The 144,179-nt window shown below is 42.3% G+C and overlaps 5 protein-coding genes across 14 annotated transcripts in view; 2 read left to right on the top strand and 3 right to left on the bottom strand.

Annotated features, from left to right (window-relative positions):
• scml2 (Scm polycomb group protein like 2) overlaps positions 1-5,492 on the top strand; it is a 14,914-nt gene extending 9,422 nt beyond the window's left edge. Inside the window, exons 11-15 of one of the 2 annotated variants that reach the window (XM_023340269.1) lie at positions 74-235; positions 317-445; positions 2,100-2,321; positions 3,683-3,837; positions 3,920-5,492. In XM_023340269.1, the coding sequence (XP_023196037.1) occupies positions 74-235; positions 317-445; positions 2,100-2,321; positions 3,683-3,837; positions 3,920-4,045 (794 nt within the window). In that variant the 3' untranslated portion in view covers positions 4,046-5,492. Of the gene's footprint in view, positions 1-73; positions 236-316; positions 446-2,099; positions 2,322-3,679; positions 3,838-3,919 lie in introns of both variants that reach the window. The other variant, XM_005800683.3, reaches the window with a different exon arrangement.
• A 6,139-nt stretch (positions 5,493-11,631) lies between these two features.
• On the bottom strand, positions 11,632-22,771 carry rai2 (retinoic acid induced 2). Its single transcript, XM_005800682.3, has 2 exons — positions 22,601-22,771; positions 11,632-14,251 (listed from the first exon to the last, which is right to left on the bottom strand). Exon 2 carries the CDS (start codon positions 14,243-14,245, stop codon positions 12,629-12,631), a length of 1,617 nt encoding a protein of 538 aa, XP_005800739.1. The 5' UTR covers positions 14,246-14,251; positions 22,601-22,771; the 3' UTR covers positions 11,632-12,628.
• A 9,074-nt stretch (positions 22,772-31,845) lies between these two features.
• Positions 31,846-103,044, bottom strand: nhs (NHS actin remodeling regulator). Of its 6 annotated transcripts, none has more exons than XM_023339676.1 (9): positions 102,537-103,044; positions 44,915-45,067; positions 43,966-44,093; positions 42,914-42,964; positions 40,018-40,210; positions 38,180-38,311; positions 34,161-36,980; positions 33,632-33,755; positions 31,846-32,607 (listed from the first exon to the last, which is right to left on the bottom strand). In XM_023339676.1, the coding sequence occupies exons 1-9, from the start codon at positions 102,847-102,849 to the stop codon at positions 31,983-31,985; spliced, it is 4,539 nt and encodes a 1,512-aa protein (XP_023195444.1). In that variant the 5' UTR covers positions 102,850-103,044; the 3' UTR covers positions 31,846-31,982. The 6 variants fall into 6 exon arrangements, with proteins under 6 accessions (XP_023195444.1, XP_023195446.1, XP_023195443.1 ...); XM_023339678.1 differs by having other exon boundaries at positions 42,914-42,961; XM_023339675.1 differs by lacking the exon at positions 42,914-42,964 and adding an exon at positions 42,670-42,732.
• A 4,063-nt stretch (positions 103,045-107,107) lies between these two features.
• On the bottom strand, positions 107,108-135,887 carry reps2 (RALBP1 associated Eps domain containing 2). Of its 4 annotated transcripts, none has more exons than XM_023339827.1 (19): positions 135,172-135,884; positions 128,657-128,780; positions 127,923-128,089; positions 126,666-126,774; positions 126,457-126,563; positions 126,220-126,379; positions 126,058-126,121; positions 123,756-123,927; positions 123,621-123,680; positions 123,332-123,410; positions 121,491-121,565; positions 120,915-120,963; positions 120,018-120,154; positions 119,704-119,765; positions 119,536-119,625; positions 114,128-114,229; positions 113,890-114,026; positions 111,587-111,692; positions 107,108-108,156 (listed from the first exon to the last, which is right to left on the bottom strand). In XM_023339827.1, the coding sequence occupies exons 1-19, from the start codon at positions 135,349-135,351 to the stop codon at positions 108,088-108,090; spliced, it is 2,049 nt and encodes a 682-aa protein (XP_023195595.1). In that variant the 5' UTR covers positions 135,352-135,884; the 3' UTR covers positions 107,108-108,087. The 4 variants fall into 4 exon arrangements, 3 of the variants coding, with proteins under 3 accessions (XP_023195595.1, XP_023195596.1, XP_023195597.1); XM_023339828.1 differs by having other exon boundaries at positions 114,128-114,214; positions 135,172-135,883; XM_023339829.1 differs by having other exon boundaries at positions 126,220-126,361; positions 135,172-135,883.
• Positions 135,888-138,070: 2,183 nt separating this feature from the next.
• On the top strand, positions 138,071-143,856 carry cltrn (collectrin, amino acid transport regulator). Its single transcript, XM_005814167.3, has 6 exons — positions 138,071-138,364; positions 138,772-138,830; positions 141,493-141,575; positions 141,683-141,799; positions 143,177-143,371; positions 143,460-143,856. Exons 1-6 carry the CDS (start codon positions 138,298-138,300, stop codon positions 143,581-143,583), a joined length of 645 nt encoding a protein of 214 aa, XP_005814224.1. The 5' UTR covers positions 138,071-138,297; the 3' UTR covers positions 143,584-143,856.
• Positions 143,857-144,179: the final 323 nt, after the last annotated feature.

The following is a 144,179-nucleotide window of genomic DNA, read 5'->3' as shown; positions in this document are numbered from 1 at the left end:
TAAGGTTTTGTGTCATGGGGAGGGGAAGAAAGGGAGCATATTTAATGACTTTACCATGAAAATGTCTCCAAAGTGAGAACAGACGGCGGTGTCCGTGTGATCAAACTGCCGTCCGCCTCCAGTGCTTCCTTCGTGTTACGCTTCCTAGAGAGCATGTGCCGTCACCTTCAGTGTGACAACCTGTTCAGCAGCCAGCCGTTCAGCCACTACGCCGCCTACGACAGGAACAAGTCTGGTAAATTAATCGGCCGAGCTGTACGCAGCGGTCTTGTACTGTTCATAAAATGAGTTTTTTCCTAAATGTTCTGGCTTCCAGTGAAAGAAGAGGCGCTTGACGTTCCCTCTCTGGCCCGGGGCGGTAAACGCAGCCTCTCAGGGGTCTCTCCTCTGTACGCCGCACCTCTCTCCCCCAAACATTTACGAGCCGAGGCTCACCCGTCTGAAGGTATCGCTCATATTTCTTTATTTTATTTTTATTTCACTCTATAAAAAGTCTAGAGGAAATCCAGGAAATACTGCAAACTGCTACGATTTAGCATTTTCCGTTTGCTTTATTTCTGCGCTGAATTCACAAAGCAGGTTGCTGTAAAGATAGCTTTAAGCAAAACCCGCCATCAAGTCCAGCTGATGCAGCCAATTCTCACCATTGACACTCTGAAAAATATTTCAGTTTTTTTCTTTTATGTATATTAACAAAGAATGGGTAAATAAAAATCATTATGAAAAAAAACTTCTGTTAGCATTAAGTGTTGCTAGCATTTCCAACATATTAATTTAAAAGCCTGTCAGCCTTTCACCATGTTCAGGGTGGAAGATCAAAATGATTAAACTGTCTCAAATATGTTCAGCCTTCCTGTTAGTAGAAAAACTAGAGAGTGGCAGATTGATCCAAAATATCGTTGTATCGGTATCGTATTGATACTAGCATGGTAAGATTTCTACTTTTGTTTCACGACCTCTCTTGAAGATTTTATTTTATTTTTGTATTGTAGTTGTCCAACTACCGTAAAAAAGATTTTGCTTGAATTTTCTCTCAAACAATACTTTTTTGCACTTTATTTTGAAAATACATTTCTATTGTTTCTGCTTATCATGTAAATATGTCACTGAAGTATTTTGTAGACACCTATCTATTCTATTTAAATAGTTTTTTTAGGTTTTAACAGAATAATTCCACAAATAAAAATAAAAAATAAAAAAATCTCAATAACGCCTCAATGCCAGAAGTTTGACGATATCATTCTTAAGTATCGGTATCGGCAATATCAAAAAACCCAAGCTGATTCTGAAAATTGCCAGCTTTTGAGTTTTTTACTTAGTTAGGACTTCTACACCGAAGACTGTTGTTATTACTGTGACCTGGTAGAGTTTTAGGTACGGGCGCATTAGCCTGTCACAATATCAAATTGTGCTGGACGATAAATTGTCCTGCTAATTATTGCGATAACCGATAATATTATCATTTCGAGATCATTTTCAAGTGATATATTGACAACGACATAATCAAGCTTGTCCTCTCAAAGACCAATAAACTTTACAGAACACTCCACGCTGTGACTGAAAGACATGTCCAAAATAAAACATGACAACCAAAACATAAAAAGGAAATTAAAACCACACACAACCCAAACGATAAATAAAATCTGTGTAAACAAAATAGCTCTTCAAAAAATATGAATCATCAGGGTGGAAATTATCGAGCTCATTTTAATTTATCATGAGAGTAACTGCTTACTGCGACAGGCTGATCATTGATCAGGACAGATCAAGTGAAAAATCTGTCTTTTCCTTCTGCGGTAACATTTCGCCAGACATTTTTTTCTCCCCACACAACCTATGTGAGGCAAACAGCCCTGGTATTTACTCTGTGTGTAATTTACCTAAATATAGATTCCCCCATTAATGCGTGTGTCATACCTCGTTTAAGTGTCTGCAAAGTGTCAGTGCAGAGAGCTGCTGTTTTTGCTCAGCAGCTCTATTTCGGGAGCAGGTCTGCCTTTACGTGTAGGTTCAGGATTAGAAGCATGTGCGGACTGAAACCAAACACCGTTAAAAGGCCGACGGTTTTAAAAATCCTCTTTATGTTTTCCCCCTTTCAGCAGAGACTCTGCCGCATGAAGAGAACAGCCACATCAAGGAGCAGCGGTACATGGACTCGGCTTCCAACTCCATGACCCCCCGACCCCAAACGGCGCGGAGCTCCTCCGAGTACCACCCTCAGGCCAACAGCCTCTACCATCACAGCGGCAGCGCCGCGATGCGCCGCCACTCGTCTAACTCGGCAGAGCTCAGCTCGACGCAGCCTCTCAGACGAGTCGAAGGTACGCAACGAGACTCCGTCGCTGCTTTACACGTAGACGTGCCGCGATAAGCAGTAAATCAATGGATCGCATTAATAATTCAAGTGAGGGGCGTGCCGTGGTGGCGTAGCGGTTGGCGCGACCCATGTTTGGAGGCCTTGAGTCCTCGACGCGGCCGTCGCGGGCTCGACTCCCGGACCCGACGACATTTGCCGCATGTCTTCCCCCCTCTCCTTCCCCATTTCCTGTCAGCCCACTGTCATTTAAGGGACACTAGAGCCCACAAAAAGACCCCATGGAGGGGTAAAAAAAAAATAATAATAATAATAATTCAAGCGAAGGCGATGATTTTTAGCTGTGTGCTTGTTATTTTTTGTCGCGTCTCTCTCTCTTTCTACCAAAGAGACTTGATGACTAAAAGCTTCACTCCGGTGCATCAAGTTGCTCCTCCCCTCCTCGTTTCCTTAGTAACGGGCTCAACATGCAGGAAGCGACAAACCGCACCAACCATGGGGGGGGGAAATCTAGCACACGGGGCACGACAGTCCACAATCACTGAGATGTGTAATCAACAAAATACAACAAGTCAAAAATGGTAGACAGTAGCCGCATTTCCATTAGCCATAAAATTATGCAAATTGAAATTATGAAAATAAATTTGCCTAATGAAAACATGACAATTTTTTAAAAATTCATGTTTTTTAATAAGAAGATGAAGTGATTTTTCAGCCATATAGACAAAGATGTATTTAGTAAAACTGCAATGGAAACACTTTTTTCCCCGACACAAGTCATGTGATCAACAGCTGGATGTTGCTACTGCCAGAGACGATGAAGATGACAGGAAGTGTTTGGGTGGATGATTTTGTGGGTTTTTTTTCTTTTGAGCAATGTGCAGCTGGCTCCACCAGAGCTTCCACAGCATCACAGTTCATAAAACGTTGTGCATCATTCAAACATGTTGAATTCATAACTCTTCTGTAAATTCTCAGATTTCCCCAAAACGCTGTGTACGTGCCGTCATTATTTTTAATGAACAAGCTTACTTACTTATGCGAGATACACGGCAATTGCTGTTTGTTTTTCAGACACTTAAAAACCATCTCATTTGTTTTTGGTTTGCTTATTTATGTTGATTATTTGAAATTTTCTTCCAGTTCCTCTGTTAAATGTTCTTCAGAAATGAGTTTATTGATCTTTGAGAGTTTGTACTTGCACTGTTACGCCATTTTTGTGCTAGCAATTAACAATTGTCTCTCAAACGACGATATTGTCGTTCATCCCAATAATGTCTGGGGTAATTAATCAGCCAGCAAAATTTGTTTAGACGTTGTTCCGCAAGAACGCTACATGCACTCTCTGTGTGTGTTCTTCGGCAGCAGCTAGCTCCACCACCGGTTCCGAATCGATGGATCGAGAGAAATTGCAGCTGCCCAGTAAAAACCCTTCCTCCTGGTCCATTGAGGAGGTGATGCAGTTCGTCCGGGACGCGGACCCCACGGCGTTAGCGCCTCACGCAGAACTATTCAGAAAACATGTAAGTCAACAGAAAGAAACTCTGGGAGTCCGCGTGACGGTTCGTCTTCGTCAGTAACGAGTCTCTCTTTTGGTTTCTGCAGGAGATTGACGGAAAGGCTTTGATGCTTCTACGGAGCGACATGATCATGAAGTACATGGGTCTGAAACTGGGGCCGGCTCTGAAGCTCTGCCATCACATAGAGCGGCTGAAACAAGGCAAACTGTAAAGAGAGGAGCCTGGGCGGCCGTGATTCTCTATCAGAACTGTGAGCAATAAGCCCAGAAAGAGCCAGCGGTTCTGGATCCTGACTCATGGGGCCACACAGGGGTTACATGTTACACTAGACTCCTCCTGGAGGAGAGGGGGCACTTTTCGATGTTACTACTTCAACGCGACTTCCAGAGCAGGAGTTTAGGGGGGGGGAAGAAGAAGAAGAAAAAAGTGTGCCGTGCATCGCTGACGCATTACCTCATCCCCCCTCATCGGCGAATAAGAAGCTGTTTAAGTCTAATAAACAAACGCTGACTTCTAAGAAATCCCAAAGCAAGAGTGATCCCTGTAGTGTTTACGTCGCATCACACAAGGACGACTTTTTTCCCCTTTTTTATTCTTTTTGTAAAGGAGCTGAAATGTTTTGATCCTGATTTTTGGATCCCCAAAGATGGAGAATGTTTTTTTTTTTATTCTTATTATTACTGTCGAATTTCTACCTAATGAGAAAGGATTCGCATACTGAGAAAAGGCAAACATGAAACGTTCGTCAGAAGAGAATTTCTTTGCTTGTATCTGTACTGTTGCTTTAGTTATTTTCATTCCCTACTCATCTGCCTAAAAGTATATCATCTGCCTGAAGGATGCTGCGCTGTGCAGACAGACATTTTCACAGACTGTCAGTGTCATTGCCAGGAATAACGTTATCTATTTTTTTTTTTTTAACTGAGTTGGACGGTTTTGGAATTATTAACTATATTATTGTATCTTAGCGGGTTCGAAGTTGCCTCTCATCGGTAAAGATGCTCCGATCAGAATTCAGTGGCCGATGTCTGATCTTCAGTTTTTGTCAATCTCTCTTTATTAAGTATAATATACCAAACCATTCTACAGTCCCTGCTTATAAGCTATTTATGTTAGAGGCGACGTCACACCATGTGTGTGTGTGAGCAGTTGCTGTAAAACAGGCCGTTTAACTTTAAAATTCCTTTAGTTCTTGTATTATCTCGGTCAACATGACCTGAAACAACGGGCTCTGCACTTCTGAGAGAAGGTACATTCTTATCTTAGGTCTGAGGTTTCCAAAATGCCGACTTTTACAAATCCAAATTATTCCGTCGCAGAACAGTCAAAGGCTGAAAAGGATAATGTTGCTTTTACGCAAGAAGTGGGCAATGTCACTAGAAGGTGGTTTTTTATCAGCTAAGAACTGATAAATGTTGACGAAAGCGTTATCGTTCACCATCACATCCCGAATACCCGAGTAAATTTATGAATAGGGAAATCAGTGGTGCTTGTTAACAGCTTTTGTTTTAGAAAAAAAAAAATCTCATTTCTTGCAGATAGAAATGCCAATTCAATATCTACATAAGTTATAGTAGATATAGTAGAATACCTTACTAGGTATTATATATATATATATATATATATATAAATCTAACTTCTGTCCTTTATGCATTTTTGATTTTTTTCTTTGAATTATTTTTGCTTAAACTTAGACAAAATTAATTTTGATCAAGTTTCTAAGTGTTTAAAATACTTTAATGACATATTTACATGACAAACAGAAACAATGGAAGAACAATGTGTGCGCTTTGTTTTCTAAATAAACAAAGTGCAAGAAATTATCATTTGAGAGCAAGTCTTTTAGGTTAGAATTGATAAACTGCAATACAAAAATCTAATTTCAAGAAGGAATCTGAAACTAAAGTATCGATGCAATACTGATATTGGATATTAGTATCGATATCTAGCATCGATCCGCTCCCGTCTAACACATACACAACAATGCGTTTCATGAGAATGCAGCTTTAAATTGCTTCCTGAAAGTCTTGCTCTCTCTCGCTCCGCCGCGGCCCGACGCTCATCTGACGACATGCAGACGATGCAGTTTTGCTTTAGAGTCTCTCGAACTTCTGTGCTTCCTCTGACGTGATTTCAAGCGCCTCACCGTTAATAACTTCTTCTTCACTCAACACCGGCCTGCACACCGAAGAGTGTTGTTCTCAACAACACTGGTGTGTTCACAGAAAAAAGATCAGCGTGTCGATTCCGGTCACCGTGATTTCTCGGAGCATCTCTACCTTTTTCGTGTTCTTCAGTGTCAAACTCTTTTAAGTCACAAGCTTTGGTTTATCAATTTCAATAAGCAGAATGTTTTAAGAATGCAGATTTGAGACATTTCTAAGGGCTTCTTATGTTAAGTATTGCTCTTTGTGTGTGAGTGTGAGAGTGTGTGTGTTTTTTGTAATCAGTCATGTTTCATGTAAGCTTGTTGGTCTGCCTGAAACCTCAGTGTTTTTACTATTGACCACAACAATCACTGTTAGCTATGTATACAGATCTGTACAGTTTTATGGGTTTAACCATGAATATCAGCAACAGAATGTACATTTTGTAGAAACGTAATATTTTAAGGAAATCATATGCATAAGATAGAAATGTGAAGCTAAAAAAAGGGGAAAGGTGTGAGTATTTAACAGTGGTTTCCAGTCTTTTATATATATATATATATACATATATATATAAATACTTAACGCAGTGCTTTTAGTTCACTTTCTTCCAGTTCTAGATCCTGCCTTGCTTTACCTATGACATTTCTCAGGTTCATGTGGTCTTTGTTAGTAGAAACTTTTGTAGCATAATGTTTATAATACACCTATTAAAAGAAACAAGTTTTTTTCTCCCGTTACCCATCCCCCCACTTTAAAACTTGTGCCATATTATATTCAACACAGGACGGAAGTGCTGTCGATTTTCCCTCTCCCATCTTCTCTAAAGTACTTGAAAAAAAATCTGTTTCGCAAAACATCACTTGTCTATGTGTTTACGATGTGTAATTTTTTTTCCTTTTCTATAAAGAAATTACAACCATGAAGCTACATGTGCTTTTAATAGCTACAAGGGATTGTTTTGACTAATGAGGGATATTCAGAAAGGGGAAGACTTTGATTTACTGTGTCTCAGTGTGGATGTCTTTGATTTGGGTTTATAAATCATTCTTTTTGATGGGTGGAATTATGATTTTATTTTTAAGCAAGAATTCGACACAAGGTAAAATTTTCTTCGGTCAACTTTTTGGAAAGCTCCGAGATGAGTTTGGTTAGCTATACCCTAAGTAAGTGGCAGCTTTGGACCAAAATGGCCAACTTCCTATGAGGTTTGGACCATGGTTTCAAGAGACTTTTTTGTAGGTCTTAAGAAATTACATATGTGTACTGAATTTCATAATCCTCAGCCAAAGCATAACTTGGGGCTTCCCATTTTACTGCTTCTAGAAGGCGCTGTGGATGACTTAGGCCACGCTCAACAAATATTTGTGTAAACATCTATTAAGTGTCGGATTAATATCCAACATGTCTGATGCTTCAAAGTTGTATCATGTTGATTTGATCAAGAGGGTCAAATTAGGACCTTTCAAAGCAAATGTTACACCTCCTGTTGTCACAAGGCCAGGCTTGGGTCAAAGGTCACCATTTTACCACTGAGTTTTGTTTGGGACCAGATGAGGATCAGTCACAGCAGATTTCATCCCTCTGCGACTTTCTTTGTTGGAGTTGTCATAATTTAAAATTTCTTTTAGTATAGCGTCAAAGTTTAGGATCTGGCCACGCCTCTTCAGCATGCGCGAAACATGAGGATTTTGATAACTTTAGGTCCCCCATGCCTTATGAGCAAACTCACCAAATTTCAAGACCAAAGGCTTTGAGATGAGTTTGATGAAATGGAGTGTAAACGGCCAAAACGGGTTCAAAATTGCAAGGATGTTTAGGAATGTTCTATCTCTATTATTCCAATGCTTCAAAACATATGACAGGATTGGGTTTCCCAATGGACAGCAGTCCAAAATAACTCCTCAAAATCTTTCCTAGGCATGAATAAAACAGGCCAACATTAAGATTATGTAACAACCTTGACCTCTATTGAAAAATTATGACTAAAAACTAAGGTTAATGGAAGAAAACAATCCATTAAAATGAACTCCCACTAGTTCTGATAGGAAGATAAGTAAAATATTCAGCTAGAACTATGCTAAAAGCTCATTAAAGCATGTTTTCAAGGCAGGACGTATTATGTGGCGTTTACCCAAACATTGGTGGGGCTGTATGTATATATTTCAGCTCAAACTTGTGCACCAAATTTATGTATTCAGAAATCACTGAAGTGTAATTTCTAATTACTAGATCACCCTGAAAAAAAAAAACAACAGTTCAAATTCATTAAAAAAACCTCTAATTAATTTGACATCTGCAATGCCGATGATGAATCTCTGTAAACTTCGGAGTAGCACTGTGGAAACACAAGCTTGAGAGGTGGAGACGGGGCCAGAAATCTGTTCTGTAAATGATAAATAGAGTAAGGAAATTCCCCATTAATCAAAGCGCGTCATCCGCCATTTAACCTAATGTAAATACTTGTGCTTGTTGGGAGATCAAGTCATCTGCAGCATCAGGAGAAGTACGTTGATTACGTTACACTCACCCGTCTCGCATCCTGACTTCTGAGTGAAGACACCGTCGATATAAACACGCGTCTAAACAGTTTGACAAATCAGTGGCTTTGAATAGATTATTCAAATGAACTGTATTCATTTTGACACGAGGACTCTGTGAAACTCACAAACGTTTCCTGGCCGTTCTTGCGGTATCACCAGTCCACTCCATCGTGGACCAGATTGTGGAGTTTGGGAATGTTGCAAGAAGCTCATTGAGGAGGTTCTTTTGATTCGAAATCTAGTTAGAGTGTGAGACAGAGACGGCATCGGGATGCCTCGATGTTGGACTTCCTGTACAAGATGTCTTCCAAATGCAACAATCGGGAGGATTTATTGAGAAAAATGACTCTGCAGAGTTCATCTGCTCTCCATCCTTGTATTTCCTGCAGCATGTTAGTCTGGTCTTAACAGTCGTTGCACATGTTTCCGGTGGCAACATGCTTCTGCAGCACAAGAGCACAATCCTTAAAGGGGCAGTATTATGTGTTTTCCAACCACATAGTACCATTTTACCTTTAGTTGTTATAAAAATGCTGTATATATACATCCAAATCCAATATGACTTAAAAGCAATAGGAGGAGCTTCGTCTTTGAAGGCGGGGCTATGTCCACCCAGGGGTTTTGCACAGCTGAGTGGTTGCCACGGGAGACTGAAGAGGCAGCATTATGTGAAATTGACTTTTTTGAGCTTTACATCATGTTATAATGTTATGCCTTCATCAACAACATACCTGGAGTGTTGCTGTGATTCATGTTTGAGAAATCCTTTAGTCGTTCAGCTTGATGCTCTTAATAAACTGCAAATGTCCTACGTCAGTTGTTATAACCATGACGACTGCGAGGCCATTGCGGTGCAAAACAATTATAGCTACACACTTTGCTTTGATGGAAACCGTTGCTAAGAGACGATGACTTTAAGCACATCTATCTCCCTTTTATCTCCATCGACCCACTAATTTGACGGTCAGAGAAATTTCAGCTAGTCGGACATCTTCAGCTAAAGCATTAATGTCCAAACCGTTTTGCCACCATAGTGGGAATTTTTTTTTGCAATGTTTTCTACCTGCTTAACCAGAAAAGTCTTAGTCCTTTACAGTCAACTAACATCTTCCACGTTAAGAACATTTTGCGGAGAATCTTCTAAAATAGTGTTTGCATCTGCACCAACTAATGTGCTCCCAGAGCCAAAAATAAGCTGAATTTCAACGAGTCGCATCTGCTCTCTGATCACTCTTGCTGTTAAGTGTTTATGTTTTCTCTGGGAGTTTTTTCCTCTCCGTCTGGCCTGACGTTCTGTTTAGCTCTGACACATTCCTGGACGAAGGTAACAGCTGAGATTCTTCCTCTAAACACTCTTCCTCTCCTGCTATGAACTTTTTACTTTTCATTAACATAAAAAAATATTCCTACATCTCCTCCTGTATGGGGTGTTCATGTGTGTGTGTCTGCTCATTCTGCTACATATGACTTTCTTATATATATATATATGTATATACAGTATACTGTATATATATATATATATATATATATATGGGTTCTTCCAAGGTTGCTATATTGTTAACCCCATCTGTTTGTCTGTTAGCGATCCATACATCTTGTTTTTTTTTGTGTGTGTTTTGTTTTAGTTTCCAGAAGTTCTTGATTCACACTTAAAATGTAACATAAATGAACAAGGGACATTTAGGTCTGGAAAAGTGTGGCATGTTGTCAGGTGAAATGAGGAGAAATCCCAAAGAAAGAATCAAGTCGACACACTGATCTGGGCTTGAAAAATGTAGTTTGCTCTCATATAAAAAAAGCTCACACACACACACACGACACATAGCAAATAATTAAATACACATTTCCACACTTGATTCTTCACCCTTATTATTATTATTTGTTTAAACTGCAGCCATGAGGAGAAGTAGAGAGATAATAATGCTGTTGATAATCCCTCACTTCTGGTCTCCTGGCTTGACCGTCTGGAACATTGAAAAACAAAAAAAACACACACACACACGTTTGCATAAATAAAAAGGTGCACAAATCATAAATTAGAGGGAGATCCAGTCCATGTAAAGTGATTATTTCAAAGCCGCTCTCTTCTGGAGAGGAGCGCAGGCGTCAGATATTCTGGGATTGCTGAGGAACGGAGACATAAATATAGAGAAACGGAAAAACGTGGAGCTTCAAGGTATTTTCCATCTCAGCTCATCCAGACAGTCTGCATGTGGCTGCTGTTAGTTCTTGGCCTGCTGCTCGTCCGTTTTACACAACCCCTTGAACTCATCATAAACGACGAGGGCGACGTTTCGGCGGAGCGGCCGGGGAGTTTGTCAACTAAAAACGATTACAAAGTGCACTCAAACCAACGACACGCTCCACATTCACAACTCTGGTCCTTACCACAGAGAAACAACAACAACAACAAAACAGGGGGATAAAAAGAGCTACTTTTACACAACATGTTGGGTAAAAGAAAGCAGGATGTTGTCAGATCAATACTAATAATGGACGAGTCACACACAAAATACAAGTAGTTTTTTTTTCTTCTTCTTTCTCCACTAATGTAAAGGAAACACTTTCCATACTGTGGAGGTTAAATAAATGTTAATAAGTTAACTTACATGTACGCTGTGAGGCATTTGATCAGCTTTGGCTACAGTATCTGCAACGTATTCAAACTCCTTGCCATGTTACGCATTTTATCAAGTTAAAACTGCAATCTTTGATTTGTTTTTAGTGGGGTTTTATTAGACAAACCAACACAAATAAATACAAAGTTATGAAATGAAAGGAAAATTTACATTGTGATTATCTTTTTTTTTTTTTTTTTTACAAATATACTGTGTTCCTATCACTCTGAACATACATTCCCCACCATAAAACACGGTGGTGGCAGCATCATGATGCGGTGATGTGACTGGGAAGCTGGTCAGAGGTTAATAGGGAGACAAATTAAGATTATTAGAGGCAAAAACTGGGGACAAAAATGAGTTAAAGGCTGTGACTTAAGATATCTGCATGCCACACTTTTCAGATATTTTTTTTCAATGGTAAAATATATCATCACCTTCCTAAAATAAGGGCCTAAGTCGATTTTTTATTCTTTTTTTTTTGTCAAAAGTGACTTTTTTTATTATCTTTTCAAAAAAAAAAACCTTTATTATTATTATTATTATTATTTTGTTGCCAAAATCTCCTGGCAAAAAATGGCCATTATTTTAGGAATATTATTTTCCTTTCACTTTACAGCTGTGAGCTGTTTTGTGTTGATTGATCACATAAAATCCCAATAAAACAGACTCTAGTTTGTGGTGATAAACGGACAAAATGTGGGGAAAAACCCCCCAAAACAACTAAAATACGTTCGCAAGGCATCGTGACGCAACAAAAGCAGCTCTTATTCCCACCCCATTAGTTTCCCCTTCGTTCCCATCAACTCGCGGATTAAAAGTGAAAACCATTACAAAAGCCTTCGCTTCTCAGGAAACCAAGAAGCCATTTTGCTTTGCGACTGTCACCTGTTGGCAAGATTTGTCCGACGAATTTATCATAAATAGATGCTAAGTCGTCGTTAGCCTCTCGTGCTAAATCACCCCGACCAATCAGGAAGGCGCGCTTCGCTCCAGTGAGCTTCGATGTCAGTGGGAATTTCCAGTGACGTGTTTGAACAGTCTTGGTCAACAAAGTATACACTTTTTTTTTCAGGTTTTCAGTGCACTTCCATGAAAAACGTACATGTGGAACGGAAAGCTTGGACGGAGGAATGGGAGCCGTGCCTGAAAGGGATTGTTTGAGTTTATGTGAGGTGTTACAAAATCGACGTCTCCCGTTTACTGAGACACACAATGAGTGAGTGAAGCTGCCATACACAACACGTTTCAGTATAACACAACGTATTCTCACACTTTACTAAAGAAAAAACACAGCAGTTCAGAGAAATTTAATATCTCACACAGAGCTTCGCTTTCTGATCCAAAGCTGCTCTCTGATTGGACAGATGAATGTTTGATTCTCAGTGCAGAATGCCCCTCATGTGAGTGTTATATTATACTATCCGGGGAGATGGTGGAGCCATGCAGCTATTAATCTCCCCTCTCCTCCCTCCTGGGAGCCCTCTCACTTCCTAGGCAGCAGCGCAGCAAGTCTCTGCTTCTTAATTGGGAGGAAGTGGATCTCCTGGGAGCTGACCTTCTTTAGCTTGATGGCTCTGTTTTTAGTGACCTTTTTATGGGGGTTGTTGGGGTCTTGCTCCCCGTGAGACGATGACGGCATGGCGTAGAGTTGCTGCAGGGAGGCCCCCTGGCTGCCATCCCGTTTGATGGAGAAGTTCTTGGTGGAGACCCCTGAAAGGCCTTTGATTTTCCCACACAAAATGGCAGGAATGGCGTCCTTCACGGAGACGATCACCTTGGCCGTCTGCGATGTGCTGACTATCTCCAGGTTCCCGGCTCCGCCAAGAGATGCCTCTTGGCTCAGAGAGCTGGATCCAGCAACGCCGGTGTCGACCAGCCACTTGTGTTGTCGGCTGAACTCCAGCGAGGTCAAGCTGCCCAGGAGTTTGGAATCTAAACCCGGCGTACATTCGACGCCCAGTGACAACGAGGCATTGGTGGCGCCTTGGCCAGACTCTAAAGCTACTTTCCTCTCTGACTGGACACACTTTTTCCTGACGCCGGGCACAGACAGATCAAGCACGTTGTCCTGTTGAGGACTGGGATATTCCTGTTTTGGTTCGATCGGGCACGCCCTGACGGAGAGGTCCAGGACCTGTCCTTCCTCTAGAGGCGGTGAGGACAGGGACGCGTTCTGTGGCTGGGGATGAGGTGTGCACTTCTTTGAAGATAAAAAGGGAGAGGTAGTATCTCTTGATGACGTTTGAGTGCTTTTATTCACAGTGCAAACTGGTTTTGGCATGCTCCCTTTCGAGTCCTCGCTTTGAGCAATGGGGATCGGAATGGGGAGAGGGACAGGCAGAGGCACTGGGAGGGGAATGATCACGGGATAGGGGACTAGGAGAGTGGCAGGTGGAACCAGAGGAGCCAAAGGGGAGGTGTAGGGAGGTGGGAGAGGAGGAAGGGGGAAAAAGGCAGAGCCTGGGGACTGACAGGCAGAAGATCCTGCTTGGGGAGGGAAAAGATCCTGCAGGATGGCTGCGAACGCCGGATTTTGCAGGAGGGACAGCAGGTTGGCTTCCTGTGTCTGTCCAGCTGCCTTTGGATCGATAGCCGGAGGCAAACCGAACGACAGAGGATTCTGACACAGGACATTGTTCTGGAGGGGCAGCTGCGCACAGGTGGCGGTTTGAGGGATGATGTTGGGACTCATGTGCTGGATGACCTGCTGGTCCAGGACCAATGGGAGTGACACCGGGCTTTGGCCTGCTATCAAAAATGGCGCCGCCCCTATTTGTCCAAGCTGAGGCGCGGCCGCTCCGGCCATCTGGAGGTGGATGGGCAGCATCAGTGGACTCTCTCCCAGACACACCGGGTGGAGAACGGTGGTGGCCACTTTCAGGGCCACTCCTCCAGGAGACTCGGCGGCGGGACCGACCACTGAGGGCGAAGGATCGTCTACATGGTTAGAGAGCCCTCCTTTGGTCACGCTGCCATCACAAGAGTCACTGGTGAGAGGGTTTGATCCGTCTTCCACTTTACCAAGGACTTCCCCTCTTCCCTCCTCAGCATTATTCTGCGGCTGCGCTGCGTTCAGACGCACATCGTCATTGCCTTCCATGATGGTCTGAAAAGGTGAAAAATATCATGAAGTTAGTTCTTCCTGCTAATACAGAAACACAAAAACCTGAATATTTGATGATCATGAGCAGAGCTTCAGAACTACTTCTGTTCGGTCAGTAGTTCATTGTGGAAACTCACTCAGTACACAGTTTTTTGTGTATTGTCTCTAATCCACACCAAAACAAAATCATACATACATAAAGACTCAAATATATACATTTACTCTCAGTAATGATTTTGATGAATGTCCCTTAACAAAATGCCCATCTTCCACACAGTTTTGTAGGCAGTTTTATTGTCAATGATTGGCATAATTCTGACTACATATTTGACCCCATTTCTTTTTGGAAGTGCCATTTAATTTAAATGGACTTGTTTCTTGGCATAGACTTGGTCTACCTTTAAGCCAGCAAAGCTCAAATAAGCCAGCTGCATCCATCCATCCATCCATCCATTTTCTTCTGCTTATTCGAGGTCAGGTCGTGGGGGTAGCAGCTTCAGAAGGGAGGCCCAGACTTTCCTCTCCCCAGCCACTTGTTCCAGCTCCTCCGGGGGAATCCCGAGGCTTTCCCAGGCCAGCCGAGAGACATAGTCCCTCCAGCGTGTCCTGGGTCTTCCCCGGGGCCTCCTCCTGGTGGGACGTGCCCGGTACACCTCACAAGGGAGGCATCCAGGAGGCATCCTGACCAGATGCCCGAGCCACCTCAACTGGCTCCTCTCGATGTGAAGGAGCAGCGGCTCTACTCTGAGTCCCTCCCGGATGACTGAGCTTCTCACCCTATCTCTAAGAGAGAGCCCAGACACTATCCAGCTGCATCTATTCCAAAACCCAGTGGTTTGGTGTGTGTTTTGGATCATTGTCGTGTTGGAACACAAGTTCATACAGGTGTCCAACTTTCAACTACTTAGCTGTTCAGATGAAAACTTTAGAGGTCCCTCACTATCCCATACACTGTTTGGCAATGCACCAGGGAAGCAGAAAATGTTAAACTTGTGTCACTGTGACCATTACACTGGTGGTTTTCATTTAATGGTAGACTTCCCCCTTGGTGGTTCCTGTTGAACTTTCTAACTTTTCACTTTTGTGTTCCAAGGAGAGAACAATACCAAAACACAATTTAAAACTGGTTTTAGAACAGACAAAGCAGATTAGTATTAAGCTATACTGTAATGCCCCCTATTGTGGATTGTGCTGAGTCTATGGCAGGAAATCACCCAATTTACATGAACTTGACCAACATCCTGAGAAAGAGTGGTCAGATATCCACCAAGAATTATGCCAGGACATTGCTGACTGCTACAAAAAGTGGCCCAGTTTAATCATTTATCCAAACATAAACACATAGTAGGGTTTAAGAGTTCCACAATTGACTCGAAATCCTGACAAATCAAACGTTTTTAATTAAATTGAAAGTGGATGTGATCAAACTGCTCTACATCGCCCCCTAAACTGAGATGGGCCGACCAGTACTTTGTAGAGATCTGTAATTTGGTATGTAGGTAGATCCACGCCCCCCTCAAATCAAGAAAAAAAGTATTTTTATACTATGTCCTAAAATATACAGAGGCAGCCATTTTGGGTCAAAGGACAATATTTGGTCATTTTTCATTTTTACTCCCCTCAAACGGTAACAAACTCCTCCAAGGGATTTTTACCTACTGTTTTCACCTTCAGTCAGTAAGGAGTTCAGGGATGGGACATTAAAAGTTATCAAAATGTTGAGTTTTTCTCCTTAGAAATATGTATTCCAGAACATTTTAAAGATTCCTTTATTGTGATAAAAAAAACACTTCTTGCTCTTATAAATTGTTCTATTTTCTTTACATAATTTAAATGCATTTTTTAAAAGTATTTCAAATATTATCTAAAATAAGTGGTTAAATAAAAAATCTGCAAAATGTGTCGAGATTTCTTTTATCCGATAATAGATTAATATCCAGAATAATTTATTACTAAAATAATCACACGTTCGAGGGTATGAAAACTTTCAAAAGGCTTTTACTGGGTTGTGTTAAAGCATGCTCAGGGATGTTTTCACGCATGAATGCAGGACAAGATGACCGAGCCACCATCTGCTTCCAGAGTAATCCATCAGAGCCTTATTACAATGTCTCATCTATGCTACAGAACAATATAATACCAGCCTAAGGGAAACATGCCTACTCCTCTCTGCTCACTGAGGCAACACGACACTACATGAAAGCTGCACGAAGAAAGAGAAGGGTCACGTTTTTATTAGAAAATTGAAACTGCGTGGGTGTATTTAATGGAGTTATTCACTATAAAGGTGCTGCCTATGTTGGTATGTGTCACAGACATCAAACTTTTCCCATCCCCTTTTTTCCCCCCCAGAGCTGAACATTATCCTGCTTGCACCCATCTGTATGAATAATTGACTCTGCTGATATTGGAGTGATCATCTCTCCAAGCACCCAAGAGACGTTTTATTATTACAGGAGGGACTGTGGGGGGATGAGAGTCGGCGCAGGCAGGACATGTGTTGTACAGCGGTGTCATGTAGTGAGACAAAGCACACACTGTAGGATAAGAGGGTTAAAACAACAGCAGCAACTGAGATATCGGCTCCATCAGACTGATGGATAAAAGTATTGATCGGAACTGGGTCAGGTTTTCCTTTGTGACCTTCTCTTGGTAAATGTTTTAACTCTGGTGGACAGATTCCTAGCTGATATGAAAGTACTGCATGTGCTGCTGGCACTTCATCTAAAACAAAGTCTTGTGTTCATGTTTAGTCGGTGTACTACATAGTTTCCTCTTTTTATCTGTTGTCTGCTTTCTTGATCATTTAAATGATGGCCTGGTCTAAAATATGCAGTCAAATAGAGCCAAATGTATGCAAGTAATTTATTTTATTTTTTTATTTATCATAAGCACAGAGCCCCCTGATGTCTGCCGTTGGATGGTACCAATGGTCTGAGTAACATTAACCAAAGAAGATGATGATAAACAAGTTTCAAAAGCAGGTTATAAAGAAAAATATAAAGCTTTACACATCCATCATCTAGAAATCTAAAACGTCATGGCGTATGAGTACTTTTGTATTTATTTATTTTTACAATGTCCTGCATGTTCAAAGCTCTTTTTTAAAACACTGTCAAGACAAAACTTGTACTTGACGATTAAAAAAAAAAGTATGAATGATGAGCCAGCTTGTCATGGCGGCACACATGCAACTAACAGACTTATGTGCCACACTCTCTGCTTTGTCCTCATAATGTCCTCACTCATTGTGCAAGTCATGGGATCTCAGCCAGGGCCAAAAGGACAGACTGTTGACTCAAGAAACCACACATTTGCTGGATACAATCCATGGGCAAGACCCTTTTATCGTTCATTCATCACTTTCATTTTACGATCCCTTTTCATCAAAGGCATAAAACAGACACACGCACGCAGAAAAAAAACTGGATCTAATTTAGGAATATGAATCGGAAACGCTTCCCCCCGCCATTATTTTAGATGCCCTGGCCTCGCATGCATTCCAGGAAATTTCAGGCAACATATTTCCTGCTTGATAAGACGGTCATGAGGCCTTTGACACGATAATGCCCAAGAAAGAAGCCTTTCTCAGTCGGGACTTTAACACTGTCCTAAAATCCCGAGTGAAGACAGAGAAGAAAATAAACATAACCCTCGTTTAGAAAAGTGTTGAGGCTCAGACAAGTCAGCTATGAGAGAATTTAAAAGCTGTGTTAGCAGTAGTCCAGATCACATGACCTGATGCTAAAAAGTAATCGCCATTCGAGTGACACGTTATCAGCCGTCCCCCCCTTCCCCTCCGCGGGTGTGTTCACAGGTCACTGCTTTGCCTCTAGTTCACTTGAATCATGTGAGAACAATGTCAAACTCAAAGTAGGAAGTCTAACCAGCTTGCTCAAGCGATCCAAAGTACACAGAGAGGCTGTGCTCATCGCTTCCCCCCCCCCATCACATTATCCACCTCGCTGCCTTCTCTTTGTGTCAATGTTGTCTCAGATAGGGAAGATCAAAGATGTGACACGAGCATTATTTACAGCGCCTTGCAAATTACTAATATACCCCTATAATCCTTTCACATTTTGTCATGTTTCACCCACAAACTTTATGTGCACTTTACTTATGCCTGAAAGAATTAGTCAAATTAATCGTAAACTCATTTAGCAATTAATTAATGGTTAACTAGAGTACATATCCTGGAAGAACACCATCAGAACAGTAATTAAGCAAAAACTGTATAAAAACATTTTGCATTTCAGGTAAAAAAACAACAAACAAAAAAAACCCCCTCTTTGTTTATACATATATTTCACCCAGAACTCCTCGAGTGATCTATATGTATTTTTAATATTGTGCAAAATAGGCTAAAGTGAAAAGAAGTCCACAGAATGTGCTGATTTTTTTTTATTATCTGAAACCTATTATTAGAAACCTAATACAGGGCAAGAGTAAAGCTCCCAGAGTGATGCTGCTGCTGCTGCTAACATGCTCAGTGTGGTGGGGAGGGAGTGTGTAACTCTACACCTGACCTGTGCAGTTTGTTTCCTAGCCTATCCGACTTGTTCAAAAAAACTTTTACCAAACCTCTGAGGTCTTCACAGAAATGATGAGATTGGATTTTATGTATATATGTGCGTGTGTGTTTTTAATATTTATGATTTTTCGTCGACTTTACAGTTGGATGTACTACGTAAAATCCCAATGAAATACACTCAAGTTTGTGCTTGTAATAAGCAAATAATCGCATGATAAAATGAGCTCAACAATTCCCATTCTGATGATTAATACTGTTTGAAACACAATGCAGTTTACAGATTGCTCATAATCTGTCTTATTTATGGTTCCTGTTGTGTGTGGTTATAATTTCCCTTTTAATTAGTGTTTGTGATTGTTTCATCTATTTATTTGGGGTATTTAAAATGTCTTCGGTGTGGCGTGCTCCGTTCAAAATTGGTCTTTGAGAGGGCAAACTTGCATTAGTATGCCAATATCAATACTTGAACATGTTCTCAAAACAACAATATTATCGTTTATTGAGATAATGTCTGGAACGATTTACCATCCAGTAAAATTTGTTACTGTGACAGGCCTGTGCAAGGCCTCGCTTTGCATGTTGTCTCCTAGTGATATGAGACAAGTTAGATAAATGACTTGTGTTATTCTTTCCTGTCCTGCTTGTCAGAGCAAACATGCATGTCCTTGTTGTTGCTAAGAAAAGAACAAACTGGCCCATGTGCGCCGTCTCCGAGCTCGACCTAACTTTATTTCCTTGAAAAGCTCCAAGTCAAGCTCCTAATCTTCCCTAAATCCGATGTGCTGTTGGAACAAGTCTTCCCCCCCGTTGCCACACGATAGCAGGGTTTGCAGGTCGGGCTGTTTGAAACAGTCCAACCGTGATGCAGCTACAATTAAAAACGTGAGCTAATGGCGCAAGCACGCAACGCCAGACGGACCTGGAGTCAAAAACGTATGAGTGATAGCAGAGTGTTCCTTTAGCGCGGAGTAAATCAGCGGCACATTTTGTTCGTAAACCTCACACGTCATCTGCAGGCGGTCTGTGTTCCTACGCCAGAGGCAGCTAAATGAGTAAATAGGCCAGAAGAGACCAAACAGAGAGCCAAATGAGATCCCTCCCATGTCCCCTTTACTGTAATCATTTCCACATTTTCTCTTTTTTTCCCCCCCTTTCTCCTTGCCTCATTGATGAAATGTACGCCATTGGCAAGTCAAGAGCAGGAAGAAAACAGCAACCCGGCCTCCCCGCCCCCCGTCCTGCTTCCGCCTCTCCCACTAATTTCAGCTTCGGCTGCATTAGGCTAACGCTGCAGTCTGAGAGCTTTGCAGATGCTGCTTCTTCTCTGACAGACCTCTCTCCGGCTTTGTGCTTGAGTTGAGCCAGAGGAAACAAAAGCAGCGGAGCTGGCCGGAGGATGGCAGACGATCTAAAGGTCACCTCCATCAACGCCCCCTCCGCTCCACTAGCCAATTATCCCTCATTAGAGAGACACGCCGACTCCCATCTCCTTTCAGCCCAGATTATGTTTTATTCATTTCTCCCCCGGTCAGTCCTCTAAATGCCATGGCGACTTCAGTTTTATGATAATCACTTAACACCTCTGTTTAAAACAACTGAAATAACCATCATCACGCCTACGACTCTGGACATATTTTCTTTTTCTTTTTTTAAAAAAGGAAAAAATAATACTGTATGCCCTGTGACAGACTGGCGACCTGTCCATGGTGTACCCTGCCTCTCGCCCGGAACGTTAGCTGGAGATGGGCACCAGCAACCCTCCTGGGATAAGGGTGTTAGAAAATGGATGGATGGATGGATGCTTTATGTATTAAGCAGACTCTCCAGGAAGTTGTGATCAAATTTGTTAATGTTAATTCAGGTATAATTTGCACATTTTGCAAGGACTTCCAATTTTTACCATGTTTCCGCAAATCTTACCAATCACCTTGAAGTTTTCGGTATTTCCGTATTTCCTGACCAATCACTGCAACGCTGCAGAATTCTGACCAATCCACTTAGCCTCCCTTCTAATTTAACTTCCTGTTCTGCTACATATTTTAAAAGCCAAACCTGCAAGATGAAACGCTAACATTTGCCTTTGTTTTTTTTTTTTGAGAAAAACATTTTGAAATGTTTGTATGATTTTTTTATACTGTTTATACAGTTGGTGTTAACTTGAATGGCCATTATAGAATTCTTCTTTTGCATTTTGACAATTAATCAGATTATGACTTTATCTGTATAAAGGGTGCTAGTTCAAGAAAATACCTGAAAGTGTTGTTTGCACTTTAAATATTAACTGCTATGTCTTTTTTTTTTTGGAAGGGTTACGTGCAGCAATTAAAAAAATTTTTGTAAGGCAATGTTATGCGCAAAAATAAAGCTTAAGAAAATTGCAACTTTGACCACAACTTTTTGAAAGAGGCGCAGAAAAACCAGTAATTTTAGGCCACAACAATCACAAAAAAAAAACATCGTAAGCGAACTATGCTATATTGGAGACTGTTTTTCTACTATCTCAACCAGAAGCTGGTTTATGATTGCTTACAATATATAGATAGTCATAACTTTTGAACTTTTTTCAAAAACTTCAACGCGCAAATGCGAAGGGAGAAGATACGTGATTTTAAAGATATTTTTACAGTTAAATATACGTTTGGAGCGCATTTTTCTCTTTGTAGCACCAGCTTTTGCTGTAATTACAGCTGCAAGTCTTTAAGGGTGTGTCTCTAATAGCTATGGGAAGACTGGTCCATTCTAACACACGAATGTGCTTTAATCTAAACCATACCTTTGTGTCGCTCACTGTAGGCTTTAGGCCATTGCCCTGCTGGAAGATGAACCAAACAGGTTTTCTTTAGTATTTAGCTTAATCTTACTCTCTGCCAAGGTCTCCCACATCATGACACTGCCACCATTATGCAGTAAGGTCAGATGTCTGGAGTGCAAGTGTGGGGAATCTAGCTCCAGTCCGTATCTTTATACTCTTTCCATCAGCCTAAATAGGACAGAACTCAATTAACTTCACAGTTATGCACCACTTTAGTTGCATAAAATTACACTAAAACACTGAAATTAGTGGCTGTGCCGTGACAAAGTCAACAAAGAAGGTGCTTAGATGTGCTGTTTCCTTTCCAGCCGTGTGACTGTAATTTGTCAGAACACAAACACAGCAAAGCCCCAAGGCTGACAGTTGCGACAGACCCCGACTGTGTCGCTGTAGGGCTCATCCGAGGAGATTTCCTCTCCCTCTGAGCGACAAAAGCTCCCATTTCCCCGAGAGAGACACAGACAACCCCGAGCCCGGTCCCTGGTGCGTCTGAACCCGGTCCCTGGTGCGTCTGAACCCGGTCCCTGGTGCGTCTGGTCCGTAAGCCGACGGCTTGTCTTGAAAAGCAGGGCAGACGGAGCGCCGTGTCTGCGCACATCTCCGCACGTCGCTTTGAGGCTCCCCTGACTTTAAGCGTTATATCAAAGACAAGGATGTCTCCGTCCTGAATGATAATAACCGCGTTATTGAGTGAGAGCCTCCCTCCTCTCCCTCTCAGCCGTCAAACACTGTACGCCTTATTTCCCCGCACAAGCTAGCTGTCCGCACCGTCTGAAACACCGACATGAACGGAGCCGCGTTAGCGCTTAAAAGCTAAAGAACACAGCATTAGCTTGGTAACTATTGTTCAGTAAAAATGCTAGTGTCAGTTCATACTACAGCCTGCCAGAGACTGTAATATGCAGAAAAGCCACAGCTCACCCCGTTTCATCTTATCCCCCCTCGTCCCTCTAATGTCATTCTGCCTTCAGATGACAGTTTTGCTCCAAACGCCAGCGGTAAAACTCACCCGCTAAACAGAAGAGCACATTAGTGCCTTTCGCCTCGGACCGCTTCACTCCAATTAACAAAGAAATTAGAGCCGTAATACTCCAAAAATAAATAGATATCGTCGCTATTTATCTCTTCATTGCGGCTCCGTCGTAGCGACTCCAGACTGAAGCTGCGCGCGCAGCATCGTCAGCGGCTCCCCATCGCCTCCTCCTCCTCCTCCTCCTCCTCCTCCTCTCTGTACTCCACAAAGAAGAGGAGAATAATGAAGGAAGGGCCTAAAGGACACGAGGACAGCGACAACCAATAAAAAAAATTATAATAACTAATGGCACAATTCTGTAACTCTTTGCTAACTTCAATATTTTGTTGCTGTCCTTTCCAGCATACTTTTCCTTCACCATTTGTAAACGTTTTATTCCCCCCCTAATGATAAATGGTGTTAATTTAAACACTTGTGCAGTTTTCATTTAAGTGGACAACAAATATACCTTTAGCCTTTAAAACATAAGTAACAAACAAAAAACAAAATCCTTACCTCCTCTAATTAAACTGGGGGTTTCAACAGAAAACATTTTCTACAAACAAACAAAAAAAAAGCAAAACTAAACACAAAAACTATTGTAACAAAAACAAACAAATGAAAAAAAAAAAAAAAAACAACAGTCAGTAATAAACTCACTGAAAAATCTGTCAGTAGAACTAAAGTACACAAATACAAGACTCCGATGCTTGAGCGGTTTATTTTTACTGAAAAAAAAAACAGACTTTAATCTCCGAATTAAATTTTTAAAAATGAATTATCTCCTGTTTGTCAGAATTCTGACATTTTTTGGAAAAATGTCAGAATTCTAGCTGATTCTGTAATTTCTGTTTCTTTTCTTCACTGCCAAAACATTCACTTACATCAAACTTGCAGTGAGAGACATCAATGTTGGGCGTTTCATGAGTTGGGTGGCAGCCGTGGGTATACCAATTACTCGCATCATAATCTGTTAAATAACTGTTGTTTCCTTTCTAAGCTATTGCTAGGCAGCATCCCATAGAAATAGGTTTGGAGTTTGACAAACAACATTTATTTTAGCAGCCGACTTGGTATAAATATGATCTACTTTGCCAGTCACCAACTTTCAGGATACTCAGTATTTTACCTGAAAGGGTTGTCACCCTCAATAATGTAAACTTGAATAGTTCTGGGTTATCATGAGGAAACCAAACATAAAACTTGGTCACTGGCAAACCATTTAAACTGATCTCCGCCTACAGTGTGACCACCTACCCAATACCCTGCTTCTGCCAACAGTCCTGACCAGTCCAGGTCCGTGAGACTCCAGTCCAGGTCCGTGAGACTCCTGAAGGTGTTCTGTGTAGGGAAGGTTCTATAGACGGTATCCATTTGTCAACAACATCCAATGATGGTTGGATCTAAAATATTCGGAAACAGGAGGCCAAGGCAACACCTTTGTCTTGTTGTTGCACTTCTACTGAATCTTCTTTACTTTGTGGAAGGACACATTATCCAACTGAAAGAGGCCACAGCCAATGGGACGAACCACTTTCACTTTGACTGGTCTGTGCCATGCACACAACACCCTGAGAAACACCGTGTATTCTGGGACTTTCTATCAGGAAGTGGAAGTTCATAAGAAAATCTACAGCTGCTGTGGCTCATCTGTTGGTTGGACCAGCCTTCACTCCCCGTTTACCTCACTGGTTAATCCTCAGCTGCCGAGCTGTTGCCGGTTCACCATTTCTTCTTTTTGAGATATTGACCACTGCAGACCAGGAACGCAACAGACAAGCTCCAATTTTGGAGATGCATTGACACAGTCATTCATAGCATTTCCACTCTGGCCCCTTTCCTACCTACTTCCCCATTTTTTGTTGCGTTTTAACACATCAGCTAAGAGGAAACAAATGCTCCCTTGCTGCCACATCCCACCCAATAAAGTGATAATCATTTTATTCTCTTGACTGGTCATAATACCTGATTGGTGCGTGATAAATCATTTTCTACTTCATATTATTCAGAGGTTAATAACCATGTATTCCCAATAATAAGCATCAATACCTGCCGCACATATTTTCTTGTCATCATGACATGACATCATGACATGACAAGAAAATATGTGCGGCAGTCTGTGTTGTGACTCAGCTATATATAAACCCACTGTGTACTAATGAAAACAAGCCGCAGGGAAACCATGCCGGATTAGTTAGAGACATTTGAAGCGTATAAAGCTAACAGCATGTTTGCTCAAAGTGCAGAAAGGCCTCAGTTTAGTTGTGACCGCTTCATTTCTCTGCGCTCCGTGTTGGTCTGACGGGCCGATGACAGCGGCGGAGGAGAATGGCGTTTGGCAGCAGATGATGTGAGTCTGGTGGTGATCGGCCCGAGTGAGCAAGATCCCCTGGGTTTCCATATCGGTTCCAGCCAGCCTCAGGCGCTGCCTCAGGGGCCCTGGGGCCTCTCATTGTTCCGCAGGGACGCTGTTTAATACACTATAATGAGCCGCGTGGTATACCCGGGTGGCACGACGGTGACTATGGTGTGGCTACGTCTACAGTGTGCTTCCCCCAATCGCTTTATGGAGTCAGCATCACTCAGTTGACGACGCGCATCTCAGGTATGCACTGCATGTGTCGTTCACATTCTTTTCTGTTATAAGGTTTTCTTTAACCAAAAGCGGGGCCTGGGGAAATGCTTCAGATCAAATGAATGTTATCATCAGGCAAAGAAGATTTGATTAAACACACACACAATTTATTTCTTTTATTGAGGAGAGAAAGCAATCCGAAACAATCTGGCCCAATGGGTAGAAGTAATTGCTCCTTAAATCTAAAAAGTGACCGTGCCGCACTTGGCAACTGCAGCTATCATCAATCGTTTTCCAATTACTGGAAATGAGTCTTTACTTTCGCCAAGCCTAAATTAATTGTTTCAGGTCACACAAGATCACCTCAAGAAGATTTAAACTTGGACTAGATCAGTCCAAAACTGCAATTTTGTCATTTTTTTAGGTACTTAAGGCTGGACTTTGTGCTCAGCCTGAGCTTAAGTTCACATCCTGAACATCACTGGACATTCTCGCACTTTTGCCCAATATTTTTTTTCTTCTTATCTTAAAATCACCAACCCAGATCCTTACAAGTTAAATTGAAGTTGTTGGTATGCACTTGAAATATATTTGGTAGGCCTACCACTCCTCATATTTTCTCCATATGTGGATAATGACTCTCATTTGGCTTTGTGGGAGTTCCAAAGCCTTAATGGTTTTGTGGCTCTTTCTAGACCGATTGAGCTTGTTTCTCATCTGTTCTTGAATTTCTTTAGATCTGGTCACAATGTGATGATGCCTGTTGAGATCTTTCAGTCCACTCCATAGACAAGTGTGTATGTATGTCCTGAGATGTCTTCATTCTTCAGGCTCTGGTAGCAATCAAGCTTGTGTGTGAAAAAAGAAATTGAGCCAGAAATGTGGTTAGTTGCCGTTTGTTCCTGATTTAGTATGGAGGGGAATTGCTTTTTCACATAATCGGTTTGGATAGATTGTTTTCCCTTGAGAAAATAAAACTGGAAGACGTTACATATACTCGTATTATCTCTGCCTGATATCGCCGTTTGTATGACGAGCTGAGATAATGAAAGCGTTTTCTTTTTTGAGGGTGGGACACTTTTTCATGACACGATAAATTCAGTGCAGTGACCTGCAGGCTGTCTCAGCCACAATCTCCAGTCTGACTCCAACAGTCAAGATTTAACACCAACCCGCCGACCTTCCCTTATGTTTTCTCAAAGTGGAATTTCATGGACAACTTAAATGTACATGTCTGTTTTTGAGTAGTGAACAATTATTATTGCTGCAGAAAAAGGGAAGGTTTTCTTTTTTGTGGACACAAATCTTTAAACCACAAATGACAAAAAAAAGTAATTAAGATTTGCTAATGGTTTTTTTTAGGCTTTTTGATTAATAACTTTGCAAAAAACAATAAAAATAACTAAAAAACAAAACAATAATTTGCATTGTGTAGCAATGAATGTTTTGTCCCCCACAGAGATTAAGAATTCACATAAAGTTTACCATTGTTCTACGTTGCTCGTTAATCAAACTGAAAGATGAATAGAAAACTCAGTCTGGAGTCGGTGATCGCTTAGCTTTATATTACAGATTTTTCCACAGTGAGTGACCAAGAAGGTGATCAGCATGAGGAGGGCCTACCAGGCTGTTTTTTCTGGTTCTCTCACACACTTTTGACACCCCTGTATGTCTTATTTCTTCAAATTTTAATAATCTAATGTAATGAAGCAAGCCAATCAAGCAGAAGAAGCAGATTAACATTGAAGGAGACAATCTGGTAAGTTTTTATTATTTTTTTATAAACACCATAAACAATTTCAGCCCAGCTGCTTCACCAACAAATACATTTTCCATAGAAATGTGGCAGCATTTAAAGGGAAATACATAAAGACTTCCCATCAGCCTCAGAATTGTTGCCAAAAGGCCTTGCTACAACAAAGACAAAAATCGATCAATGATGACATATGAAAATTTGAGTTCCTATCAATTCATCTCCAAACATCTCTTTACATCTTCATGTAGGGAATGACTGGCGAGCTCCCTCTGCCCCTTCCCTTGACGATCAAACACATGAAAACTATCAAAACGCGCGGGCTGTCATTGTAACACTGGATTATCACCGACACATCTGGCGAGCCAGACGGTTAGATTGGGGCACCAACCAATCTAACCGTGTGTGTCCCGACACCAACAGTTAGATTCAAATGTTCGAATGCGTCCCACATCTGAGCAAAAACCAGATTATATTAATGAAGATTTCCTCATGAGGGCAGAAATAACCTTCGATTCCTCCACCACTACAGCCTGTTCCCGCCCCGCCCCCGCTCTCAAACTTAGCTCAGCTGCCATGCAAGGACCCAGTGAACAAGGCGTTTTTGTCCATCCCCAAGGCCTCATTGACATCAGCCAGAACAACAATATGAATTTTCTGTCCCAGCTGTGCAGCAGGAACACGGAACATGTGCAGAAAGAAGCGCAGGTCTTCTTCGGAGAGGAACGTGTCTCAGTGTTAAAAAAAACCAACGGAGAGCAAAAAGAAAACTTAATCAATTTACATTGAATTACAGCTGGAAAATAATGCTGAGAGGTTTCATCTGAAGTGCGCCCTCTAGTGTTCAACTCGAGTGAAAAGCGATTCAGTTTATCCTTATGGGACCCAAGATTCACATTTCCTCCAAGGTTTTGTTTTGGTGGTGCAAACAAAACTGCGGGGAGGGGAAAATGTGAACATTTTAAAAGCTGGAAAATCCTGCTCACATGAGTGTGTGTACTCTTTAAACTAACACGTCGTTGAAGCACCTGTTGCTTCACATTCAGCATATTCTTGGTTCGGCAATATTTGTCAACGCTTCTACAAATGTGCTAATAATTGCCATTTTGAAATTTGGGTTGTTTCTTGCCAGTTTATTTCAGTTTTGTATTGGAGCCATAGTGTATGTAGTGGCTGCTTATTCGTTCTGGTGTAAAGCCGCTAAATTGTTCAATTAGCTTCAGTTTTCTTTCTTTGTTGATGTTTGTTAGCTTAGCTCTTAGCTGACGCGCTTCTGTCCGATGATACGCTCTTGTGCATTAAAAAAGTACTTACTAGTCCACAAAGTCTGTTGAAAACGACAAACTTTACTTTTCTTCGAGCAGACATTACATAAGATTTCTTCAATCTTGCACAGCACTCCACATTTTAAAAACTGTGTAGAGCTTTGTTGACCACACCACGTCCAAATTTCTTTCTGAACTGACACAGCACTTTCTATGTATTTTCAATTACGTCCTTTAGGTGGCGCTTTTCTACAAAAAAACATACTAAAATAAAAACCTTATTGCTAAGAAAATATCTAAATATGCAAAAAACATTCTTTGTGTTTTTGTTGAATGCAGCAGATTAATTTATTTCTTTTGAGTTGCCAGTTTCCTCTGGACCTGTTGCTGACAATCATGCAGATGAGCTCCAGGTGATTGATTTCCATACATGGCTGTCAAACTTCCTCAGCGGGCCGTTCCATTTGTTCACCAGGGGAAGTTTGGTCTGTAGTTTAATTCTACCATTTCTTTAATGTTTCTTCTTTTTGAAAGTTAGTTCAATTCTGATATTTATTTAATTTACAGATTTAGTAATGTACTGACCAGTATTTGTTTAAGTTCTTGTATGTTCAATTACCCCCTAGTGTGTGTTAATGGTCTGATCAGCCACTATTTAAGTTCCCCTCATGTCTTGTTTGTTAGGCCAGTTTGTGCTTCAGTTTGTTGTGTTACTACCTGAGTTGTACTTTGTTATGTTGACCACAGGTTTGGGCCCAATTTATCATTTTTGTTTCCTCTCCGCCATTACCACAGAGTAATGTTTGATTGGCAGTGGTAAGACCCGCCCCCTGCCTCTGATTGGTTGTTTTTGACGTGGAAATGACTGTTCCACGTCATTTCGGATGACCTGGAACCGAGCGGTCTTTTCACAGATTATCTGTCGCATTTTATATTGTCACAAGGTGACAGTTTTAACAAATATGTTTTATAAAAACAACATATTTTTGTTGCATGTTAGCAAAATAACAGAAGGAAGGGATGAAATGGCAAAATGTTGGTAATAATTAGCAACAGGGCGAGCTAACCTCCCGCTGTTTGGAATTGACCACACACACACACACACACACTCAAAGTTGTATTTTTAAAGCAGTCACATTTATTTGTCTGTTCATACACATTTTTGCTAAGCAGCTTGTTGTGCTTCAGCAGTAGATAAAGATTTTCTATGGGATGCCCACAATGCTTACTAAAAAATAAATACAAGACAAAGTGTTCCACAACTCAAAAATATACAAAGGTCTGAAATCAATGTAAACTCTGAAAACATTATTATTATTATTTTTTACATTAGAGACAATTAGATAACCTTTGTGATCGTTCTGAACAGTTCATGTATTTACAGTTTTGTACACAAAAAAGAAAGAAAGGAAGAAAGAAAGAAAAAATACATACAGTACTGTTTGTATAGGTTCATTTCATGTCCAGTTTTTCTTTTTAATGCATCTAGTACCATAAGCTGTGACTCTGTTTTTTTTTTTAGTACTGTTTTGTGATTTCAAGAACATTTCAGTCAAGTAACAAGAGAAAAGCACAGTCCAATGCTCCAAACAGGTCCTGTAACATGTCCTGCAGCCTTTGGCAGAAGCATCTACACAACTCCACTCTTACATCACGACAAAATTATCCAGGAAGAGTTATTTATACAGCTGAGTGGAAGGGTCGATAAATGTCTCCAGGTACGGCACGCAGCAAGGGACAAATGAAACCTCACAAACATCTCTTCGTCAGTGCAAAAAAGGGGGTCAGAGGGATAGGTGGAATGAAAGTTAAGAGGCTAATCTCACCGAGTTCCCTGTGGCTGCGTGTACGGAGTGTCATTAAGGCCAAAAATCTACCTGCACTGACACCGATTCGGTCAGCTTTGCATACTGGTTGGGCATAGCTTATAGCGCTTTGAAATAGCTCTTTGAAACATCTATTGTTCATATTATAATATATCAAAACACGATACCTGGAAATCAGAAAACTAAAATGTGTCTTTCAAAATGAAAGTAGGTATTTGAATACGTTTTTAAAATTTCCAGCAATTCATTGTTAAAATGTCACTTTTAGTTTGTTAAAAGAAAAAAAAAAAAAAACTAAACAGGGGCCATCCGACTGATAAAAAAAAAAAGTTTAAGTTAACAACATAGAAAATATTTTATGGGCGTATGGAGTCATCAAGAAACATTTGGCACACGACAGCAGCAAATGCCCCAGAATCCAACAGATTCTTTCCCTTCTTGATAACCCGGCCCCACATTTTACATCCTCCCCCGGGAAAACGTTTTGTCACGTATTGTTTCCTGTCGAGTACAGTAAGGCATATTCGATCCTACTGAGCACTTTCCCATCGCCTCTTTCGACTATTCAAAAACAAGCCACATCTCCAGCCACAAACAACCACTGTTCTTTAAACACATGACCTTCTCGTTGTATCTTTCCACGCTGCGTTTCCACCGCCTCCGGCTTTTTGAGCACTTTTTCGTGTCCCGTGATAACACCTGCGTCTTTCCCGTCTCCAGAGATCGTCGGCTTGGTGTTCGGTTTAGACCGTTCCGCCGTCTATCACTGGTAACTCTCTATGATGACTCTGAAATATTGTAACAAGTAGCTGCCCTTCATTATACATGTCCTTGTTAGGAGTTAAAGTATTCTAACTGCTGTTGCAAACAATATGAATGGAAAGACGGAGGGATAATTTCTCTGAAGCTAGTTGTGACGTGCTGATTGGCGGGAAAGTTAAAGTGGCTTGAGGAAATGTACAAGTTTCGTGTCTTTTCTTGCATAGGTATTCACAGAATACATAAAAGGTAAAAATCTGCATCTATAGGATACAAAATGAAGGTCAACTATTATGTTTTTTTTTTTCTTTTTAAATCTGACAACAGAAGACGAAGCTAATGTGCTGTCACGAGACGTTGGGTTTATCCGTCTTCAAATAACCAAACAAAATATCTCTTTAAAACTAGAAATAGTCGATGATCAAACGTAAGCCCTGACACGTCCCGCTGACAACAACTCTTCGGTGTGGAAGTTGTTACTGTAGGAAGAAGGCTCAACATTAGCTGTTAAAACACATTATTGGGGAAATCAGATGGATCACTGAGATGTGGGGAGCTATTTAATGTTGAGACGTGTCTGCTGTAGAATCAGGCTGAGACTTTCAGCAGATAGCAAGAAGGCTAAACGGGATCTAAGTTGCTCTGTTTTTAACTTTGAGTTTTTCACCTCTGCCAGTCATAGAACAAACTTTGAAATGTTGGCAGCTTTTTGCAAAAATCTGTCAAGGGGCACGCAGAGCTACGTCACGCTAGTTGTGCTAGCTTTATTGAAAAACAGCCATTCGATAGAAATCGCAGTAGAAAAACAGTCTGTGTTGGCACGGTTTACCAAAACTGGAAACAATTTCAATCGGTGAACTGTAAGAGTTAAATTGGGCAGGATGAATATTTGGGTTTCGGATGTTTCTATTTTTGTTTTTTTGTTTTTTTTACAAAGGCATTTTGTAATAACAGGGATTTATTTTAAGAATAGTTTGTGGTACATTTTGTGGACTGAAATACAAAAAAGAAAAATATTTAAAAATTCATCCCAAAAAATTGCTAGGAATCTGATTGATTTTTTAATTTTTTTTTACTTTTAAAATGATTTAATCTGCTCCCCTGCCTTCTGCATATTTGATATATTTATATATTATATTTCATCGTGGTCCATCAGTCGTCTTTGTAAACATATAGATTTATCTCTGCTGTGCTCCGTGTCCTACGTGGAGCGGTCATCGTGAGGGCTTCCGTCCGAGTTCTCCGTCTCGCCCTCGGAGATGGCCTGCATGGGCGTGGAGTACAGCCTGCTGCGCACGCTGTAGCGGCTGCTGCTGGCGGGCGGCGGGATCCTCGAGCGGCCCTGCCTGGAAGCGGCAGACGAGAGGAAGGGTCTCGGGGAGAAGCTCTCGCCGTTGGCTTTGGGGTATGGGCTGGACAGCTGCTCTTGGTCCAACAGGAGTTGCTGCAGTGGGGAGGGGGCCTCCTCCGACTGTCTGGGTGACTCGGTCAGAAAGTCTCCAGGCGACTTCGGAGCGACGGGGCTCTTCAGGATCTCAGCAGCCGACATGCGGTAGCTGGAGTCCGAGCGGCTCCCCTTTTTAAGCAGCAGCTGCTTGAACTCCTCGTTGGAGGTGCTGGACTTCTTCGCGTTCCTGTAGATGGGCCCCGAGACTCTGTGTGGGGCGGGCGGGGTCACAGCGGGGGAGGGGGAAGAGGGGGACGCCGCAGGGACCGGGGAGGTGACGGTGCTGCTGGGCGGTGGGGTGTTGCCCGATGAGGCGCTGAGGCGGGTCCTTGCAGCCAGCTCAGTGGAGTCCTTCCTCCCCAACACTTTCCTTTTGGATCTACGGGTGAAACGAATTGACATGAAATCAGAGCTGTATACACATGCTGGATGTTATTGTTTACATCTGGAAATTTAATGCTGGAGGGGAAAAAGGCTGTTCTTTTATATGTCATCCATAGTCAGTCAGTTTTGTTAACAAAATGAAACCTGGAGATATAGATACTATCGTTTTTTTCTTTTCATTAAAACTTTTTGCTGACCTTGTCACCTACTTGTCATAGTGTTGACAAATCAAGTGAATATGCCAACTTAAGTTTGTTAGCAGGGCCACGCCCAAAGCAACACCTCAAATTTTACAAGCAGTCTATTTATACTCTGCTCACCCATCCTTCTCAGTCTGTTATGTCAACCCCACCCTCTTTTACCTCATCCCTCTTCATCCCATCACCTCTTCCCCTTTTCTGTCCTTCCATCTCATAACCATGCTTTACTCCTTTTTGCTGCAGTTGCCGTCCATGCGGGCTCGGGAAAATAAGCGGAACAAATTTCCCCGAAGACCACACCCCACGCCGAGTCTTCATCTCCCATCCCCAGATGACCAGGCCAAACTCATTCATCTCTACATCCTGTCTTCTTCACCCCTTCCTACAATGAATATTTAAACTGTTGTGGCGTGGTCCTTGCTAGTGAATTAGAAGCAAAGCACCCTTTTTTCCCTTGTTCTATTATATATCACGCATATATCTAAGTTTTAGTGCATTATGCTGACAACTAAACCTAATGATAGTGATGGTCAGCGAGCAGTTTGTTTTATGCTCTCCAGCAGGGGGAGCTGAAGCTTCTGCACATGACGTCACTCGTTTTATATGGAATCAGCGGAATATAGCAGTGATGATAGCTAGCCAAAAACATGATGTGGCGCGGATCGAACCAGCCGAGCTCCATCAGTCGTCTTTGTAACGACTGATGGACATCTGAGTTTTTCAGACCCTCCGATTGCAGGTCTGACTCCTACCACCGTCGCCACAAACAACTATGAGACACTTTGTGTGAACCAGGACCGAGAGGCCGTCTGTCCAAACCTGTGAATCATAGCGAACAGATCCTCAGTGGTGCGGGACTTGGTGGGTGACAGAAACACGCTGTCATCCTCTTTTTGTGACTCCTCGAGCTGTGACGACGCAGAGTTGTCACTTTCTGTATAGTCTGTAAAAAAAAAGTACTTTTAATACGGTGATTAGCAGATTATAACAAGTCCATAATATGCAAAAATACTATTTTTTTGGAATTCCTTTATTGCTATTGAGGTCAAATTGAATATGTACAGTATTAACAGGTTATGTTTAAACATAAAGAGTAACGGTTTAAGTGTAGATAATTAGGTAAAAGAATAGCTTAGCATAGCAAAAAAACTGGGAAATTAATTTTAATAATTTTCTTTTACAAAAAAACCCCAAAAACTGACAAATTTGAATTTTAATATATAGCATCTGTGTTGCATGTTTTTCTCTTCTGTACTATTCTTATGCTTTTATTTTTGTTAAAATGATCCACGTATCAATCTGGAATAGATAATAATAGTTTATAGTGAGAAGGGCCTGAAGAACCTGCCTTTGCTAAAGTAATCGTCTGCCTCCTCTGTGGATTCCTCTTTCCTGTCCTGTGAGGCACTTTCGGCTGAAACTCCTGATGAGTCGTTCTCCCCTTCGCTGCTGATGGAGCTCTCCTGGGACGTCTCCAGAGGACTGTCAGCAGCAGGCACTTTGTCCACACAGTTGGACCTCTTGGGTGAGCTGTGTAAAACCGGAGGGCAAGGACACATTTCCGCTTCGGGCAGTTCGCTCTGCTGCTGACCTGAAGAGTCTACGTGTGGGATAGACTCTCCGGAGCAGACGGATGTTACCGGTGACTCTGAGCGCTGCTCTGCTTCATGAACAGTCAACGCCTTGGGGACGTTAGAACCATCCAAACACGGTTCTGACCGCAGTCCGACAGCTGTCGCGCTCCCTGACAATACCTCTGTGCCCTTGCTATTCGCCATTGAAAGCTCTTCATTTGAGGCATGGATTGAGTCGTTTGATGAAACATGATGATTATGAGAATTGTGCATTGAGGGACTCTTGAGAGCTAGTGATTGACTGCTGGTTGAGTTCTCAGACGGACACTGGAGTCTCGAGGCCGCTTTGTTCTCATGCAGGTCTTCAGGCTGCTTGCTGATGGACCGAAGCTGCACTTTTTGAAGAATTGAGGGTGTTATAGACAGAGAGTGGGCAGTGAAGGACTCCAAGTTTGGAGATGTGACAGTTTTGGCAGTTAGCACATCTTTTTGCTTGATCTGGAGAAGGTTTGGTAGCTGGTTCCTGTAAGCCGAGTCTTTATTGCTTGGACTGTGAAGGGCACTTAAGTCGAGGTGAGAAGGAGGAATCATCGGCAGCTCCAGATCTTTCTTCGAGGTGGCTACGTCTCTGGATGAGCGTGCCTGCAGAGACAGAGAGGAAAGAGACGACTTCCTCTCTGGGACTTTGGGCTTCCTCTTCCCAGTGGCTGGGGACAGAGGTCCGGGGAAAAAGGTGGAGGGAAATGAGGAGGTGGGGGTTTCAGACTGACTGGAGTAGCCGCTCGATGGGCTCGCCAATCCGGCCAGCTTCTCCGGAGACGTCAACTTGAACTCGCTCTCCACTGATGGAAGTGATGGGGTCGTGGCTCTGGAGCCAGACTGGGAAGTCTGGGACTCTGAGCTCTCCTGTGACTTGATGCATTCGATCACAGTCGTACCTGTGGCTGTGCTGGAGTTTGATAGCGATCGGTAGGGATCACTGGACTTCAAATCGTTTAGAAGCCAGAGATCTGCATAGTCTGACTGCACAATGCCATTGTCCTTAAAGGAATGTGCGTCTTTGGAGCTTAAAATGCCTAAATCCGTCAGATCCGACGTGCCTTCCATCGCCCAGACCTCGAGGGGCTCTCGCCCTAGTGAGGAGTTCTCCATGAGTCCTGGCGATCCAGACAGAGCCAGCTGCATTCTCCGCTCTTTAGAGGACAGAGACACTGGGTGTCTGTAGGTACCAGTAATCTTTGGTTCTCTCTTTTCTGGGATGTGTCCCTCACTGCATATCTTCCTCAAGGAGGAACTCCTCTTTGGTGGGGAGGGCTTGGCCTTTGACTTTCTCAAGGAGAGGCAGCGTCTCCCCAGGGTCAGGTGGCCGCTCATGTCCGACAAACCGCAATCAGAACCAGGGTTTGCATAGTTGTAGGTGAAGCTTTTGCTGCCTTTTAAACCGCAGTCAAAGTGCATGGAGGTGTAGTACCCTTCGGTGTCCACAGAGTAGTAAGAAACGGTGTCTGCTTTCTCTGATGGCGGTTTGTCGGAGAAGCTGCTCTCGCAGGTAGCCATGCTGGTGAAGCTGGGGCAGCCCAGGCTGCTCTCGGCCTCCCTGCCCGGTTCAGGGCTGAACCCCTGAGAGGAAGACGGCTCCGCGTTGGGGAAATCCCACTCCCCCTCCATGGGCGTACTCACTCCTGCCTCCTCTAATACATCCATAGCTGCTGAGGAGAAGGAGCCAGCTCGCTGGGTTCTGAGGCCCTGGTAGTTGTCCAGCAGGAAGCTGGTCTGGTCTTCGGCGGTGTGAGTGGCGGTATTGAGGGACAACTCAGAGTCGCAGTGCGAGGATCCGGTTAGTGGAGGGGACGCTGCGGGGGGGATAGTTTCTGAGGTCTGGGAGGGGCAGGTGGAGCTGCTGCCACTCCAGTTCCCGCTGGAAGACTGGTGGTCGTCCTTATGGTCCATTTGGCTGCCCAGCACCCCTGCGGCTGAGACGGAGTGAACAGGGCTGCTGAAGGTGTCCGAACTGGACGAGATCTCGCAGCTGCCCATGTCGGCTTTCCTGGGCAGTTGAGCGCCGGTCCGCTCCATCCAGCTGCGCTCCGGACTGTCCGACAGTTGCGCAAACTTCAGCCCCCCCAGCTGCCGCTCTGACATGGCCCGGTCGTCGGCACTCTCCTCTTCCTCCTTCAGGATCCTCTCCCTGCGCCCGGGAAGGAAACCCTCGGAGTCGAAGGGTGCCAGCTCCTCCTCCTCGTCGCTGTCGTTGCGCTCATTGTCCATGAGGATCATCATCATCCTGCTGCTGTCTCTGGGCAGACTTCGCGACCGCAAACGGGCTTCCACTGAACTTGAGAACATGGGGTCAGCGCTGTCGGGCAGGCAGGAGATGTTGCCTGCCGAGTGGGAGAGCAGGAGTGACACGCCCTGACCTCTCTGGACCCTGAGCCTCCTCCGACACGGCGCTCCTGACGTCAAAAAGTCTTCGGTCTGGCAACCTGAGTCTCTGGTGGTCAGATGGCTGGCCAGCCCCTCAGTGGAAGGAGTTATATCGGCAGTGGTGTGAACAATGACCGTCCGCTCCCTGGAACCAGGAGAGTCATCAGAGTCTGGAGAAGAAAGAAGGATTAAAGAGTTTCAGACTTTATTTTCTATAATCTTTCAACTCTGCGAAAACGCAAAATCTTACAGTTTTTTTTTGTCTAGTTCCTATTGCAACTATCTTACTACATCTAAAATGAGTAAAAAGTAACTTACAAGTAACTTTTCAGCAAAATCTAGCTTATTTTAAGTTAATAGTTTCTTTAATATTGATTTAAAAAAAGTACCAGTTGCACTTATAACAAGGTATTTCTTCCATGTTATAAGTGAAAAAAATCTGCCAGTGGAAATGGTACCTTTTCATCGAAATTTAGGAACAAAAAACGCAAACTTAGCTTGAAGAAAAGTTACATATAAATTAGTTTTGTCTTATTTCAAGTGCGCTAAGATATTTGCTCTACACACTAAACAAAAAAACGTACGATTTTGTGTTTTTGCAGTGAACCGTTGTGTTAAAAGTATTAACTTTAAAAAAAATCAGTCTGTGAAAGAATACAGTGCTGTGTCTTCAAGATAATTAATAATAAAGATTTTTATGTTATGGAGATGAGTCTGTTATTATGTCTTGCTAAACCCACAAACTTTGATACATTTTACAAGGATTTTATGTGATAAACCAAGACATAATAGTTGATATTTGAGAAGTGAATGAAAATGGATACGCACTTTTTACTTTTATTTTTTCTTAGCAAAATCTGAAAAGGATGGCATTCATTCAGCCCCCTCTAGTTTTAGTCAATAATTTAGGTAAATAGATAGCTGGGTTTTTTTTACATTTAATTGTAATTATTCACTGAATTTAACTGTATTGTCCCATAACTAGGACTGAACTGAAGTTTATATAGTTGAATTTAAATGCGTTGGTATGAAACAACTGAATCAGACTACAGACGGTCAAAGCTGATAGAGACAAGAAGCAACCTGAAGTTAAAATGGCAGCATCCAAAAAGGTTTAAACATTTGTACGATTATGTAAAAAAATAAAAATTAAAAATCTGAAAAATTCCTAAAAACCACACACGTTTTATCTTTCACTTCGCAATTATGCACAACTTTCTACTGGGCCGTCACAGAAATATCCAGATAAAACCCATTTTGTAATGTGGAAAACACAAGAAGAAGTTCAAAGGGTATAATTACTGCAAGACGCTGTGGAAAAAAACCCCCAACATGACATGGTGTTAAAAAAAAAAAAAAAGATACATACCAAAATCCTGCTGCACCTGTCTGGGGAAACCGGCGACCGTCCTCCGCCTCCTCAGCTTCCGTCTCCTCTGAAGCAAAGACTGCGAGTGAACGAGTGAGCAGCGCACACTAGCATCTCTGTCAAAGCCAACCCCTGCAGCGGAGACAGGACATGTGAGGAATCTTTGTTTGGTCCCAAATGCAGAGAATCCTTTTTTTTTTAACTCTCACGCTGTCACATAAAACGGCAAAAGTTGAAATAAATATATCGAATGACTGAACTAAATAAGGTGGCGTACAGAAATAGCAGAGGCGGTCTGAGATCTGAGAGAGCATAAAGCCGCAGTGTCTGCTTGGAGGTTTTGGTTGCTAAGCTATAATATTTTCTGACAACTATGACAGAAATTGTAAACAAGCATTTAAAAGGGAAAATCTGACTGTAAACTCTGAATACCCCTGCTTAGGTTTACCAACTAATCTTCCTGCAGCCCCTCCGTCACGTTATGACCATCATGTGACAACAAGTTGGGGCTTTCAGCACCATAGCGATTGCAGGACTCTGCTTACAAATGTGCCTTTTTTTTTCTCCCCCCCTTCAACTGTCTTTGACTCGGCCCACGTTGGCACACAGCTCCCGTTTTCAAGTCAGCGAGAGGGAGAGTAAATAACATCAAGCAGATCTTTTTATCCGCTTGAACAAAACTAATTGCCATTCATGTCACAGCACCTGGCCTCTTAGCAATCGCAAAGTGTCATTGAGAAACAGAGTTCACCGAGCACAAAGCATGACTCGGACTTTTATAGTCACGGTCTGCCAGCGTAATTCACGCAACCCAGGATCTTTGGAGGAGGAGGAGGATTTTTCTGAGACCGAAAAGGTTACACTGTTGAAATAAAATGAGTCAAAATGTGACATATACTGAACCTTCTTGTAAATGTGCTTCTTCCTCTCAACTCTTAGGTCAAAACCAAAAGGGTTAATGATAATAATATGCATAGTAATTCAGTTTTATGTTCTAGCTTTAGCAATGTCTGTAATGGCTATTTTAGCTAGGTGTTTGGAAGCATTCTAATAACTCAATGGAGACTTAAAAATGAATTCAGAAATTGTTTTCCCTTTAACATTTATGTGCTAACCACTAAAGAAACAAGACGATTAGCCTAGCATGGCTAACTTTTTATTTTAAACGTAAACAAATCTCAATATCCAGCTTTGCTATAACCTTTTTTTATAATGTTACTATAAGACTTTCAATTTTATTTTGCTAGTAAGAAGCTGCATTGTTATGGGGATTTCAAAGTGAATAAATTAACCAGGCAACAGCTGGTAGCATGGTCGTTTTCTACCAGGAATAAAAAAAGGAAGACAGGTTTCTATTTTTCCCAAAGAAGAAGATGTTTTATAAATTTTTGAATCATAAACACACATCAGATTCATTTTAATGGTTAATTTATCAAATAACCCAAAATTTTTCCAAGGTAAGTATGTTAGTAGTATAGCAGCATGAGGCCTTTTACTGTTCTGGTTTTTACGCTAACATGTTAAACGTCTGTGATTCAGTAAGTCTTGCTACAATTTTTAAAGTAAGTTTTGTTGCCATAACAACTCTGCTCTTATTTAATGTTCAAAAAAAATACTCTTACTTCATACCATGCAGCTAATCAGCTAGCTTTTCCACGGTCTCCTGGAAAATGCCATTTTTCTAGTAATAAAGTAGTTGTCAATATGTTTAAAGATAAAAAATAAAAAAAATAGCGTTACAGATCTTCTTTAAAAGATGTAAAGACAGCTTCCAGTGCTCTGTCCACAGACCTAAACAAAGAGATGACAACTGAGACATTTTGGCGATTTCAATTTACCAGTCACATTAATAGGAATGATGCATGAGGCGATGACTTGGGAATTGCATTTCATTCTCTCCTCTGGGGTGGGCAGCGGCAGAGCTCTAGACCAGTTAGTCTGCTTGTCCAGGGTGGAGGGGATGTTAGGGATGGGAAACTTAGACCGGTGACCTAGAGCCACCCCGTCAGTGTCGGGGTCAGTAGGCGCAGCCTGCAACAGATGGATATTTGCATGGTTAGACTGTTATGGTGGGATTACCGGTACATGGAAAATGGGTCGGCAGAGTTAAAGAAGAAGAAAAAGGAAACAAAAAAACAACTCAGCTTCAGAGAGGATAAAGTGGGGACAAAGTCTGGGATTATCCCGCTATTTTCTATGTTCTCGGTTCTCAAACTGCTCTGCAAATACCACCGGTGGTAATCGGCACTGTGAAATGTTGGCATCAATTATTTATTTGAAACGAACAGAAGTGAAAAGAGTCTAAAAATATAAGTTGTTCAAGTACTTCATCAGAGACTTATCAGAAGAAAAGCACAATGGAAACAGACTCTGAACCAACATCCACAGAGGACACAATATGATGCGACTCCTTTACAATTCTGACATCAGAAGTCAGAATTCGGATGTAGGAAGTAAAATTGAATACGATTTAACTGTATTCGTCTTCCAAATCCAAAAATGAGCGAGGTTAGCCAAGTGATTTATCCAGAGGCTGGAGTAGATGCACCTAGCAAAACAAGCTAATAAAAAAAAACGCATTTACATGATAAAACATCAGCAACATTTCACTTGAGGAATTTATGTAGTGAAGAAAGAGAATATTTTCTGACATTTTAATGAGATACATAATCTCCAACCTAGCAGATTCTGAACTGCGCAGCTATCACCGAGTTGCATATTTAAAGCAGCCGTATTCGATTTTGAAACTGGAGTCGGTAAGAAACTTCAGATTTTCCTGATTAGATCTTCTGATCTGTTGTACTGCACTGCAAAAAGACAAAATCTTACCAAGTATTTTGGTCCAGTTTCTAGTGCAAATACCTGAGGACACTTGAAATAAGACAAAACTAAGCAAGATATAGTAGCTTGTTTTCAGTCAATCATTTCTTAATATATGCTCTGCGCTGAGTTGCATTGGCAGATTATTTCACGTATGACATGCATAACATAAGTGAAATGATTCGCCAATGCAACATAAACTTTTTCATCAATATTAAGGAATTATTGACTTAAAACAAGCTCCTACATCTTGCTGAAAGGTTACTTTGAAGTTAGTTTTGTGTTATTTCAAGTGTCCCAACATATTTGCACTAGAAACTGGACCAAAAATTACTTGGTAAGATTCAGTTTTTTGCAGTGCGCTGTTTGAACATGTCGGTCAGGACGGCGGTGGTGCTTGCAAAAGCTGATCCTGAGGTGGCGTTTGCTGAGAAAAGTTTGAGAACCACGTAGCTGGGAGTGTGAACACGGTCTCTGAGAATACATCAGTAAACACACACACCCTTCCAGCAGCTGAGTTTCACACAGCAGTGCAAAGAATCCGTTAAGTAGCGAAACAGCATGCTTCATAGCAAGTGAGAGCAGGAAGCGAGAGAAGCATTCAAAGAAACACAACAGACTTTCATGCAAAAAAAAAAAAAAAAAGAAAAGTAAAAGAGAAAAGAGTTCCAGCTTGCAGGAAGCTCAGACCAAAAAAAACTTTGGCACTCACTCCACACACACGTCACAATCTCTGCTCTACAAGAAGCATTCTGACGTCGACACGCAGCCTGCAGTCGTACTGCGAGAATGTGCGGCACCTCTGTGGCGGCGGCAGGCGAGCCTCCGGGAAAAACGCGCCAGGATCAAATTCCTCTGAGCTGCAGCAAACCTCCTGGACGCGCTAGAAACCAACTCTGGCATCTAGCAAGCTGAGGATTTCTCTGCCTTCCCTCGAGTTCCCAACATGTGAAACTGGGAGCGACTCTCAGGCCGAACTGGTTCCCACCTCTGCAACCCAAAGTCTTCCCACCCCCCCCCCTTCCACCCCATTTAAAGCCGCCTCTCCAGCCTTTGTGCTCCCGGTTCCCAGCAGACCAACGGGGCCGACAAAAGAAACCGGTTTCCTTGGAAACTTCTCGCAATGAGTAGAAGAAGAAGAAGAAAAAAAAAATCAAAGGGGAGGACCATTTACAGCTGATTTGTTTAGAAGAGGCTCTGAGAGGAAGGATGAGCTTTTGAAGGAGGGGAGGGGGAGAGAAGGAGGATGGTGAAGAGGAGTAGCGACGGTTCGTGTTTGTCTTTGTCTTTGCGCGCATCAGGCCTTTTTGGTCAAACAAACAAGCTCAAAGGTTGTCGGCTAGTGCAGAGAGGAGGATCATGGGTAATCACAGACACAAGCTCCCAAAACATCAACCCTTTCATTAATGTAGAGTGAATATGTCTCACACACACACACACACACACACACACACACCCTCACATTCCTCACATATTTCAAACTGAAACTTCACAGAAAAACATCAAACTGACACACTCCGTTTTTTTGTTTGTTTGTTACTTCATCACCTCAATAGGGCGGAGAAACCGAGAGTTCATGCATCTAAAGCAGAGACTGGTCATGTAAGACAGATGAAAGGACAGGTGGAAAGCAAACGGGAGGGGTCGGGTGGGAGGACCAGAACCAGTACCTTTCTGCTCCAGGGAGAGAGGCTGCAACATTCGGTGGGGGAGGAGGAGCGGGCGGAGTCGAACTGAACGACAGGGTGGAGAGACGACCACAAACGGAAACACACAGAAAACAAGCAAACGACAACAGAAATTTAAAATAATGACACGGGTGAAGGTGAGGACGCGGGGGAGCGTGACGCAGGGGGAAACATACAGCGGTGACATGAGAACAACACGTGAACGCGTCTCCGTTCCCGTCTTTACCTGAGCTTCAGCTAACTGAGTGGATGCATCTCTAAAATGTCTCTCTGGCTGCTTGGATGGAGGGGGGAGGACAAAAAGGGCGCCGTCACTTTAAAAGGACAATTATGGCAAAACTACATTACATTATAAAGAACTGAACAAAATCTGCCATGTGCCGGTGGAAAGTTTTAGCAAACCTGGATTATTAAACTGAGACTGAACTATAGACGTCGGCTGGTTTTTGTGCAAAATACTTTACAGCAGTTTCACATTTTATCGCATTACAAACACAAAATAGAGCAAAATTGTGGAGTGACTTTAAAAAAAAACAACAAAAAAAACGTTTAAAATCTGAAAAGTGCGTTCCATGCAGGTCCATTAAGGTATCTAAAGCTTTGGAAAACTGCTCAAGTTCAATGAGACTGGATACATGTATGGGCTTTGACTGGGCCATTCTAAAAAAACAACAACAACAAAAACAACACTTCCATTGTATGTGTGAGATTGTCGTTTTTCTGGAAGATGACCCTCTGGCACTCTCAATGTCAAATCTTTTGTATCTCTATTGTTATTTTTAGTTTGTCCTGTTTTTAGCTTCATCCCATTGACTCTGAAAGTCGTTTCTTTCCCTGCTGAGGGAAAAAAATAAATAAAATCCCCAAACTATAATGCTGCCACCACCAGGCCCCACAGTGGGAATGTTGTCCTGTATTGCTAAATTTTCTGCCGTTGTTTCGGAAGCCTCTCTCTAACCTATTTTTGAGCTCAGCGCGATTTTCTGATTTGTATTTGTAATAATTTTTGAAAACCAAAGTTCCACTTCCCCAGTTAAGAACTACCAAACTTGACAAGATTAGGAAAACATCGGGAGGTATGAACATATTTGTAAAGAAAAGCCATTACTTCACTTTAAATATTAGATGTTTGTGCAACTTTACGGTTGCGGTTCCACAGATTAGATGTTTAGAGCTGTAACAAGCTGACTGGCAGGACTTCCAAAGCCTAACACATTGATGTATTGATTGCTGTTCTTGGAGACTAACAGGAAAAGATGACGACAATAATCGCCTCACCGTTGTTAGACTTTTGCCCCGACCATCTTGCATCGGCTCGATGAGAGGGGAGGGGTATACGGGCGTGGGGGGCAGGGCTGAGATGGTCACTCTGCGCTCCGTCCTCTGGTGATCTGAAAACGCACACACTTTAATGACAGCATGCAAAAAAAAAAAAACATGATTATGAGAGAAAGCAGAAGATGGATGCACTTGTGATTACAGGTTTTGTGAGAATCATTGATGCGGGAAGCTTTTGATTGAACTTTTGATCGAGTCTTTGTGAGGGTGCATTTACATGCATTTTCCACCGGGGGGCAAAATAACACCAGAATCGCAGACGCTTGAAAGCGGGATGACTTCAAAACAATCGGACTTTTTACCAAGGCGTTGCCTCAAATGTGAGTGAAAAATAAACACAAGACAAAAAAACGTTACTTTTTAAAATTAATTGTAATTTGAAAGTGTAGAAATTGTGACGTGGGGTAAAACCTAAATGTGTAGATATATATAATGTGGGAGATATTTGGGAGATTGAATCAGCTTTGGCTTCTTCCTACTCCTTGTTGAACTGGATCTGAAAGTTTTGCTGTATATGTTTGATTATTCTGTCTTTTTCTTGTTTTGTTCTTAGAAATTTTTTTCGCTTTTCCATGTTTGAAATTTTCCATGTTTGAAATCAATAAAGATTTCATGTCGTTTCAAGAGTAAGTTGGAATAAGACAACATTCGGCAAAACAAAGCAAAAAGAGAACATATCAAAACGAAAAATACGAAAGAAATTAAAGTTGAAAATGTGAAAAAAAGTGACTTTATTTATTAACTGAGCATCAGTTAATACATAAAGTGCGTTTAATGTTGAGTTCTAAATCTGAAATTGAACAGTGACGTACAATCATCCTGAACAACGGCCACGGTGAGCAGCAAGAGTATGGGTCTATGGGTCAGACGCTAACGTCCAGCGGCTCACCTTGGTTCAGTGACCACAGGCTGTGGTTGGCCTGCCTGTGCAGCTCTGCCACACATGCCGGCCGTGTGGAGGGGTGCAAAACATTCCTCTGGAGGCGCCACGGCGCTCTGAAGTGTGCCGTCAGCTTACTCTCCACGTCCAGGTCGGACACCGCTGTCGGAGAAACGAACACAGTGGAAACATCGCTAATTATTCTTTTGCATGAGACATAGGAAGCAATGAAAAAAACAAAACAGCTATCAGTTTGGGTTGCTTTAAATTCCCCGAGTTTGAGGGTAGACACTGACTCAACGTCACGGCTTCTGACCAGGGACGGATTTACAAGAATCTGGGGCCCTGGGCTGGAGCCCGTCTTGGTGCCCTATTCACTAAGTAAAAAGTCATTTACCAATGATAATTACAATTATTAGGTAGTCGTACACATCAGCAGGTATGAACTGATGCATGTTATGCTTAATACGTCCTCTAGTTAATTAGGGCTGAAATGATTAATCGGATAAATTGCAATTAATCGTGATTACTCAATTGCTGAAATAACTGTTGACTAATTTAGTAGTTGATTAATTATTAACTGGAATATACAGACTAAAAAAAATGCCATTTGCTGAAATAAAAAACAACTCCCGACATGTTCAGACTAGTAGTTAAGCCAAAACTGTATGAAAAATGTATACATGTTGCGTTTACGGTGTATTGCATCTTAGACAATCAAGTGTTTATTTTTTATTTTAAAAAATAATTCAATTGTTTATTTGCATCTTTTAATGTATTTCTAATTTTGGATTAAAATGGCTTTAAGTGGTTAAATGAAAAAATCCGTAGAATGTGCCATTTTTTATCGGACTAATCAATTAATCGTTAGAATAATTGATAGATTAATCGATTACTGAATAATCTTTAGTTGCAGCCTTATAGCCAATAATACTTTAACCTGTCCCTGGACAGGTTGATGTAATGAGGAATGATTTAATAGGTCATAAGTTGATGAAAGGCACTTTAGTAATTAACTACATAAATGTCTGATAGTCCATAATTCTGGTCTCACTAATACCAAGAAAGCCAGTCAAACTACAAACCAACAGGAAATTTGCAAAACAACTTCTTTGCCTTCATCAGTGATAACAACTCCATGTTGTTTCAGAAATTTTTTTTACTACAGTTTCAAATAATTTAATATCTTTTACATATATAAAAATCCTAAAATAATACAACTCACATGATTTGAGCTCATGAGTTTTACATACCGTACAATGTTTTCAAAACCTCCATTCATTAAAAAAGTAAAATAAAATAAAAATCTTTGAGCCGCCCCCCCAAATATTGGAGCCCTGGGCTACTGCCCCTGTCAGCCCTTTCTACGGCCTGGCCCAGCTTCTGACAGAAGAGACGCCACATTCTTTGGAGCATGAACACAAAGATGATTGTTTTGGTTTTCCAGGAGATTAAATAACATCTTTTCTAACTCAGGCCACTCAGGTCCAGGGCAAACATGGTGTGTTTACTAAGGCAACGGTATCCATCGCCCGAGGCCAAACAATTGGTCTTAATGCAACCTGATAGTGAGACTTTCATCCTGCAAACATTGACCAGTACCTGACCACTAACACCACCCCCACCTCGAGTTACAGATCTCACATTACTGCAGATCCAAGGAGGCGCTGCGTGAAAGGCAGCACTTTGACAGGAGCCGTTTCTTTATGAAATGCACACTGAGGTGACTCACTACAGAGGAGCAGTGACATGAGAAATGAGCAGAGCAATGAGTTGTGAGTGTGTAAAATGTTAAAAATACAGGAAATCAAAATAAAACTCTCTACAAAGATGACCCCATTAGGTCTGGGTGATGAATTGTTTTTACAGATTAATCAAAAATTTGGTCTTTGAAAGATAGATTTTGGGGGAATTGAATGCACTCCGTGGATTTCCAAAAAATTCAGAGTGATGTCAACCCGTCCAAGGTCGGGTTGGACGGCATTTTTTTTTTTTTTTTTTTTTTTGACGAGTGTTTTACAGCTTCTTCTTATTTGGACCTTGAATTCTGTGACAGAATATTATTCCCGGGCTAAAACGCTTTTTTTTTTTTTTTTACTACGTGAATAAAGTCATAGTATTGCGAGAATGCAGCCATACGACAATAGAGTAAAAAGAATACGAGAATAAAGTCGGAATATTACCAGAGTTTTATGAAAACTCCAGCATAAAAAATAACAGAAAATGAAATGTTGAGCAAATTGTGAAGTTATACTTTGATATTGGTTTTACAGATAATAGTCAAAACTTGATAGAAACACATAATTTTTTAACACATCAATAGCACAACTTTAAAACAATCGTGCAAGTGACTGTGACTATATCGAACAAGGACCTAAACAAACTGAGCTGGTCACATCAGATCTTGATAACTCTAACCTTCTTCTCATTAAAATAACTTTTTTTCTCATAATTTTGTGACTTTTTCCTGGCAAAATTGCATTTTTTTATTTGCACTGATATTGTGATTATATTTTCATAATTTAACAAACAATCTCATAGCCCGGCCCTCACACACCAAGCACAGAACAGATGATTGACATGAAAAACAATTTTTGAAAATATGTTATGTCATTTTGTTTTTAGATAAGGACGTAAGCCCAAAAAGAAAAAGAAAAAAAAATTATCCACACTGTCCAATCAAGATTTCTTTCCGCGATATTTCATCACGGAAGGAAATCCACCCCAATCATTTAGCCTGCTTTCTTCAGCAGCACATCTCTGAGTCTTTTCCCACCTGGTGGATTTTCCCGGCCTCGTCTCTGACCTGCCGGCTCAGCTGAAGCTCGTTCTGTGTGACCCCCGTGTCCGACGGCCCTGGTTCAACACGCTCCTGGTTTGCTTTGTAGCGCTGCCAGGAGCTCACTTTAGTCTCTTTCAGTCGAGAAAGACGTAGCTCAGCAGCAGAGGTCAGGGCGGCCCACTAAACCTCAGCCTGTGGCCGTGGACCCGATTGCTGCGTATGCTGAGTGATTTGCTAACAGCGCTGCTAAATCTCGGACGGAGAGACAAAGGGAAATGAGTGCCAGGAGAGGTACTGAGTTTATCAGAGACAGGCTGATGGTTTCCATGAAACCTGGCTGACCTGAGAAGGCCTCTGTGTGTTGACCCTGCTGGGCTGAGAAGGCTCTGTGTTGTGTCTCCTGATCAGCGCCAGCAGCAGAGCGTAAACAGTCCAGACTGAGCTCAATGAAAACGGCTGATTTACACCACAAGCTACCGGGATACTTAACTTTGGCAACTTATAAACATATCTAAGCTAGAATTTACAATATGTTTAACTCGCATTTTATTACTTTAGATACTAATAAAACTTACATTTTAGGAGATCGTTCCAGTTTGTGGTGACATAAATTAGCACTAGCATGGCTTTGCATTTCTACTGTTCCGTTTTGTGCATTTTAATCTGAGCAACATGTAACAGTCGCTTCCAAAGGTTTTCATCCCCCTTAAGCATTTTATCATGTCACAACCTCAAGCCTCAGTTTAGTTTGGTGGGTTTTTCCCACAGACTTTCTTTGGAATGCAGGTCTGGCCTCTTCACATGCACAGACTGCAATTCTTCTGGGGGATCACTGAGTTTTAAAAAGCCTAACCTGCCGATTCCGATTTTGGACCGCTCCGATTTGTTTTGCCTGAAAATTCACTAAATACAGTGACAAAGTCGCTAAGTTGGATTTTCAGACCTTTGTGGAGGAAGATGAGATCGGTGGATAAGATCGGCTTCACATGTGAGTGTCGGCCGTTTACCAGTCACCCAAAATTAAAGGGGCAGTGTTATGTATTTTCCAACACAATCAAGAAACTATGTTACCTTCAGTTGTTGTAAACATTGCTGTTTGCATCAAATATGACTTAAAAGACATTTGACTACATAATCTAATGCCTTGAAATTGGGCCACTGTCTCTTTAAAAACTCCTGCTCTATCTGAAACTCTGCCTTCAGGAAGTCATCACAACATGGCTCCTCTATTAGCCCTTTAATAACATTTTAATCAGCGTTGAACTGAGAAGTAGCTGCACCGGCTCTCCAGGTGTTTGCTAATTGCTGTCAGCTAGTCTAAAGGAGCTGAGTGGTGGCAGCTGAATAGTTGCCATGGAGATTAAAGGATTTCTCAAACATGCATGAAAGAATTAAGACAACACTTCAGGTATGTTTCGAATGAGGGAACAACATTATAACAAATGAGATAATTTAGTCTGATAAATTTCTATTATCGGTTTCACTGGATTTATTTAGGGGTTTCATAATTTTCTTAAAAAACCTGAAATGTTTTTGTAAGAAAAATAATCTATGTAACAAGTATGCATTACTTTGTGTTGGCCTAACAACTAAAATCCCAATAAAATGCACTGAGGTCAATAGCTACAACGTGACAAAGTGACATTATTACACTTAACACTTCTGCAGTGTAAAAACTATGACTGCAATAATGAATTTCAATAAATAAATATCACAACTTTATTGTAAATAATGAGTTAGTGCTTCCATCTGGCTCTGGTTTAGATTTTAATGAAAACACTGGGGAACCCCCTGTTTCCTGTTTTGCTTTTCATATCATGTGTCACACGAGTGGAGCAACACAAACCCCAACAAACGGCAGCGATATTTCAAAAGTGACACACAGATGACTGCGTAACGACGTTCAGATCAGAGCTGCAGAGAGATATGGAGCCAGAGTTGGGGTGTGTGTGTGTGTGCGCGTGTGTGTGTGTGTGTGTGGGGGAGGAGGGGGGAAGATGAGCCATCCTTTCTCCACCCTGCTGAGAAATGAACTGTTGGCCCTGCAGTGACACCCTCCACCTCTCCGACACGCAAACAACCTATTCAACAACAACAGGGACAGCAGCAGAGCGGGAGCTGCTGCTCTCCCCACCGCTTAGTATCTCTGCAGGTTTGTCATTTTCTAAAATCTACTAATACTTTAGCAAAAACGTGATTATAGGATATATATTTACAAGCAGGAAGTCACTTCCTGTGGTTTGATTGAGGGTCATAATCGACCCCCAAATCTGGGATCATAACCACAATCATCTAAATCAGAAGACTCAAACTCATTTTCAGAGCATTTTGGGTCGTATCAGGATCACAAATGTTTTTAAAGGTCCGGTCGGGTCAGAATGAACATATAAAACCCTATTAACAAACCGTTGAAATATCACTAAATATTTGTGTCCAAATTGGATAAGTGCTTCTGAAAGTTAAATAATATTGAACATCTTCTCACACTGACCAGTTCCTCCAGGAGTTCATGATTGTTTTCCTGATTTAAAAAAAAAATTTTTTGCAAACAAAATCAATGGTTTTCTGGAGCTACTTTAGAAATACTGGCAAGGAATTTTTGCAATATTTATGCATCACAGTAAATGGGATTTTTTGTTACTCGCCCTATCTGGGAGTATAACTTTACATGAAGTGAGGCTGAGGCAGTAGTTTAGTAGAAGTAAGAAGTGCCTGATGTTTTTCACCATTTTTGCGGAAAAGTTTCAATAAACTCAAAATTTTGTACAGGGCCGGAATTAAAAGGATAAGGGCCCTGGGCTGGAGCCAGTCTTGGAGCCCCGTCCCAAAAAACAAAACAAAACAACAATGAAAAAAAAAAAAAAAAAAACACCAAGCATTTTACTCATGCAAATACCAGTACATTAATAGTTAGACAAACATCAGCAGGTTTAAAGCATCCCATGTGACATGACTTCATATCGGCCCCAAAAAGATGTACTATAAGTTCAGAATTTTCTTATATTAGAGTTTCGTATGCATTAACAAGAATGTAACAAAGTTAAAACAATATGGGTCTATGAGTTTTATATAAGGTACAATGTAAATCACACATTTTTATGTTAAACACAAGCAAAATGTTTGTGTCACGTTTTAGGGTTTCAAGTATTTCAGCTTTTTATACATTACTAAAAACGTAACAATATTAACACACTTCATATGAGTTTTATATAAGGTACAATGTAAAACAAGTGTTCATTACAAAAACATTCTTAGTCTTTGCTGCCCCTAAAATCATGGCGCTCTGGGCTACTGCCCCTGTGAGTCATTTCTAAAATCCGGCACGGATTATTGAATTATCTGTTAATTTTCACGTGAATGTCCACAAAAGACTGGAGGGACAGACTGACGCAACTTTGGTGGTATAAAAAATGTCCTTGATCTGATGGATAAAATCATATTTAAGCACACAACTGTTATCTTGAACGTTGTATTTACGTGTCCCTCTGGAGTCTGGACGGCCACGTAAAGAGAAAAAGCTACGGTCGGTGGAGTTTGACACAGGTGATCTAAATAAAACAAGAGAATGAAAATGAGGAAGCACATAGCGAAAAGAACAAAGATCGAAACAGTGGCAGGAGGAGGGACGATCCGACTCTTCACCTTCAACCTTCCAGGAGTTTTAATCCATTTCCTTTTACAGGAATGCTTGCCAGGACAGACGCCCATATGGGGAAGCCTTTAAAGGTAACTTACAGCTCAGCTGTTGCCCCACATGAGCCCAAAGACAACAGACGGGGCTCCTGTCAGCTCATTGACTCCATTCCTTGGCGCTTTCATTCACTCTGACCGATCTCCCTTTTTAGGATGATGAAGGGGCGGTGGGGGAAAGCTTCCTTTTGCTAGCTCTTTCACATTTTCTCCCTGAAATCACAGCATTATCAACTTCAGTTTTCTCCTTTTCCTCCTCAAGCTCATCTGGATGCAGGATTATCCCCCCCGATAACCTGACTGCTGTCAGCCCTGCAGCTCCAGACTGAATCTATTCTGTAATTTAGTCGGTACTGGCCCAGACAGGAGCCGGCTCAACCCCCGCTGCCTCTTCACCTACACTTACACTCTCACACACCTACAATTTGCCAGCAGCCTGGGCGAAGGTGGCTGCAGACGCCTGACGCACAGATCAGAAAGAAACGCCACGAGAACAGGCCGACAGTCTCCCTGTGTCACACTGCAAAAACATAAAACCTTACCGAGTGCTAGCGTCTCGTTTCTAATGCAATTATCTTAGTGCATTTGAAATAAGACAAAATTAACTTACAATTAACTTTTTAGTCAAATACAGGAGCCTGTTTTAAGTCAATAATTCTTTAATATTGATTAAAAAATACTAGTTCAAATGGCAGATGATTTCAATTATAAAACTCGTTTTCAATGTTATCAGTGCCAATGGAACTAGTACTTTTTACCAGTACTAATGAATTATTGACTTAAAACAAGCTCTCACAAGTAACTTTTCAATCATCTAGAAAAATTAGTTGGAATTTATCTCATCTTAAAAGTTACTTGTAAGTTAGTTTAGTCTTATTTCAAGGGCATTGAGATATTTCCACTATAAACAAAACAAAAATATGTGGTAAGATTTTGTGTTTTTGCACTTCTAGCAAGAAATCTTTCATCAAAGACTCACTGACTAAAAACAAGGCCCTATTTCTTGCTGAAAAGTTGCTTGTAGGTTAGTTTTGTCTTATTTCAAGCTCACTAAGATATTTTCACTAGGAACTACACCAAAAACACGTGGTAAGATTTTATACTTTTGCAGTGTAGGAAGTGAAAAAATAAAAAAAATCATCCTTCCTTTTCCAGAAATGTCGCCCTCAGCTCTGTAGCCGCATTACCCTTCAACCTCTCTGAAACATCTGCTCACACACACACACACACACACAGACCTCCCCCTCACCGTCGCCTTCCCCACCCAGATGGTCCGGTCGGGGCCTGACTCGGGTGACCGCTAATCTGAATGCGGTGTGCTGCTGGAGGAGAGGAGGAGTGTTAATCCAAGCCGCTGACCGCCTAACCCACAACCAGGAGGTCGAAGAGGCAGCGCAGGATGCAGGACGCTGGCATCCTTCAGCTGAATGACGAGATTTAATCTACATGCACACTGAACAATTGCGACCAGGTTCTGTGCCTAACATGAGAGTGAATTTAACGGATGGATTTCTACAGAATGACGATTGAAGTCGCTTGAAAATTCGTGAAACGAAGGTTAACGACTCACCTGAACGCCGACAGAAAACAACAAGCCCAGAAAAACGCCTAGCAGACGCTGGTCGGAATAAAAAGCTGCAATCTGATGTCACAGCGTGAACTGACCCACCCTGGTGAGAGTGAGCTGCTGGAGAAAGTCCACTCTGACGTCTGATGGGGAAAAGACAAAGACCAGAGTCCCCGTGCCAGTAAACACACAATAATACCCGTCTGCTCGTTAATCCGCTCTGAGCCGTCATGTGGCCAGCTGATCGCTGCTGCTGCTGCTGATGATGATGATGAGCGGCTGCAGCAGGTGGGCTGCATGATTGTTTAGACTCTGGAAGGAGTCGGGCCTCCGGCCTGCTGGGGTAATCTGCTAATGGGAAAGCCTGAGTGGAACGACTGCAGCGGCTTTGTTTGGGATGGAAGTTGGTGAAATGTTGAGATGTTCATGGTGGAAGTGATGAGTGCGAACGCATTCAGCCAGAGCTACCGTTTCACCAAGCAGCTACTGCAGATGCAACAATGACATGGCTGATATCGCCCTCCTCTACGCCTATAGGCTCCTCTGGTAGAGACGTGTAGAAAGTCTTGATATTTTATCGCAGCTGCGTATATAAATATAAAGATACACCTGATTTATTGGGACTTTTTAGATCCGGTAATAAATGCGGATTATGTTGTAGAGAAAAAAAAAAAGCAAACAAAACCAAAACATTTCTCTATGTGAATTTCCCCACACTAAATTATGTCACTGCCATAAAAGCTTATTTTATCTGAAGGTTTTTTTTTCTTTACACATCTTTACCGGTGGCGTCTGCCACTGCCAAGTGTAACTTTACTGCTCTTGCATCAGCTGAGGGGGGAAAATGATTTCAGATAATAAAACCGCAGACAGGGCTGTAGAAGAGCAGGATAAAAGCAGAGCGTAAAAGTCTGCCAACATCTCACTCTCTTTTTCTACTCAACCGTTTCAAACGTGGGCTGTATTCTTTTTTTTTTTTCTTGTTTCTTTGTTTCACCTGGCCTTATGTTGCCCCTCAGCGGCCCGCAGGTCTCACGGCCCAGCTGTAATCAACTCACCAGCTGACTTCCTGAAGAGCTCAGAAAGCAGCCGGTCATTACGCGTCTGAGAGGCAGAAGGCCCCCCGCCTCCCACCTCAGCTGATTTTATTCAGTCTGGCCAAGAAAAAAAAAAAGACGAGAGCCGTTTCAGTCGACCGCTCCTTCAAAATGAGGGCGTGACATTACCACAGCAGGAAAAAACCCCCCAAAAAAAAACAAAGACACGCAGGTGTGTAGGATTGTTCTCGCACAAAAGAAGGCCTGCTTGAGTTTCCTGACTCGAGGTCAGGATGGACGCCGCTGCCAGCGCTGCAAGCCCACACACGAAAAGTCGTCTGGCGAGATCCCACCAGCGCCCCGGGAGACGTCGCTTTAAACTCGGGGTTTTTTTTTTTTTTTGGGGCAAGTGCCGGGACCTCCAATTTGCCTGTCTGCCCGTGTGCCGGGAGGTAAAAGAGGAGGAGGAGGAGGAGGAGGAGTGGAAGTGAGGAAATGTGTGGGTGGGTGGGGGGGGGGGGGGAGAATCCCGTCAGATATCAAAGTTTCCACTAAGAATGAGGAGAACTACCATGACCTCACCTTCAACACAACGCTCTGCTGATGTCAAGCAGCGAGACAGATGTAAAGCCATAAATATTCAGTCCATCAACACAACCTTCGAACAAGCAGCTCGCAGAGAGAGAGCTGAGCGCATTTCGGCGCCTGGAAGGGTCGTCCACCATTACTACCGACATGAAGCTCAAAGCTTCCAGTCTTTGGAAAAGGTCAAAGGTTGAGGGGAGGGCGGAGGGAGGGGGGGACACACCAACCGACTGAGGCTCAATAACCAACAAATTTCTCAAATAGATAAAACAGATGCAGATTTTAGCAAGTTTTTCCCCCTCATGGATTAAATCTGAGATTGGTTTTAAAAAGATATAAGGTCCCTGGGCTGGAGCCAGTTTTGGTGCCTTATCTACCAAAAAAAATTATTTTATTCATATAAATTATAACATAGTAGAGCAACACACTGGTGGGTAAAAACTGAATGAATTTTTTGATTAAAAAGTCTGGGAGGAGCCTACATGTTGATCTAGAACGGATGTATTTCAATGTTATAATCTTCAATTTCTATTGATTTAGTCATTGGTATCGTTTATATATACACAACATTATTAAAACGCCTCACTTGATATGTTATATAACTTAATGATGATTTATATCAATGAGTTATTGATATATCATAACTTTTTTCAAGTTACTGATATAACTTGATAGAAATGTTAATGATATAAAATATGCAATTGGAATAACAGCATGTTTTGCAATTTTGGTAAAATATGCTTTAATTAAAAAAATGAACAAAAAAAGTTTTTTGGCCCCCCCAAAAAACTTGATGCCCTGGGCTACTGCCACTTTTGAGCCTTTTTATAAAGTCTGGCCCGAGACAATAATCAGTAATTATCATTTTCTTCTCACTATTACTTTGCAAACTGTTTCTCTTTTCTTTTCTTGCTGTTTGCCTAAATTATTTCCCACAAACAGCATCCCACAGAACAACAAAATGCTTTATTTTGATGCATTTTTGTAAATGCTTTAAAATAAAAATGGCGGCTGTTTAAAAGTGACCACAGACGTCCTATGGTAAATATTCACTGAACATTTTTTAAGTTACGTGTTTTAATTAGCGCACTAAGGGCCAGAACGGCTCTTTGGTTTGAAGAGCCCTGGACTATAAAATATCTAATGTTATCGATATTTAAAACACACACACACACACACACACACACACTGAACCTGACCGGGTTCTGGGAGCCCGGTGCTGTTCCAAAAACCCTCCAGAAGAGAGGTCAGCGCTGCTCCCGGCTGCGGACGAGGGGCGCCGTGTGAACGAGGCCTGCTTTCTCAGCTGCTCCGCATTACTGCTACAAAGTCTGACAGCAGGCTGCGGTGGCTTTGAAATACTTTCCATTCTGAACCCTCTGGAGTGGGGCATATTGTGGAGTGGGCTCGACGCCAGCGAGTGGATTTCTCTTTCCCCACGAGGAGGGAGGAGAGCGGCAGGCGTTCAACGTGTTTAAATGTCTGACGTCCTCAGAAACATTTCCCTCGTAAAAACCTTCCCCGCCTGTGTAATGTTCGCGGGAGTGTGCGGTGGAGGTTTACTGCGCAGTAATGAGCGGGGCTATTTTGTCGGGAGGGCTATAAGATGTTTATGATTGACTTTGAATTTAAACAAAAGTTTGACACCAGCGACGAGGAGGAGAGAGAAGACGAAGGAGCAGCATTAAAAAAAAAAAACGGTGTAGCAAGATGCTGTGTTTTCCTAGCAATCTCCAGGCAAAATCTGCTGCCGAATATTTACTCCAGATTAAAATTAGCATCAAGCAGCTGGAAGGAGCTTCCTCTGTAGGTTTTTCCTAAGAGATAGGGTGAGGAACTCCGTCATCCATGGGAGATAAGCTGTTCCTCCACACTGAAGGACTCGAGGGCCCAGAACAGTCGGACTGACGAACTGTCCACGAGTGGTCACCAAGTTTCTGTAGGTTTGTTTTTGCACAAAACCTTTCATGGTCCATAAGACACGAAGCTGAAGTTGGTTTCCGATTCGGGAAATGGCTAAAGGGCGATTCCACCTAATTTTTCACTACCTTCCGCATCTTTAATCGACTCTAGTTTAAAAATTGCAACACCTAGACTCTTCAAACCTGGACTGGATTATTCTGCTCTAATAGCAGAATATGTAGAACCGTGTTTGTGATTTGTGAAACTGTTTTCCGATTTGTCAAACGTCAATAAAGTGCGATTTCAGATCCTTCTATGCATCTGGATCACACTAGAACTTCTCTAATTCCAAAACTGCAACACCCAGAGAGAAAAAGATTTCACAAATCTCAAACACGGTTCTTGGAAATTTCTCGGAAATTTGAAAATTGAAAAGTTCTCGGAATTGGAAACAAACTTCAGCTTCACCCATAAGACCGACCGAGCCAAGCTCCTGTGAAACGCCTCCCGGCGCAGGATATGTACGGTAAAGTACGGTAAAGACGGCGAATGTGGCAGAGACCATCGACAATTACGAATTCACAAGTTTGTAGGAAATAACGATTGATGAGCTTTTATTTTCCACATCATCGGAAAACAAGAGCAGAAGGCGTCGGTGGAACATTCATCCGCGGCGTCAAAGCGGAACCGGACTGAGGGAGGCTAATGTTTCAGTAGGTACATCTTCCTGGCCTCAGCCCCTCAAAACGATCCATTCTGCTCTGCGGCTGAGAAACCAACTCATGGAAGTTGAGAAGCGATGTTTCCCCGCATAAACACGGCCACAAAATCCAGAAGAAAATAGAAGGCACCTGTGAGTATGTCTGTTTTTAAAGACATCAGTACAGCGAGCAAAACATTTTTAAATGGTACAACTGCTGTAGCCGTTGCATACGCAGAAAAAAGTTTTTATTTTAACAGCGGGGACATCTACTGTTTGTGGGGGAAAAGTACTGACACGCTGGCTTTACGATTACCTCACTACATAACCGCTCCGTCAATCCTAACCTCGCCTTTACGTCTGAGGATGACCTCTGAATGACCTCCCAGCCTGTCGGAAATACAAACACTCTGCCTCCTGTTTACCACTCTGTGACTCACTGCTGCGGCTGCTGACTGACAGAAAGAAAAGAAAAGTAAAGTAAAGGACGTTGAGCCCACAGAGGCAGCAAATTTTAAATTTCAGTCGTCTACATGCACACTCGGCAGGGGCGACCTTTTTACCTACTGACCTTTACACACCTCATCATGATGTCTGCATACAGACAGGGAGGTCAGCTCACGTCATTAAACACTCGAGTAAATCACCAGCTCATTGGACTCACTGCACTTATCCTGCTCTGTATCATCACGTTCTGAAAATAATGGCCTTTGTCTATTTATTTATTTATTTATATATATTTTTTTTGCCAAAAGGGAATTGGGTAAAAAAAAATTGGCAAAAAATGATTTTAGGAAGGTGACGATAAGATAGAAACAAATTAGGTCTAGATGACGAGTAAGCAGATATTCAATGTGAACGGTCGTTGCCTCGACAACACGAGGAACTGATTCTGAGGTCTTAATCCATCACTAATTGGCAACAAAAAAACAAAGCACGAAAAAAAAAAAAAAGTCACAGCCTGTTCTCGAGTTTTAAAATTCCCTCGGCCTTTAAATCAGCACGGGGCTCACTTTACAGCCCCGTCCTCCCGACTTGCCGCAAACACACCCTCTCGTACAACATCATTTAACGCCGTTTGAGGTCACAGCTGACTCCCATTGGGATGTAATGGCTCTCCCGCCGAGCTTGGCCCGTTTTGGCCAGACCTTTGAAGTGCTCGCGCACGTTTATGCAAAAGCCTCAACAGAGGAGGAGGAAGGGGTGTGACGGGTCCTGGCCCGCGCTCAAAGGGGCTCTCAGGTACGCCGATTAGCTTCACAGCGGCCTTTGATTTCTTTGGGGTTTTGTTTGGTCTGCGCTCCCGTCTCGCAGGCAATTCTTGAGAATGAATTGGAAAAAAAAGCGCATTCCTGGATTTAGTGGAAATAAAGGTGGTAGACCACAAGGCAGAGTATAACGGAAAAGCCTGAAGTCAGAACAAGAGAAACAGCAACACGAGCAGCCGCCTCACGGTCCGCTGCGCCGGCGGGAGCCTGAGCGTTTACGGGAAGACCGCAGGACTCAAAACGGCGAAAGGAAAGCGTTTTTTGGGGATTTCTTTTGTGGCCACACAGGATGTTGCGAGAGCACGGCGACTTTAGTCGTCCACCGGCCACAAAGCCAGAAACGATGAGAAAAGAATAACAAACCGGATTAAATCTTTCATCATTCCGCACCTCTGCCAAACCAACACGCTCAGAGGAACTTTTTGAAGCTACGGTTCTCCTTCACAGGGCCCGGCTACCGGAGACGCCACGCGATACCGATGCAGGTCCGTGAGCGTGACCTTCTTGTGGGTGTGAGTCTGACGTCATTCTTGTTTTCATCTGAACATTTGAAGGAATTCAAGAGTATTTTAAAAACACTCTCCTTAAAATAGAGGGTCAGGGGCTTGGGGTATATAGGACGGGAATGTAGGGGCAGATATGCTGAGAATACTCATCCTACCCAGGGGGAAGAGGAGCACACATACCCAGCATGTTCAACTTAAAAAGAGTAATGTGACACTTTTGAGTGATGTATATTTGTTAAAGAAATTTGATCCAACAATGAGTGTGTTCACCGTACTGCACTGCAAAAACACTAAATCTTACCAAGTATTTTTGGTCTAGTTTCTGGTGCAAATATTTCAGTTCACTTGAAATAAGACAAAGCTAACTTACAATCAACTTTTCAGAAATATACAGGGGCTTATTTTAAGTCAATTATCCCCAATATTGATTAAAAGGTTCTACTGGTATATTATTTCACTTATAACATGGGAAAAATGTCTTGTTATAAGTGAAATAATCCGCCAGTGGAAATAGTACCATTTTTAATAATATTAAGGAATTATAATGTACCTAAGGCAACGTCTCTTTCTAAAACGGGTTGTTGTTTTCGATAACATGCAACCGTTCCCAGAAATGTTTTCATTCACACGGAAACGACGAGAACGGACTCGAAAATTCTGCTTTTACTCTCCCAGACCTGCAAGTGGCGCTAATCAGGAAGTACGGGACATGCGCATAAAACCTCTACAAGTAGAAGTAAACAAATCAAAGTGCGTCTGGAGTCTTTTGCAGAACCTTTTGTGAGGTTTTGTGAGTCACTCTGGTAACACCTTTATTTTATTTTAAAATGTTTTCTATTGTTTTAATTCCTTTGATGCTGGACTTGTCTTTAATCTTCCGTTTGGCATGTGTCTTGAGGGACAACAATAAACGGGCATTTGATTCATTGAAATATTTCTTTTTGACTTTTTAAGATTTGCATTTGAGCAAAGCCGAATTGGATCTTCATGTTAAAGTTTTCCTCGACTTAAATTCTTTCTGCATGCATATTAATACCAGGTATGCAAGAAAAAAAGAAAAACACGTTAAAGTACAAAACATCATCATCATCATTCTTGAACAATGCTGACTGCCCATTAAAAACAATAGGGGCATGTAATCTGCTGCAGTTCATTCATCAGCTTGTTGTCAAGAGCATAGAAAGGTCAAAGGTCAGAAGCTACAGGAAGGTATGGAACGACTGTTTCCAGAAACACAGAGGGTAGAGAGACGTGTTTGTCTGTATGTTCAGGTGTCTCTGTCCACAGTGGGACAGAGGGACGGCTAAAAGGAGCCCTCATACATCTGGACGGTTGCTTGGTGACCATGCCGCCAGGCGGAGAGGAAGACGCAGACTGCTCTGAAAGCGTCTGGAGGGTTTAGTTTCAAGAGATTTCCTCCACTGCCTCCTCTACAAACACTGAGCCGTGTCGACCTGAGACTCTGGTTTCTCCGGTTCGGCGGCATCAGTCATCGCTCGCATGGAGCAGAAGAATCAGCACAGACGGAGAGGAAACCCAGACAGGAAGTGGAGCACGCAGACGTTGGGGGATGCCGCGGTTTGGGAAGGAGAAAGACGAGGGCCGGGTTTGTGACGGTGGGACTGCGGTGGAAACCTCCCTTTAACCATCTGAGGTCAGCCTTGCAGGCGGGTGACCCGTTATGTGTGTGTGTGGGAAAGTCATTAGGAAGGAGTGGCATTGGTCTGGGGTTGAACCGTCCCTCACACCTCTCTCCCTGATGGCGACTCGGCCGAGGCAGGAGGGAGAATAAACTGGACGTCTGGCAGTCATCAGGGGGAGGGATGGAGCCAATCCAGCAGTGCTTTCACTGGAAACAATGGAGGGGATCAGACCGAAGCAGCTCCCGGTGGCTCCCAACGCCACACCCAGATGGCATGACAAGCTGTTCATAGGAAACTGGCGAGTCAAAGTCTACGTTAGACCGTGTTTTTGGGTTTGTTACATGAAGGCTGACTGGGAGGTTTGAGTGGGAAGATCAACCCTCGCCCAACCCGCCATTCCCAGACAGACTGGAAATAAACAAGACTCTTTCTATTGATAGCCTCTCTGAGTCAGCACACTGCTGCAAAAACAAAAAGTACCCCCCCCAAAAAATAAAAAAAACACACCGCTGCAGAAAATTACAGTGAAATGGTGAGCTGGATGTGGATTAACTGTGGACAAACTCCACTTATCGCTTGACAGCGTTTCCTTTACGAACGTACGCAAAACTTACCGCTAATGGCGCTATTGCCGTACAATACTATGGAATAAAGAACACAATTAAAATCACACATAAGTTTTTATTTTCACGCGGTAAGTCATTAAAACAACATCCTGGGGGCGTTCCGTGGTGGCGTAGTGGTTAGCGCGACCCATGTTTGGAGGCCATGAGTCCTCGACGCGGCTGTCGCGGGTTCGACTCCCGGACTCGACGATATTTGCTGCATGTCTTCCCCCCTCTCCTTCCCCCTTTCCTGTCAGCCTACTTTGATATAAGGGACACTAGAACCCACAAAAAGACCCCCTGGAGGGGTAAAAAACCAAAACATCCTGCATTAATGTTTACACCGTACGGCCAGACAGAGATTTTAAGCGGAACGGCTAAAGCAAGTGAGGTGGATTAGCATCGCCTGCCAACAGCTGATGACATCTGACTGTGGACTATTGTCTCGCCTGCTCAGACACTGACTGTCATTGCAGTCATGAGACTGTCATGCAGCAAACATCTTCAGGCCTCTTCAGTCAGAGGCCTTTTCAAATGAGTTGGAAGACTGACTGCTGCTGGAGGTGCTTCCTGCCTACAGTATAGCCGTCCGCAATTAATCTTTAGCATCACATGCTTTGTACACTTTTATTTGCAAAATCATTTTGATTCTATTTCTCAGTTTACACAGTACGTTGAAGACATAAAGTTCCTATTAAAAAACACTCAGTTTTGTGGCTGTAAAGTAACAAAATATGAAAATATCTTAAGGGGAATAAACCCTTTTGTAGTGCAATTAGACGTAACCTCCAGTGAAGGTGTGCACTCGCTCTTTCACAGTTCATGCCTCAACTGTGGAGCGGAAACTCCAGAGGACCCCTGCAGTGAACCGTGAGTCCTCTGCACATTGTGCATGTGTGTGTGTGTGTGTGTGTGTGTGATCAGTGGCGGGAAATTACCAAGCTAATGTTTAAAAGAAAAACAGATTGGCTCCAGATGTACTTTTAAGTTCTATTGGTACTTACCTATTGATCATAAGCAGGAAGCACCAGAGGGTGGAGGGGACATGGAAGGAGAAAGATAAAAAAAAGAGAGAGAGAGAAAGAAAACATAATTAGTTGATTGCAGGCAGGATATCGGCTAAACATGTCATTTTAACCGAACACAGTTTTTCTACCTGCGCAGGCTAAACCTCAGGAGAGCGCATGAGAGTTTCATGGCGTCGTGTTTCATGACATCAAACCGGAGCTCTGCTTTCTGCTCCCTGATAAAAATCTTATCTTCCAAGCCGGAGAGAGGAACCAAAACCCCTCCCTCTGATCTGAAAAATCCCCTCTCCCGCTCCCCTGAGTGTTTGACGGAACTTTACGGATGCCAGACTTGGGCCTCACTCGCGCGCCGACCGCCTCGCTCTGAACGCGTTGTTCCCCCGAGGGGAGTTCGCCGAGACAAAGAGAGAAACGGTCCAGAGAGGAGAAAGTAGGCCTGACTCTTGAATAGCCCCCGCTGGCCCTGGAGGGATTTTTCTTTTCTTTTTTCCCCCTAAGAGCTTTGTGAACGGCAAACTAAAGGAATGGCTGCCTATAGGCAGTGAAATCACAGCAGTCATTGGGTTATTATGCTACGAGGGACAGGCGCCATCCAGCTCAAAGAGCAAAATATGCTTTTGGGGCCATAAAGCTGGAGCTAAAGAGCAGCTTTGCCCTACAGAGAGAACTGCTTTATCCTTTTCTTTATAAACTCCTCCATGCTGGTCAGGCCTTTTCTTTCGTACAGCACGTCTGGTTTACTTCTTACGCTCCGACTTGACAAAATCTGCCCACTATACCGGACTGCAGCAGCAGCACTTTGGTAATGACGGGTCCTGTTCTCCTTTCAAGATGTATAATTAGCGGGCGCGGTGAAGAGGCACGGCACCCCGTGACACTCTGCAGGACGTGTGGCGACGGTTTTACACCAGGAGACGTCTTCGGCACAAATTAAGACGCAGCAGCGTCCGCTAGGAGTCTGGAGGCGCCGATGGGAGCCCATAGGTCTTCAGGATGCTGTTTTATTGGGAGATGGATGCATCTGGATTTGTTGGCTGATTTCCAGTCGCTCTGACCTGCCGATGCCAGATTGAGCTGCTTCAGTAGAAGCGCAAGACGTAAGAACAGCCTTCAGAAATGTTCCCTGTAAAACCGAGATCTGTCTTATCAGCGATCTTGTCGTGAGCTAGAATCTGGTGATTTCAGCTCACTTTGACTTCTTCACTCAGTGGCAGCATCGGCTTTGAACAACTCTGTGTCTGCTGTTGAAATGATAAAGTCTTGCTCTCTCTCCCTCTCTTGCAGTATTAACAATGAGTTTGATACTGCGGTGTATACTGATCGCAACAGACAGTTACTCGTGTTTCCTTTACGTTGTGAGCAGAAAAATAGGTTCTCTAAAAAGCACACAACCAGAGCCAGCGAAGTCAGTTTTAGACCAGCACAGCTTGTTTCGAGGGGGGAAAAAACGTATCTTCATCCACTCTTGCTTGTTTCTAATGGAGTCCAACCTCCCCCAGACGTTTTTTCTCATAAAATGGCAGTCAGAGGAAGTCGGACCGAGAACCGAGAACCGGAGATCAGGCCCGAAGTTTTACACTTCAACTTTAGTGCCACACGTCGCTTTGCAGAGTCAGCACAGAGGCCGGGAGTATAGACCATTACATTTTCCAGCAACAACAGCAGACATCCGAACTGAAGCTGTGAAGCGGAGCGTACGCCGCTAAGATAACAACTGGCCCCCCGAGTGAGGCCGAACTGTTATCACCGATCCTGGATTCTCTCAGGCTCAACAGCGGAAACACGTCCTTGCGTTTCCTGTCATTTCACGCCGAGTCTCGGCTCGACCGGGAACACGGGCAAAGCGAAACGAGGAAAAAAAAAAGAAAAAAAGAAAACAAAAAACATTGAAAGAAATCATGTGGGAGCCAAGAGCTGGGTCATGATCATAACAAGCAAGTTGGGCTCTTTTCCTCCCTAATGCACCTGTGGGAGCTGCAGCCAACTAATAAAAACATGCAAGCCCTTAAATCTACTCTGCATCACTTCCCAAAGGTCTCAGCCCAGGAGAGCAAATCAGGGCTGGAAAACATAACATCTGTTTGCGGCGCGCTGCCGGCCGCCTCGCTTCGGAGAGATTGCCATGGAAGTGTGGAGTCGAACTTCCCGGCCGAAGCCAGAGGAGGATCTGCTGCTCCAGCTGAACAAACAGCTGAACTGCACAGAGCGGCGTAGGGAGGGGTGTGAGTGTCAGACAGCCAGGAGTGGCTGCGTTGAGGGCCTGTGTGTGTGTGTGTGTGTGTGTGTGTGTGTGTGTGTGTGTGTGTGTGTGTGTGTGTGGAGGATGGCTGTCTATAGAGGTGAGCCTCACCCTGACCTTCTGCATTTCACCTTACCAGCAGCAGCGCCGATAATACACCAACAGCAGCAAAGAGAAACACAAAAGAAAACTACAGACGGAGTGAAATGATGATATTAAAACAGCTTGGAAAATTATTCACACCCCTTAAACGTTTTCATGTTACAGGTTGCAAACACAAACTACGATGAACTTTGATAGATCAAAACACATCAGGGAATAGTTGTAAAATTTTGGTGGGGGAAATGGTACTTAGTCTTTATGTTTTTTTTGTTTTGTTTTAGATAAAAAGCCAGAGGTTACGGGATTCACAAAACTATGGAGGACCAATCCTGCCATAATTAAGAACAAATACAGAAAAATATACATAATTATGAGGGGTGCAACGATTGCAGTTTTATGGCCAATCGCCAATTATCTTGATCTTTAAAAATCCTGACCTGCCGGTTACAATTTTGATCTATACAGATTTTTATCATCTGAAATAAAATATAGCTGAGTTGGTAACAGTGGGGGAGGCTAGTTGAATGCAAATGTGCAGACATGCCAAGACAAAAAAAAGAAAAAAAAGAGAGAAGCAGATGTCACAAACTCTTATCTTGTAGGTTTAGCTTTCAAGACGTTTCATGAAACAGCAAGTTAAATTTGAAATGGGCTGAGAGGACTGGCCAGAATTCAGCAGAGCAGCAATGACTGGTCACAGAATAAGGAAACGTCAAGGTTCGATTTGTGTAAAAGTTGCGACGACTGGCGAAAATCGCCAGTCCGCGCAAAATCTGCAAATGATGCGTGAGTGTGCGCTGATGGCTGCGATCGCAACGTCGCGACTTCCAAGAGGGAACCTGTCAACTGCTTTTCACATTTTAATTTGTTCTTTAATCCGTTAAATAACTCTTCACCTCCAACTTTACAAGTGAAAGAGTGAAATTCGCTCTAATCTGCGGGTGTAGAGCGAATTCTTCTGCTCCGGAACATTAGCTGGAGATCGGCACCAGCACCTCCTGACCCCACTAAGGGACAAAGGTAGAAGAAAGTGGATGGATGGAGGGTGTATCAAATGGAGGCCCGAACACAGTTGACTCTCATTAAAATTTGTAATCACAGCAGAGTGGAAGCTGGTGTCACTAAGCACCGCGTGTTTTTGAGCTGCAGGCGGGCATGGAGACGAGGCTGCTGATTCAGCGGCTTTGGTTGCTCCGACGCCTCAGACAGGTGTCAGAGAGAGAGAGAGAGAGAGAGAGAGACGCTGCTGCCACGCCGGATTGTTATTCTGGGAAGCTAACCCTTCTGAAACACTGGCTATTATTGCCGCTCGTCCCCTCCCTACGGAGCCCTCTAGGGGACATGGGGAATTTTTTTTCTTTTGCGTTACCTCGCAAAACTTTTGCGTTCCCTCGCAATACTTTTGCGTTACCTCGCAAAACTTTTGCGTTCCCTCGCAATACTTTTGCGTTACCTCGCAAAACTTTTGCGTTCCCTCGCAAAACCTTTTGCGTTACCTCGCAAAACTTTTGCGTTACCTCGCAAAACCTTTTGCGTTACCTCGCAAAACTTTTGCGTTACCTCGCAATACTGTACTGGTCAGTTATGCAGCATAATTGAATACTGCAAGCCTTTCCTACGGTGGGCGCCGTACTTTCTGCTTTAATATAAGGTTATGTGAGGTATTTCCATGAATTTTAGTATCTTTTTGTGAAATATCTGAAGTTTTATATCTTTCTTTAGGATAGAAAGGCACCACAAACCTACGATATAAACAGAAACCTTCCGTAAGTAGGAAAGAAATAAAAATACATTATAATTTGGACTATTTCTGAGTAATTATCGCGGGTAATAAATCATCTGACAGTTTTGATTGTGTCTCTGTTGTGTTCTAGTCTGAATGGTTTAAAGAGCTGCTTTCAGTGCCGCTCCATCTTCGCCTTAACAGACATAAACATTCAGTAAAAAATGAATCGATTTTCAATCAGTGTTTTGCACCAAACAGTTAATAATAATAAACACGTTTTCACTGAGGCTCTGTAAGAGCCTTATGAATGAAATAAGTAATTATTGATATGACAGGAGCAGCGGCTTTGACACTTAGGTGTGTCGACGTGGGAGTGACGTCACCAGGTATGAATGGGAAGGATACTGGCTTTGTGTGTATTAGGAAGCGGTGAGTGGGGCGGTCAGTCCTTGCAAAGTTTGGAACCTGATCATCAAAATGGAATAAATCGATAATTGTGACAGAACAAAGAAAAGGTTTGGAGCTGATTGATACACGGACAGATGAGATTCCCCGAGTTAACCCAGTGCGGCCCTTTACCATCATTAGTTTGTCGTGTGTTTAATAATAAAAACTTGTTAACAGTAAAAACTGTTTGGTGCAAAACACTGATTGAAAATCGATTTATTTTTTATTGAATGTTTATATCTGTTAAGGCGAAGATGGAGCGGCACTGAAAGCAGCTCTTTAAACCATTCAGACTACGAACACAACAGAGACACAATCAAAACTGTCAGATGATTTATTACCCGCGATAATTACTCAGAAATAGTCCAAATTATAATGTATTTTTATTTCTTTCCTACTTACGGAAGGTTTCTGTTTATATCGTAGGTTTGTGGTGCCTTTCTATCCTAAAGAAAGATATAAAACTTCAGATATTTCACAAAAAGATACTAAAATTCATGGAAATACCTCACATAACCTTATATTAAAGCAGAAAGTACAGCGCCCACCGTAGGAAAGGCTTGCAGTATTCAATTATGCTGCATAACTGACCAGTACAGTATTGCGAGGTAACGCAAAAGTTTTGCGAGGTAACGCAAAAGTTTTGCGAGGTAACGCAAAAGGTTTTGCGAGGGAACGCAAAAGTTTTGCGAGGTAACGCAAAAGAAAAAAAATTCCCCATGTCCCCTAGAGGGCTCCGTACCTCCCCGATATCGAAAGTCAGCCAGGAGGCAGAAACCCAGCTTTTCCTTTTCTCCTAAAGCAGTAAACCCAATTGGAGCGATTTAAAGAGAAAGCGTATAGGATTTCCCGGTGGCGGTTATTCCCAGGGGTGTAGAGTTTCATTTGGAGTCTGGCGTTTTGCTTTTTGAGCCTTTTGTTTACAGCTCCGGGAAGCCGAGCCTCCACCTAATCGCATGTACGTACGACAGAAAAGCTTCCTCTGAGTCTTCCGATCGCCTAATGAAATTAAACACCGAGTTATCGACCGTCGTGATCAGTCCAATCAGAGCCACACGAGGTCCAATTTCCCCCAGACAAGCAAGTTAAATTGCCGTGTGTGTGGCGGCTGTGGAAAAGTGCTCATCCCTTCAAACCTTCACAGATTTGTCACAACCGCAAACATTTTCTGGGGCTTTATGTGAGAAAAGAAAGGGCAAGAAAGAAAAAAAAAGTAAAGAAGTGAAAACCACATTTCATTTTTATTTGTCCTCACAATTATGCAGTATTTTGTAGGCACTGTAAATGTTAGGCAATTAAGCTTTAAGTGGAACCATTCCTGGAAACAAAACAGCTGTTGTTGAGCAGCTTGAAGAAAAATGACGACACATAAGTGATCACAGAGTCGACTTTATTTGGTTGTTATTTTATAACTTTCTTAGCTTCCTTACTTGCTTCCATCAACACCTAAAGAAAAAAAAACCACCTGGTTGTTTTGGTAGCTGAGCTCTCTGCTCCGTCCAGCCGCTAATTACCCGGTTTGTCTCCCCGTCTGATTGTTCCTCTGCACCGAGGTCACAATGGGTCTTGGTGAAAGACGTGCAAAACGCTCCGTCGAGCCGAGCGAAAGCCGCACAAAACCCTCTTTCTTAAAAATCACGCGCCGTCATTTGAACTGACGGTGAGCCGCGGCGCTTCAAACGATTAGCAAACGGATCAGTTAGAGCTGACGAATTAGACAAGACGAACAAAGGAGATGTTTAATGATGAATTACTCAGCAGCTGCAGTTAAAACAGATGAACTACAAGAAAGAAAGAAAGAAAGAAAGAAAGAAAGAAAGGGAAAAAAGGGGCTTGAAAGGGGGTTCTTAATAAGTGAACAAATAACCACAGAGACTCGACTGGGCAGCGGAGTTTTCAATAGACGAGAGAGGGAAAGTGTGTTTCTTTGTGTGTGTTTAGCATGCGCGAGCGTCCACATGTCTGATGCGGTGCAACATGGAGGCCGCTCCCCACGGGAACGGGCTTTAAAGTCAGGAGCCTTCCTGAGCAGACGAACCAGCGGGGCGGACAGGAGCGTAAGGCAGAGCACATCAAAGCCGGCTCTCACAGCTCCTGTTTATGTTTCATTTTTTTCCCCCTTTATCTGACGATCAGTTTGCTTCCCTCGCGCTCTCTCTCTCAATAATCAGAGGATTTTTTGACCTTATATAGATATGGCAGCTGCCCCACTCTCCAATAGGCATGCCTTCGCAGAATCCAGGGGGATTGGAGGATGCTCCCAGGAGTGTTGCCTGTCTATTCCCATAAGGGCGGATTTAGGAAAGAAGTGGGCATACGGGGCTAATAAAGGGAGGAGGAGGGGGCATCTTCAAAAGGCCGAGCAGAGAGAGGAATTTCTTCATTATGCTCCCATAACTTCATAAGCTCTGCTCTGTATTACGCTCCAAGAAAGCCTGCTGGATGTTTTTTTTTTGTGGTTGGTTAGCGGTGGCTTTGTGTAGCATTCACACATTAACCCAAGTGTGTGAACCGCAACTTAAACAACAACTTTACATCTCTCGCTCTTTCTGTTGACAAACACACGCTGCATCGCAATCCCTTAAACTCGGGGTTTAGCGCCGACCGGCGGCTGCGGATCCATCTAGCCACACATTTCTGCGCCCATGGAGACGTGTCACAATACGGAGGGCGTTCCCGGTTTGCTAAGCGGCGGAGATGTTGGGGATGGAACGGGAAGCTTTAAAAACAACAACAGATCTTAAAAATGATTGAGGAGGAAGAGTGACACTTCATTTAAAAGGGTCCTGTGCAACTCGAACCGATGGCGGCTTGGGGAGCGTTGAATCGCCGTTGCGTACCTCAACGCATCTGCAGGTTTCAGCAAGTCCAATTTAATTCTTTTAAAGATCTTTTTAATGCTACCTGAAATTAAATTTAAGACAGAAAAAAATATAAGCAATGGTTGTATCAAAAATAGCAAAAACCTTTAATGTCTGGGGTCTCTTTGTGACTCTTGACAGCAGTTTTGTGTTTCTCACACTGCATGTGGCTCTCTACAGCCTCAACCCCCATAGAGCTTAGCTGAAATGTTTCTTTTTTTTTGTTGTTGCACAGAATACAACAAACCAGCTTACAGGGGCTTCTGCAGCCATGTATGGCAGGGCAACAGAAGTGAGTCAATGGCAAAAAGGAACATCCTCCAACCAGAGGACGATAAAATTGCTTTTATCCGTGGTAGACGCAAAAAAGCTAGCCAGCTAGCTAGCTAGCAAGGGTACATTAGCAGTGACCGTTGCCTGACAAAAATAAACAAAAAACAAAATTAACAAGTTCCACCATGACAAAATTTAGGACTGGTGATTAATGTATCTAAGCACAACTTACATTTTTGAATTGAAGACATTTAAGGCCTTAATGTTTGCAAACCTTTTAAGGCTGCCTGGTACCTTTGCGCTTCCATTTTGTCCCTTTCTCTTTCCGTGGAAACCGACAAATTTCACATCCATTTCTGAAAAGCTTGTCCAACTTTTGCTCTGCCAGGAGAGAGGGCGTGAAAACAAAGGCCTGTCCTCTCTCATCGATGTCAGAATATTCCACTTGTTTCATGGACCAGGAAACAAAACTCCAACAGAATCCATTCATCTCGTTTACAAGCACTTTTCCCAAAAACGTTTCCCCGCTGTCCACGGACATGACCAGTCCGTGGACAGCGGACTGGTAAAGCTCACTCGGGTGAGCTTTACCGGCTCACCCGAGTGAGCTTTATTACATATTAAATTGTGTCAGAAGCCAAATAAAATGCTGTCTACATCGTTTTAAACTGTGTGATTGTGAGCGTGAGTGGGAATATAAATAGCAACAGGTATTTTGTTCCATATAACACAGTAGGAGTGTAACAGGTAAACCTTTTATGGATGCAGACTCGACTAAAAACCCACCTGTTTAGGATTGTATTTGAAATGTAACCTGACTTAATGTTGTGTTTTGATTGTTGATTCTATATTGCATTGTGTTTCTGTGTTTGATATGATGTAAAGCACTTTGAAATGCCTTGCTGCTGAAATGTGCTGTACAAATAAAATTTGATTGCTTGATTGATAAATGTTTTCATATCCAACAGAGGAACATGTAAACCCACATAGGAAAGTGGTTGTTTACAGTCTGTATGACATTTTCCTCACTAAAAGCACATGCAGCGTCATGGCCCGGCGATCTTTTCTCTTCGGATAAAAGGAACGGGGAGAGTTTGTGTTTGGGTGGAAAGAGTGGCCGAGGAGAGAGCAGGGGCAAAACTTCATGCCCCGGTGCGCGATGATGCAACCCGGTTTGTTCTCATTTTGCGGAGGTTGAATATAATCTGTGTCGACATGAACTGAACGCGGACCGCCCGATGTTTCTGGGTAGTCAAGCCGAAAGTCTACCGGGCCTCTTGAAGGTACGTTTCACCTCTTGAGCAACCGAAGCATGTCTTCATAACCAAAGCGTGTCTCATTCTACAGATGTTTTATTTTTGTCTAAAACATCTAAATCCCTCCCCTGTTTTCCTTCCACTTCACAGTTGTGTGTTGGTCTGTCACAGAAAATCACAAGCATCCGTTTGGGAGCTTGCGTTTGTAAACGTCCTAAAGAGTGGAAAAATTAAAAAAAGACACGAATGCTTTGGCAAGACACTGTTCGATACCTGCACATTAACGACGTGGGTGTTTTATCATCTGAGTGCAACTTTGTTCACACGCTGGAGAATATGAAGAATGTCTTTAGCCAAACCTCATTAACGCCGAAGAAATGCAACAGTGGGATGACCTATCACCTTTATGTTTGGCTCAACACGTTTCTGTAATCAATAGCAGCTTGCATTCCATCTGAGTGGTATAACAGTGTGTCTAATATCGCCAATAAAAGCATTATAGGGGGAAAAACATGGAAACTCACACCCGGTGGAGACTTTCGACAACTTTCCCCCACCACACACACACACACACGCACACGCGCGCACACACACCAGTTCAGATCGCACACTGCAGTGATGTTTGGTTCGGATCATAACACAGGGCAGAATTCGATCCCTTTAACGTAAACTCAGATCGTCGCCAGAGCAACCGGAGCTTTGTCTTTTGAAGTGCTGCAGCACAATCTCCTTCTATTTGGAAAATGGCTCCACCATCACTTAAGCGCCGTGAGGTCACAGACTAAATGCATTCAGGATATTTTAACCAATTAGGGGCTATTTTCAACACGCTCCTCTCCTTCGGCCTCCTTCGTCTGCTCTCGTCTTTCAAAAACAGCAACAATTGCTGGTGCTTTTCTTCATCAGTTTTGTTTTGCTGAAGAAAAGCAGTTAAATTTTAATTTTTTTTTTTTAAACATAGTCACCAGGACCTCAGCCCTGCGTGACAGGAGGTTGTTATGCAGCCGGAGGCCGGGGTGAATCTCTCTAAACGACAGAGAACCAACACCGGAGCTAAAGAGACACTTTAATATAAGATGTATGTGTTTTTAAAGAGTCTCACAAATGCATCCATACCCAGTTTGATATAATTCACATTGTTTCACACGACAGCCACCAAAACTACAACTTTTTAAATCAGGCTTTGATGCGAAATACCAACTTAACTTTGTGAAGTGAACTCATTCCATATTCGAATCCAGTGTTTGAACCCAGAGAGAGAGAGACAGACTTCGACCTGAACAAAGTAGAGCCGCAACTGATGATTATTTTAGTATTGATTATTTTGCCCATTCTTCAGACGATTAATCAATTAATCAAATAAAAACTTTTCTGGGCACATTCTGTAAATGTTTCACTTAACCACTAAAATATTTGAAATATATTAAACAAATCATTCAATTCTTTTTTTTAAGTAACAAAATAAACATTGCATTGCCTAAAATGCAATAACATTGAACAGAATTGAAACCAGGCGAAGCTAAAAAAAAAAAAAAGTGCCGCATGAGGAGTTCTGGGTTGAACATATTTACAAACTTCTTTCTTTTTTTTTTACTTTATCGCAAAATGTACATATTTTTATTCACAGTTTGACTTACTTTACTGCTCTGAGTGTGTTGCTCTTTTAGCAAATGGCCACTTTTAGCGTCTGTATGCCCCAGGTAACGATGAATGGATTGCTACATGAGTTTACGATTATTTCAATAACCAATTGGTCACAATTAATCCGATTAAATGTTTCAGCAAAGGAGAGCTTTAGTCAGAAAAGGAAGCCAATAGGGTTGCGTCTTTTTCTGAGAAATAACTGAAGAAATTCCCAACTAAGGTGGAAGATCGCGTTGAAGCAGGAAGAATGCTAAAAGAAAACGGTCAGAAGTTGCGTTTTTATTTTGCCACGAGCCATGCAGACGACGCATTTGGAGGAATACGTGCTCTCATCAGATGGGACCAAAGATGGGACCAGTTTGAACCGAAAAGCAAAAAAAAAAAAAAAAAAAATCCATGTGTTACAGAAAAAAAAACACTAAACAGAACATCCTCATTGTGAAACATGGTAATGGTATCAGGATGCATGGGGGTATTTTCCTGGAGCAGGAGCATGAAAGTTGGTGAGAAGCTGGATGGAGATAAATAAAGGTGGAGTAAACTGGTTGGAAGCTTCAGATGGAGATTCACCGTCCAGCAGGACGACGGCGCTGAACATAAAGCCAGAGGTCCAAAGTACTGTTAAAACACAGAGACGTTTCTGGTTCTAATGGGACAAAAACATAAAAAACTAGGAAAGGTGCACTTTTGCAAAGCACTGGACATTTGTTTCTTGAACGTTAGGCAGCACACACCTCCACAGTTTCTGATCCAAATTCAAATAAACCACTGAAAAGGCGACCAGGGAAAGTTAATACAGTACAATCAACATGTGCTTCCATTGGCCAGAAGTGCGTGGTCTGGCAGCCAATAGTGCTGCTCTGCATTGTTCCTGAGTGTGTGTTCGGCTCGCCTCATCCGTGTGCGGTGGAGTCAGTGTGGGTGGGTGTGTGTGCGAGGGAACAGAGCGGAGAGAACGGCGGGGCCGACCTCAATACCGAAGGCAGCCAAGCAAGAGGATTTTATTGTCTTCTCCTCTCCTCCTCGCTGCTCCTACCCATTTACAGACATAATCTGTTAAATAAACAGCACTGGCAGTGTGACACACACACACACACACACACACACACGCGCACACACACACACGCACACGCACACACACACACACACGCACACACACACACACGCACACACACACACACACACGCACACGCACACACACACACACACACATCACGTGAGCACTTTCACTACTCAACCCAAATCACATCCCATTTTAAAAAAACCCCACTGTAAATCAGCACATTTTTCTCATTTTCTCTGACTGGGGCAGACTTTAATTTTCTTTTCTTCTGTCTCAGTCTGCAGGAAACCGTCGTTCTCCAGAGGCAGCATGAGTCTCCGTAATGTTCCAGAGTGTGTGTAGCTACAGAATGACGGGCTGTCTCCGCCCAGGCTCAAGTAGTGGGGCAGTAAAAATACAAACAGGCAGCTTCAGCTCGCTCTGCCTGGTAACGCGCCCGCTCTGGAGATCTGGCAACTCCGTTCCGCGTTAGACACGAGTCCCAGCCGGAGTTTCCCGCTCTCTCCTGGAACCTCCTGACTTCCAGGGAGCAACCTCACAGTCTAAACTAAACTCTTATGTTAGCAGCAAGAGGCAACCTGGGCACAATTACGCCCACTTTAATTTCATAACGAATGTTTTTTTTTTTGGAAGGATAGATGTAATTACGACTGACCTTCAACTCTGATGTGATTGCTAACGTCTGCTCAGGCTTTAAACACTGGAGTCTCAACTCAGCCAGAAGCTTCAAAGTTACACATCTGAGGTTATCTGTGGCGTGCCGCACAAACCTGAGGTTCAAATGTAATTTGTCCTACAATGTATTCAATTTATCAAATATTACAGCTGATGCATGGGGTTTTTGTTGAGCATACTAAAACATGCCCGATTTGCAGATAATGTCTAGAGTCTAGTGGAAAGTAAACATTGTTTTTGTTCTCTGTTTTCAGCTTGTCATAAAGCAAACAATGCCAGCTAACACTTTGAGCATATGAAAGTTTCAGAGATTCCCTGAGTGTGTTATAAGCCTGGTGGGCCACCAGGCTTTGCTTGTTCCCCCACCAGGCTAAGAATCGCTTATTTATTTAATCTTTTTAAAAATGTCTGCATTTTTTTTAAGACGTTATAGTTGGTGTTCAGGTATTAATCTCCCAATCTTTCAATAACACAGGATTATCAAGTGATGTTTTCTAATTTCCTGTCAACTTTAAACATTTTTTAACTCAAAAACACGACGGGGTGCTTGATGACTGACTGCCCTAGCGCCCAACCACCAGGCTTAACAAGTTTCCTGGGGGAAACTTTGTGAAAGGTAATCTTATTACTGCATAAAATAATAAGCTTTTTTTTTTTTTTTTTTTTTTTTACAATGTATTACAATGTAATACAAAGTAAGTTTATTTTTCTCATTTTCTAAACCTTTGGGAAAAACTAGTCTAAACGACTAGAAACGCACTGATCAACGGTTCTGAGGCCGATTTCTCAACTTGCAGCTCAAGAAACTTGTTTGCAAAGACGAGAGGTAACGTCACACTGTGTGAGAGAGAGAGAGCAGTCGCTGTTACACAGCTCTATGGTTAAATTGAATTTATTCCAAAACAAAGTCAAGGTGATTATCATTGACTGAACATGAGACGTTGCACCCTTCAGGAAGCCTCCCTCTCCGTCCAAACAGCTCTTGTAAGGCTGATCAAAAAACTGATATTTGGTGGCCAAATATTGCTTTTGTTGACATCCCTATAAAAATCGTCACAAGGTCAGTTACACAAGCAAAGAAAGCAAATCGCACTTGTCATTTTATCGTAAACCTTTTGATCAGGACTGAAGACGGCAGTGAACAGCAGCCGCTAACCGTAAGGCCTGGCAGCCAGCGGTGTATTCGTGGATTTGCAGTGAACACTTTTTATAAATTAAGAATATTAAGGTTCATATACTTCATATGTAAGTCAGATTAGTAAGGTGCAATAAAATACTGCATCATGGAGAAGATATCTAATCATTGGAGAAAATGCCCCACTACCATGTACCCTAGCATGCAAAAACTGGCAAGCACCTAGACTTTTGTAAGATTTTATGTCCGGTTTCAGAGGAAACGCCGTTTATGACGCAAGAGTACAAACTCTTCCATGCAGTCTGGCAAAAATAATTTGATCAAATCAACAAACACGCCAGGAGGGAGAAGGTGTAGGTCGGTTTTTAAGCTAGCTATTCCCAGGTTTTGTAAATACCCCTACTCGGCGTGCTGCTCCCACAAACACATTGAAGCGACTCGAACAAGTAAAATCTATGGCTTTACAGGCAAAAACAACTTGGGCAAACAATCGCAATACTCCTGTGCCTCACTTCCAGCGACTCAGCGTGATTCGGCAACGTAGCTGCAAGACGTCAACATAGGCAACATTTTAACTGCCACAGTTTTAAAACAGCAGTAAGCATGATTAGCGTGTTAGCACTGTTTGCACTAGCAGCAACAGTAACAGCAGTCTGTGTGTTTCCTACACTTAGCGCGTTTGATGGCCCTCTTAAACCACAGCGCCCTATGGTGGCCTGACAGGACAACTACAGCTGACTCGGGGCGTCTCGGCGGCGCGGTCAAAGCGTGGAACATTTCCTCTATCAGGATCCTGGCAGTTTCCTGGCAGAGGTCTTGTGTAAACGTAGCTTCACTTTGGTTGCCAGATGTTTTTTTTTTTTTATTTATTGGGTTTTTTTTTTTTAGTGCAGCTCTACAAATAACTCTTCTTTCAGTCGGTAAAGTCTCTGCTGGAGTGCCGGGGTCCCAGAGTAAAGAATGATTTAAAACAGAAAAGCTCCACCAAGTCCAAGATAAAGATTCATTTACATGTAACAGAAGGCAAAATGTGCATATTTATAACACTGGGTCTCAGTTTGTGTGTGTGTGTGGGAGGGGGCTAAGGGTAAAAGGGTTGGGTTCTCCTTTCTCCACGTGTTATAAAGACCCCAGACTCAGCAGCTGTCATTGAGCCATGCGTAGCCTCCAGCCTCTCCTTTTAGGATGAGTTAGTTTTTTTTATTTTATCTCATAAACGGATAAAATGGTTTGTTAGTGTGGTTTCATCTTCATATCGCCCCTCTCTTCTCCCCTAAGCCATTTATCTTGGCTTTACTAATTCCAGACGTAAATTAAACTGTAATTCCTCGACTTCCGAGAGTCAAAACCTTGTCAGGGGTTCATTAATCCTGCCCCCGCCCCCGATGCCTCGGCAAGCACCAGAACAACCAGTAAGTGCTCGATTACCGGCAAACTCGTGCGTCTCTCCTGGACTTGTCACCGCTGGCCTTCTTGTGTGGTCAGGAAAGCTGCAGCTGGAATGCGAGCAAGCAGAAAAGCCAACAATGCTTTTAGGGAGCACCGAGAAGCCGGCGCGCGAGCCACTTTCGGAGTTCCACGAGTGCAGGCTGAGCTCCCCTTGAAGAGGAGAACGCTGTAAAACAAGTGATTTATAATTGGCACATGTTTTACAGATCAAAGAGAGGCAGGGAAGGGAAAAAAAATAAGGCTGACTGCATGGAGGGAAAGAAATGAAGGCAAAAACTGCACTTTTTGTTTTTTTTCTGCTTTCCTCACTAAGCATGAGAGACAATCTGAGTGTGGGAATGATGCTGGGAAGTGACTGTGATTAGTTTGGCTAAAGTGGGCGTGACATATCAGAGCAGAGTGAACCTGACCCCAAACCCCACCACCCGCCGGAACAAGACGTAGAGAGAGGAAGGGAGAGAGAGAGAGAGAGAGAGCGAACGAACAAGCTCGGTAATTTGCTTCTCTGCAGCCTGACAGTGATTTCTAAGATGGTAATCACATCAACTTTGTAGCCGAGGCAGAGTGACATCACGGCGAGCTTATCCCGCCCTGGCAGGCCTCAGTGGAAATCCAGCGGCGGAGCAGAAGCCTGTGGGTCCACAGAACCTCTAATCACGCAGCAGAGGGTTCTGGGAGACGCAGAGTAACGCTCTAAGGAAGCTCAAGAGGCTCATATTTGAACATCACTCCCGATACCCGTCCCCTGCCATTAAAAGCTAAATTCGAAACGGCGGGGGAATGAGCTTCAGAAAGCCTTTGGTGTTTTGGCGAACATGCGCGGTCTGAGCAGTCTGCACACACAGTTCGCCTGAGGAAATATTTTTATAGATTTGGAAGAAACCTGGGTTTAAAAAGAGAGGAACTTGTGTGATTTATATCAACTAATAAGTGCAACTTTCTGTCATTGACTGACGGATTTTCTTCTCTGCAATGTCAAACCACAAAATGTTACCAAGTAGTTTTGGTCTAGTTTTTACTAGACACTTGAAAAAAAGACAACAACCATGTATAAAATACACACACTTATTTCACATATAACAAAACATTCTTCCAATGTTTTAAGTGAAAAAAATCAGTCAGTGGGCCTGGTACTTTTTTAAAATCAATATTCAATAATTATGGACCTAATAGAAGCTCCTATATCTTACTGAAAAATTACTTGTAAGTTATTTGCACTAGAAGCTACAAAACAAAAATCGTTAAGACTTTTTGCTGTTGTTGTTTTTGCAGGGTTTCAGCTGAGTCATGTCGGGTTTCATGCAGAAACTGCTAATTGAAAGTGAACCCTAATAAAAAAAGATTATTACCCAGACTGAAACGGGCCAGCGTCTGACTCTGCAAATATTTTTGAACAAAAAACACGCAATTAAAGGCCAGCTTGAGTCGGTGACATCAACCAACCGCACGCCAGATGTCACTCGCACGCCGGCGTGGGCGGGGCTTGAGATTTGGATTGAATGCTAATGAGAAGAAATGAGGTTTTCCCCACATGCTTTGTCTCTGAATGGGTCGACTACAAACTTTACAGGGGTAGAAGTGTGCCACCTACTGCGGGATCCCCTTTAAAAAAAACAAAACAAAAACAAAACAGCAGATTAGGGACAAGGAGTGTCCCAGATAAAAAAGGATCTGTGTTGGTTATTTGCATAAACACAAACAACAAAACAGGGAAAAATTTGACTGCAGTGCTGCGATGTCACGTGAATAAGTTATCTCAATCAAAAATGGATGTCAGGTTAATTTTCCCTCTTTGATATAATCTATGCTATATGACTGCAATGTATTTTATAAAGTCTTCATCTGACAGACCAAAATAAAATGGGGTACTTGGATGAAAAAAAAGAAAATAATGTTTTTCAATGAGCTTTAGAAACAGAAACTAACTGTGCCAGACATTTGTATTCATCCACCTTTTTTTCTGACATCCTTAAATAAGATGCAGTACAACCTGTTACTTTTAAAAGACTTCAGTCAGAAAAATCAACTGGAATGTGTCCCAAAGAATATTTTTCAGGGTTTCCTCCAGTGTATCATAAGCCTGGCGGGCCACCAGACTTTACTTGGGACCCCACCAGGCTAAGCATTACTTATTTATTTGGGCTTTTTTATGTCTGCCTTTTCTAAGATTTTATAGTTGCTGTTTCAGTTTTGTTCATGTTTTCCAATAACACATTTACAAATGAAGCCTAGGCACAAATTCAAACTGGAAGACTCTTTTATCCCCACCGGGACCCGTTAATTGAAGCGACCTGCCCACAATCGTCGACCTATCAACGCTGGACCAAGCCACGTCACGTCCAATCACCGACCAAGTCCCAGTTGATAAGGACCTTCATTCATGGCGTCCTTTGCTCTCCAGCCGAGCTCAACCCACCACCACCCCTTCTCCTCCATTCGCCCGGTCCTGAGGCCCGCACCCTTCTTCAACCTCCACCACCAGTGCCGGGCCCCGGGGGATGACGTTCCTAACAGCATCGGGGATGCTCATCTGAAGCCTATCGCTAACGCTGCGATAACCGTTATCCCCAGCCGGGGCCCGAGCGCCAAAGACTTTAAATTCTGTGTTTGTCAATAAACTCTTCTAATTGTCGTCTTATCTCCGTCTGAGTCTCTCCAGATTGAATTACTTATATTTTCAAATTTTCTGTCAACTTTAAAAAAAATTTTTTACTCAAAAACCCGATACGTCGCTGGATGACCGTTCCGGTGCCCCTACCACCAGGGTTAACAGGTTTTCTGGGGGAAACCCTGCTTTAAAATGCTGACCTCGAGATCCAGAACCAATATGGCCGCTCCTCGCATCAACAACAGTAAGTGTGGTGAAAACGCTTATTATACAACACGCACTTGTAAGAGTACATCTAAAATCAACTCTAAACTGAACAAATTAAAAGAGATGTTTGGGTGTGGAAGTTACAGCTTAAAACAAGATTCGTAAGAGGTACAGAACAATGGATACTTGGCCGCCGCCATATTGGAATCTTGAACTCCACTATAGCAAATCACACTGCTTTATGTGACTGTGTAATCAGATTTTCTTTTTCTTATTGTCACTTTTATTGTAATCACAATAGTACCCCAAAATATCGAGATAAAACTTTACGTCCATATCGTCCACTCCCTGCCTGAACTACAACAATGTGACTTAAATCAACACATGTTCACATCTTAAAATGGCCTAGTCAAAGTCTAGACGTAAAACCAACTGTGAATTTATTTGTGTTAAGACTGATAGCTGTTCAGCTGCCATGATGTTCAGTTTCCGTTCAAAACAGCAGAACAGATAAAAATGCTGAATGAACTTGAGACAGTGAATGTTTCTAATTCAAAGAATCTCGTCTTTAAATCCGACTGGCCCAGTCATATTGCCATCCAATCTATGAGAACTGATTTGAAAAGGAAAATGGACAAAATGTCGTCTGTCTCCGTGAATAAATACAAAGATGCTCGGGTAGAACTGGTGATTTCTGCTGAAACGTTACAAACAGACTCGTAGAATCTGGCTCCAACGCAATCATACGCCCAAAGGGTGGATGGAAACTGCAAATAGTGTAGAAAATGTCAGGCAACTTTCAAACAGAATGAGCCACGCCGGAGAGACTAGGGAGCTTCTATACACGCTCCCTAGTCCTAGTGGGATCCCACTCAAATGACATGGAAGCGACAGGCGGGTCATTGTGATGTTTACCTTGGTTAACCTCTGCCACAATCCCAGATCTAATCTACACACGCCTGCGTGTGTGTGTGGTGTGTGTTTGTATGGCGAACCTCAAGTGCATTTAAGATCTTAAATGCGTGGTGTAACTGGGGCCCCTCCTGTAGGTCCTCCACAGTTTGTTTGTGGAAGGAAATAAAGTCTCAGTGGATTGGGGTTTCCTAGGCTTGTCACTCTCTGCGGCGTGAAGGCAGCTTATCTGCGGCGCGATATCTGACGAGGAGCATGAGCAGAGTGACTGAATCACACCTCCAGTTTCCTCCGTTGCCTCCCGGACAGCTGTGAGTCCGCAGAAAGCAAAAATCCAAATGGGCGGGTTGTGCCTTTGCTCAAAGGGAGGGAATCCTCCGTCGCCCCTGTTCTCACTCACCCTGCACAGTTTGAAAATCTAAAGGCTGTGTTTTTTTTTTGGTTTTTTTAGAGCGATAGCAATGGCTGATGAACTATATGGCATTACACTTTAGGCATACAGCAACCACTTTGCAGAGGTAGAACAAAGGATCTCAATAAGCAAAATCCCAATAGAAAACATTAGGGATTTAACGCAATCATTAGAGCTCTTAAAGGGGCAGTATAATGTAAAATCCCTTTTTGTTAGCTTTACATCATGTTATGTTTTTCTCTCATCAAAAGCATACCTGGATTGTTGCTTTGATTCTTTCATGCCTGGTTTAGGAATCCTTTAATCTCCCGCGGCAACCATTCAGCTGTGCAAAACGCCTGGGTGGACCTAGCACAAGTTACCAAGCTTCCGCCTCACAGAACAGCCTTTCCAAGCTCCTTCAGACTAGCCAGCAGCAATTAGCAACCACCTGGTGGAACTGCGCATCTGCTGAGCTCATTATAAGAGCTACTGCTCAGTGCAATCCTGGTAAAAACGTTGCTGAAGGGTTAATAGCCATGTTGTGATGACTTCCTGTAGGCGGAGTTTCAGAAATAGCAAGAGCTTCTTAAAGAGACAGATTCCCAATTTCAAGGCGCAAAACTACAAAGTCAAATTTCTTTTAAGTCACATATAATGTATATAGCTTTTTTTGTTATATAACTGAAGGTAACATAGTTACTTGATTTTGCTATAATGTGCCACTATATGTCTTGGAAATACATAATACTGCCCCTTAAAAGTTTACAACTTTAGTTGATCCATCCTCACTTTTTAAAAGCTACATGTGAGCTCTCACTGTCTGACGAGGAAACTGACCTTTTGAAACCTCGTCATAAACTTTCCGATTGCTCCCCAGAGCGTCTGAAAAGGCCCTTTGTCTCAGCGATCGGGGCCCATCCCACAAACATCCTCCTATTTGACCATTTGAGCAACATGATGTTGCAGCACCAACCACCCGCTCGCTCATTAAAGCCATGAAACACCCAGAGTAACGCAACAGTAACACATGTGTAAATCACTTTGTTTGTGCTTTTTTAATGGCTACCAATTTACAAGTGTTAGTCAACAAATGGACCCGGCTGAATAAATCACGCTACAGCTACAAAACACTTCAATGTGTACATGGAGGTTTTTATTAAACAGCTACGCCAAATACAATCGAGCAGTAAGCTCATTACTGGTGAGAAGCTGGAAGTAAAAACAGAAAATTATCTTCAGATGAGAAAAGCTGACTAGATTTGACTTTAAACAATTACTGAGCAATTACTGCTCTGTGGTAAAAATCAGACATTCACAGAGGAACTGACAGAGAAGCGAAACTGGAGGATTTTTAGCTTAATCGTCTCCGGTTAGCTGGTTGGAAATGTACAAATCAGACCGTTTTCTGACCCAGGAACTCATAAAATGTGAGTTCTACATGTAAGAAGCTACTTAATGGGAATCTGCCTTTTATGAGTACTTTTTACACTAGTCTGCGGTTCCAGGAGGCTGCAGGAGAGCGAGAGAAAGCAGATCAGGAAGGCTCACAACAAAGATGCTCTGCTTTGTACTTGTCAGCTTTCAACCTCCACCTCACGTAATATGCGGCATTTAGAAATGCTGGGAGCCTTTTGGAATCAGCATTCATAGAATGTACACTGGGATATTGGTATACTGGTATTGCTAGCCAAGCTAATCACATCAACTGCTAATATAAGATGCTAAAGACAGATTAGCATCTAAAATATCAACGCAGAGACAGTTTTGTTTGCATCTGTGGACCCTCGAATTTTCATGGTTCAAGATTTACAAATTCACCTCTTTACTGATTTTTCCACGGAATGTAACGTCATGTTTTGTAGCGAAATATCTGCAAAAAAAATTGTGTGGATATTCTGCGAATTTTGCTCCATATCTAATATGGAGTCTTTTAGACGTGCTCCAGTTGTTTTTGTGGAGCATATCTAAAATATTTGACAGAAAGTTCAGCTCGAGAAGTTGAAATACCTCAATGCCATTGGCTGGTGTTTGGAAAGCAGCTATTTATTTTCTGTCAATATATCTTTTTGCTCATTCATGGATATTAAGATATATTTGTTGTTTGAATTATTGAAATAGGCATTGTGCTGGTTTTAGCTTTTCATGTGCGCTTGTGATCCCTAACCTCAGTGACTCCCACTAAACTATAAATGATAAAAGACTAGAAAAACGTCTTCGGCCTCAAAAGTTTTACCAAAGGGTCAAGATTTTACAAAAATAGGACGTTGGAAATTGGCTACAAAAATCTGATCGATGCACATTTCTAACAAGTGAGCTTGTTGTCATGGAAGCCATACCAGATCAGGGTTTCACACACTACATTCAAATCTACAAAAGTTGCACAGGAAGTAAAAGTACTGGACATTAAGATGTGTAAAAAAAAAAAAAAAGAACATGCTGAGACTCAAATATTTGTCCAAATCACACCACAGATAATTTTCATTTTTGCTTGGTAACTGTTTACAATGAAACCTGTGCTCCTTCAAATGTAAGCTAGCGTTAAATCTCTCCGGAACGCGTCGAACTGGCTCTGGTTTCCTCGGCGACACAGATCTGGTCGGAGCGGAAGGTGATTTTTTTTCAAAGGTAAACAATCGTGATGCGTCACACAGGCGCCAATCAAGTTTGAGGCTGATGTGCGAGAGTGGTACACACAGCAGCGAAGCCATTCAGGTTCAAACAATAAACACCCGCTTTCCCGTGAAACGGCACAACAGACAGGAAGAAAACAGATTGCCCGCCTGACACCCCGTCTCAACGCACTCAAACAGACAGATGGCGTTGTCGACGCCGCTCCTTATTCCTCCGTCAACATGCATCTCTGCTTCAGCTTCTCCCGCCGATCCCCTCCGACGCCGACGCCTCTCGTTCCTCAAGCTGCTGAGGGACGAAGACACCTGGATGAAATCAAACTGTATTGAAATGCCACAAAGTGTGTATATTTTCTCAGAGGGGGAAGCCACAGCGGGATGACCCGGGGTCAATTCCATCAGCGGCCCGCAACAAAGGCCTGCGTTGAACGTACACGCTTCACAGATGGAGAGCGAGGGGCGCAGCTGCCCCAGCGCCTTTCAAGGAAGAACCTCGCCGTAGTTCTTCGCTTATTGGCATGACCAATAAGCGTATTACATCACCGGGAAGGCATGCGCTCCTGCGTACTGCTGTTACGACTGCAGAAATGCCACTTACGGGGAGGGAGCGTTGTATCTCCGGGCTGTGACATAATGGAAGCGCTGAACGCGTGGTGATTGAGGGGATGAACGGCAGACTCAACCCCTTTAATCACGTCTGTAAAAGTGACGTCTTCATAGGCTGAAGTCAGGTCAGGGTCGTTCTGACTGTGCAGGAGGAGATCTGAGTCGGTGGTGGATGTGGTGCCACATCACATGACCGGAGGGCAATAGACGTCGCAGTCAAGCAATTGTCCAGTATCTTGAAAATATTGGTCTAGACCAGATCTGTCACAATAATTAATTTTGCTGGACTATAAATTGTCACAGAAGTTATTGCGATAAATGATAATATGGCTGTTTTGAGGCTATTTTCAAGTAATATATTGATAATGGCATTATAGTGCATTCTCAAAGACTAATAAACTTTAAATTGCAATGAACATTTGACACTGGAACTGGAAGACATCTCACATATCCAAAATAAACAACAGAAACAATAAATAAAATGAACTATGAAGTCTCTGTAAACAAAACTGTCCTTCAAATAAATGAGCTAGGTGAGACCAAACATTGAAGACTGAAGACTTTTGTCATCCAGCTTTTGGTAGAAAGAAGAGAAAAATGGTAAGATATGCTATTGGAAACGATTGAGCTCATTTTAATTGATCATGCGATTAATTTATTGCTTATGGCGACAGGCCTAGTCTAGACCACATTCCACAGTGAAAACTTATCAGCTGTCACAGTTTACATCCGGCTCTGTGGACATAATCAAAGATAAGTAACAATTGCAATCAGTGACTCGCTCCCTTGCAGTGGTGCAGTAAAGTGTCGCGACAATGCAGATGAAAGCAAACAGCCCGATGATCTGGATTCAAAATTCTGCTGATAGATTCCTTGGAATTGCTTATCCCCTCCCATGTCTGTGCACATAAATTAAGAGGCGTTCCGCGGATCGGGGGAGGTTTGCACAGAGAGGTAAATCACTCCGGGATAACCTTCGTCTTGAAACCTTCCCAACATCTCGTATTTCTTAAGGCTTCTCGAGGCAGAGGTCACGAAAGCTGAGGGAGGAGGGGGACGAGTCAAGTGATTGTTGAGCAAGAAGTCAGAATTGGACACAATGCCAATGTACACACTGATCTGGCCCTCGGCGATGATACTACAAGACAGATGAAGAGGCAGATATTCACATGTTGTTTTTCCCAGCAGAGATAAATAGTCTTAAACAGTATGAAGTCAGCGCATCGGCGATGCTAAATGAGACAAATGAGAGAACCTGCCTCAGTCTGTTGAAGCTAACGCTCAGTGGCTAACAAACACCTTCTAAATATACTTTGGATCCACCGGTCTTTTAACCAGGAGCTCCCATCTGAATACAAGGTTGAGTCCTGTCTGTATGGACAGGAGACTCCAACCCTGATCCTTAAGATCTACTGTCCTGCAGGTTGTGGAGTCAACCCTGCTTCAACACACCTGAACCAAATGGATCATTAGCAGGCCTTTGCCAAACTTGATAGCACGTTTCAGTTATGTGATTTGGCTAGGTTGATGCAGGGAGCCATCTAAAACCTGCGAGACAGTAGATCTTGAGTACTAGGACTGGACACACCTGGGCTAGAGGTGCACTGATTGCAGTTTTCTGGCAAATCACCGATCTACAAAAACACTCTGTTGGACCGCCATCGCGCTACCATCAGGTTTAGCAGGTTTTCTGGGGGAAATCCTGGTGGTTCAGGTGGCCTGTCATTTCCTCATAAGTTTGTACCAAGATGGGCTAAACGGCGAGATGATAAAAGCAAGAGATGATATGGTTTTATAGACTACTACTACTACTGTAAATGTCTTAACAGTTTCTCCCTGTCCTGTCTGGTGTGACCCTTGGTCTTCGTAAGGCCGTTATTTCACTGATATCCTCTAATAAACCTCTGAGGCCTGTAAAGAAAAGCTGAAAAAAAGGTTAAAAAAAAGTACACCAAGGAGATTTACCCCCAAAACTAATGGCTACCAAACAAGATTGAGTTACTGTACTTTGGCTGCGTCAATAAAAGTCCCTAAAAGTCGGCGCGCTCTTAAAAGATACATGACATTCCTTTCTTCTGTTGCCAGTATCTTCTATATCTGCTCTGTTTTGCCTGCTAACCAGACTCTGAACCAGGGTACAACGTCTCAGTCTGGCTGCTCCGCAGGATGAGAATGCAGATCGGCCTCTGGCTCATGACCAACATCAACAAAAATCAAGAAACACTAAACTGGGTGTGGGGAAGCGAAGGAAAGAGTAGAAGCAAAGGTTGATGCACGCCTGAAAATGAAGAGGTAAAAACAGGCAAAGCATTTTTTTTTCTCTTTTGGACCTCCACGTTCCTGCTCAGGCTTCTGTAAATGATTACCATTCTCTTGAAAGCCACCATAAAAGATCAAAACAAAAGAAGGCAACATGAGAAACATGGAAATAACCGACTAAATCCTCCAACTGAGTTTTCTCAGAGTGAGACGTCGGTTGCTCTCTGTGACTTGGTGCCTTCATATTCCCTTGATGTTAATAGAAAAAAAAAAAAAACAAAGATCACAACACCAGGCCCCTCCCCGTGTCCCGCAGTCCTCAGACCGTGTTTAAACCAAGAGATCAGACATCCGTAATCTCTCATTGTCCCGTGCCCGGGTTTGACGACAGGGCCATATCTATAGTGGCCCACTTTAACAAGCCGGGGGCCATCTGCAGAGTCACAGATGGCCCCCTGCGCCGGGCCGCGTCTTACAGGTTCCCACATTCAGACGGAGGGTTAACCTGATGGGAGCTGGTGAGCTGAAAGAGAAAACCACACACAGAGCGAGGGCGAAGAAATAAAAACAAAACACAGAACGCTGTTGTAGCTTTAGCTAAGACGTTGTAATCTGCCCGGGTATGCAGCTGGGTATTTATTGTGATTGTAAGCTCTGAAAAACACTCCAGCAAATTTTTTTTTCACAGCATATCTCCTTGTTCACCCCCAGCTCTCTGTCTGCATGGATCTCCTGAGAGCTGCAGCATATGCTCCCGATTACAAAGTGTTATTCCATCAGAACCGACCTGTCTTTGATCCACCTTGTCCGCTCCCGGTTACCGCTGCAAACTCTGACAACGAGCAACTTCCCAAACCTGACAGTCCACTGGATGGGTGATTCAACTCAATTCTGAATCGATTCTGGGTCACGATTTGAGTCATAAATTACTTTCATTTCAGAAACCAATTGACAAGAGGAAAAAATCGTGTAAACAAATCTAACATTTATTTAGGAAGGCAGTATTGTGTATTTTCCAGGCACATAGTGTAATTTTATAGCACAATCAAGTTTCTATGTTACCTTCAGTTGTTATAAAAATGCTATTACATCAAATATACCTTAAAAGAAATTTGATTTTATCATTTAACATCGTGAAATTGGGCCTCTGTCTCTTTAAGAAGCTCCTGCTCTTTCTGAAACTCCGCCTTCAGGAAGTCATCACAACATGGGTCCTTTATTAGCCATGTTTAACAATGTTTTTACCGGCGTTTCACTGAGTCCTAGTTAATATAATGAGCTAAGCAGATGCTCAATTCCACCTGATGCTTGCTAGTCTGAAGGAGCTGAGTGGGGGAGTCGTCGGGGAAGGTTGCTATTAGAAACTGTCCTCGCACTATGTCCAACCAGGTGTTTTGCACAGTTGAACGGTTGCCACGGGAGATTAAAGGATTTCTCAAACACACATAAAAGAATCAAAGTAACACTGCAGGTATGTTTTTTAATGATGGAGTATCATTATAATATTATGTAAAGATAAACAAAAAGTTAATTTTATTAAGACAAATCTCTAAGGTTCAATACTGAAAAACACCATATAAAATTTCACCAGTTTATAATAAAAAAAACCCATAAAAACAGGTTTAAACTACCAGTATTGGGTTAGCTGCTTGGCTTTTCAAGAGTCATTCAAAATATAATTTTACAAAAATTAAACAGAATTCATTCAACCATATTGTGATGCAATATACATTATACTCTCAAGTAGGGGCGGCAAAGACGTACAACTTAAATGCATTTTGAAATCGATTTCTGACCTTTTAGATGGATTCAGAATGATCAGCACCAGGAATTACGACTACTTTTCTACACCTCTTCAGCCCACCCTGCCCAAGCTAACAACAGCTGGCTCATCGTGGGCCAAACGACACAACAGCTTTACGATGGTAGCCGAATGGAAAAGTTTTGAACGAGGCGTTTCCGCCAGGGGCCGGTGCCACGGTGGCGTTCGGTCTCAGAGGGAAGGAGCAGCGGGGGCCGTAAAACAGACACGGGGGCCAGCCACACTTTGAGGACACATGTAGTGAAAGAATTCGAACCAACAGTCATGAATGTGCCCTCCTCCCCGAGTGGCTGTAGCTGGGAAACTACTCCCCTCACACAAAGCGCTGCCAAGGTAACAGCGCGGACATTAAAGTGAATGGAGAGACCTCCCATTGATGAATGAGCGCCGCCACAGAGAACTCTGTTAGTAATGAGCTGCTGGGTGATGAAGGTACCAGACTTCGGCCCAGCAGGAGAGCTGTAATACTGGGGAGGAGAGAAACTCCCAGCTCTAATGGACAGGTGCCCACCCCCGACCCCCTCTGGAACGGTAAACCGGCCCCTAAAAGTGACTCAGCAGCCAGCTAGATGGTGTGAAGGCCAGACCTTTACCTCTAATGTTAGGCTGCTTAAGGCAGCCAGTCATTCAGAACCCGCTTTTCATTTCATCTTGCCTTTATAGTCTGTATCATAATGCAGGCATGTTTCTGTTTACTTTCTTCTTCGGGGATCACCGGCTTCTGTAACGTGGCAGGTGGGAACTCATTAGGACGGAAATCCCTGCATGTCCTCCCATTCTCGGAGCTGTGGATACAGATGCAACTGCGTGCAAAGCAGATTGTGTGCTGCGGTTTTGGGAAAGGCCGAGTTGCATTTGAGCACGTTTGACGCTAACATGTAGCAGAGTTTAAATGCAAATGTCACCCGAGCTGCTTTGAAAGGATGTCTAGACAAATTTGTAGTGTGCAGAGACGAGGAACAGCCTTGCAAAAAAAACAACAAAAAACAGATAGACCTGGATTATTTACCTAATTTAAATAAAAAAAAAAAAACTTTATTCAGTGGTGTAAGCTACAGTAACAAACAGCCACTAAGTATCCAAACGTGTTTGAAAAACCAAAATAAAAATAAAATATCTGCTGAAAGGCTGATTTTCAGGCCTGAGCAGTGACTGGTCGGTTGGAAGTAATCCAGGCGTTTCTCAGATCAGTGAACGCACCACGCCTAAGAACCGAGTCAAGTTGAGCCGAGCTGGTGCCAAAGGAAAAGAGGCAAACAGTGAAACAAAAATCTGTACCTCCACAGATAACAGGGAGGATTCCTGTATTACATTAATGATGCTTTTATCCTTTCGAGCTCGTCAAGGAACACGTTGGCCTTGGAAAACACAGAATTAAAGGTTTGCATTTTCAATGTGGCAACCAGGCTAGCCTAGCTGGCTGCTAAAATAAAATGCTAAAGAGATTTTAAAATGTCACCTCTGTAATTATTTTAGCTTTGTTTAAGAGAAGTAGCTTTACAGCACCTGCTCTCTCTCGCACACCCTGTGACATCACCTCTGCTTCCAATATAAATAATGAAGATGCAACAGGATAGCCAGAAAGATTGTTTACATTGTTTATGCAAGCAGTTCTTAAAGACGCATCAGAATCAGCTAAAGTCAACATCGGCAGAAAAAAACTGGAGAAAGAAGGCCAGCAGCACACTGATGTGTGTATCTTTAAAGGAAAAATACTAAAAAATACAGTTTAAGATGAAATTATTAATCCCCCTAGCATATGTAGGTTTATAGTACCAATAAGGGTTGAATTGGTCAATATTTGTCTTCTGAATGGAGTTAATATTAGGATTTTGGAGCAGCTATGCCAGAGTGCAAACTTAATTAAAAAATCAGCTTAGAGAATCAGCGGAGGGAGCTAAAGATTAGGGCGATGGCAAGGAGACCTTCCAACCTCAAAGAGAGTTCACCACTGACGATAAATCATCAAAACACCAGTTAAAAACATGTACAAAGATTGACTGATCTTTCGCCAACAAACATTTTTCAACTGACTACAGAGAAATGAATATTTTTTAATAAAATAAAAGAACTTTTCCTTTAAGACGGGCGTCTTTTGAGAGATGCCCGTCTCATTCTGTATCAAAAACAATTTTTCTGGTTGAGTGAAAACATTTCTATATCTAAATCTTCTAGTGTGTTTGAATAACATAGTGCTTAATCCAAGAACTGTAGACCGTTCTTCTGTAAAAAAGAAAAAAAATCACAGCAAACAAAACAAATCTACACATCTGGTTAGATTTTAGCCGGAGTCCTAAATGAACAGGGTGTGCCTCTGATGAGAGACACCTTCCACGGCGCTTACGAGCCTCCAGGCTGGCAGCCAACACATGGGGACTTTCTCGGCTAGTAAGGACCCAGGCGCACCTTCTGGGTGCTTTCCTCCTCGCCCAGCCCGACAAGCTGCCATCTCCAGAGCAGTCAGAGAGTAAGAATACTCCGTTCAGACTCCACAAAGTCCTTGATCCAAAGCAGGGTGACCCGTCCGTGAGTCCTGTGACGCAACCGCAGACACCGGCCCTCGCTTTTCCCATGAATGGCTCGCCATAAAAAGTTATTTCCAGCAATTATTTCTCATGGGGTCTGGCAGTGGAGACAGCCGAAACTCTGGAGACCGGGTGGGAAAATGTCGAGACCCACTCGCGAGCGACCAAAAACGGCTTAGCACTGTGTAAATGTATTGTAAAGGTAACGTTGGGGACAAATTACACTCATCAGACTTTATGATTGCTTTTCGAAGGAAGAGTTGAAAACCTGATAAACGTTGATGTGATCCAGCGTCACACAAAGCCAGACATGAAGTCTAAACTTCGCAGCGACTTGCTCTACAACAAATGGATCCTGGTGTAGAGAGGGGTTGCCAACACAGACTGGGCAACGCATCACAAGGACCGTTCAGCAGCTTTTGATGGATGATAAAAATCTGTGTTTGACCAAAAATATCGTCTTACTTTTTTCCTCTACTCCTCTTCCCAGCCATCAATGGCGCTCATCAAGTGGGTGTTACCCCTGTTCTTGATGACTGACGGACTTTGCTATCCCCTGGCTTCTCCGGTGTACGGTAAACGTATTTGCAGACTCTAATGGCGGATTATGTAGCAGTTTGCCAACCAGGACGGTTCTGGAGTGCCAAAACGGCGTGGTATGTCAGAATCTGAACAGATGGGGTGCAGGCCTTTAACCGTTTCTGCACCGTGCCTCGCAACAATGCAGCGCCTCATTCAGTCCAGTGCTTCCAGTGCTCAGATGTCAGTGGAAGTCCCCATCAGCTCCCCAGTGAGCAGTGAGTCTGTATGTTGGAAACTGGATCTTGAGAAACAACTTCTTGGAAATGAGGTGGTGGACTTCTTGTAAAGTCTCTCTCTCTCTGTCTGTCTGTGTCATGAGCTTAGTGAAAATGGTCAGACCGAAACTGAAAGCTTTATTGGGAAATCTAATGAATTCTTTATTTTGAGCTGGCGGCATTTTGACTGCTGTGATGAGCCACAAGCCAAGAAAACAGAAAAGCTTGGATTCTGGATTTAGAAAGGCGCCCGGCAGGTGTGTGATTCAGGTACGCATTAGCCTGGGGAGACTGAATCAAATATTAATCAACGCATCTTCACGCCGAGCATGAAAGCACCGCTTTTTAGGGTCGCTAAATGTTTCAAGCTGAGCACTGTATGAGGAGCATAATGGAGGGCAGGTCATCCATTTTTATATCCCAGCACTCTAGCCAGTGGGGCTGCTGGGAGCAGGACTGGCTGATTCCCAAAATAAGAAATTGGGAGAGAGAGATAGAGAAAGAGAGAGAGAGAGAAAAGGGAGTGTGATAGAGGCCGAGAAGCTCAGAGAGTGAGAGCTTGAGTGAGAACAGAGTATAAAAAAATGCCCGAGGGAGCCGAGGCACAGAAATTTCTGGCAAGGATAAAATATGAATGTAGATGGTGAGGAACTGGTCCCTTAAAAAGGAAGGCAATGAAGAAGGAAGAAGCAAAAGTCAAACAAAGGTGAACTTGTTTGGGTTGTTAAGCACAATGAAGAGGACTAGGAGGCAAAAACAAAAATCTAAACTATGTAAATCTGGACTTAAACTATTTGCTTATTCCAAAAGCAGACAAAATCCTCAAAACTCAGTCACTGAAGCAACATTTCACATTCTTAAAGACTTCTTCACATTCAGAGGTGAAATAATCTGGTTTGATAAGGCTTATTTCATGTTGTTTAACTTTCACTTTCACTTACTGCCTGACAAAATCTTGAGAGCTAAATATTCTCGGCTGAGCTGGTGAAAGGACTTTTACTAGGCCTAAACCATGTGCCATGACACGGCCCTGCATGACGGCCAGCTTCGCTGTTCTTCGTCATGCTTGTGCCAGTGACGACACTCTGGTGAACTTCTGAGAAGTGGAAATATAAAACTGGCAGCTGGCTCTACAGACAAAGTTAGAAATATTTTGAGAGAGAGCGTAAAAGTGACAAAAGTCGGTGCGCCGAGACGTCCGCATCCAGGTCACTGATGCTCATTGACAAACACTCCATGTAGTCAACGTATGTAGGTTGGGATCGGCCCGTACCGACCCACATAAACCACCGGAGCTAAAAGCACAAATCAGTGTGACAACAGAAAGCCCGCAGGATGCTACCAGTACAGCGGGAAGCAGATAACAGCGCGGAAAAAAGAAAAGAACTTGGCCTTAAGTGAGAGAAGTTCCGGATTTTTTTTCCCGGAACCCCAATTTGAACTCGACTGGAGATTCCTACTAACTGAGGCTCTCGTTTTAGAGTTGTTGTTTTGGCTAATGCAACACCACATGCAGAGAAACTGCAGAAGGAAAGTCAAGGCAGCAGTAAAACATTTCAGTGACAGTTGTGGCCAACATGGCTACCACTGCTGTCTCCACCCCATGCTTCAGCGTTTCCCTCTTAAATGGCTCCTTGGTGAGGGAAAAAAAAAGAAGGAAAAAAACAATCCAAATTGCAAAATCTCCCAGGCTCTGCTTCCACACTGTGGGGAGAATATTTCCTATTAAACTAATCTTTTTTATGTGACTTTGCACATTAATGTAATGAATAAACAATTCAAACTTCGCCGCAAGTGAGTGTGTTAAAGTGGCGTTGGCGTGGTAACGTTTACTCCGTGTGTTTTTCTGGGGATGAACGTTTCTCGTAAGCCTGTTTTCATCGTGTGCAGTAATCCAAATCTAGACGAACCTGTTGCTCCGGTCGGATGATCGGGATTAAGATGGGAACAGGCGGTTTTAGACGGAAAGAAAATCTAAGTGCCAGAGGAGGAAAAAAAAAGACCCACCTCAACCCTAAACCTGTGAAGTTATGTTCACATACCCTGATATCCAACAGGTGCTTCCCATTTCTGCAGCAGTGACATGATGGCAAGATGATGGATGAAGAGGCTCTTTCAACTTTAAAAGACTCAACCTGGCTGGCGTGTGTGGCTGTACGTAGCGGCGTGGAGGGGAGGGTGGTTCACATTCCTCCCAGATCCCAGTCTAAACACCTGCATGGCAGAGACTACGGAGCCACATGTGCTTCCTTCCTGGGATTTAGCTTCAATATCAGTTTCTGTTCTCTGTCTGCTCGGTAGAGTTGCATGAGGGTGTCTTTGAAAAAAGTTTAAAATCCCATGACGGTGGTGCGTACGTAAAACGTTCTACGGTTCACTGCTCCGGTTTAAGTTTCTGTTGGGAAGAGTAAAGCCTTTTAAACAGAGCAGGCGGTGGTGGAGGGGATTTGCTTACCATAAAGCTTTTATTTTTAAAAGCTGTGACTCATCACCTCAGATCCTTTATCTCTTGCTTCCTACTAATCTCCTCCAACAGTCAGGAACAGGAGAGATCATAGAACAGGTCTTCGTTTCTTTTTTAATCTTCCCTTCCTGATCCAGAGACGCGTATTCACTCGCAGTTCTATTACATAACCCTTAAATATGCCTTTGTGACGGTGCCGTTAGTCGAGGGGGATATCGAATGACCTCAAGTATAGAGGCTGAGGGAGGAAAGGGAGCTGGCGCTAGCAGAGCGAAGTGCTTCTGTCTTGCCGCGGTGGAACAAAGAGCAGTTTTTATGGTTTCTTTGGTCCATCTCGGCTGTCAATATTTCTCCAGGTTGCCACGGAAAGGAATGTGGAGAGAGGTAGTGAAACACAAACTCCCTGAAGTTAAGATCTGGAGAGCAAATAAATTTGATCTCTGACAAAGCAGGAGTCGTTTCTGCATCAGCATTAGGAACAGCGGCTCCAGATGGGGCTTGGACTGAAGGCTGAGCAGATGGCGAGCGGCCAAAAACAGAAAGAAAAAGGGGGTTTATTTCACGTGGCTAAATGCTATAGATGTTCAACCGATACAGCCTTATCATGTTCGATTCGATACCGATATTGCAGCTTGGAACATTGGTTGATAACAATATTGGGGATGGATAAAAAAATGAATGCAGATGTAGATGTTGGCATCTTTCCTACCAAGATGCCAACATACCTGGTAAGAAAGGAAACAGTGTGGCAGAAGATTTAAGACAAAAAAAAAGACTTCAAAAAAGTAGCCGCAAAGTTTTTCATGGCTCACTTCGGCTCCAGGCAGGAGTAACAACCTGAACCAAAGGCTTTGTTTACTTTATTGAGTTCACGGTGGCAGTTCAGTCAGACCAGACCCTGCTCTGTGTCTTGCAGGTTTGCTGACCTGTGGCCAACCGATATCATGTCAAAATCCACTCTAATTGGGCGAGCAGGTCTTTAAAAGGCCAGTGATAAGAAAAAAATGGGGGCGGCCATGTTAGAGCTTTTGTGTTTCGATGGTGTGTGTATAGATGGGGGTGAGGAGGTCGACAGGCTTTTAAGGTCAGTGGGTAGATGACTTAGCCCCCCCAGACAACCCTTTTACTTTAGTGCGGACTTTAATTATACCCCTGGTGTTTCAGTCCCACACTCAGAACTACATAAACATTGAGTGATGGGGAAATGTTTCCAATAAGGGTAAAGTTTACATGTGTGGGGAGACATTTTACTTCCACACCTCAGGGCGTTGAGGCATCCTGTCACGACCCATGAATTCAGCAACCTTGAAAAAAAAAAATGAAAAAAAAAATCTCCCATTTCCAACAACAAACTAAGACTCGTCATCCTGTGAAGCAGAATCTCTTCTAACACAGGCACCGGCAAAGAGGCGCCTTTTGTCCAAATGTTAGCACATTCACCTGAAAATATACAGGCGGCGAGCCAAAGGATTAGAGCTGACTCAGGAACACTTGTTCTGGTCAATGGTCTCACCGCAAGAACACAAGATGTAATAAGTAACACATTTCTCTCAAGCGAGGCATTGAAACGCCTCACCCTTGATTTGAATGGAATGACTCCTTTAATAAACGAACCCCGGCCTCTCGTTTCTACACCCTCCGACCCTCTAATGACACAAGCACTAAAGGCCAATTAAGGGAAAAAGGTCCCAGAAGTGAAGAAGCAGCCGTGTGGTTTCCTGGCCACTGGATTTCTGGAATGCTTGACCTGAAAGAGCAGTTCAGCAGAAACCGCCTGGATTTGCAGCCCAGGGGATCCACCAGAGGTTCGGAGACCCTGGTTGGTAGGAGACCTTCAATCCTGCACGGTACATCAACAGTGTTTTTAATATTTCATCAATGCATCTGCTTTAGTTCAAAATAAAATGCCAAAAGGAAGCAGCAAGGAGTGACATCAGCTGTATGACAGATGAAAGGAAAGAAGTTGCAGCATCAAGGCTGGCTGAGGTTTTCCCACTGCCTGCCTGTGAAGGGGAGGATGGAGAGGGAGGGCGCAGGAATGACTGAGCAAAGACTTTGAAATCTGCACTGTAATTAGCAAGGCTAGTATATCAATAGTTGGTTGCCCAGACCTGCAGAAGTATGCAAATGGTTCTGTTAATGAAAGAGAAGAGAGAGCTAGAGGCTGCAGACCCAAGTTACCTTTATCATCTTCTTGGTGTGAGTTATTAGAAGTCTTTGAGTTTGTTGAACTTCATAATTAGGTCTGCACAGACGTTTTGCAGTCTCTAAGCTGTGAAGGATTTTCTCTGTGAAGATGGGTTCACTTCTGGAGCTCCAGAAACAACGTTTGTTTTTAAAAATCCGACCAGTTTCCCTGTCCCTGCTGAGGCCTGGGCATACTTTATCCCAAATTTAGAAATCGGCTACCACTAACGTAGACCCGTACACTGAACCATTTTGTTCACAGAGAGGCATCCGCCTTCCAAACTCGACACCAGGCCTGGGTCGAACTATTTTGTCCGTGCAAAGTGTTGTACGATTGGTCAGAAATTTGTTGCTGTGTTTTATGTGAAAATGTACTCGAACATCAATGTTGATAGTCTGCTTACACTGTGCGGTTTTTGTACCAGCAGGAGATGCGAATACGATTGAGGAATGTTTGTCTGACACTGTGAGGACTTATATAAATTTGGACCGTTTTTCACAAAATAACTACTACAACAATAAAACTGTGAAATGGATAAAAACCCCTGGAAAGAAACTGAATCGGAGGAGGCTTGTCTGCAGAAACGTGGGGCAAGCGCTCTCTGACATTTTTGGTAAAAACCAAAATAGATGACGCAGGAAGGAAGAGGGAACCCAGCAGAAATTTTGCTCAATATGTACGTTTGAAAATGTGCAGTTGAATGACAAAAAGTCTGTCTATGCCAATGTCTATGGATAGGGGTGTGACGTACACTGAAGCAGAAGGGTTGTCGCCTTTCATGCCGTTGTATGAAGTGTGTGTGCAAAGGCAAATGGCCCGCAACCACGACTGCGTATCCTGGTTGCGGACAAGCGGTCATAACCACGAGACTGTTGGGCTTTGGATGAAGTTTGCGGGAGCTTTTTAAAGTATAGTATTATATGACATTGGGGCTGGTTTATTGCGAGTGATCTGTATTGTGCTTTCTGCCACACACGGCATTTTGCATAAAGTTAAACATGAAGTTTTGGTCTGATCTGACATATTTTTGTGTGTTTATTACATGTCTTGTGGCGAAGCACAAATGTATCTACTTCAACAACAAAGACAGATGTGCAGAACAGACTGATATTTACTAACCGATATGACGCCGTTAAATGCGAATTTCATTTCCCTCACTGACAACATACATTAACCGCAGCTCTACGGATGACTCCAGCATTGACTGACACTGGCCTCGGATAAAATGCGCATTGACTCATCGATGCGGCCTCACTTAGCACATCAAAGTCCCAGTAATGGACAGACTGGGTCAATCAAATTCAGAAGGCAGAGTCAGCAACGAGCGTGCTTTCCTGTGGAGCGGAGAGCAAGCAGAGCTACCGCCATCTGCACGGGGGAAACTCTTGATTTCCAGGGCGCTGAAGCTCACAGAACTGCTAATGACGGGGTAGAGAGTAACTGCAGCGCATTATCTGTTGAGGTTCAGTCATTTTTCATGAGCTGATCTGGTGGATGGAAAACAGTGCAAAGGGATGCCCTGAAATACCTTCAAGTAATGGAGTGAGAAACTTCCTGCTCCCGGCCCCACATGTGTAAATCATTGATTCTACATGCTGAAAACTACTGAATGACATTAATGGGCAATTACAGGTGTTGCCATGTGACTTCAGGACAACGTTCTCAATCGTTTGGTTCATTTTTTTATACATATTTCTTCAAGAAGACCTAGTTTTCTTAAGAGTTCACCGAAGAGTACTCTTACAAAAGAGGAGGCATGTTTCTGGTGCTATACTCTTAAACGTGAGGTCATGAATTTTCTCCAAAAATTACACAGTAAGGACATATTCATACTCATCCTCCAAAGATAGAAACAGCTCTATGTCACCCTGACTTTTACAGTTTTATGGATCATTTATGTTTCACCGCAAATATGTCTTATCACAAGATTAGACTCTCCTTTTTCGTTTTTCTTCACTTAATGGCTGTGCAGAATCTGACAGCGCGCCAGAGGTATGAGGAATTATTATTGCTCTCCTGTTTGCTGTTGAGTTTAACTCAGTTTGAGCTGCATAACTACTGTTTTCCTGGGGCACAGTCTGCCATGAGGAATGCGCTCAAAGTGCCAGCCATGTGCTGCGTGACCAGAGAAGCCAGAAGGCCGCCAGCGTTACGGCTACTCCTCCAAAACTGAGCCAGGGTAACCTGAAACCCGGCTAGAAACTCCAAGGTGGGACAGTCTGCCTGAAGAGATCTGATGGTAGTCCATGGAAGATGTTGATGGGGTGTCATGGGAGAGCTGTCCAAACATAGGGCGGGGAGGGATATTTGCCAGGCGCCAGGTTTAGTTCTGGTTTGGTGTGTGTGAGGGAAAAAGAGAAGGGATTAAAGAAAATATGTTTTTGGATAGCTGAAAGTGCCCTTCTTATCTTTGTTCTCATAGTTTTGCCACATTACAACAACAAAGTTTCATGTATGTGGAGAATTTTATGGATGTTGTGGGATAAACTAGCAGCAAGTACAGTGGAGAAAAAAACACCCATTGTCTTCATCAGTCACATTATTAGTATACCAGACTCAACCTGGGAGTAATTTATTCAAATCAAAATGGTCTGTGAAGGACTCAGACAGAGTGAAGAAAGAAATGGAAACTGTGGGTGTTTTCACACCTGATAGTCCAGCAGAATCAGTTCGATTTGGGACCAAATTGCAACATTTAGTACATTTTCAGCCGGTGCTGTTCGCTTTCACATTGATCTGTGTCAGACCTGTTCCCCTCCTCGCCTGTGGTGGCGCTGTACCAAGGACAAGAAGAAACCCTCAGAAGCAGACACTGAGAGCAACCTCCTTCTTCACAAAATGGAAACAGAAATGAAGTAGCGTCAGATTTTACCAGCTGTAGGATTTCTCTTTTGTTTTTGGTAAAAGACTATGAGCCATTTCTCCCTTTAGCGCTAGACACACAGGTTTGTTTGGCTGGATTTACCCAGAATGCTGTGCACTATAGTCTGCTTCCTGCTTTTGGAGCGGTCTCCACTCCGCTCGTGTCCGTATGTGCATTCGAATCGTTCCAGAGTTCACTTTAATCAAACCTAAACCTAGGATTTTAGAGTTAGCTTTTTTGGTCCTCATCAGAGTTCAGTTGCGCATTCACATCTCCCCAAACAAATTGGACTTTCTAGATAAACGGACTATAGTTCGATTAAAGCAAAATGTACCGAGAACACACTTGGTAAGACACAACTCCAACCCTATCAAGACCGTTTTACGTGCCAGTTAAGGGGAGCGTTGTCCTGAGCTACACTGAAGGGTTTGGATCAAAGAATTGTCATGTTTAGAATGGTCCAGTCAAAGTCCAGACCTTAACGCTACTGAGAATCTGTGGCAAGACTTGCATAATAGCCCTCACAAATGTTCTCTCCCCAATCTGTCTCTTTGTTTCTTTGTTTTTATCAAAGAAACAGGCAAAACCTTCACACTCTAGACGAGCAGAGCTGGTAGAGACGCACTCCGAAAAGACTCTGTAGCTTCAGCAAAAAGTGTTTTCTTAAGTTCTGACTCAACGAAACAGGGCTTTTGCTTTTACTTTGAAAAGGTGCTGTGTATCCGGTGGAAGCGGTGAAGCAGATGTGACAATCTACATAAATCAACATCTTGGAAGAAAAAAACAAAAAAACAAGATGTCCGCCTACGTAGATTTTACCACATGGCCTTCGGCTACATTTAACTTCGCCTCAAATGCTGTTTATCTGATGCACTCCCAGGCTAACTCCATGTTACCTGCAGGTTGTTTATGACAACGAGCAGCTCCAAGGCTTTAAACAGCAGGTTTAACATCTGCCTGCTCCTTCAGCGTGATAAACAACTCCTCAGCAGTGCGTTCTTCTAGATTTCACCTTGTGGACGTGTCGCCCCCCCGCCCCACCGTGCCTCGGACTGCTCCACTCACACCGATTGTCATTCAGATGAGACCGGGGTTCTGTTGTTAAAGACCGCGCCTGACACCGTTGCAATGAAAAGAGCAATTAAAAGCAAAAGGGGGTTAAACAAGAAAGCAAGAAAGAAAAAAAGAAAGAAAGAAAAAACACGGCACGCGAGATGCTATCGCATCCAGAAATCCATTCAGAAATTCAAGGCTTAACCTTTCCACACCCTGAACGTTGCATAACGTTTATGTATGCTCTTCTAGAAATAATTTTGCAGGTTTCCTCACAGGGAAAGTACTCACAAACAACAACTGACAGCTCTGAAATCAGACATAAACAGTCTGCAAGACCGAACAGAAACGCTAGCGGCCTGCGTATCACCGCACAACTATGCATGCAAGCAAAACAAACCGGCAACTCGCTGTTGAAATAAAGAATCTCGGCAGACTGCGTACTGCAGTGTGTTTAAATTGGCTTTAAAAGGGGTCAGGCTTTTCTTTTCTTTTTTTTCAAAGAGGAGGAGGGGGGGATTGCAGTAGAAAGCTATCCATGCCACACATAAATACCTCAAGGCAAAATTACCCATTTAGAGACCACAGGAAGCAGGGGTCTGGGGGAACGTGCAAGGGCTTGCTGAACCTAAAGTGAAGTGGGTTAAAATCCGCTGGGGTGTGTCCAAAGCTGTGGACGCCGTGCTCGCACACACACACACACACCCGCCCACACACAAATACACACCTTTATAAATATCCAACCGCCCTCCCATGGTATCAGGGTAATGAGTTCCTGCCAAATCGGCCAATCGAACTTCACCGTATGAAGCAGGAAGAAAGAAGAAAATATATATACTGCTGCGAGGATTAAACTCCTACAACACTACAGAGTTTGACTTTGGGCAGCCAGCCTGAGATATAAGCAAACTAAGCTGCTGTTTAGCATCCCAGGCCAGCAGAAAGAATGCTCAACTTCTCACACGGAAAACCTTCAACTTTTACTTGGCGCTACGTGGAATGAGCCTCAAAACTTTATAAATAGAACATTTAAATTGCGGTTCTGCTTGTGAGTGTAAGCAAATGAAACGGCTGCCGGAGCAAACAGACTGGTATTTATGGGCTGACTTGTGTTTGTTTGACTTGGGAAATCTATGTGAGCGTCCGAGCATTTAGAGGAGCGGAACTGACCTTTTGACCTTTACATTTCAATTCACTATTTCCAAACACAACTGATTGACACCATATTTTCTTGATTTAAATAAAAATAGCGCATGTGTCTGTGTCTTTTTGTGACCTCGGTCATTTTTTTATTAATATTAAAAGAAAAACGCAGCAATAACATTGCAAAAACATTTGAGCTAAATCTGAAAACCTTTTGATAATGTTATCACTACCAGTTTTTTTCCCAATGTTTTTGTTGTTTTTTTGACTGAGAACTAAAAAAAAAAATACAAAAATCTGACTTCTTAGTACAATCCGAATGCACCATAACATCAGTACTTTTTAACGCTCAGAGTTGAAACATATAGCTGGAAAAGTATGTTCATAAACCCAGGGAGGGGTTGGGGTGGAGGTGGGGGGCAGAATCAAACTCTTCTCCAGGCCCCGTGTTTTATTGGACCGGCTCTGAGTTCTGATGAAGTTACAGGGAAAAACAGAGGGCCAGTGGAAGCGCGTCCCCGCACGGAGCGAAGTGCGTCATTTGGCAATGTTAGCTGACACATGCTTGTTATAAAGTCACAATGACAGAGCTACTGAAGGACGTTCTTTGGAAGAGAAACAACAGCGTAATAGCTGGTTTTAAAGAGCTGCTGACATGAGGTGAAGACAGCGTCATACGCCCCTGCCACTGAGCCAAGCGTGAAGGAAAGAAAGACTGCTGCGACAGAAAATAACTTTAAAAATGTAAACGTGTTTCCGAATTAAAAAAAAAAAAAAAAAAAAACATAGCTTAGCGAGCTGAATCTTTGTACAGTGAGCTATATTTGTTAGGTAAAGTTCTTTAAGTTTTGTCCAAAAGTTGTTAAAAAAAAAAATATAAAGAAATAAAGAAAAAATTGCGTCCTCGTGCAGGGTCTGTCCTGAGAGAAAGAAGCAAGACGCGCGCGCCGTGCGCGAGTGTGGAGCGGAGTACTCACGCACTGCCTCCTGTTTGGGGTCCAGCTCGGAGCAGCACTGCTGGAGTCGGGTGATTTTCCCCTGAAGCCCTCTGACCCGCTGGTTGGTGGACGCCAGGTCGCTTTCCAGCTCCTGGAAAATGGAGCAGGCATGTTTGGCCAGGTCCGACAGCTGCCGCAGGGTCCGGGACAGAGCCACGTTACTGATGGAGACCAGGTCATCGAAAAGCAGACCCTCCTCCTGCTGCTGCTGCTGCTGCTGCTGCTCCACCTCGCCTGGGCTCCGATACCTGCACAGTAACTGGGGCTTCACGGCTCTTTTGGCAAATGGCATGTTGTTGTGGAGAGGAGTAGAGGGGAGGTGGGGGGGTAAGAAATCCAGCAGAAAGTCACCCAAGTGGGGGCAGAAAGCTGCTGCGTCCCCTCGCTCCCCCTGGTCCAGCCGTTCGGAGCTCAGCTGCGGCTGATGCCCCCCATCCCTTTCGTTTGTCAGGGAGAGGACTGGTGTGCTCCTCGCTGCTGCGCCGGGTCATCTGCTGCCCTAACGCTGGTGTGTTTTTCACTCCTCTAAACTAGAGGTGGGTTTTTCAAATAAAACGGCAGCGGGTAAAACCTGGAGTGGATTTCCAAGGGGACCCGGAGTCTGAAGTGTGAGTGTGTAATAAAGAGAGAAACCAAAGACACCATAACATTAAAACTAGGGACAGTTCAGTTCACTTCGGAGAAATTAAATAACCGCAAACAACCTATTTGTATCACAGCTTTATTAAATGTATTTACTTAAGTGCTCCTCCTTCAGTGTTGAGTATAAACCATTCTTAAGAGCTACTTAAAGTGCCACTTTTGGTGGGAAAGAAAAGGATTGAAACCCCTAAAAGCAACAGGCAAAATGCCTGAAAGTAAAATTATACTTTATTGCAACAGCAGCATCTCAAACTGAAACATGTGATAAATCTGACCTTCATTTGGAATACGTTTATTCATAGGGGGGGGAAAGATATTTAATACAATCTGAGTAATGAGGGAAAAAAATATTACTGTGAAAACTTGTTAAAGTAAAAAATTGCTAGGGAACAGATCTGGCCCAAGGCACATGCGAGTTAAGTGGCTGCTTGGTGCCTCCACACCACCAGGGGGCCTCCAAAAGCACCAAGCATAATGGGAAAAAAAAAACTATATTTAGAATAATAATGAATAATACAAACTAACTACGAAAAACTATTTCTATTTTAAAAAAAAATAGTTTTCACACAAATAATAGATTAATATCTTCCTGCCATTGGCTGCTGCCAGTGTTGGGGAAATATTTGTAATATATCAAAGTTGTTCATTTGTTTATTGTAAATTTGTCTTCAAGTTTCAAATAATTAAAATATTATGGCACACCTAAACACCACTCTGCATTTCAAAATCCAAATAATTAAATCTTTTTTAGGTTCTTACTCCCGATTGCTAAAATCAACAGCCATAACACTGCAGCTAATTACAAATGATGCTAATGCTAATTATCGTAGCTATGCCACACATATAAATTAGCTTAGAAATGATAAAGGATCTGGAGTTGATATGTTGATATGGGGGGGGGGGGGGGGGGGGGTCTCAAATGAAAATTCACTTAGGGCCCCAAAAAGGCTTGGGCCGACTCTGTTAGGGAAGACGCGAAATCTTTACAAAATGAAAGTAAATTGTTTTAATTTACGTAACTTTTCAGCAACATTTAGGAGCTTGTTTAGAGTCAATAATTCCTTAATATTGATTAAAAAGCACTGGTTCCATTGGCAGATTATTTCACTAAAAACACGGGAAAAATGTCTTGTAATAATTGAAATAATCTGCCAGTAGAATAAGTACTTTTAAAAAAAAGTCAATATTAAGGAATTGTTGACTCAAAACAAGCTCCTACAATCAGTATCACATGACCAAACCCCTCCCCTCCTGAAACACAAAGGGCAACAACATGGAAATAAATATTGGTAATTAAAATTGGCCTGGTTTTACTGATGAGGTCGATACCAATATGTTAAAAAACAACCAACATTGGACGATATTGAAGTTAAAGTCGATATATCATGCATCCCTAATTTCAAAACAAAATTTTTTAAAACAGATAAAAGATGAAAGTATTACAGTAATGATTGTTCAAAAACAACCACAGACAGAAAGGAGGCGGGTCTTAGCGATGTCAATCAACTTTGTATATGTGAGCTACTGGCAGGGAAACAACTTACTGTTGGAGATGCTAACTAGCCTTAGCATTCGTGGCAGGCTATGCTGTCTCTACTAGACTACAGCTGGTAGTCTGCAGTCTAGTAGAGAGCGAGCTTGAGGGTTGTGAGCAGGAGAGTGATTGACAGCGGTAAGACCCTCCTCCTGGCTCTGATTGGTTGTTTCTGACTGAGTGGTGTATTTCTATATATAAGTACTGTATATATTTGTACTGGGAGTACTGGGAGAAGGCAAAGGAGATCAGTTTTGCTTGTTTTTTTTCCAAAGATTATCTGTTGTACTGTTGCAACATAATGATGATTTTCACAAATATGTAAAAATCATTTTTGTAAATAAAGGTTAGATACACCTTCAAGGATAATTTAGTTCCTAATCCCAATTCTCACAAATGTTGGTAGTTAAAAGATTTTAAATACTTATGCTTAAGTTTTTCCTCTTATTAACAGGAATTCCTTCCCACCTCAGTGCATTTCTGCCGTGGGCTAACAGGCGATTGTTGCTTTCACCTCGGTGCGAAGGCCCGACAGCCTGGACCGGGCCGCATTCACTTTTGCTGAATGAGTGTTTAGCTAAATCCCACCAGCTGACGGAGCCAGAATGGAAAGAGGTGGCGGTCCGAAAGCGCGTCCCGTGGCCTAGCTAATGTCCACAGCAGAAGTGCAACCTTTGCAAAGCCCGGCTTGGGGACAAAGGAGGGACGAGAGACGTGCCGTATGTCGTCATCTTAGAGTAATGTTGCGGCAACAAAAGAGCCAAACTTGAACACATTAAAGCTGGTAATCTACATCGTGAGAAGAGTTGGCTTCAGCGTGTGGGCTCGAACAGACACAGAGCGTCAAGTTGCTGCAATGTTTCCCACTTCTTCGAGCTACTTCAACACATTTTAATGACATTTCTGTCGCTGTGGATTTGTGTTTGAGAGCGTCAAGTCTCACCGTCTCCAGCTTGATTCTTCATTAATGGTAATAACCCAGCAGCAGACTAAGTGGGAGTCAGCTGGGGCTGCAATTATATTAAGCAGGCATATACTTAGAGTCCACACACAACTGGCATATGGTAGTTTCCCCGTGCCGTGCAGCTGTCATGTGGCAATGCAAAGCGAACACTTTTAAGTGGTATTTATAGTTGAGTGAGAAATGCCCCCAGCTAAGCGGTCTGTTTGCATGAATACTTGCAGCTCTCTCGTGATGCGTAAGGAACAAAACCTATGAGTATGGGAGGAGACCATGAAGGTTAATGCAGCAGGTGAATATTGGTTATAGTGCAGAGGAACAGCAAGCTGTCAGGCTCGCTCCAGAGCCGCATTGTCCGAAAAAAAACAACAACAAAAAAACAAGAAACAAAAAAACCCAAAACATCCACCTCCTACCGCTTCCTGTCGTCTTCTTCGTCGTTTCCGCCAGCAGTAACGTCTGGTTGATCACATGACTCGTGTGGTGCGAAGATAGCGTTTCCATTACAGTTTTGCTAAATACATCTATTTCGATACCTCTGAAAAAGCACCCGCTTTGTCCGATAGAAACTTTTCATCGAAAAACATGTTTATCTTTTGTTTGTGTGCGCGCGCGCGTGTCCACTATGCAAATTTATTTTCGTAATTTCAGTTTGCGCAATTTTATGGTTAATGGAATCGCAGGTTCTGTGACTTTAATTTTGTGAACGGTGTAAATTGTAACATTGCTATAAATTGAGAAAGATAAGTGAATATAATTTGACGGTCAAGGTTTTGCTAGCAATTAAGCTAGGTCCAGTGAATTTGTGGGTGCATAGCGAATTACAATGATGACTTTAATCAAATAAAATAAGTGGATTTAACCCCTTTTTGACATAGTTATAGTAAGCTGTTGGTTTAAATAAGTTAAGAGCCTTTTTAGGTAAAAATGTTTCAAAAGATTTGCTTAATTTGAAGTAATGTGAGAGGGTATGTGACAGAATTTATTGTCACCATAAATTAAAAAAAGTGAAAGCTCCCAACACATACAAATTAAAATATTCCTAAAAATACAAACTATTACTCTTTTAATAACCAATTTTTAGGTTGCTCCTAACAACTGCTAACGAGACCCCAGAAGAAAAGTTTAGCCAATGTGGGCACAATGACGTCGTATGATGTCGATTAATGTCTCTCGACAAATAAATACATTTGAATTTGAAAATTTGAGTTTTTCCATAAAATCTTTGTAGCTCGGAGATGCACGTGCTTATAAATACTAACAGAAGAAAACTCATGAGATTTCTGTCAGGATAATCGTTTTAGCATCCGATTGGGAGCTCTTGCAGGTACGGCCAACATCTGCGGCGTTCGGAGTAACAAGTCAGATTTACACATAAGCTTTGCAGTAATGGGAAAAAAAAGATCAGTCAAGCACTAAAAATAGATATCTTTATTGACGGTTCTGATTTGCATCTTGTCGGTACATGACTTCAGGTTATTGTCACAGTTCAGTTCACAACATCTTAGCACACATGCAGTATCAGACATGCCAACATGGAGCTCGTCAACTCCTCGATCATCCTGTGAATCAAACCGAACTAATGGCAGAAAGCAAGCTTTCGAACGAGTCTAGCGCATATGGAGCATCGTCAGGAGGAGTGACAGTAAAACTGGCATCAAAGATCAAAGTTTACGAGAATAGATTAAAAAAAGACAATGGTTCAAATCAAAAACAGCAACTTTTCAAGTGAATTGTGCAGATCTGATGAAAATCAGTTAACATTCTTCAGTGTGTCGTTCTGCGTTTTAGTCTCACATACTCAAGGTTTTTGTTAGTTGTTTCTTTTTGCCTACATCTTTTCCCGCTGTATTTATATTTTTAAGACGGAAAATGGAATCTGTAGCACCTTCATCTGCTTCATATCGTGTATGCCGGGACTAATGTGATGCCCTGTAAATTCAAAAACACACGTTGTCGTGATCGCCACAGGAAATGAACATTCAGACTCACGGGACACACCGTGTATGTGCAAACGTTCACATGTAGAAACTAACAGGACATCAGAAAGGAAAGAATAAGTTAGTTGTCATATTTTACATGTGCTGACATACAATGATTCAAAAAAAAAAAAAAAAGAACAACTTTTTTTTTCCCCCTTCACATCGTTAAATCTAATAGTGATTGGGTTCAGGGGTTCCTGATTAAACGAGGATTCCCCGTTTGTCAAGTCAACAATTAGGTTTTTGTTTCTAAAATGTCTGAGCCCTTTGAGATTTACATCGCGTTTATAAGAAAAACACAAGCTTCAGCTTCAAAACGTTGCTCTCATTAACAGAATCCGAGCCCATGCGTTTTGACTCGGCGACCCCAGCCGGACCTCGGGGGTCCCCACCCTCCGGGCCCCCTGCCCGTCACGTCGAGGCCAGGGGCCGCAGGAGCTCCAGCTGGGACTCCAAGGTGACTCTCTCCTGGTGAACCACCTGCAGCCAAACACAAGGAAGCACGAGCTCTGATCAAGTTCACACGGAAGAAAAGTTCCACCTCGGGCACGTTTACCCTTGTTTGCTTTGTTTACCATGGTGACGACAGGAGGGAACTCAAAAGGCTGCCTTGTTTGTTCCCTCATTAACCCACAGGGTTGAACAAAACGGAAAAGTAACACTGAGCCAAAAGCTCATTTGGATGTGATGACAAATCTAACGTGGCGGTGATTTTGACAATCTGGTCCCGTCACTTCCTCACCTCCAGCAGTCACTGGACCAGAGGTCGCTACGCAGCATTAGCTTAACATATTTTTACTCAAGTGAAAGTAAAAAGTAGCCGTCCAGGAAATTACTCAAGAGTAAATGAGTATTTGGTAAAAAAAAAAAAAAAAAGGCAACTCAAGTAGTGATCAAATCATCAATTAGTATTTAAAACTTACATCATCAGATGGAACAAAATGTAAAGTTACTTGGAAATGTTGGTATTTTGAAGACCAAAATGAAAGTATTTCATGTAAATAACAATTACAAAATAAAAATCAGGCAAAGGAGGCGTTTTTTCCCAAATCAATTTTTTTCAATGTAAAACGTCTGAAACATGAAGACAAACTGAATCTGTCTGTATCTGGTGAATGTTTGGTCAAAAATAAGCTTGTTCGTCAGTCTGGTTTCTAGTGCAAATATCTTTGTACACTTTAAATCAGACAAAACTGACTGACAAGTAGTAACTCTTCAGCAAGTCACAGGAGCTAGCCCTCGTTAAAAAAAAAAAAAATCCTTAATATTGATAAAAATGCCAGATCGTTTCACTCATGACCTGGGGAAAAAAATACTGTCACAAATAAAATCATCTACCACTTTTTCAAATCAAAATGAATGAATTATTGACTTACAACCAGCTCCTAGATCTTGCTGAAATGCTACTTGCATGTTAGTATATTTGAAATACAACAAAACTATATTTGCACTAGGAACTAGAGTAAAAATACCTTGTAAGATTTTGTGTTTTTGCAGTGTGATTACCAGACCTTTGAAGGCAGTTTTTTTTTCTTGCAAGGAATTTTATTGAGCTGAATGAGGTCAAAGGTCAATATTTATTTGCAGAAAAAATGTCGTAAACCATGTGATTTCACTCCACTTTGTGACCAACAGCTGTCGGTCCACGTGTAAAATCCCATAAATAATGTGGTTAAAAAGTGACAAAATGTGGAAGAGTTTACACTGTAAGAACTTGTCTTTATTACAAACAACTTAACCAGAGAAAATCCCCCTAATGTGAAGAATATGAAGTTGTCGAACCCCCGGAGATAAGATTGGATACGTTCCGAGTTCAGACGCTCAGGGAATCATGGATTTGTCCCAAAAAAAAAAAGAGTCCAGGGTGGGTTCCTTCATAATATCTCCACACCTGGAATAAATTACGAAGTGAAGGTGGAATATTTGCTTCGTGTCCAGCACCAGCCGACATTCAGGGAATACAGACTCAATCTTTCTGAGTGAGTAGGTGTCTCATAACCGTTATTGGTTGCCGCTACGCGGAATGACGTAATATAACTCTTTCCTTCTGCGAGAGTCGTAAAATGATCCCACTACTGCACTGCAAAAACACTAAACCTAACCAAGTAGGTTTGGTCCAGTTTCTAGTGCAAATATGTCAGCACACTGGAAATATGACAAAACTGACTTACAGGAAGCTTTTCGGCAAGATATACGAGCTTGTTTTGAGTCAATCATGTCTTAATATTGATGAAGAAGAACTGGTTCCACTGGCAGATTATTTCACTGATTACACAACACTGTTCCCTTGTTATAAGTGAAACAATCGGCCAGTGGAACCAGCACTTTTCCCATCAATATTAAGGAATTATTGACTCAAAACAAGCTCATCTATCCTGCTGAAAAGCTACTTATAGATTATTTCAAGTGTACTTAGATAGTTGCTCTAGAAACTGGACCAGAAACACTTGGTAAGATTTTGCACCATAAAGTCAGACAAAACGCTTCCTCTCCATCCTGCAGTCTCCCTGCAGTCGAGATGCCTCATGGGCCCCGGCTCTATTTTGAAGAGGACAGTTGTGCAGGGGCCCGTTCGGTATTCCAGCAAGACCCGGCTCTATATAAAGACACGTATGCCTTTCTCTGCAGAATTCCTCGAATGCTTTGGCGACGCGGCGGAATTAGAATGAGCGTAAATCATACCCGGGTGACCTTTTGAGCAAAACCGAGAACCTGATTATAAAAGAGCTTAAACTCACGGAGGAATCCAAAAAAAATGATGTCCAAAAAAAAGAGGGGGGGCAGCGCCTGTTGCTCGCCCCTCTCCTCTTTTGTGTTCCCCAGCCTCTGTCGTAAAGAGCGCCGCTAGGTTTGGCTCTTGGATCGCTTCCAGGGGAAAATGACAGGCATGCAGCATGTGCTGGCAGCGCGGCCGTGTGTGCCACAGGCAGATCCCCAACGCAAACAGCCGAGTCTTTGCCATTCGTTCTGCTGGGAGTGACGGGCAGAGAGAGAGGGCAGAGAGGTCGGGGTTCAGTGGGGTGGGAACGGGGGGACTTTTCACCGATTTGTGGGAGTGCTGGCTGTCGGCTGAAAACCAGGAGAATTCACACAAACAGCGCACCGCCTCTTGTGTCCGTGGGTAAAGCAGGGCGTAAGCCTCTGTCCCCGTTGTTGGATAGAACTGTCAAGATTCAAACGTTGCTGCCTTTAAGCTCCCGAGGGAACGGTATTCCCATTCCGGGTCTCCCTCTACGCCACCCCGGAGGAGGCGGAGGTCTTGGAATGTCTTCAGGTTCACATAGATAAACGCACACTCCCCTTAGCAAAGCTCTCTGTGGGTAACCACTGATCCCAGGCCAGACTGTTTGTCATGAAGGAGTCAGAGACTTTTCTAAACTCAACTGGAAATGTTTTAGGTTAGCAATGCTTATATTGCAATACAAAATACTGATTTTAATTATCAATAAAAGACAAATGTTCCTACTATGGTCACGGTTTATGTAGGGAACAGAACCAGAGAGGGATGGAAGAGAAGGATGGAGGGAAGGAGAGAAGGAAGGAAGAAAGAGAATGAAGGAAGGAAGACAAGAAGAAAGAAAGAAATGGAAGGAAGGAAGGATGAAGGAAGGAAGGAAAAAATGGATGTCCAAAAAAGGAGGAACAAGAAAAGAAAGAATGGAAGGACTTTAAGGGGAGAGGAAGTACATGCATTCCCTGCTTAATTATGTTCAAATATGTTTTCTACTTCATACCGTTATGTTCAAATTATTCTTATTTTTTTTATTGAATTGAAGTATATGACGAAAAATGGAGGGTTAGAAAATAGGATGAAGAAAAAAATGTCTTTTCATTATTGAATTTTCTTTTTGTTGTTATCTGGAGCGTGTGGTAACCGAGGCGACCGCAGGCTGAGCGAAACGGCTCTCACCTTCAGCTGCTGCTGGAGCTCGCTGTTGAGGCGCCGCAGCACGGCGTTGGTCTCCCGGTTCTTACGGATCGCCATCTGGATTTCTCTCTTCTGTCGGGACAGCAGCCTGACGGAGGGATTAGCCAGATTTATTAGCCTTTACGCTTCGCTCTCCAGGTACAAAAGAATATTTAAAAAAGTCACTTTAATCAGTTTGGAAACGGAACGAATTGTTCCAAACGTTGCGCTGTAAACGCGCCGCATCTGTCTGCAAGCAGTCAGCGTCGTTATTGATAGTCGGTGTCTACTTCACAGCAAGGAGACGGGGACACACATGCTAAAGTCGTTATGTCTGTTTTTAATCAGATAAAGTGTCCGTTCTGGGTGGATTTCATGGATTCTCCCACATTACACAACCGAGAGTGGACTCATCCAAATTCCTGAAAACATTGTCTCAGTACACAAAATCCCCATCAGTTAATGAAATACCTGAAGGTTATTAAAGCCAATTATCTGCATTCGGAAAGGGAGCAACCGTCAAACTGACTGGCAACCAACTGGTAACAAGGCGTAAAAAAATAAAGATATAAATGCTTTTAGCTTTCACTGCTGTAGTTTAATCCCAAAATGAAGACTTTAGAAATTCTCTATGGGATTTAGGTCAAACGATCCAAACTCTTCGAAAAGCCAGTACCCCTCCTCGCCTGTGGCGGCGCTCCACCAAGAACTACAGAAGGAAACGAGCGCGACTTCCTTCTTCACAAAATGTAAACGAAAATAGAGTGGCGTCAGATTCTAGTGATCGTCTCTTGTTTGGTAAAAGACCGCGAGCCATTTCTCCCGCCAACACTAGACTCTAGAGTTTGTTTTGGTTGTATTTACCCAGAATGCACTGCACCATAGTTCGCCTCCTGCTTTTGGAGCGGTCTTCAACAAAACCAAGACACACGTTTTTAGAAATTCTCCATAGTTCTCCGCTTTAACTGAACCATAGAGTTCAGTTAAAGCGGATTAAACGAGGCTGGTGTGAATTCACTCTAAAGAAAGTGAACATTTCTGATTGTAGGCTAGAAAAGCCTCCCATAAACATGGGCTCAAATTCATGCTTGTTTGTCACATTTCCAGTTTGTTTAAACTATGCAACCATCACACTTAACGTGGATATGGGAGCAGCTGTTTTCTAAGCTCTACACACATCTGCCTCATTTATATAGCATGTTCTCCCGTCTTTCCCATGGTTGGGAGCAGCTAACAGAAATGGGCATGTACTGTATTTTAAGTCATATTTTCTTCCAAGGAAACAGGAATTACTCACGAGTTTCCATGAACTTTACTGTCTGGTTGCCGGTAAGTGAAGAACTGGTCATTCTGCGCGTGGGATTTTTTCACATGGATAAATGTATTCACATTTTATTACAGTAAGCTAAATTCACTACAATTAAAACTTGTTAATATAAGGTTGTTTACATTTTTTCTGCAGTTTTTCAATATTTTTATTTATTTCTTGGAAATCACGTTGTGTTTATTTGTGAGTGAAATTTAATGTGAACAAAAAAAATGGCCGTGTTTTTGGCTCATTTCATGTTTTGAGCACTAGATGGCAGCGCAACAAGATCTACATGTTAACACGCCGGCAATGGAGGTTTATTTACTCATTCAGGTCACATAGGACACATGATTTTTTCTTTACTTTGACTCTTCAGAAACTAAAACTTATTCGTCTACATGTCATTATCACATAATTCTCAGTTTGACTCAACAGCAAAAGTGATAAAGCTTTGAGTATCACTGAAAATTTGAGTCAGTGATACTCAACTTTGGCAGTTGAGTATAGATCTATCTATCTATCTATCTATCTATCTATCTATCTATCTATCTATCTATCTATCTATCTATCTATCTATCTATCTATCTATCTATCTATCTATCTATCTATCTATCTATCTATCTATCTATCTATCTAGTTTCTTTTTGTAATGTTTTGTGAAAAGGGACCAATTTTGTTCATTATGATTGATTTGTAAACACAATCATAAGGGTAAAACATCCAAGGCAGTGAATAGTTTTTATAGGCACTGTAATGTGCACACAGCAATAGTTAAAAAAGCAACAAAAAACAAAAAAGGTACAATTTTCCTTCCACTTCACTATGAGCCAGTCACATTAAATCCCAACTCACACTGAATTTGTGGTTAAACGTGACAAAACGTGGAAAAATCCGAGGATCGTGAATCGTTGTGGAAGGCAAAAGTTTCACTACCGCTGCTCAAACTTCTGCCTGATTAAATCTAAGAAAACGTCAGAACTGAAAATCCGTCACTAACTTTTGGCTGGTTTTGGCAGGCGGTAGGAACGGCATGGGAGGAGGCGGAGCTCCGGTCTCCAGGCTCTGGCTCTCCGGGTGGTACTTCCTCCGAATCGGCTTTTGTGGCACCTGACCGTGAGGCGTGCAGGAGACGTCCTGGAAAAAAAAAAAAAATCAGCTCCTTCCGGCTGAAACACAACACTAAAATACACAAACCAGCGCAGTCTCAATTTTTGTTGTTTCTTTGCACAGCCAACCTGTTGGGAAGTGCTTCCCAGGTCTTCAGAACTCAGTCCAAACCTGGAGGCCAAACCCTGCTCTTCCCGCTTCACGCCGCTCTCCTCCTGTAACCCTCCCCCCAAAAAAACAGAGAGGAGAAAGCAAAATGATGGAGGGACTCTTCCTGGAGGACGGGAGTGTTGATGTCGTGATAAGGTGAGACGACATGAGAGCGCGGCTATAAAAGAGGCAGGATGAAATGCATCTGCTCCGACCGGCGGTAAATCAGCACCTTCCCTGCAGGATGGGTGGGAAGGGGGACGAAAGACCGGGGAGGTGATGTACTGCTCCCCAGGAGCTTTGGGGAAGGGGGGCCGAGGGGAGGGCAGCCATGATGGATTAACTTACTTTTACTACACCTATTCGCTGCATTTCAGCCATTCTTCTCTTGTTTGATTTATCGCCACCTGTTTTCAGTTAGCAGAGGTTAACAGTGCAGAAGTGTAAAGAAGGGCCTCACGCGTCCTACTTCTTCATTTCTTCTCTTTCCGAGGGCGAGTTCATGTAAAGCGCAGCTGTCACACTCAGTTTTCAGTACGCGGAAAGTGTTGATGGACCCGTCAAAGCGACATAAAAAAATGTATGTTTTTTTTTTTTTTTTTCCACATTTGTTAAAACTGTCACCACGTCGTGACGTCACAGTACGACACAATCTGTGAAACGTTTGAGCTCCTCCTCCCTGAGCTGCTATCGACGTCTGAAAAGAATGCACCGCTCCCGGTCAACAAACAGAGGAGTGTTTTAGCGCTGTCAATCAACCTTGTGTACGCACTAAACGACGTACCGCTGCAGAAAAAACGATTATCCGGCGTCATCCGTGGCCATGATGCTAACTGGACTGAGCATTCAGAATGAGCAGCCACACGGAGGGTGATTGACAGCGCTAAGACCCGCCTCCTGGCTCTGATTGGTTGTTTCAACGTAGCACTGGGAGAATGCAGAGGAGTGTGATTTTTTTTTTGTAACAGATCATCCGTCTCATGACATACTGACCGTTTCAACAACAAAAAAAATAAAAAATACTACTTCCCTCCAGGAATTTGTGATTATTTTAATGATTTTTTTGCAGGCAAAATGACCAATTTTGTGGCGCTACTTTAGTAATATGTGCAGGGAATTTTGTGATGTGTGACGATAAATGTGGTGGGTTTTTTTTGTTGCTCTCCACATCGATCTCAGGTTATATATTGACTTCAAGTAAGGCTGAGGCAGCGGTGTAGTAGCGGTAAAAGGTACTGCCACCTACAGGTTGAAGTTGGCATCAATTTTATCCAATGTTTTTGACAATTGTTGTTCCAGAAAATGAACAATAAACTCACAATTATGCATCAGTGTGAAAAAATGCAAGGATCTTTGATTCTTAGTGAATTTCCGCAAACAAAAACAAAAAACAATAGACACTGATTTGAACACAGTTGTTGTCTTGAAGGTTCTACTTGTGTTTCTTCCAGAATCTAGAGGATCACGTGAAGAGCTCTGGCGGGCCGCATTCGGCCCCCCAGGCCTCGAGTTTGCACTTGTAATCTAAAGGTTCATTTCTGCTGCCTCCATTTTAGTCCTGGTCGAAATTCTCAAAAGGCTTTTTAAAAAAAAAAACAGACTCTGCTCCTAAATGCACCCCAGAAACCTCGAGAAACATTAAGCAGAGAATGCAGCCGACTCTGAAAGCAACTCCATGTGAAACACGACCGCAGCCTGGAAACATTTTAATGCACCGGAGTGGTTGGTGCAGTTGCAGTGGAGCTTTATTAGCCCCAGGGGCAGCATGTGTGGTCGCCTCATCTATAGGTCACTGCCGCTGGCTGCGCCGTCGCCGTCGCTTTCTGAGAGGAGTCGCTTTTTAAAAAGCAGCCGAGGTCAGCTGGACTAATGAGGTGCAAAAACCAAGAGCGAGCTCCTCCAAACTGAAGAGGAGCAAAAAACCCCCCAAAAAACTCTGCTTCACACAACGCCTTGCTAAAGTATTCATGCTCCCTCGACGGCTGCAGGTTTTGCCGCGTTACAACCAAAAACCTGAAGGTGTTTTATGCTACGTTTCTACATAAAGTGAATTTTGAAGGAGGAAAGAAGTTTACAGATACAAATTCTGAAAAATGTGACAAAGATCTGTATTTAGCTCAGAAACTCCTAAATAAAAAAACCTATCTTAGTTGCGATGGAATATTGGGGCCATAAAGAGAAGAAAACTAAAATAAAAGTCATAATAGTACCAGAATAAACTAGTACGATAATAAAGTCAAAATAATACAAGAATAAAGTGTTATTCTTGTATCATTTCATCCTTATTCTTGTAATTTGATGATGATTTAATTTTCTTCATGAAGCTTTAATACGCTGTCTTAAGAAGTCGCACTGCAAAACGTACAAAATCTTAGAAACTATTTCTAGTTTGGTTTCTAGTGAAAAATTGTCAGTACACTTGAAATGAAGAGACTAACTTACAAGTAACATTTCAGCAAGATATGTTGTTTTAAGTCAGTATTAATAGAAGAAAAAGCAGTAGTTCCACTGGCAGATTATTTCACTTCTAACATGAAATATTTCTTGTTAGAAGTAAAACAATATGCTAGAGAAACTAGCCGTTTGCTGCATAGTAACTTGTAAGTTAGTTTTGTCTTATTTTAAGTGTACTGAGAATTTGTTACTAGAAGAGACTCAACCAGAAACAGTTTGTAAGATTTTGTTTTATTCCAATGCACCAAGCCTTTATGGAAGTGCAGTTTGCTCCAATTCCTGTAGGGGGAGCAGTCAATCTGTGGAATGTGCTCTGGGCACACCAGGGTCAACTTTGACCTTTTCGGCCTGCATCCAAAATGAAGTGTGTGAGGACAGGGGGGCTCGGATGTGTGGTGTTAAACCAACAGTGATGTTTTTTTTCTTTAGTTCACTCCAAGCTGATTGAGACGCAGAATGGAGAAGAATAAAGGAAGGTTCTGGATGAAACCTGGTTAGAGGACATGAAACCAGAGATTTGGGGTCCAACTTGACATGCATTTAATGGTTAGCTGTCAAGGATTTAGATCAAGGCGTATTTATGTTTTAGAGAGGCCCAAAGTCCAGGCCGAGAATTAAAGTGAAAAAACGATTTTTCTACAGAGTATGGACCCAAGAGGGTTGCGCACTTCACTTGTAGGATGTTATTATACGGAAAATGCTAAAAACCTGGAATCAATTTCCTACCACTTCGCAATTATGCACTACTTTGTGTCAGTCTGTCACATGAAATGCATTGAAACACTTTGACACTGAGTGAAAAAATAAAGAAGTATAAATATCACTGCAAGGCACTGAGGGTTCATCTGATTCATCCTGTGCAGTGTTTGCAAAGTTGACAACATTAGGCGTCCTAATGGTCGAATCCAACTGCTTCAGAATCATAGCGTCTGCATAGTGGGACAGAAAAAGTAAATAAAAATGAGGAGAATAAAGTAATTTCACCCCGATTGTTAATCTTAATAGGGTTTTACGATGGGGTGTCAGGGCCAAGCTAAGAAAATTCAAAATAAAACTACAAGAAAAAAGTCACTAAATGAAGACAAAGTCGTAGTATTGTGAGAATAAAGTTATAATATAATATTACTAGAATGAAGTTATAATTTTACAAGAATAATGTCATAATATTATGAAAATAAAGTCAAAACAATATAAGAATAAAGTCAATAGCAAGAGAATAAAGCGATAATATTACAAAAATTAGAACGATACCTTCATTCTCATAATATCATGACTTTATTATCATATGTTTATGACTTTATTCTTGTAATTTTTTCTTTTTTATTTCTTAGCTCTAATACTCCATTGCACAAACCTGTTGGTCACTTTAGAGATCAGCAACCTGGATGAAATGTGAAGGAGCTTTAGAAAATATGGACTGGAATGTTTGAATAAAGGATTCAGTATGACCAACCGTGAGGCCGTAAACTCATCAGCACCTCTCTGATGTACCTGCCTGTTTCCCACATATCTTATTTCCCTCCGAGGATTCGGGGCCCCGGGGCCGGTTCGGGTTACAGTTGATCTCGCCAAGCGGAAAAAGACATACACTCACGGCGTATACAAATCTGCGGGATAATCCGCTGCGGCTGGCTTTTGTGAAGCTAGACGTCAGCTGTACGGCGGAGGAGCGAAGCCGTCTCCATGGGAACTACAGAAAGTCGGGATTAAATGAGACAAACGGAGGCCGCGGCCTGTACGCTTCACGATGGGGAAAAACCTGGAGAATGATGGAAAACACGAGCGAGCGGATGGGATAAACAGATGAGGCCGCGCTCGCCGTTTGACCCGGGGGGAAAAATTTATCTGGAGTTATTCGTTCCCTAAACACTGAAGAAATTTATGAAGCGAGTTACGATGATGCCAGGCGGCCTGAATCTCAGGTGAGTAATGGGTAACTCATTTGTTGCCCGGCGCCTCCTGTGGTTTGGTATGCTGGAGGTGAAGAGCGCTGACTTTAGCCAAGATATGACGATGTTTAATAAAATATCCTTAAAAAGTTGATTTCAGTAACTCAGTAAAAAAAAAAAATTTTAAAAAAGAAATAAAGTATACAGATTAATTACACACAAGCGGTAAATTTGATAATTAAAGCTTACAACTAATACACAAAATCATACCAAGTACTTTTGATCTAGTTTTTAGTGCAACTATCCTAGTAAATTTGAAATAAGACAAAACTTATTTACAAGTAGCAGCTTGTTTTAAGACAATAATTCCTTAATGCGGGTTAAAAAAGTACTCGTTCTACTGGCAGATTATTTTATATATGTAAGAATATTTGTTTCCTATGAGAGAAAAATCTGCTAGTGAAACAAGTATGATTTGAGGAATTATTGACTTAAAACAAACTTCTATGTCTTGTTGAAAAGTTATTAGCACTAGAAACTGGACAAAGTTACTTGATAAGAGTTTGTGTTTTTACAGTGAAAAAAGCCCAAAATTCAGTTTTCAGGATATTACGTATGACTAATATTAAAAAAACATAACTTGGTTCTGCTTAAAACTAACTTGCAAGTAACTTTTCAGTAAGATATGGGAGCTTGTTTATCGTTTAATATTGATTTAAAAAGTACTACAGTAGTTCAACTGGTAGATTATTTTACTTATAACACATTTTTCCCATGTTATAAGTGAAATAATCTGCCATTGGAACTAGCACTTTTTCATCAATATGAAAGAATTATTAACCTAAAACCAGCTCACATTTCTTGCTGAAAAGTTGCTTATAATCAAGTTTTGTCTCATTTCAAGTGCTAAGATATCTGCACCAGAAATACTTTGTGAGATTCAGTGTTTTTGCAGTGCAGGAACAGGATCCGGTTCTGTTTGGCAAATTTAAAAACAAAACCAAATCCGGCTTACGGAGAAATGAGGTCTGTTAGAAACTCACCTCTTCTCTGAAGTGACTGAAGTCAGCGAAGTTCGGCTGCTGAACTTTGCTCTGGGAAGCTTGCTCTGACACCTTGAGGAAATGAGGAACCTGAAAAGAGAAATGTAATGTTCTGATTCCAAAAGAAACAAGAAAAACAATCCCCACAACGGCGCCGAGGAACTCAACCTGCGAGGCCGACGGTCTGGGAGGCAGAGCAGGAGGAGGCAGCAGCCATCCGCTTTTCACCCCTAAAAAAAAAAAGAAAATCCAAGAAGAGCTCAGCTCCACCTTCAAGGTCTTTGTTCTCAGGACGCAGGACCAGAACAAAACATTTATTTCACATTCAGGACCTGACTTCCACCTATCGGAGCAGTAAAAAAATCACTGCTTCTGCTTTTGGCCCCTTGAAACGAGAACCTGATGAGTCGGACGCAGGGCAGCGCTTCGCCTTCCGCGTGTCGGAGGAGGAACATTGTGGGCGGAGTCAGGCGAGGTCGTACCTGGAGCGCCCTGCTGGAAGAGCTTGTTGAGGTCCAGCGAGGAAGCCCTGGAGTGGGTCTTCTGAGGGCGGGGCGGAGGCGTGGGCGGCTCCTCCGCCTTCTTTATGGCGTCGTCGATGGAAGTGCTGGAGTACGACCTGCAGGCGGACAAATGCACAAACCTGCAAAATAGTCTCAATAGTTTCACCAACAAGTGTTTGGATGACCTCATATTTAGCTAAATTGTCATTTAAAGGGGTGGTAGTTTGAATTTTCCAAGCACTCATGTCATTTTATAGCACAATCGACTTCAGTTGTTATAAAAATGCTGCTTATATACATATTGGTGAAATTTTACTTACAACAAATTTGACTTTTCTATTTAACGCCTTGAAATTGGGGTTCTGCCTCTTTAAGTAGCTCCTGCTCTTAAAGAGACAGGAGCTCTTCACAACAATTTTCCTCCATTAAGCCTTTAACATCGCCCTGCAGAGCATTTGACTGAGAAGTAGCTCGTATAATGAGACCTGCACTTCCACCAGGTGCTTCCTAATTGCTGCTGCCGCTAATCTGGAGGAACTGGGTGGAAGGCGACGCGTGATGAGCGCTCTTCGGATTGTTAAAAGCTGCAGACCTCTGCTTCAAGTTAACAGCTGTGTGCTTACCAGTCAAATCAAAGTCGCCTTTATCTGTGCGGTGCCAAATTACGTCAATATGAAAAGATTCTCAGTAATATTTAACTGTAAGAAGTACTCGCTGAATGCAGAGGCAGCTATTTGTTGATATTTTAACAGTTTGGTAGCGGGTTCCGTCAATAAGATTCGGTTATGGTTGTTACATGACAAAAACAAAAAAGTGTGAAAAAGTTCACGCATGTTTATTTTAAAAGTGCAGCCATTTTCCCAATTTTCTCGTTACCTTTGTCTTGTTTTTGTTCTCGTCTGCGGGTCTAAATCCTGATGCGGCTCTGAGGGAGAGGCGACATGAAACAGAAACACAGCGGCGAGACTTTCAGTCAGTGAGAAGCAGCTACTTGGCTTCAGCCACCAGCCAGCGCTCGGGTTAGGCAGCTCAGTCAAACCTGCACATAATCAGCACTCATGACTATAACTATAAGACGCATCGGCAAAATGCTTCCGTAATGAAAAATGCTGGCTCCACCGGCGGATTATTTTCACTTCCACTAAGAAAGTTTCCTCATGTTATAAGTGAAATAACCTGCCAGTGGAACCATCACTTTTTCATCAATATTAAGGAATTATTTACCTTAAAACAAGCTGCTGTATCTTGCTGAAAAGTTACTTATAAGCTGCTTTTGTCTTATTTCAATTAAACTGTATTTACACTAGAAACTAGACCAAAAAAAATACTTTTGTTTTTGCCGTGTAGAAAACCCCCACCCCCAAAATTCAGTTTACAGAATATTACATATGGCTAACATTTAATACTGTTTAAAGAAAGACCCTGTGTTGTTTTTTTGTAAGTCATTATTACCCGGCTTCTCAGGAAACGCTCCCAGCTGTAGAGCGGGTTTCTCTCGAGACGACCCCAAACGCGTCACGCTCCCGTCTGCAGGGACAGCCAGGCAAAATTTTTTTTTGTGTACTATAAAATACCGATCAGTGTTTCACATGCATAAATCACTGAGTGAACCATTAAAGGTCGACTGATTAAATAACCCACACGGCTTCAATGGTTTTAAGGCAATTCTTAAAATCAACTCAGTTTTAAAATTATTCACACCGATTCACAAATCTGTTGCTCGGGTCACTATGATTGGCACTCAATCAATAAGAATCTATATCGCGACAGACATGTGATCAATACGTCTGATAGAATATTCGATAAATTCACTGAACTCTGCTCCGGAACCGCACGGCATTCTGGGAGGATTTAGGGAGAGGATGGACTTTAGATGCTCAGCCTCTCACAGTTGGCTGGAAAAGGTTGATGGCATGGGCTGACTCCCTCACTCTTTGGTTACCTAGCAACAATCTGTTGAGTAACCTGTGCAATTTAAGGTTTTACCACAGTTCATAAAAGCTGAAGAATAAAAAATGGCGTAGAGTAAGAACTGTGGGCACGCCACCAGTTTGGCAGCATTTTAGTTACTTAAAGCAACAACAATAATAACAATCTATATTGACTGATATTAAACGCTTATATCATGACACGTTTTTCAGCCTAGTTGGTACCATGGAACCGAGCCAGAAGCCAGAGAACAGAACCTTTATGGAATCGTTTTAAGCTAATTGTTGGCCTGTTTTATTCTTCGCTGAAGGAAGTTTTGTCGTCGTTTTGGGATCTTTGTCTTGTTGAGATAAAGGTGAAAGATTTGGAGGTAGAACTCTTCTGTCATTCCTCATCAAGGCAACTGTAATCCTGACCAAAAACAGACCCCACAGCATGACGCTGCTGCCACCGTGCTTCACAGTTTTCCCAAGTCTAAAGCCGAACTTTACCTCCACCACAACCGACTGGACTCTTTTTCTTGGCCTGTAACGTGTTGGTCCATGTTGAACTGGTGTTTAAGCATCCTGCAGATTATGACTGTATCAAAATATTATAACAAATTTCCTATTTAACCTGGACACTGTTGCAGGGAAGTGATCGAACCAATAAAACCTAGACTGTGAGTGGTTTAGTCAGGCTAATATTGAGCTTCTGGAAATGCACCAATGCAAAGTGTACAGAAAATTGACGGACCGTGTTAAAAGCTGGCTTCATGTCGGGATTTAACTGAGCGCTGCCATTTTTTCATAACTGGTGTGGTCAAATATTTACCAAAGATTAAACCAGAAGCCTGTTGATGGCTTCCAGAAGTGTGGGGTTTCTCTAGAGCTCGCTAAGGGACATTTGTTTATTCCTTCATTCATTCACTGACTAACTGAGATCAGGAAAGAGATTTTAAATATGAACTGCGGTGTTTCCGTGTGTTCAGCTTGTATTTAGTAATTTAGTATAAATCCAATTTAGTGGACCAAATATTATCATTTGATCCTGGAAAAAACCCCCCCAAAAAACCCACTATAAATACCAACGTGCAGTTCTTTCAGTAAATCGGACAAATTTGTTCAATTTTGCAACATACGAATCCTTATATTTTGTCTGATTCAGTGAATTATGCACAAAGACTGAGGTCTTCAGGGCTGGTCATCAGGGCTGACTTTCCCTCAAAAAAAAAACAAAACAACAACAACAACAAAAACATGGTAGTTAACATCTCTGCAGACCCCACACATCCTGGACACAAACCATGTAGACATTTACAGAGCATTTTTTGCCAAATCCAGTCTCTGAATTAAAAAAAAAAAAACATTTTAGACAATACTTTCCTTGATTAAGGGATTCCTCTTGCAGATCTTGTTTCCTTGAGGCCAGGGTTGGGTCAAGCCTTGCTACGCTGTTTGGATCCTAAACAAAGAACAGGACAGACGCCATCAGTGCCCAACAACACCGATACGTTCTCTCTATGTGCAGTGCATTTAAGAAACTAAAAGGCTTTTCTCCCTAGAGCCAACACTGAAACCCGGACTCAAAATCTTCTCTCATAAGCTTGCTAGTGCCCTCTACAGGCCACATAAAAAAAAAAATTAAATACAGCATCCTTAAAAAGTGTTTTACCTTTACCACCTGACAGGACCTCAGTGCCGCATCCTCAAAGACAATCAGAGGCTCCGAACTCTGCAGGCAAAGTAAAACAGTTTAAGGAGCTCCGCGCAGGACGAGAGCCGGACGTCGCAGGGAATCGTCTCTTACCTCGGGAGTGTCGGGGAACCGCTCCTCTGGGTGCTGAGCCGGCGCCGGCTGCAGGGTCAGGGGAAGGCTCTCCGGGAGCGGGTAGCCGTTCTTCCGGGCCACAATCAGGTGAAAGGCTATGCAGAACTCGGTGAAGGTCAGCGCTCCGTCCCGATCCACATCGCTCAGCTCCCTTAACGAGAAAGACGGAGAAATCACCTTAAACTTACAGTCTCTGCAAAAATACTGAGGACTGAACGTTTATCGTATTATTTATCATTCGATTTTGATTTGTTGTTGTCACAATAAATTGCAATGAATAATAATAAAAAAAAAAAAAAACTGTCTGTATTGACGGGATTGCCAATTTAACAATTTTTTCCACACTGTTTTTTCAATGACAACATGAGTTAATGCCAACACATTTAAAAATATGATTAAATGTTTTCGGTTTAGTGACACAAATCACACTTTTTATGTGACTGGTGCCCTAAAGAAAAGTATATTCCAAATGAGAATGTCTTTCTAGAGCATTATTTATGTTTTTGAGGAACATAATTTGCTGCATCATGCAGTCACTGCGTAACAAAGAAGTAGCAAATACTTCTTATCGTCACTTTTATTATGATCATCACAATAGTACCACAGAGTATCGTGATAAAACTTTACGTCTACATCACCCGCCCCTTCTCTGACGTATAAAACTTGCTATTTTAGTGCTGGAGATCCTGAGTTTGAATCTCCTGAAGCCATTTTCTCTTCACATGGATCGACTTCAGGTGAAGGTGGGTCGGACTAACATTTGGGAATTTCGTTCTTGCGATTTTAAAAAGAAGGTTATTGAAAATTCAAAGAAATGTTCTGTGGTTCTGGAGCGTAATCTGATTTATTTAAGTGAAAGAAAAAAATAGACTGAAAGTTTAGTTTAAGAAACCTTTAGAAATAGGAGAGTTGTTGCTCCATTGCTACAGAGAGTGAAATATTTGCTCATAACTCTTGTAATTACAGCTGAAGCTCAGTCAGACAGAATGCAGCTTTAAGTGACAGGCTGCACACTTGAAGTAGGTTGGTATTTGTGCCAAATTTACTGCATATTTAAATAATACAGTAAGCAGTACTTCCTGTCCAAAGATTTAGAAAGAGATTTATCAACTAATCAGTTTAAAATTATGCACAACTTTGATTTTTTTATTTATTTATTCAGTCATCAAATCATTTGTCATCCACACAACAATTTAAACAGCCTGACTGAAGTCGGCCTACAAGACAAACTAATTATTTAGTTAATTATTTAGTAATCGATTAATCTGTCAATTAGTTTGACGATTAATCAATTAATCGGATAAAAAAACGGCACATTCTACAGATTTTTCATTTAACCACTTGAGCCTTTTTTATCCAATAGTAGAAATATATTAGCAGATGCAAACAAACAACTGAATTCTTTTATTTTACGTAAGAAAATAAACATGTTATTGCTTAAAATGCAATAACGTAGAATTTGCTGAGACTATCTGAGTTGGGTGTAGTTAAAACTACACCAGTCGACAACTTCTGCCAAAACCTGTTTACAAATAAAGGTGTTTTTATCCTAAATTAAAAATGTGTCAATTTTTTGTACAGTTTTGGCTTAACTACTGCTCTGAATATGTTTTTTTTTTTTTTTTAGCAAACAGACTTTTTTCGAGTCTGTATATGTCAGTTAACGATTAATCGATAATCACTTGATGATTATTTCGATCCTCGATTAATCACAATTAATCATTTCAGCCATACCACATATATTCACATATATAAAGACTAAACATAATTTTCTTATAAGAATTACTAGGCAGAAACGTAAAAAAAATAAAATTAAAAACAATCCGAAAAAACTTAAAAGTAGCAATTTGAAGTTATTTACACTTGTAACCCTCGATGTTTTATTTTTTTAAAAACCCAAAATAAAACACCCACTAGTTCTTTGCTTGCATCATTCCATGATTTAATTCCCACAACAGAAACGTGCGTTCTCTGACCTGTCTGCTGTGCTACATCTCCTAAATCTCTCAGATTTTGTTAGAATTGAAAATGAAAGAAAACACCCAACCTCATCCAGCTGCACTGAAGCAGGAATGAGACAAAATGTGGAAAACTTCCAGGGGCTTGCCGATACTTTTGCCAGGCGCTGAAACCAGTTTGAGGAGGACGAGGGCACTTCCTCTCCTGTCACCTTCAAAACCGGGTCTCCGTGTGCCTCCGAGGCCAAACTCAGCTGACACACACACACAACGTGACCTGAAAGGCAGAGCAAGGACAGGCGGCACACTGAGTCAGCACTCACCAAATGTGGGAGAGCTCCGGGATAGGCAGCTTGGATTTAGTGAAGAAGTTCTTCGCTACGGCTCCTAAAAAAATAAATAAATAAAAAAAGGGAATGAGAGACAATAGAGCCTCATAAAACTCTTTTTAGACATAAATGCTTGGTTTCAGTTTTAGTCCATACCCAAGATTAGAGCCCCCAGGTCGGGCTGGAGGATTTTAAACTGGTTGGTGTAATAGTCCAGCTGTTCCGCGGTGATCCTCCAGGGGTCGTCGTCGGAGTAGCTCAGCGTGGCCGGCTGGTTGAGCCTCTCTGCAGAAGAAGCCTGAGCAGATGTGTAAAACTGTGAAGTCAGACGTCACAGATGCTATAATGCTGCTATTTAAAAATAAAATAAATTAAAAAAAAAACGGACTCTACCTGAGCCACGGCTGGATGTTCTGCAGCAAGTTTGTTCACATAGTGGCCGGGCGAGGAGTGCTGCTCCGGCTGAACGATCGACCGCGAGGAGAGTTTGCCGTCATAGGCTGCGCGACGAGGAGAAAAAAAACAACAAAAAACACACGGAAACCTACTGTTCACACATGTCTGACAGAGAGAAACTTCAGAAGAATGGAAAGCCGTCTCACGGATCTGCGCGTCCACGCCGTTCCTCTGCTTTGAGTACGGGTAGCTGCGATACGTCAGAGGAGAGCGAGGCGGCGAGCCGCACGGCGATCGAGGTGGAGACCACGGCTCCTTCAGACAGAAGCAGCACAAAATACTGACTGAAGATTCCCCTCCTATGGTTCACTTTAGGATATTTTTCTAATATTTTTATCGGCCGACGTCAGCAAGGCCAATAAAACATATCGTATCGGTCGATAATGATAATAACAACCGATTTTCAGTTGGAGGGGGAGGGGCTTGACAGTGTCATTTTTGTGACTGTGATGGTAACGCAGCAGAGGATTGTGGGTGTTTTCAAGTGAAGCAGAGAAAGCAGTGTAGGCGGTGTGTTTAGTTTTACACAGGGTCGAACGTGTAGGGATATGTAACATATCGTTACCTTCCTAACATAATGGCTTAGCTCATTTTCTTTTGCTTAAATCATCTTTTGTCAAAAAAATAAAAAGAATCACTGAACACTGCAAAAACACAAAATCTTACTAAGTGTTTATGATGTAAATTTCTTAGTAAATTTGAAATAAGACAAAACTAACTTATTAGCAAGGCATAGGAGCTTGTTTTAAACCAATAATTCCTTAATATTGATTAAAAAGTTCAACTTCCACTGGCAGATTACTTCACTTATTACAAGACATTTTCCCCATGTGATAAGTGAAATAATCCAGAACTTTTTCAACAACACTGAGGAATTATTTGCTTAAAAAAACTCTAAAATCTTGCTGAAACAATTTGCACTAGAAACTATCTGCAAACATACTCGGTTTGCAGTGAGACGGTTGAAACTGGATCTATGCTATTAAATAAACTCAACCAGAATGATGACTGATGGCTACAAAAAGCATGTTGTTTCTCCTTCATTTGGCAGGAAATATGTAACCACATGTTAGTAGGCTTATGTATATTCACTACATTGAGCCTATATGTATAATTTTGACCGTGTGTAGAATAGAGGAAGTCTAAACTTGCATAAATTCATTCAAATCTTAAAAAAAGAACAGTTCAAAGCTAATATCAGCTGGCTAGCTTAACAGCCCAACGATTTTGCTGTAAACAGTTTAGATATAAAGCAGGAATGATCCATATCATTCCTGCTTATAGGAATTTGTTGTTGATTTAATATCATTACAATCAACAACAATCAATGTTGTTGATTGTAAATATATCTGTGTTTGGTAAAAATCGCCGTCATTGGCAGTACGTGTTTTCTATTTGCCTACAGGCTTCTTGTCAGTGTTGGCCTCCAGGTGTCTGAAGGAGCCCCTGTCCGCAGCGTTCCAGGCCACAGAACCAACCGGCGCCCCCTGGGGGTCGGAGGCGGGAGGCGCCGCGGCGTATCGCATCTCCGGCTCATTCTTAAGCCCAGCGAATCTGGGGAGAGGCAGATCTGTGGAGACAACGTCAGCAGGGTTTGGACACATTTCCCCACAGTAAAGTGCAAGTACAGCTTCATTAAGTGTGCAGCTTAAATTTCAAGCACTTTCATTTTCCAAACCTTGAAGCATTTTCAAGGATTCCAACCCTGTTAGGCTGCGTGTTGACATTATGACATTTCAAGAGCATACAGCTCATTCTCAAATATTTTCCAACCTGCAGTCATTTAATGAGGGGAATAATCAGGGAGGGCATCTTAGCCAACAGGTCTGCTGCGGGCCAAAGTGTGTATGCATGCGTGTGTGTGCGTGTGGGGGCCTGTGTGTCTGTGTGTGTGTGTTCACTTCCCCTTATAATCCAGAAATCTCTGTGACGCTGCCGGGAAAACACGCTCCCTCTGCGGTCGGGGTGCAACTGATTGCTCGCTATTTTCAAACGAGGGCAAACCCACTTAGCACTCGCCAAGCAACTCCCCCCTTTCATCCAGATTAGACCGAAATCCCGCCACGTTAAGATAATCTCCTGATCCCCTTTTGCTCCCGTAAGATGCCTTCTCTGTCAGAGCAACAACAACACTCACTGCCGGCTACGCTCTCCAGGCGGACGGGCAGGCCGGACTGGGCGGCTGCCAGCAGCTTCAGGGCGATGTAGAACTGGGCTGTACCGAAGTAACCCAGGTGCTTCGCGCCACACACCTCAGTCACCTGAGAAAGACAGAAATAATATAAATATAAAAAAGACAATTCAAATGAAAAGCAAAATTGAGTTTTTAGCTTAAATACTTGGCCAAACATACCGTGAAAAGTATATTTCTATGGTATGTTTGCCTATACCGTAAAATCTACGGTATACTGAATGTATGTTGGGACATATACGGTATGTATGGCTAGCGATGTGTGGTTAGTTTAGATTGGGATTAAATGAAGGGGTAGTTAAAAAAAACTACAGGCTGCGGAAGCAGAATAAAGGCAGAGCAAAAGGTGTGTGAGGGATAAGCAGCGCAGAGGGATCGGTTTATGCTGCACTCTTGTGATTAGAGGGACAATGGCCGCTTTGAGGGGAGCAAAGAAGATTAGGGTTTATGTAGGGCGGTCAAGAAAGACTGAAAAACTTTTGATTAAATGTCTTTCAGAGTTTTCCTGGAAGTACTTCAGCTCATTAAATAAATGTTCATTTTAGAAAAAAAATGCCCTGAGTAAAATACAACATGTGGTTTTTAAAAGGGAGGTGAAAAAGAAGCGATTCAAACCCAATGAGAAGAAGTAATTAAATGATAAAAATAGCTGTTTCTGCCATCCAGAGTAAATGTAACCAATCATAGAATATTTTCCCAGAAGTCTTGGAGTTCATCAGAATGCTTTTTTTTAATATATTATGAAAATGTGAGATAAGCCTTTATGTTCGTTTTGGTCGATTGTGTTTTTTTCCCCGTGGAACTCTCCCCAGGATGTCATTTTCCCAGTTGAACTATGAACTCTGACCTTTCATTAATGATCTAAATCATTAAAGTGTGACAAAAAAAGAAGAAGCAAAAACCGGTGGAATCTGTCGGGAGCAAATACGTCTATACAGCACTGCATGAACACAAACACATCTACAGATTTGAGATGTGTCTTGATTTCTGGATTCAAGAATTTTTTTGTTGTTGTTTCTAGGCAGAATCTCCTCTGTCACAATGGGGAGTGTGTGTTCTCATAAAAGCATAATCCATAGCTGCCCACAGCACCCTAAAGAAACCATAAACTTCTATTTTTTTTCCTCCTTGTTCCAGGATGCTATTGTGGCACAATTGACGGACAATAATGTGCGTTTTTGTGATTGTTGAAGACTTCCCAACAAATGTTTGAAATAAGCCCAGTCAGTCTGGAAACTAAAACCAACTTTTGTCACCAAAACAAACAGAAAGGCATATTCCAGGGCCTCCATTTTCTTGTGGCAACAACAGATTAACTACAGCTCCCTCGCTACACAACACTTTTACATTCATCATTAGAAAGGAGTAACTTAAAAAAAAAAAAAAAAGAAGACGCACTTTAGCTAAATTCTTCCAAAAAAAAGAAGCATTTTACAGAATTATTTATTTACAGAATTTTTTAAACCTTATTTTTATGCAAAGATGAACAAACAGACAGTTTGTGTTTCCTGCCTAATGAGGTTAAAGGTCTGGATGAGTACATGACTTTCCTTACAAGAGATTAATTCTGCTCAGCCTGCATTGTATTCATACAAGAGCTTTTAGGAGAACAGGACATCCAAAACAAGTCAGAAGCGGAACACACCGCGCGCGGAGGTCAAGTCTGCGTCATTTCTGTGTGTGTGCGGGCGGGCGTGTGCATGTGTGTGTGAGAAGGACTGATGAGGAGATTATTTGAGGAGCGACGGCCGAGGCCTCGACAAACCAGACTGACGAGTCCCTGATGTGTCCTGAGGAGGTTGAACGTATTTGTGGCAGATGGCACAACGCCAACGTTTTAGTTCACTTCTTCTTCCCTACTAAATGCTCCCCAGCACTTTGGTTCCTACATTTCCATCACTCTATCTTGCTGTCCATAAGCCTTGTGTTTGAACAGCTAGTGCTAATTTTGGCTGATTCCGAACTACAATATATAGTTATATACAATATAAGACATTAGAACAGCATTAAAATACGTCTTAGTTTTGCTGCCATGACATGAGAGAGTAGTCACTGCACAATGGCGATTTTCTGTTGTTTTAAAACAAAGATGAAAAAGATTACACCTTATATTCCAAGCTAGCTTTAGCGTCTTCTATTAGCCAAGGCAAGGCAGCTTTATTTATTTGTAGCACCTTTCAGCTGCTACATTATTATAAAAACACCACACAATGTAATACAAAACATCCAACTATTAAGATAAGCGCCGCTGTCTTATTGTGCTTAATAAGATATTGGCTTAAATGCTAATATCTTGTATTAGCTCTGTCTGTTCCGATGAAGATTTGAGGAAGCTAGCTGCTCGGGTGGCTCCTGGTCCTGTTTCGACAGCCAACCAATTGAAAAATTATTTACTATAGTCTACTGTGGTAAAATGACTCCCAATAAATGAAATCTATCAACAGAAGATTGCCTTGAGCTGACAATTGAGCGAACCACTGCTCAAGTGAGCAATTGTTAGCTCAATTGAGCTAACACCCAGCTAACAATTGGAGCTCTTAAAAAAACAAAAACAAACTTGCTGACAATTATTTTTTGTCGCGTTCTTTGAAGGTTTAAGAACAAGAGAATGAAATGGAAGTAGGCTGGGATTAAATTTCAGGTAGGAAGTAGGAGGAACAAATTAGCTAAAACTTCCTCAAAATATCCCCGTCCTCGCATGTCAAGCCTCACAGAGTTTCTGATATAAGATACATGTTTAGAAAGCAGTTTTAGATTCTTATTCTAGGCATAACCAAATACTGGCATTAAAAAAAACCAACTTGCAATTCTCACCCATGAATTCAAACACAAGGAAATCATTAGATTTTTGAATGAAAGGAACATTTTGACTCGTGAGCCTTTGAGGAAATGCTGCAAACTGCCAGAGACATGCAGCATTGTCCTTTTCCTCCTCCAAAAACTCAGAGGGAAGCCTTTTAAACTCCTTTATTCAGCTAAAGCCCTTAATTGTTTTTCCGACTAAGCTTTTCCATTGGCAACCACACAGAAGGCATAAAACAGCATATGTTGCAGAACTTAAAACAAACCTCCTGAGCTTCAGCAGGAATCGTTGTGTCTTTTAATTTCACCAACATGTTTCTTCTCAATATTGGTGCAGAATTTGAGAATTGAGCTAAAGATCAGGATGATGGCAATGCCATTGTTGTAATGCCAATAAAGAGTTTTCCAATTCTTTCAATGAGATGGGTACAACAAATTTTTGACATGCTGTTTTCTATTAAAATGTACATGAAAACTGCTTTTTACTTATTCTTTTTTTTAATTAATAGTTTTTATTATGGTTTTATAAAGTTTGAAGTGATCTCCTATTAGAAAGAAGTATCTTGGTTTAATGAAAAATTATCCTGGGATTAAATGCATGGCACAATTACTCTGAACCTTTAAGGAAGCAGTATTATGTGTCTTCCAGCCACTTATCATTTCATAGCACAGTCAAGTAACTATGTATAAAAATGCACTATATGTCAAGTACCACGTAAAAGACATTTAACTTTGTGATTTAATGCCTTGAAATTGGGCCTCTGTCTCTTTAAGAAGCTCCTTCTCTTTCTGAAACTCAGCTTTCGGGAAGTCATCACAACATGGCTCATTTATTAACCCTTTAACCGTTTTACCAGCGTTTCACTGAGCAGTAGCTCCTATAATGAGCTCAGCAGGTGCACAGTTCCACCAGGTGTTTGCTAATTGCTGCTGGCTAATCTGAAGGAGCTGAATCGGGGAGTCACGGCGGGCAGCCGCTCTGTGAGGTGGAAGCTGTGAAGCTTGGAAACTGCAGCTCGGAGGAGGAGCTACGTCCTCGAAGGCGGAGCTAGGCCCACCCAGGCGTTTTGCACAGCTGAATGGTGGCCATGGAGACCAAGGGATTTCTCAAACATGCATGAAAGAATCAAGGCAACACTCCAGATCTGTTTTTGATTAGGGAATAACATTACAACATGATGCAAAGCTCAAAGGAGTTGATTTTACATCATGCTGCCGCTTCAAAAAAAAAAAAAAAGCTAAATGTTTTCATGCATTTTGTTCCCCCAAAAAAGTACTGTAGATAAGACAGAAGGGTCCCCCTTACACTTATCTTACACTTACTAGCAGATGTCCTAGTTGTATTTTTTAGCAACTGCTGGAACTGAATGACTGCATAAAGACTTACTGATGTATATTTAAGTCAAACACAGCAAAAGGATCAAATCACCAGAACTAAACTCACACCTCGTTCAGTCGGACCAGTTTGGCAGCTGTTGATCTCTGAACAATGGTATTTTACCTTAACATGCCTTGGAGCGCACACGCACACACACTGGCCGTTATAAATGTTATCATGTTGCCCTGATAAAATGCTTTGGGGATCTTTTGTCTGGTTGGAGGTGAAAATAATGAAATTATCTCAGCCAGCAGCAGCGTGACCCAAAGTCCGTCTGCATGTCGGCTCGTTTCCCCGCGGCGGGAGGAAGTGTCATGCCTTTCTACTTATCAGCTGTGAACACGAGTCGGACAGAAAAGATCCATCCTAAGTAATCTGGAGCAGCGTAGGGCAGTCGTGAAATATTCGCACAGGACCTGTCGGAAAGGGTTCTTTGTTTATGTCCTAACAGAGTACTAAATATTCATGTAAAACTATAACCTGAGATCTAACTGGGCGTTTACAGCCAGGAGGAAATAACCCCAGTGTGTGACACGATGAGAGAAGAAGAACGCACCAAGTCCAAGAGTGAGCCTGCAGGCATCCTGCAGCAGGGCCGAGCGGCGGCTCAGAGGGCTCTGTGTCAATCACCCCACCCCACAACCCCCGTGCCCCGCCGCACCCCCAAGAGGTGGCGGCTTTCCAGGCCGGACAGGAAGGAAGCGAGCGCAGCTCTGTGCCAAACTTCCTGACACCCACACAGACACACAATGGGAGTGTCGGACGTTTTGGGACAGAGTGTGGGCCTGAAACGGCAGCGACATGCTGTGTTGTGTTCACCGGGGCTCGGGAAAATTTTTTTTATTTATTTATATTTGTTTCTGTGATGGCTCAGCAAAAGGATCTGATGATGTGTTTTAACCGAGGGATCGGGCTTTAAAACTTGCTTTATACAACATCAAAAAATAAGTTGGGTAAACGACGAACAAGATGTGATTTTGCTATTCCATGTAAAAGAATCCGTCTCCGTCTGATGTTTGTGGACATCGACTGCATTTAAAGAAAAACGGCGAACGACGTCAAGGCACGCCAATTAACTAGCAGTTGTAAATGTGACTTTGAAAAGCACGCCACACTTTTCAGATATTTTATGTGTAACAAATTTCCAAAGTCATGTAATCGGTTTTCTTTCACTTCACTTTTATGGTCTTCAGTTGCGCTGGTCTGCCACGTGTGATGACGATGGATCACACAACAAGCTGTGCGCTTGTAATGTGACAAAATGCTTTGGGCCTTAACACAAATATCAAAATCATAAACGTTACATTTGATATAACATAAGGCTGAGAGCCTCAGTCTGTGCAGCTCCCAGTAACAATATGACTGTAATAGATTTCCACGGTCAATGTTCTCCGAGATGGTTCCTTCATCAGAAGGAAGCTTCACATACAAAGCTGTGAGAAATTGCAGGCAGTAATGGAACCTCTTAAAGGGACAGAAGCCCTGATTCCTATAGCGGACACCAGTAGCAGCTCAGTCCAGACCTTCACACATGCACAATTAGAGGTAGGTGATACTGATCTATAGTTTCATCACGATGATTTGCGGTAATGTTGTGATAACGATAAAACTAAAACTGACGATAAGTACTGTTTATTACTCTTTTTTTTAGGTAATTGTATGACTGTGGCTGGGTGTCACAGCAATTACAGCCCCACAAACACAAACAATGCTCTTGAAAATCATTCCCATTTGTCAAGTAAATTGTTTTTTTAGGACACCAGTCGTGTAAAGAAGTGGGATCTGTATTACTACACCCCAAAACTGTATTATCAGATTTATTGGTATTTATTGATGCTTTCGTTGAACAAACAATGAGAAAAAAACAGTGAAACTATCAATCCCAGACAATACGGACAGTTTTTTATTTTTTTATTTTTATCATTTAAACTAGAGTTAATTGGAATTTATGGACAAGGAGGAAATAAAATTCTTATCGTGATAAGAAATTTATCCCGATAAATGACAAAAGACCCGATAAATGCCCAACCCTGTGCAGAATCGCCCACAACATCACAAATTAGAGCAAAAACGTAAGGCCTGAACATCTGACTGCGAACTGAGAGGAGCAGCTGATAGTGAAGACATTCATCCAGATGCCTGGCTATGATTACAGACTGGGCTCCTCGATTGTTTCATCACCTATAAAACCTACACTGACACCGAGCGCGTAGCCTGTCATCATGTAACAGAGACCAACGCAGCCGCAGCCGCTCTCACCTCGCCACACGTGATCACTCACTTTATGCAGGGACTCTGGAGGCAGCTGAGACGCCTTGAACAGCTCCGCCACTTTGCTGGACGACAGCTTTCCCGGAGCGTCAGCCTGGCACAGAGCGCGGAGACCTGAGTAATACCTCTGCTCGTGTTCGGTCAGGGAGATCAAACTGGCCCCAGACGCCGCAGCGGATTCCTGATCCATTCCCGGCGGTGACGCATGGAGGGATCCGCTGTGGGGTGGGGGACGCGCTCACTCTACGGGCGAACGGATCAACACATCCTTCCTCCAAGTAAGCGGCTCCCCGTTTGGCGAACAGCGGATGGTATCAGCACCAACCGAGAGTGATTCCCGGTGAAGACGCATCGCCGAGCTGCTGGCTCTGCTCGGGTTTGTCCACTCCCACCGCCTATTGTGGCCGTTTGTAGCAATACCGCTCTGTGCCTGAAGGGGGCGACACAGCACAGGAAATAAATGTCCGTTTTTATTTTTTTTCTCCGACAACATAAGGATTTTTTTTTTGGTTCTGCTGCCATGGTACACATTTTAAAGTGTAATTGTACTGTACAGTGTTTGACGTGTATTTTCACTCTGATGTGCAAAGAAAATATGAAGGGCGATAGAAATAACATAATTTCTTCATGTTGAGACCCTCCGAAAAAAAATCCACATGGCTTAGTTTAAGCTATTATTTACGGAGCCCTCTAGGGGACATGGGAATTATTTTTTTTTCTTTTGCGTTCCCTCGCAATAATAATAAGAAGAAAAAGATATAAAACTTCAGATATTTCACAACGAGATATTAACATTCATGGAAAAACCTCACGTAACCTTGTATTAAAACAGAAAGTACGGCGGGCTTACAGTATTCAGTTATGCCGCATGAACTGATCACTACAGTATTGCGAGGGAACGCAAAAGAAAAAAAAAATTCCCATGGGAATAGAAGAGCTGGAGCAGTTGGAATCCAAAATTTTCCAGTTTGTCACATGATTACCACAGAAATTACTGTATTTTTAGGGATTTTACAAAACAACGCCAAGAAGCACATAAACAGAAGAATGTTGCATGATTTTCAAATGGTTTTTTTTTTCAAGAATTAAAATCTGAAAACTGAGATACCTCAAAATAATACCTAGCTTGCCCAACTGCAAGCGTAAGTGGTAAATAGAGTCTCCTTCTCTGTAATTTAACCTCAGTATAAATCCATCCCCACCATGGATTGTGGCAGTGGGAGCATCATGCTGTGGGGACCCTTCTTCACCGGGGATACGGAAGCTCAACAGGACAAACCCAGAAGAAAATCAAGTTGACAAAAATGGCAAAAAAAAAAAAATATAGCTCACTTTTCCAGGCAGCTTCCTTAAAAAACTAGCTTTGGACGACATTTTAATGACGCAAGGATGTACACAAATTAAAATCTGCTTCAAATGGAAAAGCCGAGATGCGTCTTTGATCAACCACATTTTCTGCTGTCATTTAAACCTGAATGTGAAAAAGGGAACGGAAACGTCCAGTGACTTCCGCTCACTGGACCGAACTGACCTCGCCCGCTTGTCACGCCGGGGCTAAACGAAGCAGGACGTTTTGACTCCAGAACGACCCGTATCCTGTTTCTGTTGCTGGGAATACACACAATAAATGCAGATGAAGGAAAAAACAGAAGAATTGGGACTTTGTGTTTTACTTGTCCTTTCTCTTAAACAAGCCATTTTTAAGTTGTCGATTCACAGTGATTTCCAGATCACCTTTCACCAGAAATCCTCCTACTTTGTTCCTTTGATTACATTATCGTATTTTTTTTTTATATCGATTACCAGACAAAAATGGATTTGTAATTAATAAAAAAACAAAAAAAACCTGTAGTTTCTGTGATTACTTCCAACCTGATAATTCTGGCCTCTGTGGTAAAAAGTTTGGACGCAACTGGAAGACAACACTAAGCCTACAGCCAGAGATATAATTAAGATTAAAAGACAAATGATGGCGTAGATTAGTCAAAAACAACAAATTTGTGGCAAGATTTGAGAACTGATGTTCACTCTCCGTCAAATCTGAGTTTTCTTCCACACACTGACTTTGTGTCGGTCTGTCACGTAAAATCCCTGGAAAAGTTTGGATCTGGAACTGGACAAAACGCGAAACTCAAAATGATAAGAGCACCGTAAAAAAACAACAACAACAAAAACACGTTCGCACTGCTTCTTCATCCCTGAGTGTTTCCTGTTTTCCCGTAAATACATTTCATAGGAGCAAAGGTCATTTATTGTAGGGGTCGCAGTTTGGTGGTTAACTATGGTTTGAATTTTACACTCAGGGTACAGTCTGCTGCCGCTGGAACGCAACCTGTGAGGCAGAAACTGGGCCCCCATGTCAGCGTAGTCTGTTCTTAATGGCTGAAAAGCAGAAATCACGATAAAGTAGTTGAAAAATTAACCAAAAAGCCATCAGGGTGAGATGGATAATTAACCCTACACTTACCTAACTCTTGCTCTAAGAGATTTTAATGAGTCACTGAGATTTTTCTGCTGTCTAGCATTTTCTTTTTTCCCACTTGTTTTGAACATGCAGAAATAGTGAGGTCTAAACTTTGAAACAGAGAAATACAAAGGAGAGGAGAACCAGAACAGTACAACTTGTCTCTGGCATGAGAGAGAAAGAGAAATGAATAAAAAGCAGAGTCTGACTCAAGATATCGAGCCGTGTTGCCTTATTTACTTCGATAGAAACACAGCTTTTGTTTTTTTTTTAAGAGCTTGTAAGCAAATTCTTTTGACTGCTTCAATAGAGACGGGACGTAATTTCCAGAAAACAAGCTGAGTACTGCAACTTTTTGTGAAAAGCTTTGTAACTCTGGATTACACGCACGCACACGCCCACGCCCACACACACCCACACACACACACTTCTGTGCAATGTAAACTGAAGTAGACGTTTCTCCCCTGAGTGGGTCGGTCTCTCTCCAGATTTTCTAGGAAAGCCCTCTTTAGCCACACAGAGCAGTGGCTGCCACTTCCTCACAGGTGGACAGATGAGTGCAGGTTTGTCCTGGTTTAACCATTAAACATCAGCTTGTATCCAGGAACGTTCCTGCTGAACGTCTACTAGAAAACGCAGAACGCTTGGGAAGCTTCGCCTGCTTTGGGAAAAATGTTGGGAAGGATCGTCTACTTCCTCTGCCTGCCATCTGTTTTGGCTGCACAGCTTTGCAAACCAAGTAAGTGATTAGCTCAACTCTCACTCTTAGTTAAATGATATCGGTTTGAATTTGACACTAAGCTGTCACACTCTGTGAAATGAACCCGTTTCTCAGACTTTATTGCCTTATTTCTTCTCAGAGTGGAATTCAGCTTCTAATCTCCCTTTACTGGAACGCCGTCAGATTAGGGACATAACTCAGATTCTTGCCTCGTAATAAACAGTTACATTACTTATCTACAGTGATAGCAAAACCCTCATTAGTTGACAGCGGCAGAAGTTAGTAAAATATTGTGAATTCATCTCAAAGTTATTGTGAAGCTGAGCAGTTCATCTCAAATCTGGGACAGAAATGTCAAACATCCGTTAAAAATATATTTTCTTCTTCTTCTTGTTTTTCTTTCTCTTCTCTTTCTTCTGCTTCAGACGCTGCCGAGGGCTTCAAAGTTCGACTCAGCATCAAAACCGCTCTGGGAGATAAAGCTGTATGTATATATTTCTTGTTTTAGCGCATCTTCTTAAAAAAATCTTCCTCCACTGATTACATAAAACTGCATGTAAATATGGCGCTCCCCCAAGGTGGCCTCACGAACTTCAGTTTTTAAATCTGTTTGATCCTGAGATGAAAAAATAAAATGTAATCTTGAGGCGTTTGTGCCATTCGATCAGCAGAAGGGGCCTATATAGCTCTTCTGCGGACGCCTTTCTCTCAACTCTTTCAGGACGTCGAGTCCTTATTTTCATTTAGATCCAAAGCCTGTTGCAGTTTCACATCTTTCAGTCATTAATCCTCTCCGAATTCAATCCAAACAGCCCATTTGATGAAGCCCAGGAACCCTTCAAGCTGCAATTTGAGATAAATTAACATCTTTAATGAAACGACTTTTTTTTTTTTGCGCTGTAGTGACACTTTTTCAATGTTATTTAAACCACCGGTGTGCAAGATTTTCAGTTCCTGAAGCTGAAAAAGTAACAGCGTCTCTTCACACAGTTTGTTTTTTTTGCACACAACGTTGCTTTATTTCCTTTGAATAAGGTATTCTGTATGTTTTCCACCATTTATAATAAGATATGGTATTTAGGTACTGAAAAGCATCTCCAGATGCCACACTTCATGGGCTCTAACCTCAGGTTTGGATGGACCTCTTCCGTCTGAGCAACAAAATGTCCCTCAGGAAGTCAGATCTGAAAAATTATGCATTTCAGAACCTCTGCAAATCAATAATTTTTTATGAGTCGTGGCTCAAAGTCTCCTGGGGAGTGTCTTCACTGGTTTTCCACCATCAGCCTCAAGAGACATTTTATAGATTTGTCAAAACAAGCTCGATCACAACGTCATTACTCTTACTGTGACTGAGTCTTTCAAATCGTAAATTAAACTGCGTCTCAGTTTCATGTTTACCCCGTGAATAGTTTCTTCTTTTAATTGAACCACACCATTTTGTTCCATTGCTCAAAGTCTAAATAGATTTTTTTTATCTGAATAACCAACGAGGAAGCAAGGCAACAGAGAAAAAAATCTTTAAATTATGTTTGTGTAGCCTTGAGTATGGAGTTCCACGCAGTTCTGTTCTTGGCCCCGTATTTTTAGTGTTTTATTTGCATCTCCTATATATAATGTTTTAAGATGATTCATTTAGGGCCTATTGTTATTATGCTAGAATCACAGCATGTTTTGAATCATTTTTTATACTTCCCCTCCCACTTACGGTTGTGACTGGTTTTTATTTTATTATAAATGTTTTCTATAAATTACACTACTTTTAGCACTACATTGAAATCTGTCATAAATCATGTGTCATGTATGTTGTTATGCATCTAAATTGTAATTAAAAAAAAAAAAAACTCTTTCATCAACCTTCTAGGAAACTACAGATGAAAATTAGCCCCTCTGGCTAAATCTGGCATATTTACATGTTGTCCTCATGTCGCTTAATGTGCATTGTCCGCTTTGTTAAGAATAAGTCAATCTAAATCGGAATCTAAACCAGCTTTAAGCTACTTTTAAACCCGGGCATGCTGCAAAAGTTTCAATCTCATGGAACAATTTGAAAAGTGCGCCATCCTCGGTTGTCAGGTCACTTCCTTTTTTTTTATTTCCAATCAGGAAACAAACAAACAAGAAAGGATTTTCTTATTTGCGCTAACTCAGCCTCAAAGACTGAACCCCATCCACGTTTTGCACACGTTAAACCAACAACGTAAGATTTAGTTCCAGTGGCGATTTGCCGTTTAAACCGAGCATTTAAAAAAAAAAGGAGGGGGGGTTGCTCGTGTTCAGATCGCTCATCTAATAAAAAAAGAAGGCCGCTGGGGTCAGCAGATCAAAATCTCGTCGCTCGTCGCATCAGGTGCATCCATCTGGAAAGACGCCATCTGTCCTGTTATCTGCACGCAGTTCAAAAACAAATATTAGAGCAAGGATCTGGCTGAACAAGAGAGAAACATCCCCCGGTGGAGGCTGCCCGCGAGTTAGAGGGACGTTTCTAATGACTTCTGCCGTCTCATTTTAGGTCCCTCACTTTGTGAAGTGATTTGAAAAAAGTAAATAAATGTGGGCATATGGCCTGGGCAATTTGCACACGTGGTGCACAGACCATTAAGGCTGAGCAATATGAAGTCATAAACACGACATGAACACAACAACTTGAAAGGAGAGCGTGTAATGGCCAACGAAAAGCGCTCGCGCGGAAGAACAATTTAAAAAATAAAAATAAAACCATGTCAGAGGAATCAGAGAGAGAAACTGAAGTCTGCTGTGAGAGCAAGTTGTCTTCCACCGAGGTGCCAAACTTTTTGAGTTTTTTATTTTTATTTTGAGAGAGCAACAGCTTTACCTGTTTGTTTAGCTGGCGTCAAATTCAACATGAAGGTTACTTCTTAAAAAGACTAATCAAATATGTACGTTGCTTCTTGAATTAGGAGCATTTTCTTTGCACCTTTCCAAAACAGAACTTGTGTGGAAACTATTTTACGTTTTTGTCCAGGTTTTACAACACAGAAACGCATGAGGCTTATCCAAAATGCTCATAAAATACATGTGGTCATTATGTGTAAGGACAAGGTCCACGCTGTCATCCACAAACCTTTGTGCCTGTAATGAAAAAACACAACTCTTTCTCTTTTTATATCTGGTTTATGTTACAGTATGAGTGGAATAGAAATCAACGGTTCCTCTTCCAAGCAGCCATTGCTTTTGCCATGAGCCATCACTTGGACCTAGAATTTAAGTAAGGAAACAGCCACATGCTTGTTTTTAGGCGTTTTTAAAAAACCTTTTCGGACATGCGAGTCATGGTTTGTGAAGGTGACGTCATGTTTGTTGTCTTGTGTCCAGTGTGTCAAACGTCCTCGTGTGTGATGAGACTCCCAGAGTGTCCTTTTGGTTTGTGGTCACGTCACCTGGCGACCCCTCACGTCTTGTAGGCAAAGAAAGCGTGGAGCTGGCTGTCAGGTAACCACAAAACCACATGGTTTAGAGATGCAGTTGGTTTGTTTTAAAGCAAGTCCGTCCATCCATGACAGAGCCTTCCCGGGTGTTCTGGGTCTGCCCCAAGGTTTCCTCTGATTGGATGTGGTCAGAAACGTGATCGAGGAACAATGGTACTACTTTAATATACAAACCCAACCGTTACGCAAGAGCCCCTTAGACGTAAGCTGAGAAGCAAGCAACCCTACCTCTAGACTCTCATGAAGATACTAATCCCGGCCGTTTCCATCCAGGATCTTGTACTGTCACCTGTGATCCACACCTCCTGACCATAGTTGAGGGTCGGAGCGCAGACTGACTGGGAGATCAGGTTTTACTTGTCCTGGATCTTTTTTTTTTTTTCACCAGAAAAGATGGAAGCGTTGCAGGCATAATAACAGACGAGGCCCCAATCGTTCTATCCCAGTCTCGTTCCATGCTACAATCACTAAGAAGCAAAACTTAAACCCTTCAAGGGAAACACTGACACCTGAGGCAGTAGTTTACCTTTCCAGTAACTGTCTTTCACCCTTAGTTCACCCTTGCCTAATGCTTCAGTGCAACAGGAAAGATGTCCTACAGTCTACAAAAAGCTAATGACAGAATCCTGAGGTTCCCAAACCAAACACTCTTTTCTCAACAATGACAACTTGAGCTCCTGTCCATAAACACCACAAACACGATTGCTGAGAATCAGCATCTCAGGCAGGGACCAACCTGCACAGGGAACAAGCTCCACTTTTTACTGAGATTACGGGAACATCGTTAGCCCTGGGTCTAAGGATAGGGCAGTCCTTAAAAGCAACCTAGGTACCACATACGGTAATCCTTCTCAAAATACCTTGAGGAACATCTTTGTACATCTTCTCCAGATCCACAAAAAAGACCTGGCTTGAACAACCAAACCAGGATCCCCTCAGCAATTCATTGACAGCAAAGATCTGGTCCACTGTTTCTTGACTGTAAGCTAGACTGCTCTTCTGGAGTGAAAAGTTTGTCTTAACTATTGTCTTTTCCCCAAGTCCTCAAACTCTACCCAGGTAGAGTCCTCAGAGGCCACAGAGGCCATTGTGACATTGTGACTCCATCCATTGGCCAACGATATCCTCTGTCTTCCAAGAATATTGCATAAAGCCACATAAATGAACATCTTACTTAGAAGAGAACACAGAAATTTTTAGAACCTGAAGATTGTTTGGACAGCATTTCTGCTCTGTTCAGTAGAGCATAGTGTTTGCCTTGGGCATTCATCTACATCAAAAGGAGACCTCTGACCTTTTCAGTTTGCTACAACTATCCATAATGTCATCACTTTGTGCGGAAAAGTATCCATTGGAACTCCTTTTGTTCTTTGTCCAATAGAGAGTCCAGGGACCGCATCAACAACGTCCTCCTGCTCAATGACGCGACTCTGGAGTTCGTTGGCGTCCTGCCCACCCTGGTGGCCCCCGTTAAACCTGCGACCCCTCCGTGGCTCATTGTGTTTGGGGTGGTGATAGGCATAGTTGGTGCCGGCATCGTCTTTCTGCTCGTGTCCACGGTGGTCCAAAAGAAACGGTAGGTTGCTGATTGTGGATGGATTGGTGCCAATCGTTGCGATTAAGTCTGATAACTTGAGCCTGATCCTGTTTGGTCTCCGCTCCAGCAAGGAGAAGGAGGTGGCAGAAGAGGAGGAGGACGACGAAGAGGCGCAGATGAAGAGGACAGCGAGAAATGAAGGCATTTACAACACTTCATTCTCCGAAGATGACCGAAACACACAAATGTAAAAAAATAAAATAAAATCTTGCGATATACGTCTTCCATGTAAACAGATGTAATGGGAAAATAAGATTTAGCTGCTTCGTTTAAAACCATGTTGGAAAAAGTAATGTTTGGCTAATGTGCAAAATCGTAATATTACTACAGAGCTGATCTTTATGCTTTTATTTTTGTTCTCGGATGCTCTCAGCAAAGCATGTACTTTTATTTCTGCCTGTTCTTTATTCAAACATGTCGTCTTATGTGTGATGTCTGAATTTAAATTAAAGATTTCTCTCTAACGTAGTGTCTGTCATTACAAAGAAGTGCCCTGTATACACAGCAAAAACAGTAAATCTTACCAGATTATTTCTTTTGTTTAGTTCCTAGCGCAAATATTTTAGTACTTGAAATAAGATAAAACTAACTTACAAGTAACTTTTCAGCAAAATATAGCAGCTTGTTTTAAGGACTTATTGACTTAATATTGATAAAAATACAAGTTCCACTGGCAGATTTTTTGACTTCTAAATATGAGAAGTAACAATCTGCCAGTGAAACCTTATCAATATTAAGAAATTATTGACTCTAAACAGGCTTCTGTGTCTTACTGTAAAGTTATTTG

Source organism: Xiphophorus maculatus, chromosome 9, assembly GCF_002775205.1.
Source record: "Xiphophorus maculatus strain JP 163 A chromosome 9, X_maculatus-5.0-male, whole genome shotgun sequence".
Lineage (NCBI taxonomy): Eukaryota > Metazoa > Chordata > Actinopteri > Cyprinodontiformes > Poeciliidae > Xiphophorus > Xiphophorus maculatus.
The sequence above is the reverse complement of the archived record's forward strand: the minus strand, read 5'-3'. Positions and strand labels throughout refer to the sequence as shown.

Coding starts and splice junctions, on each gene's coding strand:
- rai2 (XM_005800682.3), bottom strand. CDS start 14,245: ATGGAAGGCAATGACGATGTGCGTCTGAACGCAGCGCAGCCGCAGAAT.
- nhs (XM_023339675.1), bottom strand. CDS start 102,849: ATGCCATTTGCCAAAAGAGCCGTGAAGCCCCAGTTACTGTGCAGGTAT. Junction 36,981..38,179: donor ACAGGTGCAGCAGGATTTTG/GTATGTATCTTT, acceptor TTTCTTCTCCAG/ACTCTGATGACTCTCCTGGT. Junction 32,608..33,631: donor CTGTTCGCTATGATTCACAG/GTTTGGACAGAC, acceptor TTTCACCCGTAG/ATCCAAAAGGAAAGTGTTGG.
- cltrn (XM_005814167.3), top strand. CDS start 138,298: ATGTTGGGAAGGATCGTCTACTTCCTCTGCCTGCCATCTGTTTTGGCT. Junction 141,800..143,176: donor AGCGTGGAGCTGGCTGTCAG/GTAACCACAAAA, acceptor TTTGTCCAATAG/AGAGTCCAGGGACCGCATCA. Junction 143,372..143,459: donor ACGGTGGTCCAAAAGAAACG/GTAGGTTGCTGA, acceptor TCTCCGCTCCAG/CAAGGAGAAGGAGGTGGCAG.
- reps2 (XM_023339827.1), bottom strand. CDS start 135,351: ATGGATCAGGAATCCGCTGCGGCGTCTGGGGCCAGTTTGATCTCCCTG. Junction 120,964..121,490: donor AGCGTTTCCTGAGAAGCCGG/GTAATAATGACT, acceptor CCTCTCCCTCAG/AGCCGCATCAGGATTTAGAC. Junction 119,766..120,017: donor CTTCCAGCAGGGCGCTCCAG/GTACGACCTCGC, acceptor TTTTTTTTTTAG/GGGTGAAAAGCGGATGGCTG.